General features: G+C 38.9%; 6 protein-coding genes, 3 long non-coding RNA genes and 1 pseudogene across 9 annotated transcripts; 5 read left to right on the forward strand and 5 right to left on the reverse strand.

The window, feature by feature from the left end:
* Positions 1–36,860: 36,860 nt before the first annotated feature.
* LOC113362401 lies at positions 36,861–36,960 on the forward strand (annotated as a pseudogene).
* Positions 36,961–56,303: 19,343 nt separating this feature from the next.
* On the forward strand, positions 56,304–57,102 carry LOC113361092. Its single transcript, XR_003364938.1, has 2 exons — positions 56,304–56,467; positions 56,632–57,102. It is a non-coding gene; the product is annotated as an uncharacterized LOC113361092 (long non-coding RNA).
* On the reverse strand, positions 57,098–58,907 carry LOC113361091 (major latex protein 146-like). Its single transcript, XM_026604459.1, has 2 exons — positions 57,962–58,907; positions 57,098–57,621 (listed from the first exon to the last, which is right to left on the reverse strand). Exons 1-2 carry the CDS (start codon positions 58,149–58,151, stop codon positions 57,332–57,334), a joined length of 480 nt encoding a protein of 159 aa, XP_026460244.1. The 5' UTR covers positions 58,152–58,907; the 3' UTR covers positions 57,098–57,331.
* Positions 58,908–59,353: 446 nt separating this feature from the next.
* LOC113359239 lies at positions 59,354–59,689 on the forward strand. The gene has a single exon (XM_026602907.1). It carries the CDS (start codon positions 59,354–59,356, stop codon positions 59,687–59,689), a length of 336 nt encoding a protein of 111 aa, XP_026458692.1.
* An 18,746-nt stretch (positions 59,690–78,435) lies between these two features.
* On the reverse strand, positions 78,436–78,994 carry LOC113361095. The gene is made up of 3 exons (XR_003364940.1): positions 78,949–78,994; positions 78,792–78,867; positions 78,436–78,528 (listed from the first exon to the last, which is right to left on the reverse strand). It is a non-coding gene; the product is annotated as an uncharacterized LOC113361095 (long non-coding RNA).
* Positions 78,995–79,026: 32 nt separating this feature from the next.
* LOC113359241 lies at positions 79,027–81,010 on the reverse strand. Its single transcript, XM_026602908.1, has 3 exons — positions 80,729–81,010; positions 79,195–80,659; positions 79,027–79,091 (listed from the first exon to the last, which is right to left on the reverse strand). The coding sequence occupies exons 1-3, from the start codon at positions 81,008–81,010 to the stop codon at positions 79,027–79,029; spliced, it is 1,812 nt and encodes a 603-aa protein (XP_026458693.1).
* A 174-nt stretch (positions 81,011–81,184) lies between these two features.
* Positions 81,185–81,869, reverse strand: LOC113361093. The gene is made up of 3 exons (XR_003364939.1): positions 81,774–81,869; positions 81,622–81,672; positions 81,185–81,247 (listed from the first exon to the last, which is right to left on the reverse strand). It is a non-coding gene; the product is annotated as an uncharacterized LOC113361093 (long non-coding RNA).
* Positions 81,870–84,000: 2,131 nt separating this feature from the next.
* On the forward strand, positions 84,001–86,416 carry LOC113361096. The gene is made up of 3 exons (XM_026604460.1): positions 84,001–85,557; positions 86,020–86,208; positions 86,358–86,416. The coding sequence occupies exon 1, from the start codon at positions 84,110–84,112 to the stop codon at positions 85,304–85,306; it is 1,197 nt and encodes a 398-aa protein (XP_026460245.1). The 5' UTR covers positions 84,001–84,109; the 3' UTR covers positions 85,307–85,557; positions 86,020–86,208; positions 86,358–86,416.
* Positions 86,417–96,173: 9,757 nt separating this feature from the next.
* LOC113359242 (trichohyalin-like) lies at positions 96,174–97,214 on the forward strand. Its single transcript, XM_026602909.1, has 2 exons — positions 96,174–96,702; positions 96,760–97,214. Exons 1-2 carry the CDS (start codon positions 96,174–96,176, stop codon positions 97,212–97,214), a joined length of 984 nt encoding a protein of 327 aa, XP_026458694.1.
* Positions 97,215–118,874: 21,660 nt separating this feature from the next.
* On the reverse strand, positions 118,875–123,020 carry LOC113355735 (probable ethanolamine kinase). The gene is made up of 11 exons (XM_026598673.1): positions 122,635–123,020; positions 122,323–122,414; positions 122,107–122,213; positions 121,782–121,887; positions 121,119–121,241; positions 120,947–121,038; positions 120,618–120,702; positions 119,912–120,017; positions 119,753–119,819; positions 119,367–119,459; positions 118,875–119,244 (listed from the first exon to the last, which is right to left on the reverse strand). Exons 1-11 carry the CDS (start codon positions 122,766–122,768, stop codon positions 119,116–119,118), a joined length of 1,134 nt encoding a protein of 377 aa, XP_026454458.1. The 5' UTR covers positions 122,769–123,020; the 3' UTR covers positions 118,875–119,115.
* Positions 123,021–144,179: the final 21,159 nt, after the last annotated feature.

Below are 144,179 nucleotides of genomic sequence, written 5' to 3' on the forward strand. Positions count from 1 at the left end.
GTATTATATTATACACCGTTTATTAACACAAGATTTTTTTTCTTTTTATATATATGGACTTCAGTCACTTAGCCTTTCATTCTCTAGCGATCCAACAAGAGGATGTTGACAGGGAACCAGCTATTGTTGTACCTAGAGGTATGTACAAGTTCGGCTTTGGCAGGGAGACCGTATTGGAGCAGGCATTGGGACTAGCTGACAAGCTTGCATATGAAGAGTTGGTTGAGCTCATCAGTTTTTCCATGAAAATGAGAGATCCAATTGCAGATCGGAGGTTACATGAATAGTCTGTGGGTAGAAATGACTGAAGCAGAAGTTGTTGTTGCCAATACAGGTGTTGCTGCTGAAGGTGATGTGGTTTCTCCATATGTCGCTACTCCAAATTTTGCAGCCTCATGATATTGATTCTCTCTTATGCTAGATATTTAACATATTATAAGTTCAAGTTTTTAAAAATTTTAGTGGTTTTTAATCGTAAGACTTTTTTGGATAATTATGATTTTAATTTGAGTATGGTAAAATGGGTTTATGAACTTAATGCACTTACGGTTTAAATTATAATTGTGGAATGTAATGGGTTTATGTACCATGAGTTTATGCATGCTTCAATTTATATTTTGCAAATACAGGTATACAACCGGTCTATGTGGACTATACGTATAAACCAATTCCTTAGGCTTCACCAAAAGAGTAGGAGGGTGATGCATTATGAATTTCTCAATTGATATTACCACTAAATGCATCCCTTTTTTCAAAATTTTGTATAATAACGAATACATCCAAAGTATCGGTACAATAAAAAATTAACATAGAAATTTACGGCATAGAGTTCACATCATGTTAGAACATTAATCGAAGAGTGGATTTGTCTCTTCTTTGAATCTTAATTAGTCTCTAGGGGGAATTCGATCTTATAACTATGGAGCCTCAAGTAGCTTCCTATTAGTATCTTGTAGTTTCCAATTGGTATCCGGTAAAAACTATAAGTTGTAGGAGAAGAATCTCCATTTTTTAGGTTATTCCTTTATTCAAAGGGTAGAAGAAACTAATTTGGGCGATTATTTATCGTCTCAATTTATGTATCTTCGATTGTTTCTATTGTAAGCTTCTATCATACATCACATACTCTAACCTAACTTTTGTTGTAGTAATGCATGGTGTTTCGGTAGTGAGGAATTCCTTGAAACAGTGCTGGGACTCAATAAGGTGCTTGTAAAGGTCAATGGTGGAAGATTTCTATATGGGTTCATGTAGAGGTGATAAAGGTACGGAAAATAAATGAGCATGACCATATATACTGAAGACTAAGTTGGAGGTAATCATGTTCCATTCAGGTTCTTGTATTGTTGGTAAAGATGAGAGCCGGAATAGGTCAACTTTCAAGTTCAGACAACAAGAAATTTACAAGATGAGCATAATTCAAGCTCTGATTATTGCTTCACCTGATAATAAGACGGGAAGACACATTGTGTTATACGACAAAACTAACGGGTTCACATTCATTCTTATTAGGGCAAGATCTATGGTGGTGCTTTTTGTTGGTTATAACCACATTCTAGAGAAATTCAACCACTTGGGGCATCCCTTAGCTTAAATGTACTTGGTAAAAACGCTTGGACGGTGAGTGGAACGCATATGTTCCTCATTATAGCTAAGGGATACCCGACGAAAGCTCAGTTTCCCTAATAAAAAAGACGCTTTACGGAAACTCAGTTTCTGTATAGTTTTTGGCGTACACTGAGTATCCATATTGGATTTTCTGGGTTTTACCAATGTTATTCCTAAAAATTCTCTTTAACCTCTTTTATTTCCTATAGCTCTTTTTTTTTCCTGTTATATCTACAATTGTTTTTCTTAAATATTATTTAATACGTAAATAATATTTACAAAAATCCTATAGAATATAATTTGGTTAAATTTGACGAAAACTGTGTTTCCGTACTCTACTATTTTTTTGGAAACTCAATATTCGTCTATGTAAGAAATGCATCCCTCCTATAATGGGGTTAATTTTACTTGATTTTGACTTGGCTATATTGAAGCTATAGCAAAAAAAAAAATGGATACCAATACCATAGTGCTTGTCCAAAGTATACTAGATTTGTCTTTAATTTATGCCAAAGAATGCCAATAATCCTTAGGTGGATTGGATATCTTCAAATCTGAATGGCACGTAGTTTTATGGATAGTAAATAATAACTATGGACTTTAAAAATATATATATATATTAACGGTAAAGAAAATACATTAAGAAGAAAGGCAATTTACAAAGTAGCAAAGCTACCGCCACCCAACACTGATGGGGAAGAAAAAAAACAAAGAAACCCACAAACTAAGACTGAAAACTATGGAGGATCAAAGGATAACCCTTTTCAATTAACAATAACGTCATCAAGATGAACCCAGACAGATTATGAGAAGTAGAAATCTAGTGAAACGCATCAACTTTGAAGTCAGTGATTACAGAATCAATTCTGCGTTTCTTACAACTGAAAACTTTGGCGTTTGCTCCAACCACACATTCCAACAAATATTGGCAAGGACTCTCTTCCAAATCTCTTTCCCACCAATATTAGTAAGATTGTAAGATCCCCAATTCTTTAAGATGTTTAAGTGGGAAGAGAAACGAGGATATTGTTGGTTAGATTGCCGGAAAAAGAACTCCCAAATTTTCTCAGTGAGGCTGCATTCCCAAAAGAGATGGTTACCTGTTTCATTTACTTCATTACACAAACTGCAGAGAATAGTAGAGTGACTACTTTCATTATTCACTAGAGCACGGTTCCTTCTTTGAAGGTTATCGTTGGTAGGTAGCTTTTCCAACACTAACAGTCAAAGAAAGAGACCAATCTTGTGAGGCAAAGCTCTTGACCAAATCTTCTTACGAGGGAAAACCGATAAATTGGCTGCACAATCATCAATACAATATGTTGATTTCACCGTGAACACACCCGAAGTGTCTCCCATCCAAACCAACTCGTCTTTTTCATCAAGAGTGAAAATAATAGAATTTAGTATAGGCATCAAAGAAATGAACTCGACGTCATACAATCTTCTTCTAGAGATGTCTAAGTTTCAATGATAACCAGACCCGTAAGGCACATACAATTGATTCAAAGATGAGTTTTTCGAATTCGGAAAAGCAAAAAATCTTGGGAAAGACGTCGAAAGAGGATCCTGCATACACCACTTGTCCTCCCAAAATATAATTTTATCCCCTTTACCAATTTTAAATTGGATGTTTTTGAAGAAATCATTGGCCACTTTGTAAATATTCCGCCAAAGACTCACGTCGTGCGTATTAATTAGAAAGAGCCTTAGTTCTCGAACCTAGATCAGCCAACTCGTATTTTTCCTCAACAACCTTAGCCTATAAAGAGTGTTTTTCTCTCCCAAACCGCCACCACCACTTCTTGAGCAGAGATTTGTTGATTGTCTTGAGCCTTTTAATTCCCAGACTTCCATGGTCAAGAAATTTGCAAATTTAGACCAACTTGAAAAAGTGGGGGTTTAACAACACCACCCAATATTTCGCTTAGCAATCTGTATGGATAAACTCGAATAAAATTTTAAGAGAATCAACAAGACTCAATCAATTAAAAGTATATCAACGAGTTTATATCTCTTTTCTTGATTTGATTGACTCAAGCAAGAACTGCGAGTTCTAATCAAATACAAGGAATAACTTGGATGGTACCAAAGACCAATATCCAATGATCAATCAATGAAAATAAACAACCAAAGGTTGGATTATTCTAATCGATGATCTAAACGCACAACCTGTATTATTTCAATTATAAATGTAAAACAATATAATGCGGAAATTTAAATAACACAGACACCAAAAATTTTGTTAACGAGGAAACCGCAAATGCACAAAAACCCCGGAATCTAGTCTAGATTGAACACACACTGTATTAAGCTGCTACAGAAACTAGCCTACTCCAAGCTAACTTCGGACTGGACTGTAGTTGAACCCCAACCAGTCTCCCACCAGTCCAAGGTACAGTTGTACTCCCTACGCCTCTGATCCCAGCAGGATACTGCGCACTTGATTTCCTTAGCTGATCTCACCCACAACAAAGAGTTGTTACGACCCAAAATTGCAGGCTTTGACAATAAACAAATCTGTCTCACACAGACAAGTCTATCAAAGGATCAATCTGTCTCCCACAGATAAACAATAAAGGTTTTGTTCCGTCTTTTGATAATAATCAAGGTGAACAGGAACCAATTGATAATCCGGTCTTATATTCCCGAAGAACTGCCTAGAGTTATCAATCACCTCACAAAAATCTTAATCGTATTGTAGCGAAACAATATGTTGCGGAATCACAAACAATAAGACGAAGATGTTTGTGACTACTTTTTATATCTTGCCTATCGGAGATATAAATCTCAAGCCAAGAAATCTGATTGTACTCGTACGATAGAGGATGCAAGATCAGATCACATAACTACGATAAAAGTAGTATCGGTATGGCTTCACAATCCCAATGAAGTCTTTAAGTCGTTAACCTGGTTTTAGAAGAATAAAACCAAAGGTTAAAGGAGAAACGACTCTAGCACACAAACTAGTATCACACGTAAGGTGTGGGGATTAATTTTACACAATGCTAGATATCTTCTTTATATATTCTTTCAAATCAGGGTTTGCAATTAAGTTACCTTGGTAACAAAGAAATCCATATCCACCGTTAGATAAAAACCTGATTTAGATTCAAGTTAATATTTCTCAACCGTTTGATCGAAAACTTAGCTTGTTACACAAACTTGACAATGCACGTTTCTAGGTTTGTTAACCGTACCCAAACATATGCACTTGTTGGTTCAACAATAGTTAACCAAAAGGTTAGCCATATGAGCATTTCATATCAACCATGTTCTTCTTTGCCATAACTAGTTCAAATGACTTCAAATGAACTAGTTAGAGAGTTTTTCAATTGCAAGGAAATCTTATGTACTACACAAGAAACAATTGAAGCAAAGATGATTTGATTCACTTGAATCGGTTCATGAATTTTTATAGCCACGGTTTTCAAACTGCATTCCTTAGTCTTTTTAAGTTTAAGTTCAGAAATCATCTTCAGATATATAACCTTCTCAAGTTCGCAGACTAGGTTCGCGGACTTAAGTTACCGGGAAGAGTTTACAAACTCCAGCAGAAATTCTCTGGTATGAGAACTTCTCGGTTCGCAGACTGGGTTCACGGACTTAGCTTCACGCAAGTAGTTTGTTAACTCCAGCAGAAATTCTCGGGTTTGAGAACTTCGGCAGTTCGCGGACTTGTCTCATGCCATTCTTTCGGTTCTCTTGATCAACAAAGTTCGCAAACTTTGGTTCAAGGAATAACACTTATACATAAATGTGTTTCCACAACAATGCTTATGTCCACCATTGGTTATGTAATCTAAACTCTCATTTCAATCATTGAAATATTCTTAGAGGACGTTATATAGTTGTTACACCATTTCTCGTTAAAGAAATTTTCAAGATGATTGAAACATAACATGACTTTCGTCACATGGTAAAGATAAAATTGATCGAAGCAAAAAGCTTACCAACACATATTTCGAGATATAGATAGCGAGGTATACTCGGCTCGAAATACCAAATGTGTATAATCCAAGTCTATATATATAGCATATGACTTATTGTCTGAAAGAGTAGGAGATAGAGTAGATAGACTTTTGAGTGATAGATAAGTTCAAGTCTTCACATACCTTTTTGTCGAGAAGTTCCACCGGTTCCTTGAGTAGTTCTTCTACTTGTATGATGAATCTCCATGAAGTCCTTGAGCTCAACTAAACTTTCTATCCTAGTCCGAGACTTAGCTATAATATACTAGAAATCAAGACTTATAGTTTTGATCACTAGCATTGACAAACATGCTTGAGATAGAAAGGTATGCGAGTTCAACCGAGCAATGCTCTAACAATCTCCCCCTTTGTCAATTTTAATGACAAAACTATCAATACATATGGAATACAAAAAATATAAAGAAACTTTAGTAGCCTGTATTCCACATGTCTAATCTTCAACATTCCTCGAAATCTTCGTCACTTCCAAGTACTCCAATGATCCCAAAGGTTGTAAGTTTAGCATCACCGTTGTTGAAGATCCGTAGCTATAACAATGAGAAAACATAGTTCTCGATCATTGTTATACAGTGTCATAGTATTATTACACAGCGTCAAAGTTCAATTGTATCACAACTTCAACAATAATACTATGGTGATATGTATCACTCCCCCTTAGTCAATACTCCATCTCACATGGAAACCACTCCCCCTTACACAATGATCCGAAAATCATATGTATTTGTAGTGTGAACTGCATATTAATTCTCCCCCTTTTTGTCAATAAAATTGGCAAAGGTACAAGAACGGGATCGTAATGAAGTTTCCGAAAGAGACATTTCATGACAAAAGGAAAAAAATACATACCAACTAATTTAGATGCAATCATAAAGCCGAAGCTAAATGCAGTCATCAAGGAGTTTAAAGATACAAGATAACCCCTCTAAAATTCCACAGCCGCACACCCCTCAAGATATGACCATTAAGCACAAGTTCAAAAGAACTCTCCCCCATTTGATGTCATTCCCGAAAGAACAACAAGAGCGACCTTAATTTCAAAAGAAAAGAAGTATTTTTATTGGACACCAAAAACCATGATTTTCTATATCCAAATACTCAATCAAATTAATCACAAGTAATCCCATGATTAATTTAATCGGAATACGAAATCAAATTAAACACAAAAAGTGCACAATTCAATTGATTATGCTCAACATAAGAGAACTTATGGAGACACGAAAATACTCAACTAGATTAATTACAAGAGAATCCATAATTAATCTAATTGGAATACGCAACCAAACCAATTACAAAAGTAATCAATTTAATCGCTCGACATAAGAAAACTTACGGAGCAATAACTAAATAACCAAGCAAGATGATTAATTTAGTTCAATATGCTCGACATAACATACCTCACGGAACACCAGCTAAGCTAAAAAATCAACTTGGTTGTATAGTGCTCAACATAAGATACATTACAGAGCCTCACAGTAATACATAAAATATGGATCAGGGATGATCAATACTGCGGAATACACAGGGATTCATTCTATTTTCCATCACTATTTGCATAACGACAATTAATAGACATAATCCTTGAAAACAAAAGATTTTAACCTATCTTCCATCAAGATATTTGACAATATAGGTTTAACTTTTGTATTTGTCAAAAGTCCATTCATTCTTTTACCAGTACGTGAATACCAACCACGAGCGACTTTACTTTTAACAAAGTATGGGACAAACATACTTCACGGACGTAAACACCAATCCCATAAAAATTGCAATATATCAAATCATAAAGATTAGTACTGCAAAAACATCATCCTCCAAATATTTTTAGAATTTAAACCAATAAACCTAAAAAAGAACAAGAAGATGAAAAATAATAGCTATGTGTAGTCACAATAATTGATATTCACAGCAGTAGTTATTCTTCCAACTAAGCCAAAAAGAAGACATACGAGGAAACAATATCTTTGAGAAATTCCTTATCATTCCTGAACTCCTTGTCGTCAACAGCCATTGGAATATAAGGTCGTGGAGGAAGGAGTCGATACCAACAAACCGTCTTGGATGATGATGTCAAACCAGGGACTTCTGAATTTCCAAAGATCTTAAAACGCAATTATTTATTTTACTAATCTCCTTTCTTACTTTCTTCAACTCATCAAGAACATCGTAAAACTTCTGAGAGTTAGAAGGGACAACCCTTGGCTTTCTTGTATTCCTCCTCTTTCTTTTCAAGGAAGAAGTTACCGGAGATTTCTCTTTTTCCTTGATTGATAGCTTAACAATCATATTGACATCTTTTCCATCCAAAGACATGATGCTTAGAGAACAGTTATAAACAACTGGTTTTTGTGAGTGGAATTCACAATCTCATCAAGCAGTCTTAAGATATAAAGGATATCAGAGAGGAAAAAGGAATGTAGGGTTCGATCAAGGAGTTTAAAGATACAAGATAACCCCTCTAAAATTCCACAGCCGCACACCCCTCAAGATATGACCATTAAGCACAAGTTCAAAAGAACTCTCCCCCATTTGATGTCATTCCCGAAAGAACAACAAGAGCGACCTTAATTTCAAAAGAAAAGAAGTATTTTTATTGGACACCAAAAACCATGATTTTCTATATCCAAATACTCAATCAAATTAATCACAAGTAATCCCATGATTAATTTAATCGGAATACGAAATCAAATTAAACACAAAAAGTGCACAATTCAATTGATTATGCTCAACATAAGAGAACTTATGGAGACACGAAAATACTCAACTAGATTAATTACAAGAGAATCCATAATTAATCTAATTGGAATACGCAACCAAACCAATTACAAAAGTAATCAATTTAATCGCTCGACATAAGAAAACTTACGGAGCAATAACTAAATAACCAAGCAAGATGATTAATTTAGTTCAATATGCTCGACATAACATACCTCACGGAACACCAGCTAAGCTAAAAAATCAACTTGGTTGTATAGTGCTCAACATAAGATACATTACAGAGCCTCACAGTAATACATAAAATATGGATCAGGGATGATCAATACTGCGGAATACACAGGGATTCATTCTATTTTCCATCACTATTTGCATAACGACAATTAATAGACATAATCCTTGAAAACAAAAGATTTTAACCTATCTTCCATCAAGATATTTGACAATATAGGTTTAACTTTTGTATTTGTCAAAAGTCCATTCATTCTTTTACCAGTACGTGAATACCGACCACGAGCGACTTTACTTTTAACAAAGTATGGGACAAACATACTTCACGGACGTAAACACCAATCCCATAAAAATTGCAATATATCAAATCATAAAGATTAGTACTGCAAAAACATCATCCTCCAAATATTTTTAGAATTTAAACCAATAAACCTAAAAAAGAACAAGAAGATGAAAAATAATAGCTATGTGTAGTCACAATAATTGATATTCACAGCACTAGTTATTCTTCCAACTAAGCCAAAAAGAAGACATACTAGGAAACAATATCTTTGAGAAATTCCTTATCATTCCTGAACTCCTTGTCGTCAACAGCCATTGGAATATAAGGTCGTGGAGGAAGGAGTCGATACCAACAAACCGTCTTGGATGATGATGTCAAACCAGGGACTTCTGAATTTCCAAAGATCTTAAAACGCAATTCTTTATTTTACTAATCTCCTTTCTTACTTTCTTCAACTCATCAAGAACATCGTAAAACTTCTGAGAGTTAGAAGGGACAACCCTTGGCTTTCTTGTATTCCTCCTCTTTCTTTTCAAGGAATAAGTTACCGGAGATTTCTCTTTTTCCTTGATTGATAGCTTAACAATCATATTGACATCTTTTCCATCCAAAGACATGATGCTTAGAGAACAGTTATAAACAACTGGTTTTTGTGAGTGGAATTCACAATATCATCAAGCAGTCTTAAGATATAAAGGATATCAGAGAGGAAAAAGGAATGTAGGGTTCGCAACCTTTAAACAGGTTCGTGGACGCCCAATTCTAAACCGTATAAAGAGTAGAATTGTCGATAATAACCCTTTACTTTATTTGATAGACAAGAAAAACAAACCTAAGAAAAAAACTTTTCCTAAAGCCTGAGCGGTACACAATCTTATGTCTTTTGATCAGGCACATGAGACAAGATTTACCAATAAACACAATTAATTTATGCTGTGGTGAACAACAATTTGTCCACCACTTTCCTCTTGAGAGGAATCCTCTGACTTCTGTCTATCAAATATATTTGACCATACCTTCTTCTCTAATGGTCTTATGTTGTCTTTGGAAACCAACTTTTTAGACGAAGATAAAATCCTATATACCTCAGCAGTCTTCTGAGCAAGTTTAAGCTTCCTTGCCAATCGATTTGCTCTTCGTTGAAGTTTGTTGGCGTGCCTCACTTGATGTTTTTACTTGTAACATTTTGATAGTTCATGACCCTTCTGAGAACAAAACGAGCACGTCAAACTTGGATAGTATTAAGGCATCTGTGGTGTGAAAGCAGCCAGACACATAGTAGATCCTGAAACATTACAAACAGAGTTTCCAAAGGATGGGTCAATTGATTCTTCCATCTTGATTGGATTCTCTTCTTCACCCATCAAGGTTGATGTATGTATTGCTACAATTATCAAAATCAATGTTTTCACATAGAATACCAACACTTGATTTCATATCTTCATCAAAATCATAGATCTCAGACATCTCATCAAGTGTTACATCAAAACCTTTGTTCCCAGTGTATTTTTTATGATTTGGGAACTCGTTTTCAAAATGACCAAAACCTTTACACTTAAATTACTGTGGAATATCCTCGTCATCAACCTCGTCAGCATCCCTGTTTTTAAGAGGGACGCGATTGTGAGGTTTATCTGATGACCTAGGTTTGTCTCTTGAAAACCATTTACTTCTCTTCAATAGAAGATCCCTAAACTGTCTTGTGATCAAGGAGACTGATTTGTCAATATCTTCATCCGAAAAATCTCCCTCAGACTGATCATCCTCAGAGACACATACACTTTTACTTTTATCAAGTAACTTAGTGTTCTTCTGTGCTTTAAAGGCAACATCCTTTTCGATTTTGGATGTATGCCCATGATCAAAGATCTTTAGATTTCCAACCAATGTATTTCTGGAAAGATTATCAAGGTTATTTCCCTCAACGATGGCATGCTTCTTAGACTTGTATCTAGATGGCAGCGATCTGGGAATTTTCATCACAATGTCCTTTTTAGGAATAGTCTTACCCAATGCAAAAGATGCATTAACAATTTCAGACACTCTGTGATTAAACTCATCAAATGTATCTTCATCTGCCATACGAAGGTTCTCCCAATCGGAATTAAGGTTTTGAAGCCTAGCTTCCTTTTCACTGGAGTTACCTTCAAATACGGTTTCTAAGATATCCCAAGCATCTTTACACCTAGTGAAATTTGACACATGGTGCTGAAGATTTGGGGTAATGGCAGGTATGATGGCATTCAAACCGTCAGAATTTTTCTTTGCAGCAAGTATCTCGGCAGGATTATATTCACCAATATTCTTGGGAACGTTTACATCTCCAACTGCCACAACGGGAGCATCATAGCCATTAACAACATATACCCATGATTGAAAATCACGCGCTTTAAGAAAATCTCGCATAACAATTTTCCACCATAAGTAATTAGAGCCATCGAAGACTTGTGGTACGTTAATAGAGATAGCACCTTTGTCCATAGAGTCAGATCGCTGCAAACACAGACTTGTAAGGTCTTGAACGTGTTTGCCTGCTCTGATACCAATTTAAAAAGCGGGGTTCTAACAACACCACCCAATATTTCGCTTAGCAATCTATATGGACAAACTCGAATAAACTTTTAAGAGAATCAACAAGACTCAATCAATTAAAAGTATATCAACGAGTTTATATCTCTCTTCTTGATTTGATTTACTCAAGCAAGAACTGCGAGTTCTAATCAAATACAAGGAATAACTTGGATGGTACCAAAGACCAATATCCAATGATCAATCAATGACAATAAACAACCAAAGGTTGGATTATTCTAATTGATGATCTAAACGCACAACCTGTATTATTTCAATTATAAATGTAAAACAATATAATGCGGAAATTTAAATAACACAGACACCAAAAATTTTGTTAACGAGGAAACCGCAAATGCACAAAAACCCCGGAATCTAGTCTAGATTGAACACACACTGTATTAAGCTGCTACAGAAACTAGCCTACTCCAAGCTAACTTCGGACTGGACTGTAGTTGAACCCCAACCAGTCTCCCACCAGTCCAAGGTACAGTTGTACTCCCTGCGCCTCTGATCCCAGCAGGATACTGCGCACTTGATTTCCTTAGCTGATCTCACCCACAACAAAGAGTTGTTACGACCCAAAATTGCAGGCTTTGACAATAAACAAATCTGTCTCACACAGACAAGTCTATCAAAGGATCAATCTGTCTCCCACAGATAAACCCTAAAGGTTTTGTTCCGTCTTTTGATAATAATCAAGGTGAACAGGAACCAATTGATAATCCGGTCTTATATTCCCGAAGAACAGCCTAGAGTTATCAATCACCTCACAAAATCTTAATCGTATGGTAGCGAAACAAGATGTTGCGGAATCACAAACAATGAGACGAAGATGTTTGTGATACTTTTTATATCTTGCCTATCGGAGATATCAATCTCAAGCCAAAATCTGATTGTACTCGTACGATAGAAGATGCAAGATCAGATCACACAACTACGATAAAAGTAGTATCGGTCTGGCTTCACAATCCCAATGAAGTCTTTAAGTCGTTAACCTGGTTTTAGAAGAAGAAAACCAAAGGTTAAAGGAGAAACGACTCTAGCACACAAACTAGTATCACACGTAAGGTGTGGGGATTAGTTTTGCACAATACTAGATATCTCTTTATATAGTCTTTCAAATCAGGGTTTGCAATTAAGTTACCTTGGTAACAAAGCAATCATATCCACCGTTAGATGAAAACCTGATTTAGATTCAAGCTAATATTTCTCAACCGTTAGATCGAAAACTTAGCTTGTTACACACTTGACAATGCACGTTCTAGGTTTGTTAACCGTACCCAAACATATGCACTTGTTGGTTCAACAATAGTTAACCAAAAGGTTAGCCATATGAGCATTTCATATCAACCATGTTCTTCTTCACATAACTAGTTCAAATGACTTCAAATGAACTAGTTAGAGAGTTTTTCAATTGCAAGGAAATCTTATGTACTACACAAGACACAATTGAAGCAAAGATGATTTGATTCACTTGAATCGGTTCATGAATTTTATAGCCACGGTTTGCAAACTGCATTCCTTAGTCTTTTTAAGTTTAAGTTCAGAAATCATCTTCAGATATATAACCTTCTCAAGTTCGCAGACTAGGTTCGCGGACTTAAGTTACCGGGAGAGTTTACAAACTCCAGCAGAAATTCTCGGTATGAGAACTTCTCGGTTCGCGACTGGGTTCGCGGACTTAGCTTCACGCAAGTAGTTTGTCAACTCCAGCAGAAATTCTCGGGTTTGAGAACTTCGGCAGTTCGCGGACTTGGCTCAGCCATTCTTCGGTTCTCTTGATCAACAAAGTTCGCAAACTTTGGTTCAAGGAATAACACTTATACATAAATGTGTTTCCACAACAATGCTTATGTCCACCATTGGTTATGTAATCTAAACTCTCATTTCAATCATTGAAATATTCTTAGAGGACGTTATATAGTTGTTACACCATTTCTCGTCAAAGCAATTTTCAAGATGATTGAAACATATCATGACTTTCGTCACATGGTAAAGATAAACTTGATCGAAGCGAAAAGCTTACCAACACATATTTCGAGATATAGATAGGCGAGGTATACTCGGCTCGAAATACCAAATGTGTATAATCCAAGTCTATATATATAGCATACTTTTGTCTCAAAGAGTAGGAGATAGAGTAGATAGACTTTTGAGTGATAGATAAGTTCAAGTCTTCACATACCTTTTTGTCGAGAAGTTCCACCGGTTCCTTGAGTAGTTCTTCTACTTGTATGATGAATCTCCATGAAGTCCTTGAGCTCAACTACACTTTCTATCCTAGTCCGAGACTTAGCTATAATAGACTAGAAATCAAGACTTATAGTTTTGATCACTAACATTGACAAACATGCTTGAGATAGCAACGCATGCGAGTTCACCGAGCAATGCTCTAACAATCTCCCCCTTTGTCAATTTTAGTGACAAAACTATCAATACATATGGAATACAAAAAATAAAGAAACTTTAGTAGCTCCTATTCCACATGTCTAATCTTCAACATTCCTCGAAATCTTCGTCACTTCCAAGTACTCCAATGATCCCAAAGGTTGTAAGTTTAGCATCACCGTTGTTGAAGATCCGTAGCTATAACAATGAGAAAACATAGTTCTCGATCATTGTTATACAGTGTCATAGTATTATTACACAGCGTCAAAGTTCAATTGTATCACAACTTCAACAATAATACTATGGTGATATGTATCACTCCCCCTTAGTCAATACTCCATCTCACATGGAAACCACTCCCCCTTACACAATGATCCTAAAACCATATGTATTTGTAGTGTGAACTACATATTAATTCTCCCCCTTTTTGTCAATAAAATTGGCAAAGGTACAAGAACGGGATCATAATGAAATTTCCGAAAGACATTTCATGACAAAAGGAAAAAAATACATACCAACTAATTTAGATGCAATCATAAAGCCGAAGCTAAATGCATTCATCAAGGAGTTTAAAGATACAAGATAACCCCTCTAAAATTCCACAGCCGCACACCCCTCAAGATATGACCATTAAGCACAAGTTCAAAAGAACTCTCCCCCATTTGATGTCATTCCCGAAAGAACAACAAGAGCGACCTTAATTTCAAAAGAAAAGAAGGATTTTTATTGGACACCAAAAACCATGATTTTCTATATCCAAAACTCAATCAAATTAATCACAAGTAAACCCATGATTAATTTAATCGGAATACGAAATCAAATTAAACACAAAAGTGATCAATTCAATTGATTATGCTCAACATAAGAGAACTTATGGAGACACGAAAATACTCAACTAGATTAATTACAAGAGAACCCATAATTAATCTAATTGGAATACCAACCAAACCAATTACAAAAGTAATCAATTTAATCATCTCGACATAAGAAAACTTACGGAGCAATAACTAAATAACCAAACAAGATGATTAATTTAGTTCAATATGCTCGACATAACATACTCACGGAACACCAACTAAGCTAAAAATCAACTTGGTTGTATAGTGCTCAACATAAGATACATTACAGCCTCACAGTAATACATAAAATATGGATCAGGGATGATCAATACTGCGGACACAAGGATTCATTCTATTTTCCATCACTATTTGCATAACGACAATTAATAGACATAATCCTTGAAAACAAAAGATTTTAACCTATCTTCCATCAAATATTTGACAATATAGGTTAACTTTTGTATTTGTCAAAAGTCCATTCATTCTTTTACCAGTACGTGAATACCGACACGAACGACTTTACTTTTGACAAAGTATGGGACAAACATAGTTCACGGACGTAAACACCAATCCCATAAAAATTGCAATATATCAAATCATAAAGATTAATACTGCAAAACATCATCCTCCAAATATTTTTAGAATTTAAACCAATAAACCTAAAAAAGAACAAGAAGATGAAAAATAATAGCTATGTGTAGTCACAATATTGATATTCAGCACTAGTTATTCTTCCAACTAAGCCAAAAAGAAGACATACTAGGAAACAATGTCTTTGAGAAATTCCTTATCATTCCGAACTCCTTGTCGTCAACAGCCATTGGAATATAAGGTTCGTGGAGGAAGGAGTCATACCAACAAACCGTCTTGGATGATGTCAACCAGGGCTTCTGAATTTCCAAAGATCTTAAAACGCAAGCCTTTATTTCACTAATCTCCTTTCTTACTTCTTCAACTCATCAAGAACATCGAAAACTTCTGAGAGTTAGAAGGGACAACCCTTGGCTTTCTTGTATTCCTCCTCTTTCTTTTCAAGGAAAGTTACTGGAGATTTCTCTTTTTCCTTGATTGATGGCTTAACAATCATATTGACATCTTTTCCATCCAAAGACATGATGCTTAGAGAACAGTTATAAACAACTGGTTTTTGTGAGTGGAATTCACAATCTCATCAAGCAGTCTTAAGATATAAAGGATATCAGAGAGGAAAAAGGAATGTAGGGTTCGCAACCTTTAAACAGGTTCGTGGACGCCCAATCTAAACCCTATAAAGAGTAGAATTGTCGATAATAACCCTTTACTTTATTTGATAGACAAGAAAAACAAACCTAAGAAAAAACTTTTCCTAAAGCCTGAGCGGTACACAATCTTATGTCTTTTGATCAGGCACATGAGACAAGATTTACCAAAACACAATTAATTTGTGCTGTGGTGAACAACAATTTGTCCACCATTTTCCTCTTGAGAGGAATCCTCTGACTTCTGTCTATCAAATATTTGACCATACCTTCTTCTCTAATGGTCTTATTTGTCTTTGGAAACCAACTTTTAGACGAAGATAAAATCCTACATACCTCAGCAGTCTTCTGAGCAAGTTTAAGCTTCCTTGCCAATCGATTTGCTCTTCGTTGAAGTTTGTTGGCGTGCCTCACTTGATGTTTTACTTGTAACATTTGATAGTTCATGACCCTTCTGAGAACAAAACGAGCACGTCAAACTTGGATAGTATTCAGGCATCTGTGGTGTGAAAGCAGCCACATAGTAGATCCTGAAACATTACAAACAGAGTTTCCAAAGGATGGGTCAATTGATTCTTCCAGCTTGATTGGATTCTCTTCTTCAAAACCATCAAGGTTGATATATGTATTGCTACAATTATCAAAATCAATGTTTTCACATAGAAGACCAACACTTGATTTCCTATCTTCATCAAATCATAGATCTCAGACATCTCATCAAGTGTTACACAAACCTTTGTTCCCAGTGTATTTTTACGATTTGGGACTCGTTTTCAAAATGACCAAAACCTTTACACTTAAAACTGTGGATATCCTCGTCATCACCTCGTCAGCATCCCTGTTTTTAGAGGGACGCGATTGTGAGGTTTATCTGATGACCTAGGTTTGTCTCTTGAAAACCGTTTACTTCTCTTCAATAGAAGATCCCTAAACTGTCTTGTGATCAAGGAGACTGATTTGTCAATCTTCATCCGAAAAATCACCCTCAGACTGATCATCCTCAGAGACATACACTTTTACTTTTATCAAGTAACTTAGTGTTCTTCTGTGCTTTAAAGGCAACATCCTTTCGATTTTGGATGTATGCTCATGATCAAAGATCTTTAGATTTCCAACCAATGTATTTCTGGAAAGATTATCAAGGTTATTTCCCTCAACGATGGCATGCTTCTTAGACTCGTATCTAGATGGCAGCGATCTGAGAATTTTCATCACAATGTCCTTTTCAGGAATAGTCTTACCCAATGCAAAAGATGCATTAACAATTTCAGACACTCTGTGATTAAACTCATCAAATGTATCTTCATCTGCCATACGAAGGTTCTCCCAATCGGAATTAAGGTTTTGAAGCCTAGCTTCCTTTTCACTGGAGTTACCTTCAAATACGGTTTCTAAGATATCCCAAGCATCTTTAGACCTAGTGCAATTTGACACATGGTGCTGAAGATTTGGGGTAATGGCATGTATGATGGCATTCAAACCGTCAATTTTTCTTTGCAGCAAGTATCTCGGCAGGTTATATTCACCAATATTCTTGGGAACGTTTACATCTCCAACTGCCACAACGGGAGCATCATAGCCATTAACAACATATACCCATGATTGAAAATCACGCGCTTGAAGAAAATCTCGCATAACAATTTTCCACCATAAGTAATTAGAGCCATCGAAGACTGGTGGTACGTTAATAGAGATAGCACCTTGTCCATAGAGTCAGATCGCTACAAACACAGACTTGTAAGGTCTTGAACGTGTTTGCCTGCTCTGATACCAATTGAAAAAGCGGGGTCTAACAACACCACCCAATATTTCGCTTAGCAATCTGTATGGACAAACTCGAATAACTTTTAAGAGAATCAACAAGACTCAATCAATTAAAAGTATATCAACGAGTTTATATCTCTCTTCTTGATTTGATTTACTCAAGCAAGAACTGCGAGTTCTAATCAAATACAAGGAATAACTTGGATGGTACCAAAGACCAATATCCAAGGATCAATCAATGACAATCAACAACCAAAGGTTGGATTATCTAATTGATGATCTAACGCACAACCTGTATTATTTCAATTATAAAGATAAAACAATATAATGCGGAAATTAAATAACACAGACACCGAAATTTTGTTAACGAGGAAACCGCAAATGCAGAAAAACCCCGGACCTAGTCCAGATTGAACACACACTGTATTAAGCGCTACAGACACTAGCCTACTCCAAGCTAACTTCGGACTGGACTGTAGTTGAACCCCAATCAGTCTCCCACATCCAAGGTACAGTTGTACTCCCTACGCCTCTGATCCCAGCAGGATACTGCGCACTTGATTCCCTTAGCTGATCTCACCCACACTAAGAGTTGTTACGACCCAAAATCGCAGGCTTTGACAATAAACAAATCTGTCTCACACAGAAGTCTATCAAAGGATCAATCTGTCTCCCACAGATAAACCCTAAAGGTTTTTCCGTCTTTTGATAATAATCAAGGTGAACAGGAACCAATTGATAATCCGGTCTTATATTCCCGAAGAACAGCCTAGAGTTATCAATCACCTCACAACAATCTTAATCGTATGGTAGCGAAACAATGTTGCGGAATCACAAACAATGAGACGAAGATGTTTGTGATACTTTTTAATCTTGCCTATCGGAGATATCAATCTCAAGCCAAAATCTGATTGTACTCGTACGATAGAAGATGCAAGATCAGATCACAAACTACGATAAAAGTAGTATCGGTCTGGCTTCACAATCCCAATGAAGTCGTTAACCTGGTTTTAGAAGAAAAAACCAAAGGTTAAAGGAGAAACGACTCTAGCACGCAAACTAGTATCACACGTAAGGTGTGGGGATTAGTTTTACACAATACTAGATTCTTCTTTATATCTTTCAAATCAGGGTTTGCAATTAAGTTACCTTGGTAACAAAATCATATCCACCGTTAGATGAAAACCTGATTTAGATTCAAGTAATATTTCTCAACCGTTAGATCGAAAACTTAGCTTGTTACACAACTTGACAATGCACGTTCTAGGTTTGTTAACCGTACCCAAACATATGCACTTGTTGGTTCAACAATAGTTAACCAAAAGGTTAGCCATATGAGCATTTCATATCAACCATGTTCTTCTTCCATAACTAGTTCAAATGACTTCAAATGAACTAGTTAGAGAGTTTTCAATTGCAAGGAAATCTTATGTACTACACAAGACACAATTGAAGCAAATGATTTGATTCACTTGAATCGGTTCATGAACTTTTATAGCCACGGTTTTCAAACTGCATTCCTTAGTCTTTTTAAGTTTAAGTTCAGAAATCATCTTCAGATATATAACCTTCTCAAGTTCGCAGACTAGGTTCGCGGACTTAAGTTACCGGGAAGAGTTTACAAACTCCAGCAGAAATTCTCGGTATGAGAACTTCGCGGTTCGCGACTGGGTTCGCGGACTTATTCTTCACGCAAGTAGTTTGTCAACTCCAGCAAAATTCTCGGGTTTGAGAACTTCGGCAGTTCGCGGACTTGTCTCATCTTCTTCCGGTTCTCTTGATCAACAAAGTTCGCAAACTTTGGTTCAAGGAATAGACTTATACATAAATGTGTTTCCACAACAATGCTTATGTCCACCATTGGTTATGTAATCTAAACTCTCATTTCACATTGAAATATTCTTAGAGGACGTTATATAGTTGTTACACCATTTCTCGTTAAAGCAATTTTCAAGATGATTGAAACATATCATGACTTTCGTCACATGGTAAAGATAAACTTGATCGAAGCAAAAAGCTTACCAACCATATTTCGAGATATAGATAGCGAGGTATACTCGGCTCGAAATACCAAATGTGTATAATCCAAGTCTATATATATAGCATACGACTTTTGTCTGAAAGAGTAGGAGATAGAGTAGATAGACTTTTGAGTGATAGATAAGTTCAAGTCTTCACATACCTTTTTGTCGAGAAGTTCCACCGGTTCCTTGAGTAGTTCTTCTACTTGTATGATGAATCTCCATGAAGTCCTTGAGCTCAACTAAACTTTCTATCCTAGTCCGAGACTTAGCTATAATATACTAGAAATCAAGACTTATAGTTTTGATCACTAACATTGACAAACATGCTTGAGATAGCAAGGTATGCGAGTTCAACCGAGCAATGCTCTAACAATCTCCCCCTTTGTCAATTTTAATGACAAAACTATCAATACATATGGAATACAAAAAATATAAAGAAACTTTAGTAGCCTGTATTCCACATGTCTAATCTTCAACATTCCTCGAAATCTTCGTCACTTCCAAGTACTCCAATGATCCCAAAGGTTGTAAGTTTAGCATCACCGTTGTTGAAGATCCGTAGCTATAACAATGAGAAAACATAGTTCTCGATCATTGTTATACAGTGTCATAGTATTATTAACACGTCAAAGTTCAATTGTATCACAACTTCAACAAAATACTATGGTGATATGTATCACTCCCCCTTAGTCAATACTCCATCTCACATGGAAACCACTCCCCCTTACACAATGATCCGAAAATCATATGTATTTGTAGTGTGAACTACATATTAATTCTCCCCCTTTTGTCAATAAAATTGGCAAAGGTACAAGAACGGGATCGTAATGAAGTTTCCGAAAGAGACATTTCATGACAAAAGGAAAAAAAAAATACATACCAACTAATTTAGATGCAATCATAAAGCCGAAGCTAAATGCAGTCATCAAGGAGTTTAAAGATACAAGATAACCCCTCTAAAATTCCACAGCCGCACACCCTCAAGATATGACCATTAAGCACAAGTTCAAAAGAACTCTCCCCATTTGATGTCATTCCCGGAAAGAACAACAGAGCGACCTTAATTTCAAAAGAAAAGAAGTATTTTATTGGACACCAAAAACCATGATTTTCTATATCCAAATACTCAATCAAATTAATCACAAGTAATCCATGATTAATTTTCGGAATACAATCAAATTAAACACAAAAGTGAGACAATTCAATTGATTATGCTCAACATAAGAGAACTTATGGAGACACGAAATACTCAACTAGATTAATTACAAGAGAATCCATAATTAATCTAATTGGAATACGCAACAACCAAATTACAAAAGTAATCAATTTAATCGCTCGACATAAGAAAACTTACGGAGCAATAACTAAATAACCAAGCAAGATGATTAATTTAGTTCAATATGCTCGACATAATATACCTCACGGAACACCAGCTAAGCTAAAAATCAACTTGGTTGTATAGTGCTCAACATAAGATACATTACAGAGCCTCACAGTAATACAAAATATGGATCAGGGATGATCAATACTGCGGATACACAGGGATTCATTCTTTTCCATCACTATTTGCATAACGACAATTAATAGACATAATCCTTGAAAACAAAGATTTTAACCTATCTTCCATCAAGATATTTGACAATATAGGTTTAACTTTTGTATTTGTCAAAAGTCCATTCATTCTTTTACCAGTACGTGAATACCGACCACGAGCGACTTACTTTTAACAAAGTATGGGACAAACATACTTCACGGACGTAAACACCATCCCTAAAAATTGCAATATATCAAATCATAAAGATTAGTACTGCAAAAAATCATCCTCCAAATATTTTTAGAATTTAAACCAAAAACCTAAAAAAGAACAGAAGATGAAAAATAATAGCTATGTGTAGTCACAATAATTGATATTCACAGCACTAGTATTTTCCAACTAAGCCAAAAGAAGACATACTAGGAAACAATATCTTTGAGAAATTCCTTATCATTCCTGAACTCCTTGTCGTCAACAGCCATTGGAATATAAGGTCCGGGAGGAAGGAGTCGATACCAACAAACCGTCTTGGATGATGATGTCAACCAGGGACTTCTGAATTTCCAAAGATCTAAAACGCAATTCTTTATTTCACTAATCTCCTTTCTTACTTCCTTCAACTCATCAAGAACATCGAAAACTTCTGAGAGTTAGAAGGGACACCCTTGGCTTTCTTGTATTCCTCCTCTTTCTTTTCAAGGAAGGAGTTACTGGAGATTTCTCTTTTTCCTTGATTGCTTAACAATCATATTGACATCTTTTCCATCCAAAGACATGATGCTTAGAGAACAGTTATAAACAACTGGTTTTTGTGAGTGGAATTCACAATCTCATCAAGCAGTCTTAAGATATAAAGGATATCAGAGAGGAAAAAGGAATGTAGGGTTCGCAACCTTTAAACAGGTTCGTGGACGCCCAATTCTAAACCCTATAAAGAGTAGAATTGTCGATAATAACCCTTTACTTTATTTGATAGACAGAAAAACAAACCTAAGAAAAAAACTTTTCCTAAAGCCTGAGCGGTACACAATCTTATGTCTTTTGATCAGGCACATGAGACAAGATTTACCAAAAACACAATTAATTTTGTGTGGTGAACAACAATTTGTCCACCTTTCCTTGAGAGGAATCCTCTGACTTCTGTCTATCAAAGCGATTTGACCATACCTTCTTCTCTAATGGTCTTATTTGTCTTTGGAAACCAACTTCTTAGACGAAGATAAAATCCTACATACCTCAGCAGTCTTCTGAGCAAGTTTAAGCTTCCTTGCCAATCGATTTGCTCTTCGTTGAAGTTTGTTGGCGTGCCTCACTTGATGTTTGTACTTGTAACATTTGATAGTTCATGACCCTTCTGAGAACAAAACGAGCACGTCAAACTTGGATAGTATTCAGGCATCTGTGGTGTGAAAGCAGCCAGACACATAGTAGATCCTGAAACATTACAAACAGAGTTTCCAAAGGATGGGTCAATTGATTCTTCCAGCTTGATTGGATTCTCTTCTTCACCCATCAAGGTTGATGTATGTATTGCTACAATTATCAAAATCAATGTTTTCACATAGAAGACCAACACTTGATTTCCTATCTTCATCAGAATCATAGATCTCAGACATCTCATCAAGTGTTACAGCAAGACCTTTGTTCCCAGTGTATTTTTACGATTTGGGAACTCGTTTGCAAAATGACCAAAACCTTTACACTTAAAACTGTGGCATATCCTCGTCATCAGCCTCGTCAGCATCCCTGTTTTTAGGAGGACGCGATTGTGAGGTTTATCTGATGACCTAGGTTTGTCTCTTGAAAACCGTTTACTTCTCTTCAATAGAAGATCCCTAAACTGTCTTGTGATCAAGGAGACTGATTTGTCAAGATCTTCATCCGAAAAATCACCCTCAGACTGATCATCCTCAGAGACACATACACTTTTACTTTTATCAAGTAACTTAGTGTTCTTCTGTGCTTTAAAGGCAACATCCTTTCGATTTTGGATGTATGCTCATGATCAAAGATCTTTAGCTTTCCAACCAATGTATTTCTGGAAAGATTATCAAGGTTATTTCCCTCAACGATGGCATGCTTCTTAGACTCGTATCTAGATGGCAGCGATCTGAGAATTTTCATCACAATGTCCTTTTCAGGAATAGTCTTACCCAATGCAAAAGATGCATTAACAATTTCAGACACTCTGTGATTAAACTCATCAAATGTATCTTCATCTGCCATACGAAGGTTCTCCCAATCGGAATTAAGGTTTTGAAGCCTAGCTTCCTTTTCACTGGAGTTACCTTCAAATACGGTTTCTAAGATATCCCAAGCATCTTTAGACCTAGTGCAATTTGACACATGGTGCTGAAGATTTGGGGTAATGGCATGTATGATGGCATTCAAACCGTCGGAATTTTCTTTGCAGCAAGTATCTCGGCAGGATTATATTCACCAATATTCTTGGGAACGTTTACATCTCCAACTGCCACAACGGGAGCATCATAGCCATTAACAACATATACCCATGATTGAAAATCACGCGCTTGAAGAAAAGCTCGCATACAATTTTCCACCATAAGTAATTAGAGCCATCGAAGACTGGTGGTACGTTAATAGAGATAGCACCTTTGTCCATAGAGTCAGATCGCTGAAAACACAGACTTGTAAGGTCTTGAACGTGTTTGCCTGCTCTGATACCAATTGAAAAAGCGGGGTTCTAACAACACCACCCAATATTTCGCTTAGCAATCTGTATGGACAAACTCGAATAAACTTTTAAGAGAATCAACAAGACTCAATCAATTAAAAGTATATCAACGAGTTTATATCTCTCTTCTTGATTTGATTTACTCAAGCAAGAACTGCGAGTTCTAATCAAATACAAGGAATGACTTGGATGGTACCAAAGACCATATCCAAGGATCAATCAATGAAAATCAACAACCAAAGGTTGGATTATTCTAATTGATGATCTAAACACACAACCTCTATTATTTCAATTATAAAGATAAAACAATATAATGCGTACACCAGAAATTTTGTTAACGAGGAAACCGCAAATGCAGAAAAACCCTGGGACCTAGTCCAAATTGAACACACACTGCATTAAGACGCTACAGACACTAGCCTACTCCAAGCTAACTTCGGACTGGACTATAGTTGAACCCCAATCAGTCTCCCACCGATCCAAGGTATAGTTGTACTCCCTACGCCTCTGATCCCAACAGGACACTGCGACTTGATTCCCTTAGCTGATCTCACCCATAACTAAGAGTTGTTACGACCCAAAATCGCAGGCTTTGATAATAAACAAATCTGTCTCACACAGACAAGTCTATCAAAGGATCAATCTGTCTCCCACCGATATACCCTAAAGATCTTGTTCCGTTTTTTGATAATAATCAAGGTGAACAAGAACCAATTGATAATCCGGTCTTATATTCTCGAAGAACAGCCTAGATTTATCAATCACCTCACAACAATCTTAATCGTATGGTAGCGAAACAAGATGTTGCGGAATCACAAAAATGAGACGAAGATGTTTGTGACTACTATTTATATCTTGCCTATCGGAGATATCAGTCTCAATCCAATCAATCTGATTGTACTCGTACGATATAAGATGCAAGATCAGACCCCACAACTACGATAAAAGTAGTATCGGCCTGGCTTCACAATCCCAATAAAGTCTTTAAGTCGTTAACCTGGTTTTAGAAGAAGAAAACCAAAGGTTAAAGGAGAAACGACTCTAGCACGCAAACTAGTATCACATGTAATGTGTGGGGATTAATTTTACACAATACTAGATGTCTTCTTTATATATTCTTTCAAATCAGGGTTTGCAATTAAGTTACCTTGGTAACATAGCAATCCATATCCACCGTTAGATAAAAACCTGATTTAGATTCAAGTTAATATTTCTCAACCGTTAGATCGAAAACTTAGCTTGTTACACAAACTTGACAATGCACGTTTCTAGGTTTGTTAATGGTACCAAAACATATGCACTTGTTGGTTCAACAATAGTTAACCAAAAGGTTAGATATATGAGCATTTCATATCAACCATGTTCTTCTTTACCATAACTAGTTCAAATGACTTCAAATGAACTAGTTAGAGAGTTGTTCAATTGCAAGGAAATCTTATGTACTACACAAGACACAATTGAAGCAAAGATGATTTGATTCACTTGAATCAGTTAATTAACTTTTATAGCCGCGGTTTGCAAACTGCATTCCTTAGTCTTTTTAAGTTTAAGTTCAGAAATCATCTTCAGATATATAACCTTCTCAAGTTCGCAGACTAGGTTCGCGGACTTAAGTTACCGGACAGAGTTTACAAACTTCTCGGGTATGAGAACTTCGCCGGTTCGTGGACTGATTTCGGGAACTTAGCTTCACGCAAGTAGTTTGTCAACTCCAGCAAAAATTATCGGGTTTGAGAACTTCGGAAGTTCGCGTACTTGGCTCACGCCAATCTTTCGGTTCTCTTGATCAACAAAGTTCACAAACTTTGGTTCAAGAAATAAGACTTATACATAAATGTTTTTCCACAACAATGCTTATGTCCACCATTGGTTATGTAATCTAAACTCTCATTCCAATCATTGAGACATTCTTAGAGGACGTTATATAGTTGTTGCACCATTTCTCGTCAAAGTAATTTTCAAGATGATTGAAACATAACATGAATTTCGTCACATGGTAAAGATAAACTTGATCGAAGCGAAAAGCTTACCAACACATATTTTGAGATATAGATAGGCGAGGTATACTCGGCTCGAAATACCAAATGTGTATAATCCAAGTCTATATATATAGCATACGACTTCTTGTCTCAAAGAGTATGAGATAGAGTAGATAAACTTTTGAGTGATAGATAAGTTCAAGTCTTCACATACCTTTTTGTCGAGAAGTTCCACCGGTTTCTTGAGTTTTTCTTCTACTTGTATGATGAATCGCCATGAGGTCCTTGAGCTCAACTATCTATCCTAGTCCGAGACTTAGCTATAATAGACTAGAAATCAAGACTTTTAGTTTTGATCACTAACATTGACAAACATGCTTGAGATAAAAACGCATGCGAGTTCGACCGAGCAATGCTCTAACACAACCCATCCAGGAAGTCTTCTTCTTGTCATCAGAATCATTCCAAAGAAAGTCTCTTATCGTCTTATCTATTTGTTCACCACAGAAGATGGCGCAATGAGTAAGGAAAAGTATTAGATCGGCTAACTAAGAAAAACTATCAGTACTCCTTTATATGAACATGCTTATTTTGGAATCCGTAGTAATATTCCCGATATTGCAGGGGATGCATTGTGACACCAAAAGACGAAAAGTTTGAGATGGCATATAACGGTTGTATGCACCAAGTAGGGATCAACACGCATTAAATGTAAAACAGCAAATAAAAAATTATATCAAGCCCTAAAATCATGAAGGAAAACAACTGGTTAAAAATCAATCAACCACAACGTGTTAATTTCTTGTCAAGTAAACATTTCGATCATTCGGGAAGTTCACTTTGATTTTAAATTGAATAACAACGGTAGAGTTTAATATACAAAAATTTATACAATAAAAAAAAAAGTTGACGGCCGGTGGATAAAAAGAAAAAAACAATAATTCATATTATTTCCATCGACCAACAAAACACGTGTTGTTACAAGAGTGTGGTATACAGTACATTATTGAGTGAATACCTGCAAAAATTTAGTTTCTTTGTTTTTTCTTAAATATTCGTCAAAACAGTAACGAAAGAAGTATGTACTAACTACCTTCTATATTGTTTGGCATAAATATCACTGGTTGATCGAGGTAAACATATGGAGTGTTTCATCTACCAAACACACAGCTTTTCGATGTACTAACTACACTTCTATCTTACACCCAAAATAATATCACTTTTCACTATAGAGTCCCATTCTTTACTTTTCTCATGCTACCCAATTTTCTTTTGGTTCCAAATTCCAAACCTTTCAATTCTTCTCATAAAACCGTCAGAGCTTCCTGTAAAATCTTATAAATATCATGTCTCTCTTATAAACCTTCCCAAAAATCTCAAAATCTACTTCCAACTCTATGTAAGAATTTGAACATTATTATAAGATATTTCTCTTCTTTTTTTCCCAAGAATCAACAAATATTTATTCAAAGATCTTGTTATAGATAAGATTACGAATAGTAGTTATTCTCTTGGTGGTGATCAAAGTAGTTTTTGTTATTCTGTTTTGAAGAAATCATCTAATTATTGAACAAATGACTAACTTGGTCAATGTGTATGAGTGGAATCGGAAATAGAACAAGAGATATAGTATAATGGAGGGCAAGGCAATAAATTTATTCTCTGGTTCTCTCTCTGCCATTAAGAGTCACCAGATCGGTGGTACCTGTTGATTATCCCGGCAACGCAATTTGTGGTGACAGGTTACCCTGTGATTCTATTTTACTTAGCATAAGGGAATGGTCGACGATTTAATTTAATGATACAAGTTAGTTACTAGTATTTCTATTATGATTTGTTCTTGTAGAGAAAAACATTGTTATTGTGATATATTGAAAAACATTGTTATTGTGATATGTCATGTAAAGGAATTTTGCCGATAAGAAAAAATAAAGGTATAAATTTTCAACCTTAGTCACACTGCAGGAATATGGGATTTACCTACCGTAAAAGGGTGTCTTGACTGTTCAAGCTTTACTACATGATATACGCCCATCTCTCCAAAGCAGGGGACAGTGCATTGCATCCTCCAAGCCAAGGGTTCAACTGCACTGCCAGATAAAATCCCTCTTAAAAGTTAATAAATATAATTATGCATCGAATGTTATTTCTTTGCAGTCTAAACTTGAGTATTAACTGTATTGGACACAAGATCAACTAATGGTTAATGAGTCTTTCCAACTTAAGAATAAAATAATTTAAGATTTTAAACAGAATGCTTTGATGGATAATCTGCCCCAGAATACCTTAAAAAGTGACATAAGACTATCAAAGGGAATATGATCTTAATCTTACTACGTACAAAAATCTATAACGTAACATTTTTAGTGTCACACACACAATTCATGAAATATCACACATGAAAAGTTATACAGGAGCTTCTGAACTCAACAGGTTTTTTCCAGCCATGGTTAAAACCCAGATGCTTGTTGTGATAACGAGACTTCTCTTGCATTTTCTTCTAATCTTGTCTTACACACTAAGATGAAACATGTTTCCATTTCTGTTGGGACAATTGGATCGCTCTGATACCAATTGTTGCGCCAAAGCCTGCGGAAGCGTTAGGTTTTCACTACTACTAGGTATCTCAATATCGCCAAGAACACAATCACACACACAAGAAGAACAAGTATTTAACGAGGTTGAATCCTCGGGAAGGAATAAGAAATTGTATATATCATCGTATAGGTTGGAATATACAAATATTTAGACGAGAAGAAGAGAACTCATACTTAGTTCTGGTGTGATTTTCTCTAGTTCTCTCTATGGATATTTATACATATCAATAGGGCTGGTTTCATTCCTTAATAAGGATTAATTTCCTACAAGTATAGAGTTTCCTAACTTAACTCTAAGAGACAAACCTATTAAGTTGCTATACTTAGGGCACTAGTAATTGGTTTCCCAAACCAACTAGATTTATTAATCTAGTCCTTGACCATCCTACCAACAATTATCCACCTCGGATCATGCATTCATGCATGAGACGATCAATAAATAAAATCACCTCCATCTTCAAACGTCGATTGAACCATTACTGGATGCCTACGTATCCTCAATATGAATCAAACCCGAGCGTAGTTCTCTCAAATGGCCTTGCTAGAAGTCCTCCACCAGGTTCCTAAGAACCTCTACCCTAAAAAGGGCCTTTCACCAAATCGGAAGCATGTGGATCAATTTCGAACAATGTCGAAACTTGATCCCAGATACTACTTTAGTCAACATATCAGCTGATTGTCTTTGGTATCGATCTTCACAAGTAGAATTTCTTCTTCTTCAAGAATTTCTCTCACAAAGTGAAATCGTACGTCTATATGTTTGGTTATAGCATGATGCACTTGACTCTTAGCCAAATAAATTGCACTTAGACTATCACAATGCACAAGCAGTTTGATGTGATTTGTAGATAGTGGTAAAAGTGGTTCGATTCTCAGACTTGTAAAGGATATTAATTAGACTTAAATTCTAATATTAAAATAGAAAACTCACTAAAAATTATAGCAAACTCAATCAAAGATGATATCAATACTAAAAGAAACACTGAGGCTGAGATTCCACTATTTTTCAAGTTCAAAGTGATTAAACCAATACTTATATTTATGCAATTTTCTTGTTTAATTTGATTCTAAAATATTGCAACAAGTAGATTTTCAAAAGTAATAATTGTAAATACCAAGTATGAAGCATCAAAAGTCTTAAAACTAAGCATACTCCATCAAAATAGATCACAATCACTCAAATAAAAATCATATTCAATAATAGTGCAAGGCAAATAATCATATAATTATTGCAAATAAAAAGATAAAATAGAATATACCACTTTTTGTTGGAAAAATAGCTTCCTCTATTGCCTCAGCAATGGGTTTTAGCTCTTCATATTAATCATGATCTCAAAATGTGTGTTTGTTGCTCAAAAGATGATTAAAAGAGTGAAAAGTAATAACACCGACTGTTTGCAACAGTGTATTGGTGTTGCAAAACAACTGTTACAATGGAACTGTTACAGAAAAACTGTTGCTTTGTCGCTGATTTTAAAACCCTAAAATAAGACTTCCCTGAACAGCTTAATGTTCTTCAGCTGTTAAACAACGACACTGTTCTGCGACTGTTTACCGAGCGTCACTGTTCTTCGCGTTCTTCTTCTTCAGCAGCAGCAGCAGCAGAAACAGGGTTTGGTAAAGCTCTGATTTCTTCTTCTCTGTCTCTCCTTAGGTTCCCAAACTCTCGACACCTCTCCTATATGACCCAAGACATCTATTTATATCAAAAATACCGATTAAATCTCTCCCAAATCTTCCAAAATCTCTTTCCTTCTCTTCACGGCCAAGTTGCGGCAATTTCTTGTTTTAGGATTTCTACGCGTTTCTGAGCTTTCCTTTTTATTCTAAACTCTTCCTTAGATAGATACGAATCTTTGGGAAGGTTTACAACGTTTTAATATCTCTAAAATTCCCTAAAACAGGTCACACACGTGACTTTCCATATTTTCTGTTGTGAGAAAAATCCGTCGATTGAGCCCAGTCTAATCAATTTAAACACCCCATATCAGATTCCTAGACCCATAAGGAGTCTATCCTATGAAAATCATAGGTTTAATCGACCTCAAACTCCACCAAATCACGATTGCTAAAACTGTTCTTTAACTGCACTTTTTTCCCGCCAAAATCCTGGTTTTTGAATGTTGAAGATGGTTGTCCCTTATCCAGAGTAGGGGTGCGATTAGAAACTGTCTGGAAATTGGATGCCCCTTAGTAATTAGGTTACTCCTTATCCAAAGTGAGATTCCGAATAGGAAATGTCCTCCGGGTGCTTTCCGACAACTTTTCGAGCCAATTTTTTTCTAAAAATGTTTATTAGCCAAAAATACCTACAAATAAATAAAACACCATAATACGTACAAAAATGAGCCCTAACAATATATAGAATCGAGACAAATCGGACACAAAAATGTGTCTATCAATACCCCCAAACCTATTATTTGCTAGTCTCGAGCAAAAAAAATAGAAATAAAATCTAACTCACTGTCGCAGGCATCGTCGATTGCATTTAGCGTATGCAATAAGCCTTTAAACCCCTAGGTGTCCCTAGTGGCAGTGTTGTCTCCGGAGGGCTTACCAGAGGTATACCCACAAAACCTTTATACTCCAGACCCTAGCTATCTACACAGAACCTTGGAAGGACTAAAGAATCTCCTTGGTTGGCATACTTATTGACTACAAGGAAGTACCCTGATGCGAAATTCCAATTGTTGTACACGAGTTTGCACTCAAGCATACTAAAATTCATATGAAGTGACAAGCTCTACTCAGATAGTCGCATATGGACATCAATATCCGGAGTCAAAACTAATCACATGGATAGATCAAGAAGATGGATATAGAAAAACATAGATGGTTTTGATGTTTACTAGGTGAACGGTGTTTCTCATATCTGTCTGAAGGCCTCCGCCAAAATGAACCTATCCTAATGGACTGGATACTAGTCTGACTAATATCAACACACTGGCATATACAAGGGAACCAGTGATTGATAATCCTAACTCTAGGTCAACACAACTGGCATATACAAGGGTTCCAGTGGTCGACTTTATTGAATTTATTCCAGTTGGTCTGATGGTCTGGTCTTTTTTTTTTTTTTCTCTCTTTTTTTTTAGATCTCAATCACTCTAATTCACCCTAGCATTGAAACAACTTGAATCGTGAGCCCCACCTAATCACTTAGAGAAACATAGTTTAAAAACAAAACAAAAAAAACAGAAGTGAAAAGGACTCAACGAGATATGGTGAAACTATCATGTTATTTCTAACACCTGAGTCTGTGCTTTTATGAATAGACTCTTTAGATGTTGCCATCTAGTCAGATTGGTTCCTCAACTCCTACAACCAAAATGCTTCCATCCACTTAGATTGGTTAGTGCCATCCTTAATAGGGATAAATTTCTAGGCTCTGGAGTTTATTTATTGCAACGAAAAGGTAACAAAAAGTTATACCCCACCCCCAAACTTAAATCTAACATTGTCCTCAATGTTTCTAATCAAAGAACAGTACCAAAAATATAAGTAACATGAGAAAATAGTAAAGAGAGAAGTCGGAAAGATAGTACCTGGGTGAAGTTTAACCAAAAACCTACAAAAATATTATACAACATACAAAATCGCCTCGATGGTCAATCAAGGTAAACAGGGTCCTCCAGAGGGACCTCCTCAACATCACCTGTAGGAAAAGGCTCTAAAAAGGGCTTCAATCGCTGAACGTTAACCTTCGAAGAACTACTACCATCTGGTGTCTCAATCTCAACAGCGCCATGAGGAAAAACAGTACGGACCACAAAAGGACCGGTCCACCGAGAGCGCAACTTCCCGGGGAATAGATGCAAACGAGTGTCATACAGAAGAACTTTTTGACCTGGAGAAAATGACTTTGTAAAATATTCCTATCATGCACAAGTTTCATTTTGTTCTTATACTCCTTAGCACTATCGTATGCATCTCTACGAATCTCGTCCAACTCATTGAGCTGGAGCTTTCTTTGAGCTCCTGCCTTGTCAAGTGAAAAGTTTAAGTTCTTAATAGCCAATAGGCTCGATGCTCTAACTCAACACAGGTGACATGCCTTGCCAAACACTAAACGATAAGGTGACATTCCAATGGGTGTCTTAAACGCAGTACGGTAAGCCCATAAGGCATCAGTAAGCCTCGACGACCAGTCTTTCCTATTTGGATTAACTGTTTTCTCTAGAATACGTTTAATTTCCCTATTGGAAACCTCTACCTGACCACTAGTCTGAGGGTGATATGGGGTTGCTACTTTATGGGTAATACCGTATTGTTTCATTAAAAGAGAAAACGGTCTATTACAAAAGTGTGAACCTCCATCACTAATTATAGCTCGCGGCGTACCAAACGTGTAAGTATATTCTCTTTCAAAAACTGGACTACGACCCTGTGGTCATTCGTTCTACACGGAACCGCCTCAACCCACTTAGACACATAGTCTACAGCGACAAGTATGTAAAGATAACCAAACGAAAAGGAAATGGACCCATAAAATCAATTCCCCCACATCAAAGACCTCAATCACTAAAATAGGGTTCAAAGGCATCATATTTCTACGGGAAATGGTTCCTAACTTCTGGCAACGCTCACAAGAAACACAATGACTATGGGAATCTTTAAACAACGAAGGCCAGTAAAATCCACACTGCAAAATCTTAGCAGCAGTCTTCTTAGCACTAAAATGACCCCCACATGCATGTTCATGACAAAAGGAGATAATACTAGACTGGTCACTCTCAGATACACATCTCCTAATAATCTGGTCCGGACAATACTTAAACAGATAAGGATCGTCCCAAAAGAAATGCTTAACCTCGGCTAAAAACCTAGAACGATCTTGCTTACCCCAATGTTGAGGGGTTCGACCAGTAACAAGATAATTCACTATATTTGCATACCAAGGTGATTGGGAAACAGAGAACAATTGTTCATCAGGAAAGCTATCCCTTATAGGAAGGGAATCACTAGGGGAACTAACAACTAGCCTAGACAAGTGATCTGCTACTACATTTTCTGCACCCTTTTTGTCTCTAATGTCTGGGGAAAATTCCTGTAACAATAGGATCCATCTAATCAATCTAGGTTTGGTATCCTTCTTAGATAAAAGGTATTTCAAAGCAGCATGATCTGTATAGATTATGATCTTAGAACCTAATAGGTAGGACCTAAACTTATCCAAGGCAAACACGATGGCTAAAAGTTCCTTCTCGGTAGTTGTGTAGTTCATTTGGGCATCATTCAGAGTTTTGCTAGCATAATAAATCACATGAAGTAATTTTTTTCTCGTTGTCCTAAAACGACGCCTATAGCATAATCTGAAGAATCACACATAATCTCAAAGGGTAGGTTCCAGTTAGGTGCCTGGACTATCGGGGCAGTAGTGAGTAAAGTTTTAAGCTTCTCAAAAGCCTCTAAACAAGCATCATCAAAGACAAACTTAACATCTTTTGCAAGCAAATTGCAAAGAGGTCTAGAAATCAAGCTAAAATCCTTAATGAATCGACGGTAAAAACCTGCATGCCCTAGGAATGACCTAATATCTTTTACGGTTTTTGGGACCTGTAAAGTCTTAATAAGGTCAACTTTGGCTTTGTCTACCTCTATACCCTTTGAAGAGACGATGTGCCCTAATACAATTCCTGATTTAACCATGAAATGGCATTTTTCCCAATTAAGCACTAAATTTTTTTCCTTACACCTAGTCAACACTAATGTCAAATGATGCAAGCACTCATCGAAAGATGAACCAAACACTGAAAAATCATCCATAAAGACCTCTAAGAACCGTTCTACCATATCAGAAAATATGCTCATCATACAACGCTGAAAAGTTGCAGGGGCATTACATAGCCCGAAAGGCATGCGTCTATACGCAAAGGTACCAAAGGGACAGGTAAAAGTGGTTTTCTCTTGGTCTTCTGGGGCAATAACGATCTGATTATAACCGGAGTAGCCATCTAAGAAGCAATAGTGACTATGTCCAGCTAATCGCTCTAGCATTTGGTCGATAAAAGGAAGGGGAAAGTGATCCTTCCTTGTGACCTTGTTCAATTTCCTATAGTCAATACACACACGCCATCCCGTGGTCACTCGGGTTGGGATTAATTCATTATTATCATTCTGGACTACAGTGATACCTGATTTCTTGGGGACAACCTGAACAGGGCTGACCCACTTACTGTCTGAAATTGGGTAAATAATACCCGCATCTAACAACTTAAGCACCTCTTTTCGAACTACCTCTTTCATGTTAGGGTTCAGTCGACGTTGCATCTCCCTAGAAGGTTTGGAGTCTTCCTCTAAATGAATCTGATGCATACACACAGTAGGACTTATACCCTTAATGTCTGCTATAGTCCACCCTAAAGCTTCCTTATTGTCTTGAAGTACATTTACTAGCCTACTTTCCTGATCACTATCCAAATTGGAAGCTACAATCACAGGTAAAGTCTCAGATGGGCCTAAAAACACATACTTTAGAGTATCGGGTAGTGGTTTAAGGTCCAACTTTGGGGGCTCTTCTAAAGAAGGAATTAGGGTAGTCTCAGAAACTGGTAACGGTTCGAACCTAGCTTTCCATCTATCAGTGTCTAACACAGGGGTAGAATCTAATAGAGCATTCACCTGTTCAATAGTGCTATCGTCGTCAAAATCTAAACCAAAATGGGATAGACAACTTTCTAATGGGTCTTCAGACAAGATGTTTGGTAATGACTCCTGAACTAAGGCTTCTATCATGTTCACCTCCTCAACACATGTGTCATCTAGCTCATGAGGTTGCTTACTGACATTAAAAATGTTCATCTCCATAGTCATATTACCAAAAGATAAACTCATCACACCATTTCGACAGTTAATGATCGCATTAGACGTAGCTAAAAATGGGCGACCTAAAATCACAGGTATCTGGTTCTCTGGGTCAGGGACAGGTTGGGTATCTAGGACCACGAAATCCACTGGATAAATAAACTTGTCGACCTCAATAAGAACATCCTCGATAACACCTCGAGGGATTTTAACAGACCTATCAGCTAACTGCAGTGTCATCTGAGTAGGTTTCATTTCACCAAGTCCTAGCTGTAAGTATACATGGAATGGCAGTAAGTTCACACTGGCTCCTAAGTCAAGTAAAGCTTTTTCTACCCGGAAGTTACCTATTGTGCAAGCAATGGTAGGAGAACCTGGGTCTTTGTACTTGGAGTTGTGGTGTTCTGAATGATTGAACTTACGTGACTAGCTAAAAAGGCTTTCTTATGGACGCTAAGTTTTCGCTTTCGCGTACACATATCCTTAAGGAACTTGGCATAAGCAGGAATTTGCCTAATTGCATCTAATAAGGGAAGGTTTATGGTAACTTGCTTAAAAACCTCCACTATGTCATTAAAGTTCGATTCCTTCTTTGTTGGTACTAATAGCTGAGGAAATGGGGCTCTAGGCCTAAAATCAGACCTTTCAGGAACCGAATTCACATCATCAGAAACTTTATCAGTCTCTTCAGCTACTGGTCCTGAGAGGTGAGATCCTGAGGGGTGAACTACAGTATGTTCACTATCGGGCATGGTTACCTTATTGTCTACAACTCTACCACTTCTAAGGGTTCTAACAACATTCAATTGATTCGATGGTTTTGCACCTAATTCATGAACTCCTCTAGGGTTGGGTTGTGTTTGACTAGGAAACTTACCTTTTTCTCTCAAAGAATCACTTATCAGACCAACCTGGGTTTTTAACTCGGAAATAGCCTGACTATTTTCTTGTCCTATCCTGTTACTAGCTTGTAGACTCTGTTCTACGAATAACTGGAATTTTACAGTTTGCTGAGTTAACAAGGCGAGAGATTCCTCTAAACTTAGGATTTTCTTATCTGACTGATTCTGAAACTGAGCTAGTCTTGAAGGATTCTTAGTATAGCCAAAACCTGTGGGAGCATGAGAATTACTAAAATGACCTTGAATTTGGCCCTTAGACCACAAAAGGTTCGGATGGTTTCTCCAACCAGGATTATAGGTTTCTGAATATGGGTCAATCTTTTGACGGTTATCAAATCTAGTTTTATTATAAAGAGCATTGGCCTACTCTTCAATTTTATGGCCTTCCCAAAAAGACTCCACTCTACCACTAGTCTGGCCCACTTCTAAGGCTTCTAACCTTTTTCCTATAGCAACAATTTTGGCATCTGATTCATAGCCTCCTTCTACCCTATTAACGTTTCCTCTACTTAAAAGAATGGTTTTCTGGGGTGCCTACTATTTTCCTATTGCTGGGTTTTTTCGGCGATTTCATTAAAAAATTTCATCGCCGCATCAACAGTTTGGTTTTCAAATCCACCAGTGCATAGAGACTCAACCATGGTTGTTGTGGAATAATCTAAACCCTCATAAAGAATCTGAACTAGCCTAACCTTTTCTAAACCATGATGAGGACACTGGGATAATAAATCATTGAACCTTTCCAAATACCTATATAAAGATTCTCCCTCTTGTTGTGAAAATGTGCATATTTGCGTCCTAATAGACGATGTTTTGTTCCTAGGGAAGAACTTATTGAAAAAGGCAGATGTAAGTTGTTCATATGTCTCAATTTACTCGTAGTCCAAACTATACAGCCACGACTTGGCCTTATCTTTCAGGGAAAATTGGAATAACCTAAGTTTCAAAGCATCATCATCTAAGCCTCTAATTCTTAGATTACTACAAATTTCCTCAAAATCCCTAACATGGTAATAAGGGTTTTCATTTTCTTTCCCTAAAAATATTGGGAGCATCTGTAAGGTCCCAGGTTTCAGTTCATAGGGTGCCTCCGTTTCAGCTAACTTAATACACGAAGGACGGGTAGTCCTAGTTGGATTCAACAAAACTTTCAAAGTTGATATTTCTGGCGCTATCGGAGCAACGGGGATTCTCTCCTTAGTCAAAGAACGTTCAAAAACAGACTCTTCAAAAGCCGGACTTTCTAGATTAAGGTAATCGAGACGCTTCGAACTACTAGGTTTCTCTTTAATAAATCTACCTAGTGCGTCTCTTTTACGTTCAGGCATACAATAAAATTTTCTAAATTGGAAGGGTAAGCAAACACAGATCAAGGCCGACTCAACCAAATCAAACCTATTGATTTCTAGCAAACAAAAAGCATGATGTCTCCACTTAGATTGTTTATAGACCAGCTTCTAATCCTTCGAACGAGAATTCGTTACAATTTAAGCAAACCCCTCGGGAATCAATCCGAGTTAACGTAAGTTGAATAGAGGCGAGGGAAGCTTGGTGGAGCTTTGATACCCAAGGCCTCACCGGTATTACAAGGCGGCGTAGTCACGCATTCAACTTACAGAAACCGTCAAGAACTTCGAAGTATGCTTAAAAGAGTAACCAATATTTTCGAATGACTTTCCTGTTAAGCTCGTTACCCTATCGGTCTCGTTCTAGTCAAAATTTTAGGCTTAGGTTCGCGTAGGTTACGTGTTCCTAAAGCGGGCAAGAAGAGAACGGTGATGAAATCTGAACCCTTATCTTGTATGGCCAGGCCTTGCCCTTTACTAGAAAAATAAATGTCTGTATTCAGTCCTCAACATATATGCATATGAAGGAGTCCAGTAACTCGCTGACAGGGGATTCACGAGTGTTTAGAATCTTACCTCTCGTTCCAGATGGGGGATGAATCAGTTGTAGTCGACTCGGGCCACTGACTCCGATGTCTAGTGTACAAACCCAAGGTGCAGAGACAATATCGTAATTGTCCTCCTTCTCTGCAAACAGTTTATATTTAAAGTATCCTTCCGTAGGGTAATAAAAAAAAATAATGTCCAAAAGTCCAAAAAAATAAAGAAAAATTACAAAAATAATAAACCCTAATATAGTTTATTTTTTTAAATAAAATAAACAAACCCTAAACTAAAATTGTCTAAAATAAAATTGTCTTCTTTTCTGTTCTTTTTGCTTTAATCTTTAGTTCCAAGTCTTTATGAAATCACCAAACTCCTTGGCTCAATTTTCTTTATGATCCAGAACCTGTAGACACAAGATAAATACCCAAAAACATAAAAAAGGACAAAAATAATTAAAAATAAATAAATAAATCTAAAACCCTAAATACAAGTCTGTGTCGGCGGCGTCAAAAATTGATGTGATTTGTAGATAGTGGTAAAAGTGGTTCGATTCTCAGACTTGTAAAGGATATTAATTAGACTTAAATTCTAATATTAAAATAGAAAACTCACTAAAAATTATAACAAACTCAATCAAAGATGATATCAATATAAAAGAAACACTGAGTCTAAGATTCCACTATTTTCCAAGTTCAAAGTGATTAAACCAATACTTATATTTATGCAATTTTCTTGTTTAATTTGATTCTAAAATATTGCAACAAGTAGATTTTCAAAAGTAATAATTGTAAATACCAAGTATGAAGCATCAAAAGTCTTAAAACTAAGCATACTCCATCAAAATAGATCACAATCACTCAAATAAAAATCATATTCAATAATAGTGCAAGGCAAATAATCATATAATTATTGCAAATAAAAAGATAAAATAGAATATACCACTTTTTGTTGGAAAAATAGCTTCCTCTATTGCCTCAGCAATGAGGTTTAGCTCTTCATATTAATCATGATCTCAAAATGTGTGTTTGTTGCTCAAAAGATGATTAAAAGAGTGAAAAGTAATAACACCGACTGTTTGCAACAGTGTATTGGTGTTGCAAAACAACTGTTACAATGGAACTGTTACAGAAAAACTGCTGCTTTATCGTTGATTTTAAAACCCTAAAATAAGACTTCCCTGAACAGCTTAATGTTCTTCAGCTGTTAAACAACGACACTGTTCTGCGACTGTTTACCGAGCGTCACTGTTCTTCGCGTTCTTCTTCTTCAGCAGCAGCAGAAACAGAGTTTGGTAAAGCTCTGATTTCTTCTTCTCTGTCTCTCCTTAGGTTCCCAAACTCTCGACGCCTCTCCTATATGACCCAAGACATCTATTTATATCAAAAATACTGATTAAATCTCTCCCAAATCTTCCAAAATCTCTTTCCTTCTCTTCACGTCCAAGTTGCGGCAATTTCTTGTTTTAGGATTTCTACGCGTTTCTGAGCTTTCCTTTTTATTCTAAACTCTTCCTTAGATAGATACGAATCTTTGGGAAGGTTTACAACGTTTTAATATCTCTAAAATTCCCTAAAACAGGTCACACACGTGACTTTCCATATTTTCTGTTGTGAGAAAATTCCATCTATTGAGCCCAGTCTAATTGATTTAAACACCCATATCAGATTCCTAGACCCATAAGGAGTCTATTCTATGAAATTCAGAGGTTTAATCGACATCAAACTCCTCCAAATCACGATTGCCAAAACTGTTCTTTAACTGCATTTTTTTCCCGCCAAAATCCTGGTTTTGGAATGTTGAAGATGGTTTCCCCTTATCCAGAGTAGGGGTGCGATTAGAAACTGCCTAGAAATGGGATGCCCCTTAGTAATTAGGTTACCCCTTATCCAAAGTGAGAGTCCGAATAGCAAATGTCCTCCGGGTGCTTTCCGACAACTTTTCGAGCCAAATTTTTTCCAAAGATGTTTATTAGCCAAAAATACCTACAAATAAATAAAACACTATGATAAGTACAAAAATGAGCCCTAACAATATATAGAATCGAGACAAATCGGACACAAAAATGTATCTATCACAGTTGGTCTTGCACAACTCCTAAGTCATCTAGCAAACCTTGTAACCATATAGCCTCCTTAAATGCCTCAGTCACTGCCATATACTCCGCCTCCATAGTTGAAAGCACCACAATATACTGCAAGATTGATCTCCAACTTACTGATGTCCCTGTTACGGTAAATACATACCCTATAGTTGAACGTCTTTTGTCCAAATCACCAGCATAGTCAGAATCCACATACCCAACACACAACTGATTGTTACTTATATCCTTCTCAAACTCCAAGCCAACATCAACCGTACCGTAAAGATACCTCAAAATCCATTTCATAGCTTGCCAATTTTCCTTACCATGTCAATGCATATAACGGCTGACCATACTAACATCATGTGAAATGTACGGCCTTGTACATACCATCGTATACATCAAGCTACCAACAACCTCAGCATATGGGAGTTGGGACATATACTTTCGCTCTTGTTCTGTGGTGGGAGACATACGTGCATTCAAGTTAAGATGAGCAGTAAGGGGAGTACTTACAGATTTAGTTCCTTCGTAGACACCAAACTTCTGGAACACTTTCTTCAAATATTCCTTTTGAGACAAACAAACCTTACCCTTCTCTTTGTTACGTTGAATCTCCATACCAAGAATCTTCTTAGCTTCTCCCAGATCTTTCATCTCAAACTCAGATGACAACTTGTGCTTCAAATTATCAATCTCTTTCTTGTTATTCGATGCTATCAGCATATCATCGACATACAAGAGCAAATATATGAAAGACCCATCATGTAGCTTCGTAAAGTATACACAATGGTCATAGTGACTTCTTGTGTATGTTTGTCCTATCATAAACTGGTAAAATCGCTTGTACCATTGTCTTGGAGACTGCTTCTGCCCATACAACGATCTCTTCAATTTACATACACAATCTTCTTTTTCCAGCAACCTTAAACCCACTCGGCTGAGTCATATAGATCTCCTCTTCTAGATCACCATGTAACAATGTTGTCTTAACATCAAACTGAACTAGGTATAAATCATATTGTGCTACCAAGGCCAACAAAAAACGGATTGATGAGTGTTTTACTACCGAAGAGAACACCTCATTGTAGTCAATCCCTTCTCTTTGGGAATAACCTTTTGCAACTAACCTTGCATTGTAGCGTACTTGATTCACCAAAGATCCTTCTTTCTTATCATATACCCACTTGCACCCTATGGCCTTCTTACCGTTAGGAAGCTTCATAAGAATCCATGTTCCATTCTTCTAAAGAGACTCCATATCGTTCTGCATTGCACCTTCCCATTCTTTACACTCTGCACTACATACAACTTCTAAATAGGAAGTAGGAGTACCATCTTCTACAATTGATAATGCATAAGAAATGTAATCATTCATCCAACCAGGCTTACTGGTTGATATTCTCGGTTTTCTGGTTGCTATGGTCTCCGTGACCGTATCTTATGTATCTTCTACTGACTCTTGTTCCTCTTCCTCAACAGTGTCACTATCATTTGGAACTTCAGTAGTTACCTCTCTTGCAGACCCAATATCTTGAGAAGTATTCTGAACAGATACAGACTTAACTGGAATTGGTGGAGTTGTATCAATATCCACCTGCTGCAAAGGCTCATTAGCACTGGTGCTTTTGTTCTCCACTTGTCGAGAACCTTAAGACTTTACCATACACATCTCATTAAATTTGACATCTCTACTCATGACTATCTTCTTCTCAACTGGATTCCAAATCTTGAACCCTTTTACTCCACTCTTTATACCCACAAAGATTCCTTTTATATCACGGCTATCAAGCTTGTTTTCACTAACATGATACCACGCAGGACAACCAAAGATATGAATTGAGTCATAATCATAACCTGGTTTACCAAACCACTCTTCCATATGAGTTTTAACTTCTAATGCAGCTGATGGCAACCTATTAATGAGGAAGCACGCATACGTAACTGCCTCAGCCCAAAACGCCTTACCTAATCCAACATTAGATAACATACATCGTACCTTCTCCATCAAAGTACGATTCATGCGTTCAGCTACCCGTAATGTTGTGGTATCTTCTTAACTGTGAAGTTCCTCTTTATCCCCTCATCCTGACATACTTGCAAGAACGGATCACTCTTGTACTCTCCACCATTGTCCGAACGTAATACTTTGATCTTTCTGCCAGTTTGAGTCTCAGTTTCCTTTTTCCGCCTAGAATAGTCATCAATGAATTACACAAACCAATGTTTCCGTCCCAATGATGCATTCTTGGAAGAACCCCAAACATCTGAGTCAACATAGTCAAGAACTCCACTAGTATTGTGGATAACTATGCCAAACCTTGTTCTTGTTTTCTTGCCATTAACACAATGTTCACAAAATTCTAACTAGCATGCAATAACACCTTTCAACAAGTCTTGTTGAATCAACCTATGCAACGACTTCTCACCTGGATGTGCAGGTCTCATGTGCCATAGCTTCGCCTTATCGGTAGTTGCACTCTCGATGTGTTCAGAAATAGACACATCTCCTGTTGTTGTACTCCGAATCAAGTAATACAAGTTATGATGACCTGTGCCCTTCATGATTACCAATGATCCAGATATTACCTTTAGAACACCATTTTCAGCGACTATCTTATAGCCCTTAGCTTCTAAAGTTCCGAGTGAAATCAGATTCTTCTTTATGGCAGGTACAAATCTTACCTCATTCAGCTCTCTGACCATACCATCATGCATCTTGATACGAACAATACCAATTCCAATCACCCTGCAGGTATGATTGTTTCCCATACGTACTTCTCCATCAAGCTCTTCAAAACTTGAGAACCAGTCCCGATATGGACATATATGATATGTTTCTCCAGTATCTAATACCCATGTACTATCTGTAATAGTACAAGCTTATGGTGTCACAGTCAGCGAGACATCAGAAGCATAATATGATTCTTCATTACCTGTAGCAATGTTCACCTCGGTATTGCTATTATCTTCTTCATTTGCCTTACGCTTGGTACAATCCTTAGACCAATGACCTAAATCATGGAACCAAGCACACTCATCTTTACGCAGACGTGTTCTACTCTTAGAACGCCTCTACCTTTACCATAACCACCAGTCTTCTTTCTCCTGTCTGTTGAACGACATCTTGAAAGAAGAACATCATTATTAGCTTAAATTGCAAGGTCTTCACGGTCCATCTCCCTGAACTCCTCACTATGCAATGCTGTAGTGACCTCAGCGTATGTCATCTTATCCTTGCCATGTATTAATGCTTTAATCACGGGTTCATATTTTTCAGGAAGAGAATTTATCAGACACAAAGCTTGTTCCTCGTCGTTGATCTTCTCATCGTAGTTAACCAACTCAGCAAGAAGTTTATTATATGAATCTAGGTGCTCAGTTCGGGTTTCACATTTCTTCATGTTATAGCGATACAAATTCCTCTTAAGATGTATCCTATTGGCCACGTTCTTCACAAGGTATTCTTTCTCTAGATTTTCCCAGAGATCCTTAGCTGAAGTCTCATGCTGATAATTAACTCTTACTGCAGTTTCTAAACACCCTCGTATCGAAGCAAGACATAATTTATTCATCTTGTTCCACTGCTTATCAGACATCTCAACTGGATGATCTTCTAGAGTTTCTTCTAAGTCAAGATGAACAAGAGCATCCATTACGTCCGTTCTCCATAAACCAAAGTTATTGGTTCCTGTAAAATTTTCTACCTTGAGTGGTGATCTATGTGAATGAAGTAGTTCTTTTTTTTTCTTTAGCTTTACTTGTGGACTCTGAATGTTCTCCTAAAGGATCTTTCGGATCAACTGGTTTATCCCCGTCAACCATTGTTCTTAAACAACCAAATATAGATAAAAACAGAACCTTTGAGATTAGTATTATCTCAAGCAATCTTCAGGAAAAAAAATACCTTCACTTCAACTTCAATCTGAGTACCCGTATCCAAGAGCGTCTCCTTGCTCTGATACCAATTGTTGCGCCAAAGCCTGCGGAAGCATCAGGTTTGCACTACTACGAGTGTTTGAGGGTGAAAACGGTTTCTGCTGATTTTGGTAATTTCGGGTGTGTGGGTGAGAAACGAATTTAAACTATAAACAATGTACTGCAAGGGAGTACTTTAGATTCGAGAGATCAATCTGTACAAATCCGGCCTAAACCAAGAAATGGTCGTTCCAGACTTGCTTCGGTCACAAAGTGAAGGAGAGATTTGGTTTTGGAGAGGGAAGCGAAGAAAGTGTTGAGACCAGAATAGTTGATTCTGGAAGAGTAGTTGTTTCACGACTTGTATCAGAAAGTGGGAAGCTAATAGATGGAAAGCTAGCAAATGTTTTCTGAGTTTTGTATCCTCCTGACCTGAACTTGTCGTTCGGTGGTAGGTAATGCCTATTTATACAAGTCGAAGTGAAACGTACTCTGGTCTCATTAAAAAATGGAAAACGGGTGAGTAAATGGGAGGAGGTGTTAACCGGTAACGCTTGGAATTGATGTTCCATAAAAAAAAGCGTTTCACCATTACTCCCTGTATTTACTAACCGCCTCATACTTATGACACTTTCTTATAACGAGCGTAGTGTATGCCGCACGCTATAAACCGCCAAACCAATACCCAATGAGCATCCCCCAGTTTGTATCATGTGTTGATGTCTCGAGTGTTTTCGTGGAAAACATGTAGCATGTTGTTGTTGTCTGGCAAGTTGAGCTTCGGAGACTTGCCGGCTCGGTGGTGACCTTCAACGGTCGAGATTTGGCATCTTAAGAGGAAGGTAGTCGTTGACTATTGCAACCTTTCGTTTGGTAGCCAGTGGTATGAAAGTATGATCAGTATGGCTTTAATATGGCCCAGTTTAGGCGCGGCCAAATGTTAGGGTTTTGGCTTTGTTTAGGCGCGACCAAACTAGGGCCAAAGGTTGCCATGTGTTAGCTGGTAACCTTGAACGACTAAGATCTACATCTTAGATGAAAAAGTGGTCGTTGATTGTTGCAGGCCTTCGTTTTGGTAGCCGCATAGGGAAGGCCGGCATGGTATGGCGCTACAAGGTGGTTCGCATGACATTACAACATGTGGTATGGCATGCCTCGGCGCGGTTTGGCGTGGCAAAAACTAGTGTTTTGGGCCAAAGGTTACCATGCGTTGTTTGGCGACCTTGGACGACTAGGATTTGCATCCAGGATGGAAGGGTGGTCGTTGATCGTCGCACGCCTTCATTTTGGTAGCCGCATGGGGAAGGCCAGCATGGTATGGCGCGGCAAGGTGGTTGGCATGCCATTGGCACATGTGGCATGGCATGCCTTGGCGCGGTTTGGCATGGCCACAACTAGGATTTTGGGCCAAAGGTTACCATGCGTTGTTTGGCGACCTTGGATGGCTAGGATTTGCATCTAGGATGGAAGGGTGACCGTTGATCGTCGCACGCCTTCGTTTTGGTAGACGCATGGGAAAGGCCAGCATGGTATGGTGCGGCAAGGTAGTTGGCATGCCATTGGCACATGTGGCATGGCAAACCTTGGCATGGTTTGGCGTGGCCAAAACTAGGGTTTTGGGACAAAGGTTACCATGCGTTGTTTGTCAACCTAAGACGGCTAGGATTTGCATCTAGGATGGAAGGGTGGCCGTTGATCGTCGCACGCCTTCGTTTTGGTAGCCGCATACGGAAGGCCGACATGGTGGGGCCAAGGCCAATGGCGCGGATGGCTTGGCATAGTGGGGCCTAGGGTTTGATACGAACGGCTTGACATAGTGGGGACAAGGCAAGATGCGGTTGGATTGGCATGGTGGGGCCAAGGGTTTGGCATGCCATTGGCGCATGGTGCGGCTAGCATGGTTGGGGCCAAGGAAGGGCGCAGTTGGCTTGGCGTGGTGGGGACAAGGGTTTGGCATGCCATTGGCGCATGTTGCGGCTAGCATGGTTTGGTCCAAGGCAAGGTACGGTTGGCTTGGCATGATGGGGCCAAGGGTTTGGCATGCCATTGGCGCATGGTGCGGCTATCATGGCTGGCATGCCTTGGTGCGGTAGACGTGTCTGGCATGGTTTGCCATTGTCACAGTGGTGCGGATGGCATGGTTGGCAAGCCTTGGCGCGGAGATGTGGCTGGTGTGGTGTGTTATTGGCACAGTGGTGCGTCTGGCATGGTTGGCATGCCTTGGCGCGGAGATGTGGCTGACATGATTTTCCATTGGCACAATGGTGCGGCTGGCATGGTTGGCATGCCTTGGCGCGGAGATGTGTCTGTAATGGTTTTCCATTGGCACAGTGGTGCGTCTGGCATGGTTGGCATGCCTTGGCGCGGAGATGTAGCTGGCATGGTTTTCCATTGGCATAGTGGTGCGTCTGGCATGGTTGGCATTCCTTGGAGCGGAGATGTGGCTAGCATGGTTTTCCATTGGCACAGTGGTGCGGCTGGCATGGTTGGCATGCCTTGGCGCGGAGATGTGGCTGGCATGGTTGGCATGCCTGGGTGCGGAGATGTGGATGGAATGGTTTGCCATTGGCACAATGGTGCGACTGGCATGGTTGACATTCCTTGGCGCGGATATGTGGCTGGCATGGTTTTCCATTGGCACAGTGGTGCGGCTGGCATGGTTTGCCATTGGCACAGTGGTGCGGCTGGCATGGTTAGAATGCCTTGGCGCGGTAGCATGAGAATTAGGGTTTGGCATAGATGATGTCGGTCAATGTTAAGGGTTCTGCCGTGGAACATGACACATAAAAACAACGTACCCTGGTAATTCTTACGTAGGTATGCTGATCGATTCAATAAATGTGCTAATGGTCATAGTGACGTCATGTCAGTTGTACGGTTTTACGATTTTAACCCTAAGCTAAAAACCACCATCAACATTAAGTCCCCTGCTTAGCTCGGAATAGGAGCATTGTTACGAGGTAAGCATAAGATGGTGACGCGAAAGGACAAAAATCGAAACGATAAGTCGTGGAAAGATGGTCAGGAAGGTACGACTAACCTTTTTCAAGAGGTAAGGAGAGTCCATGATCCTCGTGTTTGGATGCCTTGCGTAGATTCTATTCGTGGTGTAGACCGTGAAGTGGTGAGATGAAGATCGTCGGCTTAGTTTGGCTATGCATCACCTTGGATGGGTTAGGGAACATCATGACGCTGGCTTGGCGAGTTGTCGGTGTTGGTGCGGCAAGTCATGGCGCGAACGGCTTGGCATATGGGGCCAAGGCATGGAGCGTTATTTGCGAGGCAAGCATGACGGACGGCTTGGCGTGGTGGGGCCAAGAAAATGGCGCGGGCGGTCTTGGCATGGTGATTGGTATTCGCGGGCCTGGTTGCCTCTTTTCATTACTTGACTTAAATAGGATGTCCTTTCCTTATTAAAACTCCCAAGTATCACGCCTATAAAAGGAGGGCCGACCTCTCCTTTTACTTCACACCTATTTTTTTTTTATTCTGGTCGTGTGGTAACAATAAAGCAGACGAGCGAATCCTAGGTATGTCTTCCAAAACTTCCTTTTTAACTTGCTTTTCTTGTTTGTTTGTTTTTGTGTTAGTGCAAACCCTAGCTATAGGCGTACCTTTTCATGAACTTGTAGAAATGTTGTCATTCTGCGTTGGTATGAATCCTAGCCGTAGGTATGCTTTGCACGAACTTGTAATAACATTTAGGCGTGAATACCGTAGTGATGTTGGCCGCCTCAATTACCGTGCAAAGTAGGCATGCATGAGCTGGTAATTTTCATTTCCTTCCCGCGAAAACCTAGCATCTAGGGTTTACTCCTTTCTCCTGGTGTGACCGTGTGTATGGTTCCCGTGGTGGGGCCCGCCTCCTCGGCCGGGCGCAAATTTCCCGCTGCGGGGTACGGTCTTGGCATGAGGTGGTTATGCAGGGTATGTCAGTCCCTATTTCTTTGCCTATGCGCATTATGACTTTGAAACAAATTGGCTTGCGTCCAGGATGGATCTCCTGTGTCTGATAAAATAATTTCCATGCACTTTCCGTAATAATTTCTCTTCGTATTGTTCCATTGTAGTTATTTCGAAGGTGGAAGTAGCGTGAGAGAATTTTCGTTAGGATGTCATTTGAGAAAAGTTCTGCCGTACTGAAAGATGTTGGCAATTCCAAGCCAAACATAGATGATGAGTTCTTTATAACATCCGCCACGATTAGGAGAAATCATCCCAAGTATGTGTCGATTCTTCTGACTGGTCCGGAAAGTGAAGGAGAGGCCCGGTCGGTTCGGCCAGGAGGTGTAATAAGGTTTTGTCTTCAGAGGAAAGAGTATCATGCTTATCCTATTGACTTTAAAATCTATGTGAGTCTGTTGCATCCCTTTGAGAAATAGATGTGATTCATGATGAGCCAGGAATGTGTAAAAGCCAGTTTGACCAAGGCGCAGATCATTGATGTTGTCGCGGCTTCCGCAGTGCTTCAAATTAGGAAAGATATTCCAGGCTTGGTTGTTTTTATTTCTAGATGGTGTCCAGACACTCACACGACCATATGAAGGTGGGGTGAAATGACTATCTCCTTAGAGAGCGTGGTCGTGTTGCTGAACCTTCCTGTAATATGAAACCTCGATGTCAAATTTTCTGCAGATGAAGAATAAATGCGCACCGCTCTGGTTGCGAAATCAAAAGGATTCGTTCGGAAAGAAAACGAGAGGAGGTGCTTCTATGGCTGGTGGGTGTCTCAGTGGTTTCCCGACGAGTTGGAGCCGAATCAGAAGAATAGTACGCTTCATGTCACGGCGTTCTTGGCTCTTTGGTTATCCAGAGATATTTTCAATGACGGCTCGGGTAAGAAGGAGATAAGACAGGAACTTATCAAGTTTTCCATAAAATTGGTAAAAGGTGTCGTTCTCCCTTTTGGCGGCTTGTTTCTTGGTTCTCTGTACACACACTTGGATCAGTTGGTCGCGGACATGTGCGCTTCAAATGGTTACATGGAAGTGGATTCGTATATTCATGCCGCCTTTCTCCAGGCGTGGTTGTGGGAGCACTTCGAAAGGTATGCTCCAAAACCGTTGGCCGTACTTCCCGAGTCTTGGGGTGGCTCTAGGATACTGCGCTGGTCGAATGGGCGCCCAAAGATTGGTTCGAACCTGGTTGGATTCCTTGACAACTCGCACACGGTAAATTTTCGTCCATGAGCTCCGGTGCATGCGTCCATTACTCAGATCAGTACCTTTGCTCCTGCTCCGAGCATGTCTTTGTCTTATGATAAAAAGGATATGAGTGTTGGAGAGATGGTGTTCATGCGAAGCTGCACGCCCGGTTATTTATCGTATTTCTTTCGAGGATCTTTCAAAGCAGTCTCTGACAATATCGATAGGGCCGCTCAGCATATGGGTTTTGACCAAGGGGTCCCACTTGTTCGTCAGCCGGTTGTTCCAGAAGTCTCGTTGCCAACTGTTTTCGATGCTACTGTTCTTGTGTCGGGTAAAAGTCTCCCTTTCCTGCTTGCGAAACGAAATCCTTTAACAACCTCCAAATATAACATATTTTGGCAGGATGAGTTTCTCGTTTTCCATGGATTTGTTAATGATGTGTAGAAAACCGTCGCGGTAAGCCTTCTCCTGTGGTTTTAGCGGAGCATCCACTACTCAGGGATCCTTCTTCGCCCAAGCGAAAATCCGTTAGCCCGAATGCAGATAGTCCCTAAGTGAAGGAGCGAAGATCCCAGTAAGTTTCGACAGCCCTACCGACTTTCAGTTCGTCCAATATGCAGGTACGTGTGATTTTCCTCTTGACTTTAGTTGGATTGTGTATGTCCTTGTTTCTTTCCTGAGTATTCGTCTTTGTATCTTTCATAGGGTCTCAGCAGCGTGAACGCCTTTACCAAACTTACAAGTAGTCAGAAAACATCGCTTCTCGAGACGGAGGGTGGCGGTGTTGAGCCTATCCGTGGCGATGGGGAACCGAAGGATGAAAGCTCAGAGTTCAGTGATGGCGAGAGTAGTTCTTCCGACAGCAGTGCTGAATCTTCCTCTATCCAATCTGAAAGCGAATCAGTGAGTCTCCCGCATATTTTTTTCCCTCTTTGGAAAATATCTAATCTGTGATGTCATAGGGGGAAACCGTTTCTGAAGATGGCCCTGAGATGGAGACTGGTGGTGATACAGCTTTGTCTCCAATTGTGGCAGCCACACCGAGCGACCCTGGAATGGATGTTGATCGAGATGAAAACTTCGTTGTGACTCAGACAATGGAGAGTACTCCATTGGACGCAGGTGCAATTGTCGTTAGGAATCCCTTTCCGGTTGATGATGTAGACGCGGGCGCACTTTCAACCCTCCATACATGGTTCCTTATCCGGATCATGTGTTGATTGGTGGATTTAGCGTGCCAGCCAAACATGCGGCACTATACACCAAGATATGGGAAAGGTACAAACATATCGACATGACCAAGATGGTTACTAGTCGATTTGCGTTGGTTAAGCATGTGGAAGAAGCTTTGTCTTCGATTGACGACATGGCAACGTGACCGGTAATACTGTTTCTGAGGATGTAATCTAGAGCTGGAGGTTCCATCGTGACATGTGTGTAAACTTCGAGTTCAGTGTTCCTTGGTTCGTTGAAGGTTTCTCGGAGGTTGAAAAGTTGTTGGTCGAAACAGTCGAAGGTCCTTCTGCAGATATGGTGAAGAAGCAGGAAGCGAAAGTCGAAAAATTGTCCAGGAAGCTGAAGTTGAAGAGGGCGGGTCTCCAAAGCACGAAGGAGGATCTTTCTAAGAAGAGCAAGCCATTGTTAAAAAACTTTCCTTGAATGTATTTCTGTCTTCTGAACTTCTTATTTTTAGGGTTTTTTTAAAGGCAAATGAAACGCCTAGTTTATGGTTTTGATTTCCTGGATTTTGGGTTGATAGACAAATGTTACCTTGACGGTTTTAGATTATTCTTTTGGAATGAATTGTTTTGGAATGGATTGTTTTTGGAATGGATTTTTTTGGGAATGATGTTGTATTGGTTACGATTGCAAGTGACGCAGACATCCCAGGACAACCATGGAACGTGAGCGTTGCGTGTCGGTAGATGACATGGGGTGAAACATAACATGGCTATCGGTTTTATCATTCCCGTGAAAACTTGAAATAGAAAACCATGTATTTTGTCTAGGTAAGACTTACGGGAGGCACCGTCGTGATTGTGGAAAGTCCCCAGTCATCTCATCTGATAATCGAGTCGTCGATCCCTGGTTGGATCGTTCGCTTTTAACCTCTAGGCAGTCCCCAGTCATCCCTCGCCGTGTCAAGACTGATAATCGGGTCGTCTGGTAACTGAGTCGTCGATCCCTGAGGGGATCGCCTACTTCTACCGCCTTGATATCTGGGTCGAAGCATGAGATCGATGGTCAAAAATTGACATTGTAACCGAATGATCAATCTCCCACTGTGGTCGCCAATTGTTTGAGGGTGAAAACGGTTTCTGCTGATTTTGGTAATTTCGGTTGTGAGGGTGAGAAATGAATGAAAAACCTAAACAATGTACTGCAAGGGAGTACTTTAGATTCGAGAGATCAATCTGTACAAATCTGGCCTAAACCAAGAAATGGTTGATCCAGACTTGCTTCGGTCACAAAGTGAAGGAGAAGGGTTGGTTTTTGGGACGGAAGCGAAGAAAGTATTGAGACCAGAATAGTTGATTCTGGAAGAGTAGTTGTTTCACGACTTGTATCAAAAAGTGGGAAGATAACAGATGGAAATCTAGCAAATGTTTTCTGAGTGTTGTATCCTTCTGACCTGAACTTGTCGTTTGGTGGAAATAGGTAATGCCTATTTATACAAGTCGAAGTGAAACGTACTCAGGTCTCATTAAGAAATGGAAAACGGGTGAGTAAATGGGAGGCGGTGGTAACCGGTAACGCTTGGAACTGATGTTCCATTAAAGAAAGCGTTTCACCATTACTCCCTGTATTTATTAACCGCCTCATCCTTATGACACTTTTTATAACGAGCAAAGTGCACGCCGCACGCTGTAAACGCCAAACCAGTACCAATGAGCATCCCCCAGTTTGTGACATGTGTTGATGTCTCGAGTGTTTTCGTGGAAAACATGTAGCATGTTGTTGTTTTCTGGAAAATTGAGCTTGGGAGACTTGCGGGCTCGGTGGTGACCTTCAACGGTCGAGATTTTGCATTTTAAGAGGAAGGTAGTCGTTGATTATTGCAACCTTTCGTTTGGTAGCCTGTGGCATGAAAGTGTGATCAGTATGGCTTTAATATGGCCTAGTTTAGGCGTGGCCAAAAGTTAGGGTTTTGGCTTTGTTTAGGCGCGACCAAACAAGGGACAAAGGTTGCCATGTGTTAGCTGGTAACCTTGGAAGGCTAAGATCTGCATCTTAGATGAAAAATTGGCCGTTGATTGTTGCAGGCCTTCGTTTTGGTAGCCGCATAGGGAAGGCCGGCATGGTATGGAGCGGTAAGGTGGTTGGCATGCCATTGGCACATGTGGCATGAAATGCCTTGGCGCGGTTTGGTGTGGCCAAAACTAGGGTTTTTGGCCAAAGGTTACCATGCGTTGTTTGGCGACCTTGGACGGCTAGGATTTGCATCTAGGATGGAAGGGTGGCCGTTGATCGTCGCACGCCTTCGTTTTGGTATCCGCATGGGGAAGGCCGGCATGATATGGCGCGACAAGGTGGTTGGCATGCCATTGGAACATGTGGTATGGCATGCCTCGGCGCGGTTTGGCGTGACCAAAACTAGGTTTTTGGGCCAAAGGTTACCATGAGTTTTTTGGCGACCTTGTACGGCTAGGATTTGCATCCAGGATGGAAGGGTGGCCGTTGATCGTCACACGCCTTCGTTTTGGTAGCCGCATGGGGAAGGCCGGCATGGTATGGCGTGGCATGGTGGTTGGTATTCCATTGGCACATGTGGCATGGCATGCCTTGGCGCGGTTTGGCGTGGCCAAAACTAGGGTTTTGGGCCAAAGGTTACAATGCGTTGTTTGGCGACCTTGGACGGCTAGGATTTGCATCTAGGATGGAAGGATGGCCGTTGATCGTCGCACTCCTTCGTTTTGGTAGCCGCATGGGGAATGCCGTAATGGTATGGCGCGGCCAGGTGGTTGGCATGCCATTGGTACATGTGGCGTGGCATGCCTTGGCACCGTTTGGCATGGCCAAAACTAGGGTTTTTGGCCAAAGGTTACCATGCGTTGTTTGGCGACCTTGGACGGCTAGGATTTGCATCTAGGATGGAAGGGTGGTCGTTGATCGTCGCATGCCTTCGTTTTGATAGCCGCATAGGGAAGGCCGGCATGGTGGGGCCAAGGCCAATGACGTTGTTGGCTTGGCATAGAGGGGCCTAGGGTTTGGTACGGACGGCTTGGCATGGTGGGGCCAAGGCAAGGTGCGGTTGGCTTGGCATGGTGGGGCCAAGGGTTTGGCATGCCATTGGCGCTTGGTGCGGCTATCATGGTTGGCATGCCTTGGCGCGGTAGACGTGGCTGGCATGGTTTTCCATTGGCACAGTGGTGCGGCTGGCATGGTTGGCATGCCTTGGCCCGGAGATGTGGCAGGCGTGGTTTTTCATTGGCACAGTGGTGCGGATGGCATGGTTGGCATGCCTTGGCGCGGAGATGTGGCTGGCATGGTTTGCCATTGGCACAGTGGTGCGGCTGGCATGGTTGGCATTCCTTGGCGCGGATATGTGGCTGGCATGGTTTTCCATTGGTGCGGCTGGCATGGTTGGCATGCCTTGGCGCGGAGATGTGGCTGGCATGGTTTTCCATTGGCACAGTGGTGCGGCAGGCATGGTTGGCATGCCTTGGCGCGGAGATATGACTGGCATGGTTTTCCATTGGCACAGTGGTGCGGCTGGCATGGTTGGCATGCCTTGGCGCGGAGATGTGGCTGGCATGGTTTGCCATTGGCACAGTAGTGCGCTGGCATGTTGGCATGCCTTCGCAAGGAGATGTGGCTGGCATGGTTTTTCATTGGCACAGTGGTGCGGCTGGCATGGTTGGCATGCCTTGGCGCGGTAGCATGAGAAATAGGGTTTGGCATAGATGATGTCGGTCAATGTTAAGGGTTCTGCCGTGGAACATGACACATAAAAAAAAGGTACCCTGGTAATTCTTACTTAGGCATGCTGATCGATTCAATAAATGTGCTAATAGTCATAGTGACGCCATGTCAGTTGTACGGTTTAACGATTTTAACCCTAAGCTAAAAACCACCATCAACAACGAGGTATCTCAATATCGCCAAGAACAAAATCACACACACAAGAAGAACAAGTATTTAACGAGGTTGAATTCTCGGGAAGGAATAATCAATTTTATATATCACCGTATAGGCTAGAATATACAAAGTTTTAGACGAGAAGAAGAGAACTCTTACTTAGGCTTAGTTTGGTATTGCTGCGCCTTTTATAAAAGCACTTTTCTGATGTGCGTTGTTGTGCTGTGCTGTGAGAAAAAAGCAGATAGACGTTTGGTAAAATAGCAGTTAAAGTTAAAGTTGATAAAAAAAGCAATCAAAGTGTGTTTGGTAAAATGTGAGATTCAACCATTATTGTTATGGCAAATGATAAAAATAAATATATCTCTGAAAATAGTTTTATTCAATTTTTTGGGGTTTAAAAATAATTAATTTTTTTGCTATTAAATATAAATATACTAAATATTAAATTTACTAATTGTTACATTATTGGATAATGATTATTACATGAAACTACTACATTAATTGTTACTATTATTAACAATATTATAATTGTTAAAAAAATTATTTTACTTAACCACTTTTAATAAACATATATATATTTTTCAAACAAAAAATCAAACTAAAATTAAGTACTTATTTAATTTTTATTTTTTATTTTCATTTTTGACAAATTAAATGAAATGGTATCATAAAAGAGTTTGAAAATAAAATTTAATAATATTTAAAGAATAAATTATAAAAAATAAAAAAATTGATTGTATTTATATTTAAGGGTAATTTTTGTCATTTACAAAATAAAATAGGGACAAAAAAGAATAAATCAAGCATTAAATTTTGGTGGACCAAAACCTATGTTTTTGTAGCTTTTAAAAGCTCCTCCTCCCCAACTTTTAAAAATTGAGGAATTCAGGAAGTGCTTTTGGTTAAAAGCACTTTGATTTTTTTTACCAAACACCAATTTCAAAAATTATTGACATATATAGGTTTTGAAAGTGCTTTTGGAAAAATAAAAGCATTATCAAACCCAGCCTTAATTCTGGGTTTACTTTCCTTAATAAAAGCATTACCAAACCCAGCCATATCAATAGGGCTGGACACATTCCTTAAAGAATTACTTTCCTACAAGTATAGGGTTTCCTAACTTAACTCTAAACAAACCTCTTAAATTGCTATATTTAGGACACTAGTAATTGGTTTTCCAAACCAACTAGATTTTCCAATCTAGTCCTTGACCAGCCTACCAACAATTTCTTCGCTTTGATCGGAGAGTCCATTTAATCCAAGATTACATATTTCAAATAATTCACAGGTTGATGATGCATGCTGGCTCCATCGGACCTTAAATACATGAGTGCAGACAAATTCTGGCAAATGGGACTATTACCCCCGTTAATAGTCAACCATAGATCAGTAAGGGGTACCCATCGTGCGGACCAATGCCCCCGCCATAAATTGGGAGGGGTTCTCCTCTCAATTACGGCTGTTCTTGTGACTTTAATTACCAACGACAACTAGTTACAGTTGTGATCCAGTAATGGTCGTCTCACAAATTATTTAGTCGGTGCTGGAAGAGTCATCTCTAGGGCCGGCTCCATATTCGCAGCACCAAGAAAATCATAAGTCCCGTGCTTTACCATGTACCATCAGAAAAGAATCGGAAATCAGTTGCAATCTACATCACTATTGACCATTGCATGGTATACTTACTAGTCAACGGAATAAGTAACCGCGTGTTGAATTTTGTATCCCCTAGATTTTGTGGTCTCGCGTGCCTGCATGGGTCCGGAGAGTAGCTGGCTTGGGATAAGAATCGCGAAAATGATTGGTGCACGATGATGTACGTGCACCGTGTGAGAAGGGGTGGGGTCCATTCATGTCTCACCCTTATCCCAATGTAGAAAGGGTGACATATTGGTCGTCCGATCCCCTCTCGGTACACATCACGATGCACAAGTTCCTAAGAATCGCGATTGATATTTGTACTTTTTTGTGTATATATAGTGATTGATCTTTGTCAAGGAGCTAAGAAAATCTCCATCTTTTTTGTATTTTCTTAAACAAAGGCAATATTGTCGATTGCCCAATCATATCATTCATTCTCTGCGGCAGCAATGGAGTCTTTGACCAGAAGAAGAACACAAGTGGGGATCTTCGTGTTGTTGTTTATTTTCATTAGCTTAAATCAGCTCTCAGTTACAATTTATTCAGGTGCTTTTAATTTTATGTAACCACATCAACAATTAGTTATATTTGTATAGTTACTTAAATCTAAAATGCATGATTAGTGAAAACTTACACTAAAGCAATCAAGTATATATTTGTGTACTAGCTAGAAAATGTAACAGTACTTCATCTTGTACAATAATTTGCAGCTCCGTATGATAACGAGTTAATCAACAGTCATTTGAGGAAGTTGCTAGCAAGACCACCCCGAACCAGGCCTCCTCCACCTAAGGCAAATCCTAGTAAGCAGTTTGAAGTCCCTCCTCCTGGACCCCCTCCTCCTGATAATGGGCAATGATGATGTTTTGAAGATTTTGGTTAATCTATGGTTGAAGATCAAGAATAATACAAACCGGGTGAGTACATAAGGCGGTCTTCAGAGAGTTCAAAGTTGCTTGAAATTTAGTTATTGTTCCGAAGATTTTCAACATACAAGAAAACAAAAATGGCCTGCTGAAATGAAATCACGCCATTATCAATTTAGAAAAAGTTTAGTCAAAATTTAAAATTCATTAAAGTAGACTGATCAAGTCATAATCTAAAGGGTTAATCTATCTAGATATTTCCTAACTACTTGTATTATTTAAATAATTAAATATGAGATTTAGCATGGTCTTTGTTTAATCGAGCAAAAAAAAAAACTTGGGAGCATATAGTTACTTATAATTAGATTACATTACATATAAGTATGTAGTAAATCCACATTTTAACTTTATTCCAACGTCTAATATATTTAGACATCAAATACAAACACACACGGGTTTAGTATAGAATTAGCATTGCATTTGGGTAACTGCTTGCTCATGATGCATAATTCGATATTCTTGGAAAGCTAGTGATCATTCCTTTCTAGGATTCCTCTAGCAACTTAACATCCAACTCTTTGAAAAATGCTTCCAAAAACTCCATGAAGGGAGTTGGCGTAGGAACATGCTCATTCTCTTTCTCATACTCGATTGACCATTTCACCGTGCCTTTATTACTCCCTCCCTCCAGGTTTGGAGTAATATGAAATGTGATAGCGAAACTTGGGTAACCAATTGTAAGATCTCCTTCAAAGACTGTGTAAGTTATTGACATATTTTTATGGTCCACCGCTGTTACCTTTTCTTTCGTCGTGACAGTAGAAGAATTTCCCTCTGTAGACATCGACAAATAATTAGTGAATACTGAATCAATAAAAACTTAGCATATAACTGTAACTTTATATATTTTGAGTAGGTGCATGTATATACTAGCTCGGCCAAGACCCATGCAAGTTCCATTTCCATGCATGGGAGGAATACTTGCTATGCTTCCATGTTTTAAGTCGCATTTCATACACACATATCAGTGACGATTGAAAGTCTAACTACGAGCAGAAACGATACACACCGACCAATTTTTCATCTCAAACCCACCTTTCATTAAGTAAACAAAATGGAATCTGCATATAAGTAGTTATATAACTTCGAAATGGAAATTATTTTCAGCACGTACCTATTATGTAGTCCCAGACAAATATACTACCCAAACGAATTTCACCATATTCGGGGAGAACTTGGTACTTGTGGATTATATGAGGAAGATATTGTGGAAGACTAGGTGCACCTCTAGTCATCATGTTGTATAACTTAGCAACATGACACTTGGCTACAAGTTCACCTTCAAGCTTATGAATTTGAGCCATTACTCTCTTTGTTGCTTCTTATGAAAAAAAAACCCTAGTAATCAATATACCGAGATGGACTGATGAGTTATTGTTATACGTCGGTGAAGAGAATGGAGATGGTATGGTAGTTTATATAGCCCAAGAAATTTATTTTTCTTGTTTCTTATGTTCTTTTAATTGGTTTACGTAAAAATGGAACCTCAAGATAGTAAGTGGTCGACGAATTTTCCACTTTAGTAAATGGACCAGTAATTAACAAAATGTGTAGGAATAAAGTATCGCACATACAAGTTATGCGAAGAAAAGAAGATATAACGAGAGCGAATATGATCGCGCTCAATTAAGTCAAGATGACGTATCAGATAAAATCAACATAATCACGAGTAAAATGTGAGGATCTGTGCGAAGTATGGAAGATCTGCGATATAGGAAGGTATAAGTGTGGATAATAGTGCACGGTCATTCCGAAATAAGGGATATCTTAGTTGTCATCCACTATGTAATACTCTATATAAAGGGTAGATTGGTCTTGTGAGACGGAGAGTTCTTTTAGGATCCTTGGTCAAGAAATTAAGAGAGAGAAAGATAGTAGAGAGGGAGAGAAAACTTAAAATCTATATTATCTTGTAATTCATTATTATGATTTTGATAAATAAAGAAATGATTTACTTCGAGATCGATTGATTATCAAAGGATCTTCATATTTGTGTGGTTGTAGGATTTCCTACAACTACATTTGGCGCTAGAAAACAGCTCGGAGTGATAAATCCTGGTGGTGATTTTATTTTGAAATTGATATCCAAACTGTTAGAAAGGAAAAAAAAATAATAAGATCTATGGGGAATTCACGGATTGTGAAAATACAAGGTAGAGGAAGATATATACAATGTAATTCCATAACCAAAGAACTGATCTCCAATATGGACTTTCAAAGGAGAATAACAGGAAGAATTCATAAACGAGATCACAAAGGAAAGAAAGTGGAGACGGTGGAGAAACAATCTCCACTAAAAGAATGGAAAAAAACGGAGATAACGTTTGCAGCAGACGAAATTTCAGAAGAAAATCTGCAGCGTATAGATCCCTTGGTGATTACATTAACGGCTGAACGAAAAGAACATTCTAAGGCAAATAAAAAATCTGAGGAATGGATGATTAATAGAACATTGGTAGATACAGGTAGTGCAGTTGATATTTTATTTTATCGCACATTCAAAGCAATGGGATATAAAGATGAAGAAATGACGCATCCAACTTACAATTTACACGGATTCAATAAAGCAGTTACAAAACCAAAGGGAGAAATTGTACTGAGAATATTACTAGGAGAAATAGACACAGAGGTGACATTATGTGTGGTTGACATAGATTCACCATATAATATGTTGCTAGGAAGACCGTGGGTGCACGCGATAAAAGCTGTAGAGTCAACATTACATCAATGCATAAGGTTTCCAATTCCAAGTGGAATAGGTGAGATTAAAGGAGATGTTGCAGATGCGAAGCATTGTAATGAAATGGATGTAAAGAGTTATGAAGGCCGTGCGAAGAAATGAAAAGATCGCTGGAAAAGGGCAAAAGAATTAAAGAACGAAGAAGAATTTCGCATATACATGATCAGAACGAAAGAGGGAAAAGGAATTCCAAGCGAAATACCAGATGAGGAAGGTGAACCAATTCGAGAGATAAAAGATCCAATACCAATGGGAGATCCAAAGCCAAATTTCACCGCGGCAGAACCAACAAAAGAAATAAATGTTGGTACAAAAGAAGAACTAAAAATATCAAAAATTGGAACTAAGATGGGAAAAGAAGAAGAAGAAAGAATAATAAACATTTTACGAGAATATAATGATGTCATCGCGTGGAAAATGGAAGAAATGCCAGGAATAGATCCGTCTGTCGCATGTCATAGATTGGAAATTAAGAAGAACGCAAAACCATTCAAAAAAGAATAAGAAAGATAGCAACAACATATCATCAACAAATAGAAACAGAATTGCAAAAAATGTTACAAGCAGGGATCATAAGGCCAAAAAAATACCCGGAGTGGATAGCAAATATGGTGGTCGTGGCAAAAAAGAACAAAGGAATATAGATCTGTATAGATTTCACTGATCTAAATAAAGCATGCCCGAAAGACAGCTTCCTGTTACCGGATATCGCATAAATGGTAGAACCAGCATCAGGAAATGATAGGGTTTCATTATTGGATGGATATAAAGGTTACAATCAGATTCCTTTAGCTGAAGAAGATCAAGAACATACAGCTTCCTTCACACCCAGAGGATTATATTGTTACACGAAAATGCCGTTTGGTTTAAAAAATGCAGGTGCGACATATCAGAGAATGGTTGAAAAGGTGTTTGCGGATTGGATACATAAAACTTTAGAAGTCTACGTTGATGACATGCTGGTAAAAAGTTAAAAAAGCAGAAGATCATGTGGATAATTTGAGAGAAATCTTCGAACAAATGCGAAAGTTTAATATTAAGGTAAACCCAGAAAAATGCGTCTTTGGAGTATCATCACGAAAATTTTTGGGTTACATAATATCAAAAGAAGGAATCGAAGTTGATCCAGAAAAAGTACAAGCAGTCCGAGACATGCCACCACCTGCCACTATAAAAGATGTTCAGAAATTAAATGGTTTGATAGCATCACTGGGGAGATTTGTTTCGCGCTCTTCAGATAAGTGCAAACACTTTTTTAATATACTAAAGAAGGGAACAAAATTTGAGTGGACAGAAGAGTGAGATAAAGCATTGTTGAGCTTCAAAAATTACTTAATGAATCTATCAATCATGCATAAGGCAATACCAGGAGAAGAATTGCTCTTGTATTTGGCATCAACACCATATGCTTTAAGTATTGTTTTGATACGCGTGGATCAAAGAGTTGAGGAACCAATATATTACATAAGAAAGACGTACAACTCAGCAGAGATAAATTACTAAAAAATAGAAAAACTAATTCTTGCACTGGTTTATGCATCATTCATACTTCGCATTTATTTCCAGGCTCACAAAATTAAAGTACTAACAAAAGTACCAATAGAACCTACAATGAAGAATTCAAAAAAAATTAGGAAGGATTGAAAGGTGGAATGCATAATTGGGGAACTACAATATTAATTATGAAGTATTGTCATCACCTAAATCACAAGTTATCCCAGAGTTCTTTGCGGAGTTTTCCTTAGAAGAAGACGAATGCGTTGAAGACATGATGGGTGTTGATGAAGAATATGGAAATGCAAAAGATCTATTGACAGATCATAATCCAAATATATGGGAAATATTAGTTGACGGATCGTCTAATGGAGAAGGAAATTGAATTGGAATTGTGTTCATTTCACCAAAAGCGGTGCGAATAACTTACTCTTTCAGGTTGGAGTTCGCATCCACAAATAATGAAACTGAATATGAAGCAGTGGTTCATGCGTTAAAATTAGCAATCGAAATGCAGATAAAAGAAGCCAGAATAACTAGTGATTCACAATTGGTAATTCGACAAATTGAAGGTTCGTATAGTACCAATGATCCATCTCTACAAAAATATAAGAAATTAGTGTCCGAATTAGCAGCATAAATCCAAAAAGTAAGTTGGAGACACGTCAGTAGAAAAGATAACAGGTTCGCAGACGCGTTAGCCTATATTACTTCCATGTTAGTAGATCCAGTTGCACGAGATTTGAAATCCTAACACTCTACTGGACTTCCGTAAAGAAAGAAGAAGAAGAAGAAGAAGTTGTGGATGCGATGATCGTATAAAATATTCCATATGAACAACAAACTGAAGAAGAAGATTGGAGAACTGAGCTTCATTTATACTTAGAAAAGGGAGAATTACAGAGAAACAGATTAGAGGCTCATAAAATAAAAAGTCGTGCGACAAATTATGAGTTAAGATATGGTATCCTATATAAAAGATCATTCCTTGGACCTTTCCTTAGATGCTTGACACGAAAAGAATGTATAAAAATCTTAAAGGCGCTACAATATGGAGATGCTGACAATCATAATGGAGGAAGATCATTAGCATACAAAGCAAGAATACAAGGGTATTGTTTGCCATATATGCACGAAGATGCAATACAAATGTCAAGGAGATGCGAAGAATGCCAACGTCATGGGAAAATAATACACGCACTAGGGGCAATGCTAAATAATTCGGTAAATGCATGGCCATTCAGAAGATGGGGAATTGATATAGTTGGTTCATTTATACCAGGAACCGTACAACGAATGTATCTTATCGTCGCAACGGATTATTTCACAAAATGGCAGAAGTAAAAGCAGTACAACATATTCGTGATAAGGATATATTCACATTCATATTTGAGAACATAATTTGCTGATTTGGCATCCCAGCTCAGTTAGTGTCTGATAATGGAAAACAATTGAAGGAGAAAACATAGAAATGTTACTTAATGCATTTAAAATCCAATGTGTAAAATATGCACCTTTATACCCGTAGAGTAATGGGAAAGTAGAGGCGGCAAACAAGACGATCGCAGACAATTTGAAAAAGAAGTTAGAAGGGCATAATAAAGGATGGTGCGAAGAAGTACACAATGTAGTATGGGCATACAGAACAACAAGGAGAGAAGCCACGGGAGTATCACCTTTCTGTTTAACATACGGGGTAGAAGCAGTGTTACCAACAGAGATAATTATCCCTACAACAAAGAAAGAAACATGGGAGAAGAATTTAAGTGAAGATTTAATTCTCACAAAACTTGATGATTTAGAGGAAACGAGAGAACTTTCTCTACAACATATGAAAAATTACCAAAAAAGATTAGCCAGGGAATACAACAAGCGTGTTAAAGTTAGGCAATTTCAACCGGGAAAATTAGTACTGCGAGAAATACCAACTTATCAAAAAGGACCAGACGGGAAGTTAGAAAAGAAATGGGATGACCCATATATAATTAAAAAGATAGTTGGAAATGGAGCTTATAAATTGGCTGATCCAGAAGAGAAAGATACAGGTCACAAGCTAGATCGTCCATGGAATAGGTTGTACTTAAAAAAGTATTACCCATAAAAGTTTGCGATGTTATTCGCAGAAAGATTGGTACATGAAAGATGTAAGCATGAAATATTATTCGCTCGAATCTGAATGAATAAAATTAAAGATTTACTTTCTTCTTAAGAGATTCTCTTATAACTAAGAGACAGAAATAAGACCTTAATAAAAGGTATCAGAGATAAAGACTCCAATTGGGGAGCCTAGCTATGCGATTGTGGCGTGCACCCTAGTTCGCATATATGCAAGAGGAAAAAAGTAAGACCTAAAGCACGTCATAATTCGCAAGCTAGTTAAGCATGACACAAGGGAAAGCAATACCAACCCTGGAAATTGAGTCATGGAGATTTTGGGGTGAGAAAAACGAGAAAGCCCATCCGGGAGGGACACCTAAATCGAAAGATTGGGGATAACTCCCAAGGAGTGCAGAAACTCGATCAGGGCGCCGAGGTACACGGTTGAGTCAAGAGTGCGAGGGGCGTTGGAGCCTACTTTACCACTCTTGACAAGTCCTGACTATGATGCACTCGGTCCGAAGATACCCCACTTAGGGTGCAATCTCGTAACCGTAAACCTCATCGGTGGAGGGAAAAGAGATTGCGAAATCAACTGGTTGTCGTATTACCGGATGGGATGAGCCAACCTTAACCCGGTAGAGGTAAGCCTCCTTGAAGGGGAAACCAGGGGGAGGATAAGGACGGCACTCCATTAGGGAGCTGAATTATGTCAAAGACGTAAATGTCATGAGGCTTTTTACTCACTGGAGTATTAAGGATTATCTCATTTACGCACGAGAGAACCTGAAGAGGTAATAATACAAGAATAATTTAAGACGAGATCAATGGGTTGATACAGTAAAATGTAAAGACGTCCTGCGATTTCGTCGCACAAGAAAACCTGAAGAGGTAATAATACTATTGCAATTTTGTCGCACAGAAAACTGAAAAAAAAAATAAAAAAAAAAATAAGACATTTACTTAGGAAGGCACAATAAGACCTTAAGAGATAAAGAAAATGTATCTAAAATAAATAAAGGAAAATCGGTTAACATAATTGTTTCTTCCAAGACATATAATAAGAGGCAAGTATAGGAATTCAGATATTATCTCTCTTGTTAAGGAACAAGTTAAAGTAAATTCAAAATATAACAAGTTATGGTGCTAATAATTAACAGAAAAAGAAATTAAGAATCGCCCGAAGGAGCTTCTTGATTAACTGTATGAGCTTCAGCATCCAATCTCTGAGTAGAATATGGGATAGAAATTTCAGTATTGGTTGTACTATCAGGATTTACTCCACCAGGTTTTTCCTTCTCAAGAGGATTTCTTGAATGGGGCGTTTAAGTTTCCTCTCCAGAATCTTTTTCTTCTTCGCTGACGAATTCATAATCACTATCTGGTTCTGGATATTCTTCATCTTCATCTATATTAAGGGGAGGGACAGTTACTGTGGGAAGAGAACTACTTTGAAAAATCTCGTTAACTAGAACTTGAGCACCAATATGAGCCTTTCGAAAAGCTCCCTTCTCGAGGTTCCTAGTATTGATTTCCAGGAAATTTTGTAAATGTGAAAGCCTTCTTCGGGAACGATATCGAGAAGAAGTAACTAAAACTTTAAGTTTTGCGCGATCCTTCCGCATCTTATCCATATCAGATAGAGATAATGGTCATATGCGACTTCTCAGATTCTGCGAAAATAACATGAAAACATATACAATTAAATTTCGAAAGGAAAAAGAAGTAGTAATACACTGGAATTAGGGCAGTCAACTTTAAGTGACCACCTTCTTTCTGGGAAAGGAGAGATTGAGAAAAAGCAAAAGTATTGTTCTTCATATTATTCATAACCGTATCAAAATCATCACCAATTGAACCAGCAAGACGGGATCGAATCTTCTTCGCATCAACAAATAGCAAATGATACTTTTTCTTAAGAAGAATTTGTGACTCTTTTAATTGGTTATATTGTTCCTGAAGTGGATTCATCTTTACAGTTAGGTTTATCTTGATTTGAATAATCTTTTGGTTCTGGATGCTTAAGTCCTTAAAAGATGCTTCATACTGAGTTTTTGATGAATGTAAAGCTCGTTCACAGTCATCATAAATTTTCTGAAGAATTAAATACTGGTGCAAAAACATTGTTTCCTTAGACAAAAAGGAGCGCTTTTCTTTGGAAAGAAGGAGATTTTCTTCTAATAAAGTTTGATGTATTAAGTCAGCATTATACATTGAATTATATAAGTGAGAGATCTGCGAATATAATGATTCATTCTCCTGATTCAAATGGATATTTTCTTGGGTTAAATTATCTATATGGTCAACAGAATATGACTGCTGACTCTTTAATTGATTTATCTGAGCCTGCAACTCTTCATTATTCGCACGGGTATCTTCAGCAAGAAATTGAAAATGAATTATCCCCGAAATTCGCTTCTGGTCTAAATCTTAATTGATACATAAAGAGATTTAAGAAAATAAAGATACGTGAAGAAGCGCGTTAATGGAACAGATTAAGAAAAGTAAAGAAATAATTACCTCTAAGTTTTTTAATTTGATTTTGCAGCTGTTCAGAATCAAAGTTTGCGACTTCAAGTTCTCCCTTCAACCTACAAACTTCCTTCTCTAAGGAAGCATTTTGATGCGAAAGTTCTAACCGAGAACAGTTAGATTCAAAACGTCCTTCAGCAAGAGCTAGTCGACGATGAGATTCCTAATAAGAAGACAAGTAATAATGAATATGCGAGATATGAAAAATGTTAAGAAAAATATATTGAAAATATTTACCATAACATCTAGAGGAATATGAATGTTTGGATCAATCTGAGAGTAGATCTCTTCTTTCGCGGCTTTATCAGAAGGAAATTCACACAGTAATTTGTTCAAAACAGAACAAAATTGAAGCTTATAAGGATCATTGGTGGATGAATGAGCAGCATTGAGAATTTCGGACAAAGCTCGAGAAACTAGATTTACATTTTCTAACATTTTCTCATTAAGAGAAAAAGGTTTCAGCAAGATAGAAGAATCCGAAGAAGAAGAGGGAGCAGTGAAATTTAAAGAAGTATTTTCTTTGATAGTCTCAACATTCGCAGATGGGGAAGTATATACGAAGGATGACAGAACCACATCTACATTTGATAAGATCGTAGAGGCAGGAGGAGGAAAATCACTTACTTCAAGATTAACCACAACTTTATCCTTAGGAGGAGAAATTTCTTTAAAAGGAGTTTGAATTTTTAAAGGGGTTGCGTCTATTGAAGGTTGGATAGGAGGATTGGTATTAACTTGAGTTGATATTGCAGAAGGTGATGGGGAAGTAGTTTTCACTGATCCAAACTGGGGCATGGAGATATTAAAAGTAAGCGCTACAGGCTTGCGAGATTTCTTCACTTGATTGAAATCCTGCGAATAACAATGAAGATAAGAAACAAGGGCAACAATATTGTTAAAAGAAAAATGAGATATTTCTTACTTCTTTGTTCTGCGACGGTTTTCTCTTCTGAGTTTCCTTATCTTTGTCAGAAGAAGATCTATGGTTATTAATGGTTATCTTCATACCGCTAGAAGAAGATATTGTTCTACAAACAGTATGGGAATTAGGTTAATAACAAATCAAAGGATAAAATTTGAAGAAAAAGGATGATTTAGGGAAAATAAATATACTGTGAGTTGGTATTCATGGAGATAGAAAATGATAATAACAAAAGAAGAAGCAGCAGATGATGATGGTGATCAAACAAACAAGCAGCAGCAGGTAAAGAAGTAAAAAAAGAGAAAAGATAATTTCAGGAAGAAAGAGAGAGTAAATAAGAAAAGAAAAGAAATTACCTTTCTCAGAAGAATAAATAAGAAGAAGATGACTGGTTAGAAACAGGACGTACCGGTAAAAGAGGAAGTCAATACATGTAGAAAAATAAGCTGAAATTGTGGAAAAATGTCGGAAAAACTAAAATTCGAAAAATCAAGCATGTGCGATATTAAAGGATGAATGTTTCTCATCTCGCTCATTCTACGAAAAGAACGATATGAGAAGAGGAAAAATGTAGGAATAAAGTATTGCACATACAAGTTATGCGAAGAAATGAAGATATAACGAGAGCGAATATGATCGCGCTCAGTTAAGTCAAGATGACGTATCAGATGAAGTCAACATAATCACGAGTAAAATGTGAGGATCTGTGCGAAGTATGGAAGATCTGCGATATAGGCAGGTATAATGATGAGTGCTAAAAAGTGCATATTTCTATATATTTTTCTTGGCATTTAACTCATCTTTTGTGCACTAATTCTACATTTTAACCCATATTCTGTATTTTCATTGTTTTCAAGAATAAATACTTTTCTTAATTAATTTTGCATTTTTAGGTACTAAATAAAGCCTGGTTAACTCACGGAGTGAAAAGAGCAAAGAAACGACAAAGACTCCTGCAGAAAGGCAGCGAAGAATGATGTTTCCAAGAGCCGGATCAACTAGAAGTGGGCTTGGAAGGAAGAATTTGTTCTTAAAGAAGAAGCGGGCTAAGAATTGTCTAAGCCCAAACTCTAACCTAAGTCCAAGCCCAAGCCCAAAGCCTGCCTAAGCTCGTAGCCGTCAGATTGGATCCACAGATGCATCCAACGGTCGCTTCATCACAGTGCATCAAATTCTGAAGCTCCCGTCAAACATCATAGCACCTAACTCTCATCTGGAACGTCAGAATTGTTGCATCTAGAATCCAACGGTCGCTCAAGATCTGCCTCCGTCTCGCCGTTAGATCGATCCATCATCTTCGCATCCAACGTCTCATACTTGCTGCGCATCAACATTTTCTACACCCTCTCAACACCCGAGTACCCAATACCTATACCCTAACCCAAACACACCCTAACCCTAAAACTATCGACTTCACCTCCCTCACCTCCGTCTGCAACAGCCTCACCTTCACCACCTGCTCCGCCACCAACTTCCTGCCGCCTCAACCACCACCGAGCTCTCAAATCACCAACAACCCCATCATCCATCACCTATTCCCTTCTAATTTCAGAGACCTAATTCACCTAATTCACTCGCCTCTTCTCAGAAACCCTAGGCGTGTGAGTTTGGTAAATTAGGTTGAGAAATAACACAAATTGGAGGCATGGGTAGCATCAGGAGAGTCAGAAGAAGAATGGGTCGAAGTCAGAATCAATTTTCAGAGAGTTGGTGAGTTTTAATTTCACTTTTGGTGAAACCCTAATTTTTGGGAATTTTGGGGATTATGCTTGAATGTATAAATTGAGTGCTTGGGGTGTAATTTTAACCATGTCTGGACTAGCCAGTGTGTCAATTAGGTTTAGTTTTAGATTTCTTTGTTTTCCAATTTCAACTTATGCTTCACTGTTTAGTTCTTAGGTTTTGTTTAAATGTTAGTTTCTTCAATTAAATATCAGTTTCATCATGTGAATGTATTTTGCATGTTATGTTTGTGTTAAGTTCTATGTATGTAATGTTTCTTCACATGGTCCTGTAATTTCCCTGTTTAAATCTTAGAGAAGACCATTGAACCATGTTGGTTAGCCATTTGGGTTAGACCCTGTTGAGCTCAAAACATTTAGGTTAGTAACATTCCAAAGGTTCACTGGCTTGTGATTAGTGGTGCTTTAAACAGACCATTAATGCTAGGAGTTAGTGATAATCTAAGGGATTCACAAAGCCATATTAGTTAGAGACCTAGACCTTAAATGACCTGTTATTGCCTATGCTTTAATCATATAGGCAATGCTAGGGGTTATCCAAGGACTTTAGGTAGATAACTAGCCACATGACAGGGATGTAACCAAGGTGAACTAGCTAGGTGAAGGAGAATTCTCATCCATCTTCATACACTTCCATCTTCAACTGTTTTGCTTGTTTTCTGTTTTCTTTCATTTATTTTACCTTCATTGCTCACTGTTTGTTTTCCCCTCATGCTCACAGTGGTGTCTTAACACCACAATCTTTACTTGTTTCATTCACTGTTTACTGCCCCCATTCAGCTCTCATACATCAGTCCATTCAGCTCCATGTTAGCTTAGGAAGCAGCTAGAGAAGCTAGAAAACAACATTTGCTCCCCCTTGTCCCTGTGGACTTTCCCTTTCTTCCCATTCTAGCTACAATTGACCCTGTATACTTGCAGGTCAATTTGTAGGTTGTTTATAAAACCCACCAAGTTTTTGGCGCCGCTGCCGGGGACTTGGCGTTGTGTGTTAAGTTTTTCTTGTGTCTTGCATCATTTTTGCATTGCATTCTAGTATAAGCATTCTAGTATAAGCATTTTTTCATTTCTTGCATCATCCTGCATTCCTTGCTTTCTTCCCTGTTCACTGCCTCTGCTGCTGCTGGTGCTCTTGTGCTGCTGTGGTGCTCCTGCTTGTGCCAGGCCAAGACTCCTGTGAGCTGCTGGGCTTGTTGCTGTGCTGCTAAGGCTGAAACTTGATGAACCAAAGCTGCAGCTAGAACCCAAGCCCTGAACTGGTGAAGCTGCTGAGCCTTGATTGCTGCTGATCTGCTCCTGCTGCTGAGCCTTGATTGCTGCTGCTGGTGCCAGAACTGCTTCCTGAAGCCTACCTGTGCTGCCTGGTGCTTCTGTGGTTTCCTTCCAGGCCAAGCCTGTTGCTGTTGCTGAGTTGATCTGGTGTTGTTGTCTGCTGCTGCTGTAGCTAGACCAAAACACAACTGGGCTACACAAGCCAAAGAAGAAAGACCAAAGCCCAACTGGGCCTTGAGTGTTGAAGCCAAAGCTTAGGATGATCCAAAGCCCAACTGGGCTTTTGCAACCAAACTGAACAGCTGGGCTGTGCTTCAAAGGTAAGCCTAAACCCATTAAGAGAACCCAACCTGTGGGCTTCCATTTTTAATTTGTGGGCTTGTAATAATTTTTTCCATTTTCTTGTTGGGCTTGTAATTTAAGTTAACTTTTGGGTTTGTATTTGAGCTTAACTGTGGGATTGTCCCTATCAAAATTTTGGGCTTCAAAAACCCAACAAACAACCTAAACAAGTTTAACTGAACCTGCCAAGACAAAAATGGGCCAAAACTAAATTTCAAAAACAAGGCTGTGCTTAGTTTTAAAAACAAATTTTGGGCTTCACCAACAGTGGGCCTACAAAATTCAAAGTTTTAAAACAACTCCCAAACCCAACAGCTAGGGCCTCAATCTTTGGCTAACTGAGAGCCCAACAATAAAAAAAAACATAGCTTTCAGCAACCGTCGGATGAAGAGATACAACGAAACTAACGGCGTGAGATGGAGTTAGGTGTTGTAGTGTTGGTCAGGAATTTCAGACTTTGATGTACTGGCGATGCTGCGACCGTAGGATGCTGAGATGATCCAATCTGACGGCTAGAAAGGGAAAACGGGTATGGATTTTGGGTGAGGGTTTTGGGCCTTGGGTATGCCAAGCCCATATCTTCTTTAAGAACAATTCTTCCTCTTCAAGCCCACTTCTAGCCTTTTGGTCTTGTGCACAACATTCTTCGCGGCTTCCTTGTGTAATTCCTCCCGGCTTTTCACCGCTTTTCTGCTCTTTTCCGCTCCGCTATTCATCCAAACTTTATTTATTACCTAAAAAATGCAAAATTAATTAATAAAAATATTTATTCTTGAAAACAAAGAAAATACAGAATATGGGATAAAATGTAGAATTAATGCACAAAAGATGAGTTAAATGCCAAGAAAAATATATAGAAATATGCACTTTTTAGCACTCATCATATAAGTATGCTATAATAGCGCACGTTCATTCCGAAATAAGGGGATATCTTAGCTGTCATCCACTATGTAATACCCTATATAAAGGGTAGATTGGCCTTGTGAGAGGGAGAGTTATTTTAGGATCCTTGGTCAAGAAATTAATAGAGAGAAAGATTGTAGAGAGGGAGAGAAAACTTATAATCTCTATTATCTTGTAATTCATTCTTATGATTTTGATAAATAAAGAAATGATTTACTTCGAGATCGATTGATTATCAAAGGATCTTCATATTTGTGTGGTTGTAGGATTTCCTGCAACTACAAAATGGTGCACTAGCTTTGATAAATTCGGATTCCATTCTCCTTTTGATATATAATGACGGTTAAATATTTTTCACTCTCTATATTTAGCTAATAATATACACCATAGAGTTATTTGTATCGAAAGCGAGAAAACTAAATGATATGGTATCATCACAAAGTTTTTATTATTTTCATAATTGTTCAAGGAGAACTTAGGAGAAGACAAAGAGTATGTGAAACTGTAAGAGGGTTTTTATTGGTAGCAACAACCATATTACATAGCATAGTATACTTTATATACAAGTAGGAAGAGAACCCTAGATACTATATTGGGCCGCACATCCATGGGCTACATGCCCTACAACACTCCCCCTTGTGCGGTTCAAAAACAAAACTTTATACATAGTGCTTCACATATAGTTCTTTGAATGTAGTTCTTCAAATGTCGTTCTCTCCTTGATGACTTATGCCGAAATCAATTTCCTAACTAAAACTTTGACAAGGAAAAATCCAGTGGTATAAAACCTTGGTATAACTCTTCACATGTAGTACTTCACATGTTGTCTCTTACTTTACATGTAATTCATCACATGCAATACGATCTTCAAAGATCGATGATCTAAGTTAATTGCCTCGTTAAAACTTCGTCAGGAAAACCCATAAGGAAAAAACCTGAACTAAATAAAAGAGTATAATATTAATCAAACTTAGAACATAGTTAGATGCATATACGTTGCCTCATTAAAACCTTGACAAGGAAACCCAGTGAGACAAAACCTTGATGAAGGGGAAAGAGTACAACGTGACAGATGCAAATAAAGGTGATCTGTTAAATATGATCACTTTGCTACATTGAAGTTGACTAGTTGCTTCACAACTCCTAAGGCAGAAAATCCTCGTGGGAAAGACAATAGCCTTAGCTGGGAAATTACATTCCCGGTATTTTTTGTTGTCTCATTAAAAACCTTTCCGGGCAACAAAACCCTGTGGGAAAAAGTAACCTCGGTGAAGGAAAAGAGTTCAACACACCATCATATGCTCCCCCTGATGTCAGAAAATTTTCATTATTCTAATGCAGTCAAAATGAGTTTATCACACATTACTTTGGTGACTTGAATGTTTATAAGACCTTGTTGTTGATTCTGGAAGTTACGTTTCTTAACAAACTATCACCATTCATTTCTTTGATTCAGATATTTTCAGTAATATCAACGCGATCTTTATGTCTTCAACGCTCAACATACTTGATGTGTTTAGTGTTATCTCGCTAAAAACCTTGTCGATTAACAAAACCTTTTGGGAAAAACTATTCTCGATCGAAGGGAAAAAAGAGTTCAACATATTTTCAATTTCGAAGTAAAATATGTCGACATCATATCCTTGGATCCTCCCCCTGATGTCGGCATCTCCCCCTGATTACTTTCAGAGTTGTTCCAGAAAGTTCCTTTAGTGATGTATTTTTCAAAACTGAATATTGGTAATGACTTAGAAAATAATCTACCATATTTCCCTATGATTACTTTCGTTGGAGAAGAGATTATTGTTCCTTCATAATCAACAACTTTTGGATTGAACTTTCATTAGCATTCCTTTTAATGTCTTTATAGGGATATAAAAAATTTATGTCAATGGTTATTTTTAAGTACATGATTACATTCAGTATACCATGCCAATGACGTTGCGTTGGCGCGGAGCTATATCTATCTAACAAGTTCCCTGAGGATGTAAAATTTAATCGAGTACATTATTATACTAAGTACAACAATGCGTCTATTGTACTTAGATATGGGAATTTTACCTCCCAACACATCTTCATCATATTCCTTTGGACGAAATGGTTACTTACTTACATTTGAACCTCGACTAATCATGGGAGTGCTATCAGGATGCATGTCTTTGTTAAATTGCCTGACAACTTTAGACATATGCAAACTGGTGGAATAATATACCACAAGCTCAGTATTCGATCGAGCTTTCCCTAGATTTTTCATCTCAAATTCGGATTTTAAATAGCTTTTAAGGTCTCTTATTACATCAAGAATACACATCCTGTTTGTACCATCAACATAAATAGCTACAATTCCAAATCAGGAACTTTCTTATGAATATGCAAGGAAAAATAACTTACTTGTCTATCCCCTCCAAATCAAATAGCCACTTAGACGGGTATACCACATCCGCCTGATTGCTTGAATCTATAAGTGAGCGTTCTATCTAATTGTAAATGCACTATGTGGTTTAGAGTTACTTTTTTTGGGCAACAAAAGTATATCAAGTACTTTTGTAATTATCTTCTATCTCTTGATTCTTTCAGAGATACGTCACAACCACATACATATGTTGCATTTCAAGTCCTTTTGAAATTACCAAGCTAACTAAGTAGAGGAACTCTATAACGTTCATTACAAGAAAACAATTCCAGGGCTTTGTGAGAATCCTCGCGCCACAAGGAGAGTCTTTGTACTTTAAGACTACTTTATTCTCATTTTGTTTTGTGACAAATTAATTATGTATGTCCAATAGGATTTACACTTGGTTGGTTAGCACTGCCACACCAAATACCAGTATATTTGTCAAAGAACTAAGTTCTACTTGGATTGTGTAGGCCAAATATGCTATTTATTGAACTAAACGATAAGAAGCATGGTTTGATCTCATCGTGCTCTATTTCCTTGAGCAACTATATATAAAAATAATCATTAATATTCTCGCACGATCTTTCCATTGACTCGTGTATGTTCTCATAATCCTTTAGGATTTCATTGCTCTCTGAAATCATTAAACTTCGGAGCGTCCTCCAGTATTGATTCATGGACATAGTCATAGACAATCAAATGAGATGATTTCATTATTGATACAAATTAGGTTGTGACTTACTCATCTACTTCCTTTCTAGGTGAGCATCGATCGAACTTGGTGGTATCTCCATCTTCCTTTATGGATCCACGGCCTCAACCACACTTCCACAAGTGTAGTTGTAACACCTTAGTTTATGGTGTGTATCCCTTATTGAGGATTTGTAACTTTGCAGGTAGGTTTTCAGCTGGTATGTGTGATCTCATCACTTTAGCGACATCAATGTACATTCTGAAAATCGATTATTCTTTGTCACTTCACATTTACATTTGTGGAGTACATGAATCTATATGAGACACAATGGGAACACACCACGACAATTCCTGTCATTCCCTTAGAAAATACTTTTTCTTTTCTCCCCCTAACGACGGGAAGACTGTCTCATTAAAGTAATAACCCGAAAATCTAGCGGCAAGATATCTCCTGCCAAAAGTTTTAAAATGCGGATAATTGTTGGGAACTCATTTCCAACATAATTACTTAATAGTTTTGAAGACCCATCATAGTACGATGTGGAGTCGCAATGTCACATAAAATAGTACAACTAAAAATGCATAAATACACGAATGTCAGGCTTAAATCTAGTAACCAACTGGTACGCAGAAAAGGTTGACTAATATTGGGTTCTAAAACGAATTAATTAAAGATGCGTTAATATTGCATATTCCCGAAGAATTTAAAGGTAGGTTTATACGCATAACCCTGCCTTAGACACCATCTGTAATCTTTGATGGTAGCCTCCGCGAGACCATTGAGTATAAGATGCTCTATATTGATCCTATTAAACATGCAATATTCATCAATTCCTTTGGATGTAAATTCTCTAGCATTAACAAGGGTGGTGAGCCTTTGCATTTTTCACTGTGTATTAAGTATTAGGACTTTTTACAAAAATTAAACGCATCGTTTGTTGTGAGCAATAACTGATTCAACGCGTCGAATCATCCACCAGAGACATAAATCACTTGAATGGTCCACATTCTTCATGGATATATGTTCACTAACAACACTTTATTTCTTTGAAGAATGAGTTATCTTTCATTTGCATCTAAGTAAATCATGATGGTCTCAATCATGTTTTACTAAAGAAAGACTTTGTAAGATGAGTGACGTGTTTTTTTACTTTAAAGCATAAAGCGGAGAGGTAGTGCAAATTTATTAACTTTAGAAATTAGTGGTTGTGATAGATGTCGTAACTTCGCATTCTACTAGTTCATTGTATTGTACACTCAAATAAAGTGATGCCCGTATTAATACTTTCAAAACGGAACATCGTGTCACAACCAATGTGCCTTATGGTTATGTCAAAGTCTTCATGAATCAATCCCACTCTATTCATTGTCGGGGTTAAAATGGATTCAGTAATTCAAGTTCCAGTGATTTACATTTCACTAGATTCACACATCAATTTTCTAAGAATATGCTTCCTTCCACATTCATTAGAAATAATTTATAGATGCAATCAACTCCATTCTCACTGTAATTTTCCAAAAAGGTAGGTAATAGTGCACGCATGAACACTCTTTGCACTTAACAAGATGTGATTATCCTTTAGTACATACAGAGCTTAGACATCGAGTCTTTAGAGATTTAATAAGTGGTGTGGTCTTATTATGTAACAAAAGTCGGATTCAACTTAATTACTTTAGAATGAATATATGTTATATTTCATCCAGATATATCTCAAGTGCTTTAGAGAGTTTATGTCTCGTGGGAATGTTGTACTTTCCATTCCATAAGCGCAGACATTTTATCTAGTTCAATTAAATAGTCAATTGGCTAGGCAAAGTTCTTGTTGCCATTAAAGTTGATGTGAAAATTGGTTGCTACTATAATACACACATATATATCAACACCTATGACCAGCTGCATTTCCAACTCTTTCGTTTCTGATGGGAGCTAGGAATACATCATAGCTTCATCCCATATTCAGCAGATACCTGTACTTTGCTGTCATTACTACTTGGGAAAAAAATACATTTTTTTCTCATGATATATAAGTTCCTTTTCACATGCTTTATATGAGTCATTACGTCTAACTCTTATTACTTCGGGGTATTTTCCATTTTCAATTTTGCTACATTTAGATTTATTTGAGAAATTTCTTTTTCTCAATAGGCCAAGAGAATCTCACTACACATGTCAACCACTTACTTTAGGTTGGATATATTACTAAAAATAATCAATTCTCTTCTCGTCATACTTCAACATATACCGGTTCGTTGGTATTATAGATGAAGTAGATAAATGGAATTTTTTTGACTCATATCATCTTTTGTGAGTTCTTCCACAAAAATTGGAATACATGTGATTTTATTTGAATGTATCTTTTGAAACTACAGACAGATTAATAGTCGAGCAAGTGGATCACATTCCACGGATCATTCAAATTTGGGGAAGAAAAAATCATGTACGCATTAATGGTGTTCAAGTACTTCTAAATCCCAAATAAATATATTTGAATTGAGTTGGTACAACCAATTGGGCAAAAGACGTCATTCAACTATAACCAATATCATATTCAATATAACAAAAAAAACAACATTCCAACCAAAATTCTTAATGGGCTTATCTTAAAGGGATAAAAAAACACAGAACTAGGCGTGTTCTAAAAATAGATAAGTAAGCCCCACGAATATCTTGATGTAAATGTAAACAGTTACATACCTCACATTTTGGTTCCTGCCGTATATACGCAAAACCAGAACAGTCCTAGTTGCGCACGCCCAAACCAGAACTTGAATACAACTGGAATACAATTGGACCGATAAGCGGAACCGGGTTGGAACGGACAGATCGGCTGGACCGGATTGGAGCGAACCAGATCGGCTGAACCGGTTTGGAGCGGACCCACTGTGACGGGTCAAGTGGTCTGGACGGACCGGATCATATCGGTTTTAATTTGGCCGGACTGGGTTTTTTTTTCCCTCTGCCCTAATTTCGACTTCCTCTTTTCCGTGAGGATTATACTGCGGATGAGAATTGGATTAATCAACCGCCGCAAAAAAAATAAGAAAAGAAATGATGTACATCATCGATTAGAATCAATCTTTACGCACAAAGATATAAATTTGAGAACATATATATTGTCTCATCATATGAATATATTATTATAAAATCTAATTAATCAATCAATCGTATAAAGACAAAATATCAAAGCAACCATGTGAACACAAACGATTCATTGAACAGGGAGAAGACATCTGTGATATACATGAAATCCAAATATGGAAGGCTAAATTTTATAGAAATTGTTTAGGAATACCTCTTATTGTGTCGTATTTGACTAAAAGCAAAAGGATTCGAAAAGCTTCCGCTTTGAGAACCGTGTAATTTTTTGTTTTTTTCACACATCAGATCGTTTCTTTCCCGCATCATGATCGGCTTTTTCTTCTCCTCTTTTGTGAGAACTCCAAATGACGGACTATTCTCACAAAATCAAACCGAGCACAAACATATACATGTATTAGAAAAACCAAGTCACTCCATTGATTATGAATCCAGGCACAAACGTATACACAAAATACAAAATGTAATCATAGATTCAAATCAATTTTGGATATGCCAAAATCAAAAACAGGAAAAAGGGAAAGAAAAAGAAAAAAGGAAAAAGTAGATGCAACTTATCTTATTGATTTGATTCCACAATTTCGTTGATGTAAATCCAAACACCAATTTTTGAATCTAACAACTTGTGTTCATCATCCATTTAAAAAAAGTAAATAAAATCAATCGCTCTACGGTATAGCATCGTGGTGATAACGTGTTCAAGAAGAACTTAGGAGAAGACAATGAGTATGTGAAATTGTAAGAGGGTTCTTATTGATAGCAACAACAACCATATTACATAGCATATTATGCTTTATATACAAGTAGGAAGAGAACCCTAGATACTATATTGAGCCGCACATCCATGGGCTACATGCCGTACGACAATAATTTTATTTTATTTCTATACAAATGATGATAGGAAGTCCATCAGTGGGCTTTTGTGTACATTTTGTGGCCCAAATCCTATATCTTGGATTCTTGGTCTTCTTAAAAGAAACAAGTAATAATGACTAGATCCTCCACTGAAGTAAGTAGGGCTGTTCATGGTCGGTTTTGGTTCGGTTTTTAGCCAAACCAAAACCGAAACCAATACTATCGGTTTCTTAAAATATGAACCAAACCAATCCATTAACCATTGGTTCGGTTTCTTAATGGTTCTAGCCGGTTTCGGTTTATTCCAGCGGATATCGGTTAACCGGCTGCTATGTCAGTTTCAGGAAACTGACAGTTCAAATCTAAGAAAAAAAAAACATAGTTTAAAGATTTTCAAACCTACCTACAGGCTACATACATTCCCATTCCATACACAATCCAAATTCATAACATTCTTAAACACAATTCAAAAGATAAAGATTAGTAATTCAAAAGATCCACAGTCTCCATAACATCTAAACAACATCGACACTTTCCAGCTATGCATCCACAAAATCAACTGATAGCTTCAGACTTTCCAGGGTTGCTGACTGCATGTATATGAAAATGGCAAGCAACTGGTAGTTAGAATCTAATTCACGTATATTTCCACTAATCCTGATGGCAAGCAATACATGAAAATGCTAACAGTGAAAAGACGTGACATGTAAACACACCATCAGGAGGACAATGTATCTTTCTTTGCTAACTGAACAGGTAATAACTTAACAGGTTTAAGAGGCACTAAATTAGCACATTAAGACTTTAAATTAAATCCAAAGAAAACATGCTTCCAATTGGTGAGATGAATTACCTTGGTACTCCTTAGTCCTCAACATCATCATCTGTTATGTTTACGAACATGGATTTAGAGAGAGAGTCCAAAAATTCTGCAATGAACAAATGCACGATCAGTAGTATACAGTGAGTGTCCAAAAATTCTACAAACAAATTAACAAATGAAATAATACCTGAACTAACTTCCTCTTCTGGTCCCAAGGAAGAAGTATCAAGATCAATCGGCGTCTTCAACCAATTTTGAGCACAAATCAATGCCTCAACTGTTGTGGGAAGTAAAGAACTTCGACATGGATCGAGAATACGCCTCCCAGTGCTAAAGGCAGATTCAGATGCCACTGAAGAGATGGGTATAGCCAATATATCTCTTGCGATTAGTGCCAAAGTAGGATACCTAGTCGAGTTCGTCTTCCACCAACCTAAGATATCAAAAGAAACTTTCTCTTTCCGCGGTTCTCGTTTCTCTCTCAAATAAGTCTCCAGCTCATTTTTTCCTTCATCATCAAAACTTTCCTCTTCTTCTCTTGCTCTCTCTGCCATAAGGGCGGCTGCAGCACAATCTCCTTCATCATCTGGTTCAGCGCCAACAGTATTACCACCACTACTATCTGTTACAACTGTTGAGTTTCCAGCACTCATTTGGACATCCCAGTATTCTTCAAAAAGTGCCTTAAAGTCCCTCATTACAAGATCCATTAGTTCTGTTCTCAAATAACCACCACCAATTCCTAACTGGCCAAGAAGAAACTTCAATCCTAATTCTTTATCTTGTGGATTCAATAATACAACAATAAACATAAGATTGTTCATCTTTTCATAACGTCCCCAATACTCGTTATATTTACTTTGCATTTTAAGACCCATGCTAGAAAGAAATGTATCTTTGTGATTTGCCCATGTGTTTAAAGTTCGATGAATAACACTCACATGAAACAAGAATTCGTGTGCAGTAACATGAGTAGAAGAAGAGAACTTGACAGTAAAATCAAAAAATACCTTCAAAAACTTCGCGAAGGCTCTAGCATACGACCAATCTGATGGGTATGGCGCGTGCAAAGGAGGTGCTGATGGGGCCTTATCAGAACTTGTTCTCTTGCGTTTCTTTCCTCTCTTTGAAGTAGCAATAACTTCTTCATCAGAACTTAAGTCTGCATCTTGGTTTTCATCCACATCCCAGTCAGGTTGGTTATCAACGGTGGAAGTACTAGAAGTAGAAGAAACTAAAGGAATTTGACTTTCAACAAAACAGAACTTCTTCTTGAATGCCTTGTCCTCATACTCTAACCTCTCAAAAGCTGGCTGATACTTCTCAGCTGAGTCTAACATAGTAAATGTCGAATTCCAACGGGTGTCTACATCTAGGACCAAACCCTTCTTGCATTCAATCTTCTCGTAAGCGACACAGTCCATAAATTTTTTCAATCTTGCAGGAGAACTCATACAATACTTCACTACTGCCCTTATTCTCTTAATTGAGATGTCATACTCCTTCATTCCATGCTTTACAACAAGGGCAAGGACGTGAGCAGCGCATCTCACTTGTAAGAAACCCTTCACTAAATCTGAATTCTTTCTGAGTACTTGGTTTTGCAGATATGTTATAGCTACATCGTTGGCAAAAACGTTATCTAAAGTTATAGTAAACACATTTTCGATCTCCCAATCTAACAAGCATGTTCCTATCATCCTACCAATAGTCTCACCGCTATGACCTACAATTTGGATGAAACTAATGATCTTCTTGTGCAACTTCCAGCTAGCATCTATCCAATGTGCTGTAATAACCATATATCCCAACTTCTGAAGTGAGCTCCATGTGTCAGTGGTGAGGCAAACTCTGACTTTATTAACCTTGAAATAATTCTTCAATCTCACTTTCTCGTACTAAAACAGTTCCATAACATCTCTCCGTACAGTGATACGAGATGGTATCTTGAATCTACTCTCAAGTACCTTGCAAAATTCTCGGAAACCTTCCCCCTCAACTATTCTAAAAGGCTGCTCATCCACTATGATGAATATAATCAATGCTTTTCTACACGAATCCTGACAAAAAGTTACAGCAACTAACTTTTCATCTTCTCCCAGCCTAGCAGGTTCAAAAGAAAGAGTCGACTGACCAGAATCCTTAGGAATAAGATTCAGACACTTTCTTAAATGGTTATTCAAGGAGCCGGTCCCATGTGTAGAAGAGTCAGCTTTCATTCTATGTTTACATTTCTTGCAAGTTACCATTATCGAAGGAGGAGGGTCCAGATCAACGTGATCCCAAACCCATGAAGTTTTCTTCCGCTTCTTAGAAGATGGTGCAGTGACAGTGATGGTACCAGCATCGGAAACATTGGCAGCTGGTGCAGATGGAGCTTCACCAGCAGTTGGTACTTTTGCAACTGAACTAAATTCAGTAGAGGCGTTAGAAGATCTTGGAGGAGGATGTAGTGGTGGCAACAATGCATTTGAGTTAACGGAAGCCTGAATATAAACAAGGCAGAAATTCAAATCAGATAACATGTAAAAAAAGCATATCAAAGTGCATTCAAATACTACTTATTAAAAAGATAAGTAAAGTATTTCTATACAATATCTCTAGTCCCTTCAAGTCATAGATTGGTGGATAATATACAGATACTAATTATTTTCGAGTTGGATGGATGATAGATGATACACTTTATATGCACAAAGAAGTATTCTGTAATTAAGGAGTAGATAAATTCACTGGATGTCCTCTCAGCTAGAGCTAAAAGAACGAATTGACACAGTGGTACCAATCACTTGAACGAATTAGTAAAAGAAGACTGCAAATTTTAGAATCCTATTTTTCTAATTCTTGAGGAAAAATATCTTACTGGTGTTGATCCTGATTCCTCCATAGTTGAATCAAAGAAATCAACTTAATCCTGCAAAAAAACAAAACAAGCAAAATCAAATCATTTTAGTAAACCCTAGATTAAATATAAATCATGTAAATCAAGTAACCCAAGTTACATAAATATGATACCTCTTAAAAGAAATTAGATGTTCACTTGTTTATTTCGTCTGAAGAATGAAGATGATACCTTCTACTAGTAAACCCTAGCTAACACTGACAGGTTACAATTACAAACTCATATTAACAGATTTCGCCTGAAAAGAAGGAGGAGGAGAAGGAGAAGAAGAAGAAGAATGAGGGGATGATTAGATTCTACTAGAGTTTAGAGATCACGATTCATGATTTGATTTTTGATTTCTCCTAACTTTAGTTTCTGTTCTATGAACTGAAGAGTGAAGAAGGAGGCGAAGATGTGAAGTGAAAATTAGGTCGACGAAATCAATGTATACTTGGGTTATAACTTAAGAAATATGAAGGGTGTGGATTGAATCTATCTGATATTAATCAACGGTCTATATTTATCGGTTTTCCAATGGTTTTTGGTTCGGTTTTCAGGCCAAACCAAAACCAAACCAATACTGTCGGTTTTTCAAAAAAATTTACCAAACCAATCCAAATCTAAATGGTTTGGTTCGGTTTCTTGCTTATTGGTCTGGTTCGGTCGGTTTCCAACGGTTAACCGACACCATGTTCAGCCCTAGAAGTAAGTACTACATATCTGTGGCATATACAGTTTCTGAAGTTCATAACAAAGGTTATTTTGCACTTGCCTCTAATCTTTTCTTACACATTAAGATGAGCATGTTTCCATTTGATTTTCACTTCATTCAATCTAATAAGGTTCGGAAGGTGTTCTATATTTCAAGTGATTCACAGGTTGATGATGTATGACTTCAGGCAAATGAGACCCTTAACAAATGTTTTTCCTCTGTGACTATACAGTACTGAAGAGTATGATGACTCATAACTCATTAGTCATTTGCTCTTTCACCTCTCAAGTACGGCTGTTCTTGTTATTACCTAGAGAAGTGACATTAATTACCGATGGCAGCTAGCTACAGTTTGTGATCACTTCTTCAGTCATGGTCATCTCACAGATTCTTTAGTCGGTGCTGGAAAAGTCGTCTCTAGGGCCGGCTCCATATTCTCATGACCAACTAAATTAAATCCCCCCATTACCATCATATATCAGCGGTAAAGAATCGGAAGTCAGTTGCCATCAACATCAATATTTAGTTTGTACTGTACCTAGTGACTATTGCATGGTATACTTACTGGTCAACGGAATAAGTAACCGCGTGTTGAAATTTGAATCTTGTAGCCCCTAGAATTTGTGCTCTTGCGTGCCTGCATGGGTCCGGAGATTAGCTGGATTGAGATAAGAATCTGGTCTGATGTTTATACTTTTTTGTGTATATATATAGTGATTGATTTTTGTCAAGGAGCTAAGAAAATCTCCATCTTTTTTGTATTTTCTTCAACAAAGGCAATATTCTCAATTGCCCAATAATTCATTCTCTGCTGGAGCAATGGAGTCTTTGACCAGAAGAAGAACACAACTGGCGATCTTCTTGGTATTCATGTTTCTCTTCTTCATTAGCTTAAACCTCTCACTTGATTCAGGTATTTCTTATGTAATTAGTTCCACTTCAGTAACTTAAGTTTAAAATGCATGATTAGTGAAATTAGGTAAAATGACCAACACAAAGATGCAACCAAACCAAATAGCTCTAAATTGGTCAAAAACTATACATTATTCCCGAGTTACTACATAAAAGAATCAATCACACCCTCTCAGAGACAAATCTTTCGCTTCCGTACTCATCGATTTGTAAAAGAGGCTACAAAAGAATATTGTACAAAAACACCAAATACACCTAATCTAAAAGAAGCTATGCGCTAAAAAGTTTTACAGCGTACAATAACAACAATTTTTACGAGCCAAGTGGGGTACGTAGATCCTTCACGTCACCTGGTATGAGGATTAGCGAGGAATGATTGCACCAGTGGGAGGCTTTTTGAATTCGGATAGTACTCTCATCTTTCGAGTGCCATGAAAATTTCAAATATCATATGGTGAATTCGGCCTTCGGAAAGAAGAAAAAAAAAAGAAGATAAGTCCAATTGTTATGCACCAAAAAAAACCTAGGTAGTAGGTGGATACACAAACAAAAGAAGCACTGCGACCGTAAAAATTAACCACACGGTTAGCGGCTGTCATATTGGCCAGCAAAGACGACTGCCTAATTAATGTGAGGGTCAGATTAGTATTTTTTTTTTCTGTGAGTAAAACATTTAGGGTTTCCCTTTAAAAAGCGCATAAGGTAGAGGTCATTTCTATTCCTCTTCTGTGAGTTTTAAACCGAGGCGGCAAAAAATTACTACCGCTGGAGACACAGTAACCCTAGATCTAGTCTGCAAACGGTTCTTTGTCTTTTCAAGCGATCTTTTATCTTCTTCTCCCTATGTTGGGATCCAACGAACTTGCTGTATCGTCTGCGGATGACTTTGAAAGATCAAATGAAGCGCACCGGATTTTCATGGATGTTTTCTACGGAAGAAACGTTGCAGAATTCAGGGAGAATGGTGATTTTGTGACCAGAAATATTGTTGGATTTGGACTCGGTCCCCAAAACTACAGTGTCTGTATCTCACGGTATTATCTCGATACTTCTACTAAACGAATGAAGCGGTCAGACGGCGGCGTGCTTTCTGCTCCGAGAAATGAATCCTCCAATGGTGATCTACCTATAACCGTTCAAGGTCGTGATCGTGATGGGAATGCCTCTCAAAGTAAGTGTCACAATCGAGTTACTAGAAGTAATACTATCACATATCCAGTCCATGAAAAATCTCATGAATCCACTCCTTTTACTTCAAATGTAATTTCACCCACTGTGTCAAATAACTCTTTGACGGATCTATATTCTCGTCTACGTGACCATGTCAATTATTTACTTAAGGCAGCAGGTTGGGTAATTGAGAAGAAGAAGGTAGGCAAAAAGTCATTTGTGCATACAACTTATAAGTCTCCCACTGGAGAAATCTTTACTGCATTTTACAAAATTTGGGACTTATTTGGGAAGAGTCTGTTAATGTTTGCTGGTAGTAGCTACAAGATGGTACAGCAAGAAGACGGCAAACAGTGGATTAATATTAAAGAGTTTGGCTCTGACCTATCACAAGCACTGATAGATTTTGAGACAGAGGATTGCAGTCAAATGGAACCTACGTACGCGTTGGTTCGTAAATGGAGTCTTCTGGATCCTTTTGTTACAGTGGTGATGATTAAAAAACAGATTCTTACCCTAAGAAAGGGAATGCCAGTCAAAGTAGCCACAACTGTGGTGTCAGATTTGAGAGATGCAGATTCAGTGGCTGAGGGGATTGAGGCTGTGCCCACTCAGCAAGATAATTGGTTAAACTTGGCATTGGAGTTAAGGCCACCAAACTTGAAGAATCTAAAGAAAACTCAGGGTGATGATAAAGCACTGGAATTTTTCACGCCTGCTGATGCAGTTCCTGAATTTGAAAATGCCCGAAAGAAGCTTGCACAATCCGGCTGCAGTGGCACTGCAGCGTCAAACCTTAAGATGGGCCTCCTAACATCTGGAACAACAGTGACTTGTCTGACAAAGAAGAGGCGGAGAAGGAACTTCTGATGCTCAACTGTGAAAAACAAAAAAAATAAAAGAATAAAAAGTTGTTCGTCTGTCAGATTTTCTGAGCACCAATTAGCAGTGGTTTTTACTTTTTAGTGTTTTCGTAGTCAATTGCTCTTTCATCTCAGTTCTCAAGTAAGGATATTTTTGTTATTAGTTACCAATAAGTTGTGATCATATCTCCGGTCATAGTCATCTCACAAGCTAAACGGATGGTGGCTAAAGCAAGTCCAGGAAAGCTACCAGTCCCAGTAAGTAAATGTCGAACTTTGAATTTTGTAGCCCTTAGAAATATGTGGTATCTGCCAACTGGTTGATCTTTCTTTTAAGTCATTTTCCGCTCTTTTTCTTTCATCTGTATAAGCCGTATTTTCAATTTCCCAATAATTCATTCTCTTCTGAAGCAAATAATGGAGTACTCCTTAACCAGTTGTGTTTAGATAATTAAATGTATGAGATTAGCATGATAATCAGAAAAAAGTGTCAAGTGGAAAGATTTTTATTGAATTTCTTTTTCACGTGTACACACACATTGCATCATTTTGGCATTGGTGGAATAATGAACAAGTGAGGAATGAGGAAGGGAAGAAATACCTCGTGGATAAGAACATTTTCGTAATTGTAAAAAATGAGAACTGGTTGCCATAAACACTTCCAATTCTTTATTGTGTTATATATGAACTCGATGTTTCTAACCTCTGCTATTTCACCAGATCAGTGGTATCGTGTGGATTACTACGGGACTGTCGAGCGACTCGATGCTCCTGAGTAACTTTGGGTATCATGCGGGACCGTGCGACTCGATGATCATTGGAAATTGGGTATCATGAGGGACCGTGCGACTCGATGATCATTGGAAACTGTAGGTGGTTTAATGACACCAGCAATATTAGAGAAAAAGGGTAAGTCAAGTGAAATTAGTGTTTTTGGATCAACGTTATTGCATAGATGTCATGTAATGAGTTTCCTTACAGTGAAGGAAATTTATTTGTACTTGGAAAATAAAATACTAGTGTTGATACATGAAAAATAACGCCCCTTATGTATTTAGGTATCCCCAAACCAGTGGCCGAATCCAGTAAGAAACATAGGAACTTGGAGACTAAGCCCAAGTCCAATAAGGAATCATCCATTAAGAAAGAAGGACAAGGAAGGGATTAACGGATAAGAAGGAGGTTACCTTAAGGAATGGCACTAAAAGTAATTAAGAAGGTTTAGGATATGTGGCATGATGTCATAAAAAGAGGGGTTTTTAGAAAAGCCTATATAAGGAAGGACAAGGTACAATGGAAAGGAAACTCTCTCTCTCTTACTATTATTGGTATTATAAGGTCATGTGTAATAGCTAGGACGGGTAGGACCTAAACCGAAATTTGGGTATTAACATTTGGCGACCACATCTGGAGGCTCGTGCCTAGCTCACAAATGACAAACATAGGAGGCGTCAATCCGGGCGCTATAGGAGATCAATCGGCTAATCAATCCATTAACCTCGATCAAGTAACTTTAGAGGATGATGACAACGAAGAGGAAACACCGATCCTAAGCGTCATCAAGCAATCGACAAATCATGCAGCTCGATCAACGGAACCCGCATCGCTTGCACTACAGAGCATGCAAGAAGAATTGAAACGGCGCGCTCGAAGGAGACGAGAATTGGAAAATTGGATAGCCCAAGCGGTCGTAGCAGGACAAAGCGCCCCCGAAGAGGCGAGAGAAGAAGAACACCAGGCCAATAGAACAACAGTAACATCACAAGATAAAATCGCCGAATACCTAGAGCAGAACTACTATGTAGTAAAACAAGACAACCATTGCCGCGTAAGCATCCCATACCCCGCACATATCCAGACGTACTCGTACTCCGAAGATTACATCTCTCCAAAGTTCAAAACATATGAGGGACATGGGAATGCGCGAGAACATCTTATCCGATTCTTGTCAGCTATGAACGATAGGGCCAATGATGAAAAATTGTGCTTAAAATAATTCCCTAAGTCACTTACGGGCACGACATTCTTTTGGAATGACAATTTAAAAGAAGAAAGTGTTGATTCCTGGAAGACCTTGTCTACAATCTTTCTTGGAAAATTTTATTCGTCTAAAAGGAAAATCACTGCGATAGATCTAAGCAGGAGCGGACAATGAGTAGGAGAAGACATAGGAAAATATATCTCGCAAATTCAGACGCTTGACTTTAGACTGTCATGAAGATATCAATGAGGAGGCACTTGTGGAGATTGGCGTACGAGGAATGACCCCGAAGGAAGATTGATTAATTTCAAGTTCCAAACCTTTGTAGAGCTAGAAGAAGCGGCCGACAGGATCTCCGACTGTATAGAAGACGTACCCAAAGAATCTACCTGGCGTACCACAATCAGTATTGTGTCAGGAACTTCGTACGATGAGAGATCCAGAGCTAACAGAGAAAATTGGAATCCGCCACAAGGAGATGGCAGGAATAAAGGAAGGGGTGGAAGAGGAAGGCGAGACAACAAAGCGCCACCTCCTCTCCCGTGCAGTAAAGATCGAATAATCAAACTCTTAAACCAATGGGTCGCTGAAGGCGAGATTCAATTGCCTCCGACCACGGTGGACATCAATAAAATGGACAAAAGCTCAATTAATTACTGTCATTATCATCGAAGAATGGGGCATCCAACAGAGGAGTGCTTCGTCATTCGAAACATATTTGAACGAAAACAGATAGCCGGGGAGATCGAGAGAACAAAGCAAACGATCGCGCACGATCCATTCCCACTCCATTAACCCAGAAGAGAATGAACCCAAGTACAGGTGCTCGAGCTGTAATCAACTTTATTCTGGTAAAAGAAAAAAAAATATATATATATATATATATGTATAATAATAATAGACGTTTCTAGAATTGGCGAGCAAACACTTCAAAAGGTATCAGGTTAGCTAAAGGCGCCTGATTGACTGACAAACTTTACAAACGGTCCCGGCATGCCAAGCGCGTTCGGTTGACTGACAAAAGGTCTCAGGTTATCCAAAGGCGCCTGATTGACTGACAAAAGGTCTCAGGATAGCCAAAGGCGCCTGATCGACTGAAAAAATTTACAAAAGGTCTCAGGTTATCCAAAGGCGCCTGATCAACTGACAAAAGGTCTCAGAATAGCCAAAGGCGCCTGATCGACTGACATACTTTACAAAATGTCTCAGGTTAGCCAAAGGCGCCTGATCAACTGACAAAGGTCTCAGGTCAGCCAAAGGCGCTTGATTGACTGACAAACCTCAAAAAAAAGTCTCAGGTTAGCTAAAGGCGCCAGATTGACTGAAAAACTTTACAAAAGATCCCGGCATGCCAAGGGCGCTCGGTTGACTGACAAAAGGTCTCAGGTTATCCAAAGGCGCCTGATTGACTGACAAAAGGTCTCAGGATAGCAAAAGGCGCCTGATCGACTGATAAACTTTACCAAAGGTCTCAGGTTATCCAAAGTCGCCTGATCGACTGACAAAATGTCTTAGGTCAGCCAAAGGCGCTTGATTGACTGACAAAAGGTCTCAGGATATCTAAAGGCGCCTGATCGACTGACAAACTTTACAAAAGGTCTCAGGTTATCCAAAGGCGCCTAATCAACTGACAAAAGGTCTCAGGATAGCCAAAGGCGCCTGATCGAATGACAGACTTTACAAAAGGTCTCAGGTTAGCCAAATGCGCCTAATCGACTGACAAAGGTCTCAGGTCAGCCAAAGGCGCTTGATTGACTGACAAAAGGTCTCAGGATAGCCAAAGGCGCCTGATCGACTGACAAACCTCACAAAAAGTCTCAGGTTAGCTAAAGGCGCCTGATTGATTGACAAACTTTACAAAAAATCCCGGCATGCCAAGGGCGCTCGGTTGACTGACAAAAGGTCTCATGTTAGCCAAAGGCACATGATTGACTGACAAAAGGTCTCAGAATAGCCAAAGGCGCCTGATCGACTGACAAACTTTACAAAAGGTCTCAGGTTATCCAAAGGCGCCTGATCGACTGACAAAGGTCTCAAGTCAGCCAAAGGCGCTTGATTGACTGACAAAAGGTCTCAGGATAGCTAAAGGCACCTGATCGACTGACAAACCTCACGAAAGGTCTCAGGTTAGCCAAGGGCGTCTGATTGACTGAAAAAAGGTCTCAGAATAGCCAAAGGCGCCTGATTGACTAACAAACTTCACAAAAGGTCCCGGAAATGCCAAAGGTGCTCGGTAGACTGATAAAAGGTCTCAGGATAGCCAAAGACACCTGATTGGCCGAAAAATCGTAGGGGAAAAGAAAGCACGTTTAACTAACGCCCGCATCACCCAGCAACCCTTTGGAAAAAAAAGGGGGAGTAGGCGCGTTTACCAACGCCTGTCCCACCCAGCAACCTTTTCAAATAAAAAAAAAGGGAGGGGGAGTCGGCGCGTTTACCAATGCCTGCCCCATCTAGCACCCACTGAGAGAAGAAAGATGAGGGAGCAGGCACGTCTCACCAATGCCCTCCCCAATTAACACTCTCCTTTCTAAAAAAAAAGAAGGGGAAAGGGAGGAATAGCCGCGTCTAACCAACGCATACCCTAAATTCCAGGAAGATATAATCAGGATTGTCGAAGGCACTCGATTACTAAAAATTCCTGACGACATACATAGGCCTCGAAGGGCCCGTACACAGTCAAACTGACAAAGTGAGCAAGTATGTCAGATATCTGGGAGACGGACGAACTACTGTTGTTTCGCACTAACAATAAGCATACTTGAAAAGAATAGTAAACACTCGCCTAATCACATGCATATTTCAAAAACATATATATAACATAAATATAATAATAATAACCAACAATATAAAAGGAAAGCTAATAAATAAACACCAGCATAAGAAATCAATCCGAACATCAACAGAATATTTCGCAAGAACAAACAAACAACAAATCCAGCACGGGGAGACGAAGGAAAAGCAAACATGCAAAAAGAAAAAGAAAGCGCCTTAGGCAATATCAGAGCCTCTCTAACTCTTGTCGCTTCTCTTCGAGCTCCGCGCGAACCACCGCCTCAGCATGCAACACCTCTTCGTTGGCTAACCCGACGTCATTAAGCAACATATTCAACACCATCCTCTTGTTGAAAGTCGTCTCCACGCACTTCTCTAGCTTCACCTCTAATTAGGAGATTTGACCAGAAAGACGATCGCGAGGATCATTGTGGCTCTTCACCTTTACCAACAACTCCTTCAACCACGCTATAGGAAACCTGACGTTGAGCGCAGACTGCACGGCAGCTTCCCAGCTACGCAGTTTTACCTCACCAACATGATCATTCCCCACACGAGTAAGTTGGTCCGCTATCTCCAAGAGGTTCCTAGTCATGTAGCACAAGATGGGGATGGCCAAAAGACCCTCCTTTGCCATGTGACCACCTCCGCGCTCAACAATGTCTCTATAAGTAGAGGCAAAGATAGTCGGCACCCAGAAGCCATGAACGAGGGTGTGGGTAGCAGGATCCACCCCGGCCTCTTCAGCACTCACCACCACTAGAAAGTGGAATTTCACATCCTTGGATCCTCCCGTTATAGCGGGATCGACTGCCACGTTGGTGGGAGGAACACCAGTTTGCTCCTCCGGGAGAACCGGTGAACTGTCGACATCCGCCTTAGGGAGTTTGGAAGAACCCTCACTGCCAGGAACCACGCGCCTGGTACCTCCCATGTCAGGCTTCGTGGGTTCCTTGCGTTTCTTTCCCATGACCTGGCACCAGCCACAATATTAAGAGAACACAAACACAAAAGCAAGAGTACGAAGAAAAAAAGGAGGGGGGGTGAACCAGCCTCCGGAATCGACAAGCATGGTGGGATAACAGCAGTTTTGGGACAAGACGCGGAGGAATTAGAAGACGATTCAGAGCCGCTAGCGGAGCCTGACAAACGAGAAATGAGCACCATTATGAAACATCTTGGATTTATAAGAAAAGAGGAGAGAAAGACAAAGAGAGAAGGATAAATCAAAGACGCATATTAAATAAGGAACCACCTGCAGAATCATTAACGGTTGGTGCCACGTTGGTCGGTCGGACCCAGAAGGGCTCATCGAATGCAAGACGGCACTTGGGGACACTGGAAGTTCACCCATACCACGTATGGTCTCAGCACTAAGAGGGTGAACAAATGATACGTGAAGGCGTGGCGTAACCCAACCGGCCCTTGTCGGGAGACTGACTCCTAGGTCTCTCAGTTGATCCACAAATGAAGGAGTCAGGATGGCACCCATGTCCCCAGCGGATTGTGATGCGCTCCTTCAATGACTCTGATGAGGCTGCAAAGGCATGGTATTAGCAGAGGAGCAGGGACGAGGAGCAGACGACTGGTTTTCCTCTCACCTATCTTTCTTTTTAAGACTACTTTAAGTTCAATCACACTCGGGCATGTTCAAGTATTCCTCCATCATGTAAGAAGGGGGTTTCCACCCAAGGCGACTGGAAGGAGGAGTCTCCTGAAAAATGATCCCCGCCGCTCGTCCCGTCAGAGTAAGAGAAGTAGAACGATAAATAATGAAAGAAAAGGCTAGAGGAACGGTAAAATACCTGAGGCATAAGGGGACTAGTGGACGTCTTTACAGTCAAACGTGGAGGCCTATAATCGGAAAACGACCCCCTCTTTGTTCTTACCGGTTCATAACCCTCGGGAGGGGCCCAAGAGGTCACCACAGGATCCGAGAGACCTTTGTTGGCCGGAACAAGGCGATATTCATCAGCCACGGTATCATTGAGATTGATTCGACCAGATGCGTGAAGATCCCGAAGATCCTGAACAGTTAATTCACGAGGAGGAGAAGATTCGCACAAAAGAAAATTCAAGGCCCGGCGTCGTAAGAGATAGTGATAGTTGTGGGCTCCTTCAGTGACTGCTAAGATTCGAGCAGGGATGGGCTACCTAAATGAAAAATTGATCCCTCGATCAGACAAGCTAACCGCCTCTTTAAAAACATAACGATTGAAACTGGCAGTAATGTCTTCGATGCTAGAACTCCCTGGCGGAGGAAACCTATGAGGAACCCCTTGATCAAACCTGACTTGTCGAGCCGTGCGATCGGGATTGTAATGGAGATGAATTGACCAGCGTAAAAACCAATAAGATAACCCGGTAACACAGCCATTACCGAATCAAAATCATCTTTAGACAAGATTTTCGACGAATCCAGTTCCGCATCAAAAGGTGCAACAAAATCGTAGTGCGCCGGACCTGAGTGACCGTCCTGATAAGGGAACGGCTCAAAATCCTTAGCCACGTCCATGTGTTTTCCGAGGTCATCTTTGGGAACCTTTCCCCTTGAATGCCAAAGAGATATCCGAGGGTAACCATGAACAACAGGGAGCTTCTCGACCGAACCATCATCCCTATGCACATCTTCTTCCCTATGAATCGCGAGGTCATTAGGCTCAGGCGCACATGGGGGAACGTGCTCCCAATACCAAGCATGCATAAAAGAAGCCGGAATGTAGGTCTCAATCTTGTGAGACGATCCCACCATCTGAAGGTCTTGACAGAACAAATCGAGATGACGATACAAGCCACCTAAGAACATCGACGCAAGTGGAAAAGAGACGCCTCGAGATAACAAAACCGTCATTGGTACAAGCTCACCCTTAATGGTGTCCTGGGGACTGTATGCGAATATGTCGTGACAAAACCAAAACAGGATAAAGGCGGCTAGCTCCGCGCGGGGATTCTTCTCCTTACGCTTAGGGGGGGACACCTTCCCATCGACCAGCTGAGGTGAACAATATTTCAACCAAAGAGAAAAAGAGGCGCGACGATTAACCTTAACAACCAACTCAGGATCGTCTTTCGTAGGCACTGATGAACCATGAATCGACTCGTAGGCACGAATAGAACTGGATAACAAGCGGTCACCGGACGGGCGCCTAGGAGGGACCTTCTTTTCCCCTACCCATTTAGTCTTCCCCTTCTGAGCATATGAAAGCGCAGCTTTTTTGCCTGAATCAGCGGGCCGCCTTTGTCTCGCCCAGATGGCGCTTGGCTCTTCGGTACTAACTCGCGACGAGAATCATCTTTACACTTCAACAGATAGGTGCACAGTTCTCTATCTTCATCATTTAGCGCTCCAAAAACAGCTGCCTCATCATAGATGAGGCGCGACGAGAATCATCTTTACACTACCATGAGCTGGTAGTCCTGTAAGAGCGACCACGTCCTCTAACACGATAGTAGCCTCCCCCACGCTGTGAAGAGAGTATGAACGGGAGGAGCCCAACGGCAAAAAAGTTGTATCACGTCGCGAATGCACCTATTTACCTCCCGTTTAAGAGATGAATTTATAGCCTCCTCAATACCTTCTTTCCTGAGGGCTACAACATGACTAGGGTTGGAGCGTATGTGAGAATCCCAATGTGGACATACCGGAGGAGTTTTTGATTTAGAACGAATGTCAATAGAAGGAAGATTATAATCGCCACGATTGATGGCCTCCGCGGAACAGTCTTGAACGCGAAAGCGTCATAGTCTCGGACTCGGGATGCATAAGCCATACGGGGTCAGAAGGATAAGGAAGTACAGGTGGATTCAGAAGGCGAGAGGTTAGGATATCATCTAAAGGGAAAACACGCCTACCTCCACGGAGTTCTCTTAGCCTCAACGCGCGTTTTAAAGAGGGACCGCTTGTGAACTCGGCGATAGTATATAATCTACCGTCTTCCTGAGGGGGAAAGACGATCGCCTCCCGATCGGAATGCTCGGTTTCCTCGGAGTCCCCCTGCCTGGGTTGTTCAGATTCAATGGATTCCTCGGATGAGGAACTACTAGAGGAGCTATCAGACATGGCGCGTATATGGATACGTATGGAAAATGGGAGAAGGAAGAGAAGTTGAAAAGGGAATATATCAACAGATCTATATATAGAGAGTTTTAGCAGTCTAACGTGGAAGTTATGCATGGGGAAAGTAACCATCAGAAACTGAAATAGGAAGCGGTTACTGTACAATGAGGAGCTTAAGCGTCACCCACGATCATAAGAAAGAAAAGAAAAGGGGCAACCACGTCAGCAGACTGCGAAGGAGGGCGCCTAAAAGAGGAAGCTCTTTGACTATTGGGTCATTGAGCAATTAACCCAATAGTCAGGGAACTAATATTGATATATGAAAAATAACACCCCTTATGGGTTTAGGGTATCCCCAAACCAGTGGCCGAATCCAGTAAGAAACATAGGAACTTGGGGACTAAGCCCAAGTCCGATAAGGGATCATCCATTAAGAAAGAAGGACAAGGAAGGGATTAACGGATAAGAAGGAGGTTACCTTAAGGAACGGCAATAAAAGTAATTAAGAAGGTTTAGTACATGTGGCATGATGTCATAAAAAGATGAGTTTTTAGAAAAACCTGTATAAGGAAGGACAATGTATAATGGAAAGGAAACTCTCTCTCTTACTATTATTGGTATTATAAGGTCATGTGTAATAGCTAGGACAGGTAGGACCTAAACCGAAATTTGGGTATTAACAACTAGCAATAAGGAAATTTTATTATTTGAGAAACAAAATCCTTTGATAACCTTGTACATTCTCATTCCATGAGACTGAAATTTTTTAGTACCTACACTGATTTAAGATGAAGATAAGCTAATGCTCTTAATAAGTCCAGGGAAGCTTCCGTGCTTGGACTTGCTACCTATTGACTACTGCATGGTATACTAACTAGTCGACGGAATAAGTAAGCGTGTGGAAATTTGAATGTTGTAGACCCTAGAATTTGTGGTCATGCGAGCCTGCATGGGTCCGGAGAGTAGCTGGCTTGAGATAAGTATCGTGATTTATGTTTGTACTTTTTCGTGTATATATATAGTGATGGATTTGTGTCAAGGAGCTAAGAAAATCTCCATCTTTTTTTGTATTTTCTTCAACAAAGGCAATATTCTCGATTACCCAATAATTCATTCTCTGCTGAAGCAATGGAGTCTTTGACCAGAGGAAGAACACAACTGGTTATCTTCTTCGGATTCCTGTTTCTCTTCTTCATTAGCTTAAGCCTCTCCGTTAATATTAACTCTGGTATGTATTAATTTAATCACATGATCGAACAATTAGTTCGATTAATTTGCAGCTACTTAAATCCAAAATAATGCATGAGGTGAGTGATCGATTAGTGAAACTTACATTAAAGAGGCATATGACGAAAATGAGTATGTGTGTTAGATTATGTGACACACTAATTAGTCTTGTAAAATAATTTGCAGCTCCGTATGTGTAGACACAGAATACCGCACATTAATAACGCATGCGAAGTACTGATTATCGAGACCAAGCGAAGACAATTGCGTACAGCTTATTCAGAATGACGCATCGGATGACGTCAGTTTAATCACGAGAAAAGTGTGAAGAGTCATGCTATGTTATAGAACACGTGCAAAAAGAGTCAATGTAAGTGTGCGTTAATGACGCACGCCAGATCCGAAAATAAGGGCTTTATTAGCTGTCATCCACTATGTAAATCCCTATATAAGGGATCGAGCGACCTTGTATTGAAAGAGATCTTTTTGAGAGTTTAGACAAGGAATTTAGGAGAGAAAAAGATTGTTTGTTCTTCAAGTTAGAGTTTTCTTGTTATTTTGTATCCAAATTAAAGATCCAATGAATGTTCTTATGAATTTTATGATGATTACTTGAGTTGTTCCGTAGATTTCATTAAAGATGTGGTTGTAGGATTTCCTGCAACTACATTTTGGCGCTAGAAAACAGCTCGGAATGATATACCCTGTTGGTGGAGTTTCTTGAAAACAAGTTAGGAGATCTTCATAATCTTGGAAAAGTTTGAAGATTCAATCAACAATCTTTGTTGTTTCAAAAAAATGATCATCATTAGTAAATTGTTACAGACAGAAAAGATGGTGAGACAAGCAATTGCAGCAGAACAAGTGGTATCAATTAAAAGGAGTAGAAGAATCGTTGGTAGAAGAAGGAGCGAAATCGTAGAATCGTCAAGGATGGGAGAAAGAAACAACAGAGGAAATAAAGTCCAAAATCAGATCCAAAACGAACCAGTGCAGAATAGAATTATCGATTACGATAGAGTAAGCGTTCATACTTCACAAACATATTTAACAGAAGAAGAAGAAGAAGGAGAGCAAAGGACTGTAAACGAAGGACTTATAGAAGGAAATAAAGAAAACATGACGATTGAGGAACTTCGACAGAGACTGGTTGCGGAAAGAAGGAGAGAAGATGAAGAACGTGCGAATCTAGCACGCCAGAATAATGAGTTAAGAGAAGAGAACCTAAGATTGCAAGAGCAAAGATCAAGAAGCGCCACGCACTCCAGGTCAAGGTCTAGTAGAAGATCTATTAGACAAGAACCACCCTTGGACAACATTGTCGAGAAATTTCAGATAAATGAAGATTTACAGGATCCACGCTGTGAATATCGCATATAACAACAACTGATCGATGATCGGTACGTACAACATGGCGAAGATTACCGCACACAAGAGGGTAGCAGAGATAATAGGCATGAACAGCAAGGCGAGCGATATCGCGTTCGTCATGATCAAAATGATGGGAATGAACCAGAACAAAGAAGGGTGATATTACAAGAAAGAGAAATTCTACGGAATTATTACGAGCGCGAAAACGAAGCTGAGAGATACAATGACGCGCAGACCAACTTGGGGCGCGAAAGGGAAAGACAGAGAAGAGTGGAAGAAGCTGAAGAACAAGAATTACAAGAGGTTGTGCGTCAGAATAATCATGACAATCGAGTGATAAGACGCAAACGTTATCGCGCACTCCATAACCAGAATGCGGAAGTTGATAGAGAACAGGGAAGAATTATACCACAGGGCAGAGAAATGACAAGAATTCCACAGGATTGCACAGAGGAAGATGAAAGGTATAATGACGCACAAATGCACGCAAGGGATGAAAGATAGGGGCGTCGTAGAAGAAGAGATGAAGCCGAAGAACAAGAACTACAAGAAGCGATACGACAGAACAGGCGTGAAAATAGAGAAATACAAGCAAGGTTGAAAAGGACAATACAACAAGACCCAGTGATAAATGAGAAAATCTTGAGAGAGTTAGCGGAAGTAAGAGAAATGATGACCACCAGAAGAGAGGGAGGAAGGCGACAATTGGACGAGGCCATTGAAGAAGCAGAAAAAACGTCATTTGCAAGACAAATACAGATGACGGGAATACCTCCTAAGTGCAATTTACCTGTGTTCACTAATATTTTTGATGGGACAACCTGTGCGGTACAGCATATAAAAGCTTATGTGAGATCTTTATTACAGTGGGAAGATCATGATGCGGTTCTATGCAAGTATTTTCCATCTAGCTTATCAGGAGAAGCTCTGAATTGGTTCGAGGGCTTACCTCCAGGAACGATAAGGTCATTTAACCATCTATAGTCAATATTCCTAGGAGCGTATATCAATAATAATGTATTACGCCCACGCATAGAAGAGGTGTTTGGTCTGCGAAAAATGACAAATGAGAGCTTGAGCTTAACCATGTGATGGAGATCCATGTGTAGTAACATGGATGGTCGAGTAGATGAGAGAAACTTCTTACTAGCATTCATTAATTCACTCTTTGCAACATACTTGCTGTACACACAAATATTCAGAATCAAAAATACCATATCAATGACAGAGCTACGCGAGTATCAGGAGGTGTACATTTCTCTTGAAGAGAAACATAACGAAATGGAATCTTATCATGTTGCGAACACAAGTACAAAAGCTGGGAATGCAAGTCTACTCCCGAAAATAACGAACACAGTTGCAGGCACATCTCAAGGAAGACAAGAAAAGGTGATGGTTGAGATCAACAGAAGCTAGTATCCATGGGTAGTCTGGATCAAGAAGAATTTGAAAGAGAAAGACAGTTCAATAATCATGAAGGAAACAATAAGATTCAAGGACTTAATAACCATCCAGAAGGATATGGAGGCCAAAAAAAATATTATAATCAAGGTCAAGGAAGTAATAAAGTAGTATGAGAGCATATAAAGATGCCGCATCTAAATATTGCAATAGACAAAATCTGGGAAGCAATAATTTTGATGGAAGAGATACCAGCACCACCAAATATGGGAAATGAGCCACCACCAGGAAGGAGAATTTTGTGCTTACCATCACTTCCACAGCCACACGATAAACAACTATAGGAATGTGAAGAAAATCATACTAAGAATGATTGATCAGGGGAAGTTAAATCATTTTCTGGTACAGCAACCACAGAATTTACCACCACCACCACCACTAGAAGGTGATGCACCCGGTGTGGAGAAAGGAAGGAATACATATTTTATTGAAGTAGGAGCAAAGGCAAAGAATCTATATTGTAATTCAATAATACATTCATTCAAAAGAATAGAGGATTTCCATGATAACTTCTTGAGCCGAGTTTTCGCAAGAGATAGTGATGGAAGAGAAATATTGAATCTTGCGAAGATATCACCCTTGAAGGAATGGCAAAAGCAACATATTTCTTTTACCACAGAAGAAGTACCAGGAGGAGGATAACCGCACGAAAACCCATTAGTGGTTAAGCTAGAAATCAATCCAAAGGCAAAAGAGGATGAAGATGAAGAAGACAACGTGGACACATGGGACATCAATAGGATATTAATTGATCCTGATAATTCAGTTGACATTCTGTTTTATCACACATACAAGACTATGGGTGGTAGAGATGAAGAACTTATCCCATCAACGTATAATATTTACGGTTTCAACGGAACAGTTAACAAGCCAAAAGGAGAGGTAACAATGTGAATTCCTCTAAAGAGCATATCATCTGAAATAGTATTATATGTTGTAGACGTAGAATCACCCTATAAAGATTTGATCGGAAGACCATGGTTACATGGTATTCTAGGAGTGGCGTCAACTTTCCATCAACGCATCAAGTTCCCGCTCCCTCAAGGTATTGGAGTAATAAGAGGAGATTTAATTGAAGGAAAAACCTACCATGAGATTGATGTTGACAAATGTGAAGAACGCACAAGCAAGAGAAAAAATTGGAAACAGCAGATACGAGAAAGTCAGTGAGGTGAAAGATTAATGGTAGATGTTGTTAGTAAGGAAGGTGAAATAATAAAAACTTCCGCAAAGGAGATAACAACCTCACAGGAGCACATGCACGAATTCCATGAAGGAGATTCAGAATTGAGGCAGAAATCGTGTTATCAGAAAAAATGGTAAAGGAAATGTGGAAAACATGTGGGAAAGACCATACAGAATCAGAAAGGTAGTTGGGGATGGAAAGTATGAGTTGGCAGATGAGAAGAATCGAGCATCATCTAATGAGCTGAGTCAAATGTATCTAAAGAGATACGGTCTTTGCGGCAGTTATCGCACAAAAAAAGAAATGGAACTCATGCGACTCAATGTATTGGATAACATACGCGAACTTCGGGAATCACAGAAGGATAAATAAGCAAGCAAGAAATCTCAGATATAAAATTTTCTAGAAGACAATTGTCAATGATGTGAATAAGAAAAGAAGATAGCAGAACTGTATTAATCATACATATGAATGTGATAAACATCTTTTCATTATGATGATATTACACCAGAAAAAGGCAAAAATAAGAACTTATAATAAGACTTAATAGAAGGCATCAGAAGTAAAGACTCCAATTAGGGAGGCTAGGTAACCAATTATGGCGTGCACCCTAGTTCGCATACAACAAGAGGTAATAATAATACCTAACGCGCGTCATAATTGGGAAAACCTAGTTAGCACGGCTCAAGTGAAAGCTACACCGACGCTGGAGCTTGAGTCATGGAGATTCGGGATGGATTAAAATCTCATCCAGGAGAGGCGCCTAAATTGAAAAATTAAGGTGATAAGGTCTCTCCTAAGGAGTGCAGAAACTTGATCAAGGCACCGAGGTACACGGTTCGGGTCAAGAGTTCCTAGGGCGTCTGGAGCGTACCTGGCCGCTCTTGACAAGTCTTGACTATGATGCACTCGATCTGAAGAAACCCCACTTAAGCTGCGGTCTTGTAACCATAAGCCATATCGGCGGAGGGATAAGAGGCCGCGAAAACAAATGTTTGTTGCATCGCTGGATGGGAGGAGCCCACCCTAACCCGGTAGGGGTAAGCCTCCTTGAAGGGGAAATCAGGGGGAATACAATGACGGCATCCTCCATTAGGGAGATGAATTGTGTCAAAGACGCAAATATCATGAGGCTTTTTACTCACCGGAGTATTAAGGCTTGTCGTATTTGCGCGTGAATAAAACCTGAAGAGGCAATAATACTAAAATATGATCAGGCGAGATCAATGGGCTGCTACACGAACATGTAAAGGCCTCCTGCGATCTCGTCGCACGGAAACAAAATCATATACTGGGAAAAACAAGACCTTTAACTAGAAAGTCAAAATAAGACCTCATGAGAAAAATCCAAAAGAAATTAATAATCATTGTTTTGCAGGATATACTAATGAGAGAAACTAAGCTTACGAATACAACCGCATGCGGAAAGGATATTTCCCACAAGAAGAAATCAGCAGATGTATAGATGTGACACATTAAAACAGAATATAGCTGAGGCAACAAAATAAGGTAAACTCGTAAGATGAGGTAAGACAAAGTAATTAAGACAAATAGACACATCCTAGATCACCTCACCAGTTAAATACACACATACATGATAACAAGTAATCTTTTATGACTCAATATTTGCTTAGTCCACTCATCTGGCGGCAACTAACAGAGGGAAGTATGATAATGCAAGCATATAAAAGGGTGTTATTCGCCCCCGTATGATAGACTTACGCACAGGTTATTTTTCGTCATAAGTAAATATTATTATACATGTTATTACCACCAAGTTAACTCGAACTGTTAGAAAGAATGATTTGTTTTATAGATGCAGGTATATCACAAGGAGAATTTACATTAAGAGATGTTAAATACTTAAAGAGTTTGCATTGAAGGAGAAATTTCAAAAGTTAAAAAATATTTGATATACAAAGAATTGATAAAGGATTTACAAGCATGACAAGATAAAAAGGTGTTGATGGTGGTTTTTAGTTTAGGGTTAAAATCGTAAAACCCTACAACTGACATGACGTCACTATAACCACTATCACATTTATTGAATCGATCAGCATGCCTATGTAAGAATTACCAGGGTACCTTTTTTTAATGTGTCATTTTCCACGGCAGAACCCTTAACATTGACCGACATCATTTATGCCAAATCCTAATTCTCATGCTACCGCGCCAAGGCATGCCAACCATGCCAGCCACATCTCCGCGCCAAGGCATGCCAACCATTCCAGCCGCACCACTGTGCCAATGGCAAACGATGCCAGCCATATCTCCACGCCAAGGCATGCCAACCATGCCAGCCACACCACTGTGCCAATGGAAAACCATGCCAGCCACATCTCCGCGCCAAGTCATGCCAACCATGCCAGCCGCACCACTGTGCCAATGGAAAACCGTGTCAGCGACATCTCCGCGCCAAGGCATGCCAACCATGCCAGCCGCACCACTGTGCCAATGACAAACCATGCCAGCCACGTCTACCGCGTCATGGCATGCCAACCATGCCAGCCACATCTTCGCGCCAAGGCACGCCAACCATGCCAGCCACACCACTGTGCCAATGGCAAACCATGCCAACCACATATCCACGCCAAGGCATGCCAACCATGCCAGCCGCACCACTGTGCCAATGGAAAACCATGCCAGCCACGTCTACCGCGCCAAGGCATGCCAACCATGCTAGCCACACCATGCGCCAATGGCATGCAAACCCTTGGCCCCACCATGTCAAGCCAACCGCACCTTTCCTTGGCCCCAACCATGTAGCCGCACCATGCGTCAATGGCATGCCAAACCCTTGGCCCCACCATGCCAAGCCAACCGCACCTTGCCTTGGCTCCACCATGCCAAGCCGTCTGTACCAAACCCTTGGTCCCACTATGCCTAGCCATCCGTGCCATTGGCCTTGGACCCACCATGCCTGCCTTCCCTATGCAGCTACCAAAACGAAGGCGTGCGACGATCAACGACCACCCTTCCATCCTAGATGCAAATCCTAGCCGTCCAAGGTCGCCAAATAACGCATGGTAACCTTTGGCCCAAAACCCTAGTTTTGGCCACGCCAAACCGCGCCAAGGCATGTCATGCCACATGTGCCAATGGCATGCCAACCACCTTGTCGCGCCATACCATGATGTCCTTCCCCATGCGGCTACCAAAACGAAGGCGTGCGACGATCAACGACCACCCTTCTATCCTAGATGCAAATCCTAGACGTCCAAGGTCGCCAAACAACGCATGGTAACCTTTGGCCCAAATCCTTAGTTTTGGCCACGCCAAACCGCGCCAAGGCATACCATTCCACATGTGTCAATGGCATGCCAACCACCTTGCCGCGCCATACCATGTCAGCCTTCCCCATGCGGCTACCAAAACGAAGGCGTGCGAAGATCAACGGCCACCCTTCCATCCTGGATGCAAATCCTAGCCGTCCAAGGTCGCCAAACAACACATGGTAATTTTTGGCCCAAAACCCTAGTTTTGGCCACTCCAAACCACGCCAAGGCATGCCATGACACATGTGTCAATGGCATGCCAACCACCTGATGAGTGCTAAAAAGTGCATATTTCTATATATTTTTCTTGGCATTTAACTCATCTTTTGTGCATTAATTCTACATTTTATCCCATATTCTGTGTTTTCGTTGTTTTCAAGAATAAATACTTTTCTTAATTAATTTTGCATTTTTAGGTACTAAATAAATCCTGGTTATCTCACGGAGCGAAAAGAGCAAAGGAACGGCAAAGACTCTCGATAGAAGGAAGCGAAGAATGATGTTTGCAAGAGCCGGATCAACTAGAAGTGGGCTTGAAGAGGAAGAATTGTTCTTAAAGAATATATGGGCTTGGCATACCCAAGGCCCAAAACCCTTACCCAAATCCATTTCCATTATCCATACTCATTTCCATGAGAGCCGTCAGATTGGATCCATCTTGTCATCCAACGGTCGCCTCATCATTGTGCATCAAAATCCGAAGCTCCTGTCAAACACTATAGTACCTAACTCCATCTGAAGCCGTCAGTTTTGTTGTGTCTCATCATCCAACGGTCGTTCCTATCACACTGTTGGATCATTCCATCACCTTTTCATCCTACGCTTTCGCTTCGCTGATCATCAACCTTTGATACATCCGCCTCACACCCTAGCATCAGGAACCTATACCCCTAACCAAACAGACCCTTCTTCTCCATCGGGTTCTTCTTCCCAAATCAATTTTCCCCAAAACCAGCTCCTCCTTCCACCCGACCATGGCAGCCTGCAACTGCTGCTCCTCGAGCTTCACTACACCCCTCTCCGCCTCTACCAAAACCCGTACGCACCACAGTTTTCTCTCCCTAGCCTAGTCGTTTCCCCAAACCCACATCTCTCTGACCTAGGTGTGGAGTTGATGAAACAACTCGAGCTAGGGTTGCAGTACATCAATTGGAGCAGGAAGAGCATCAGAGGGACATCAAGAAGCATGGGTCGAGCAGAATTCACACATGGGTGAGAGAATTTGATTTTCCCCAAATCAATTTAGGGTTTTCAAAATTAGGGTTTTTAGAAATTAGGAATTTGATGTAAGCTATAAATAGAAACTGATGTAGGATGTTAAAACGGTTCTTGGGTCATCCGAGTTACCCCCTAATTGGGTTAATTTCATGTTTAATTTCAATTTCCATTTCAAATCAATTTAGGGTCCTTCAATTTTAATTTTTAGGGTTTACTGTTACTGTTAATTTTGTGATGTTTGATACTTTAATCATGATTATGTTAATCACCATGTTTGTTATGTTCTAATCCACCACTAGGGTGAGAAGACCATTGAACCATGTTGGTTAGCCATTTGGGTTACATCCTGTTGAGCTCAAAACACTTAGGTTAGTGACATTCCAAGGGTTCACTGGCTTGTGATTAGTGGTGCTTTAAACAGACCATTAATGCTAGGGGTCAGTGATAGTCTGAGGGATTAACAAAGCCATATTAGTTAGAGGCCTAGAACCTAATTGACCTGTGATTGTTTATGCTTTAATCAGATAGGCAATGCTAGGGGTTAATCCAAGGACTTTAGGTAGTTAACTAGACACATGACAAGGTTAACCTAGGTGAACTAGCTAGGTGAAGGGAATTCTCATCCATCTCCATACACTTCATTCCCATCCACAATTTCTCTCTCATGTTCTGTTTTGGTTACGTTTTTCTTATCCTTTGCCACTGATTTTTCTTTACTTCACTGCCTCTGGCTCCATGCCATTGTTTTCACAGTTATTCCTTGGTTCACTATCTCACTGCCACTTAGTTACTTGTTTAGATAACTTTAGCTTAGGAAGATTTCAGCTTACTCACACATTGTCTCTGTGGATCGACCCTGCTTGCCCTGTTCTATACACTAGACCCTGTGCACTTGCAGGTATAATGTTTGTGACTCTTTTAGAGAGCCACCAAGTTTTTGGCGCCGCTGCCGGGGACTTGGTTGTGTTGTGTTGAATTTTTCTTGGCTGTTTTTGCATATTGTTTCATTCTAGCATACTCATCATGCATTGCATTCTTGCATTTTAGTGTAACTTGCTGTTTTAGTAGCTGATGTGTAGTGCAGCTGAATTTCTTAACTTCTAGCAAGAAACTTACTTCTCTTTTTGAGCCAACAGGTGTTGCTGCTGCTGTTGCTGCTTTTCTTCCTTGCTGTCTGCTGCTGCTGCTGCCAAGGCAAGTGCTGGAGAAGCTGCTGCTGTGCCTGAGAGCCTCTTGCTGCTAAGGCTGCCCCTGAATTGCTGCTGAACTGCCCCTCCTGAGACTTGCTTGCCAAGAACTGCTGCCTGAAGCCTTCCTGCTAACTGCTGCTGCCTTCTGCTGTGGCTCTGCTGTGGCCCTGTGAACCTGCAAAGCCTGCTGTTGTGTTGTTGCTGCTGCTGCTGATCTGCCCCTGCTGCTAGGCCTGAAGTGGTGCTGCTGCCATTCATAAGCCAAGCCCAACTGGGCCTCAACAAAGACAAAAGCTTAGGATGATCCAAAGCCCAACTGGGCTTTTGCAACCAAACGGAGCAGCTGGGCTGTGCTTAAGCAAGTAAGCCTAAACCCATTAAGAGAACCCAACCTGTGGGCTTCCATTTTTAATTTGTGGGCTTGTAATAATTTTTTCCATTTTTCTGTTGGGTTTGTAATTAATTTCTTGTGGGCTTGTGGTGTTAGATTGATTTGGGCCTGTAGTTTTAAATTAGAAAAACTGAACTTTTGAAAGCCCAACTGGGCCTCAGACCAAACAAGCAACAGTTGGGCTATTTCAAAAGCTACATTGGGCTTCAGTTTTCATACACATTGTGGGCTTAGTTCCCCTTCCCTTGGCAAAGCAATTTCTCCCACCAATGTGGGCTTGCTCCCAACACTAAAACCAAAATTCTTGCTCCCAATACTAAAACCAAAATTTTTGCTCCCAATTAAAAACCAAATTTTTCTACCTCTTTAAAACCAAATTTGCTCCCATCAAAACCAAAAGCTCCCAAATGGGCTTTGTCTTCAAAGTCTAAAACCAAAGTTTTCAAAACCCAGTGAACCAAAGTGTTTTCTTTTCCCATTAAGTCCAAATTTTCTAAAACCCATTAAAAACCAAATTTCTTTTTCAAACCCGACAAAACCAAATGTTACCCATAAAAACCAAATTTTTCCCAAAAATCCAAACCCATTAAAAACCAAATTTTGGGCTTTGTAACATAGTTACTTAGCTTTTGAGCCCAATCATGTCTAGATCTTGGTCTACAGTTGGGGAATACAACAAATCCCTTAGAGAACTTGCGTGGACATACTTCACGTTATGAACCTCCCATAGACCATGATGTCAATAGTCATAGGAATTATTATGGACATTTTCAAAGTCCCGAGCCTCAATACATGAACCCTAATGACTATTCACACATGCATCATTCGCCACAACGTGAAAATGAACATTTTGCTAATACCTCACTCACACAATCATCTCTTGTGGATCAATTAGAAGCTCGAATCGCAGCTTTAGAAATGCAATCACATGAGGAATCTGTCACATCTAATTTTCTTAGGCAACCTGAAATCTATGCATGTCCCGCATGTGGTAGTTTAGACCACCCTGTTGAGAATTGTCATATTTTGTATAATTTTAGGCAATCTAGAGAAAATCCAAGGTATGAAATGCCCATAAATTGTGAGAATGGTAGTCATTGGGACCATAATCAATCCTTTGAGGGTTGCGATCAATCTTTTAAACCTAATGACCATGTACCAATCACCACAATTTGAACATGAAGAATTTTGTACTCCCATGAATTTAGACTCCACCACAGAAGCTTTCAGACTCAGTGAGCAAAACTTCGATAGATCTACATCACGAATTCAGGCATATTTAGATCAGATTTTGCTTCACCTACAAAAGGAGGAAATTCATGAGGAAATGTATGTTGTCCCTAATGAAGTGTCTAGTCCCATTCATGTAAATGATGTTGAATATGAACCTAATTTAGAGGAACATGAATCGACTAATGACACCACCACTTTAATGAGGACCAATATGCATGCTACCATGATGATGATTATGATGATATGTTAGAAGAACATGAAAATATTGTGGAACCTGTTGGTTCAATAACATATGGCTTCTCGCCCTCGACCTTCATGAATGTTGTTTTTTCTAATACTCATTGTAATTCATATGATTTTGATATTGACATGGGATTCGTACAATTATTCTGTGAAGATGAGCATGACATAGGAATAGTTGAATCTTCTGTAGACACTAATATGCATGAAAATATATTTGATGTGTCTGATTCTCTACCTAGGTCACATTGTGATATTTCTCCTGATTTGCCGATGCATGAGAATAAATTTGTTGATGATGTTGATGACTCTGATTGTGATCTTGCCAATTTGTTTGATGATTGTGAGCATGTTGTGACACTGTAGAAGACTTAGGAGATGTTGATGTGATTAGTAATGATGTGCCTATCGTCCTACATAAGTCACAATCTGTGGCCTTCCACCCAACCTAGATTTGGTTTGTACCCATATTGTCAAACCAATTTTCTGAAGTCCCTAATCTAGGTTTGGAACTGTGTGCTTCCCAAGTCCCTTGGACTATTTTGCATAAATAATACATTTGAGGAACCACAGTTGGAATTAGCATGTTTTCCCGTCCCTAGCACAGTTCATTTCGAGCTAGACCTTGTGCATGATGAACCCCCAAAACTGCGCGATTTTGTTTCAAAATTATCTTCTGAAAATCCAGGTTTGGGGGTAGCTCATTTTGTTTCACAGCTTCACTTGCATGCTATCATATTATTATTGTGTGAAGCTGTTGAAACCTCTACACTTTGTCTTTTGGGTTGATCCTCAACTCTTTAGATTGTTAGTGTATGGTGAATTTTTTGTATATAATCCAGTAGATAAAATTTCTTAAAAAAACCCTTTTGTTCCTTTTGTATATATTTTGCTAATCCAATATGATCTCGGCTGACATATGTGGATTTTGCCTTGAATAACGGAGTTCTAATATTGCTTTCGCCGAAATCGGGTATTCTCTTTCCTTTTTCTCTACTCAACATGATCCTCTTCATATGTTGTATTATAATTTTTCCATATTTTGAAACATTGAGGACAATGTTTAGTTTAGGTTTGGGGGTGAAAAGTAGATACTTTGATAATATGCCATAATTGAAAACAAGAACTCCTTCTTTTTGAAAAAAATGAAAAATCAAAATAAAAAATTAAAAAAAACATAAAAAATGGAGCTCATTTACCTTGAAATGTTGACTCTTGTGCAAATATGTATTTTTATTAGGAGTCTTAGTCTAGATATTTAGGCACCCTGATTCTAGCACAATTCACATAGTGATAAGAAATTTGCACGCGCACGATCTACCAATACATATGGCCTCGATCTTCAAGGTGTTTGATAGGAAGTCACGATTGCCAATCACTTTAGAATACTGAACGAAACTTGACTAGCTTGTTCTTTGGTTGGTTGGGATAGAAGGTGGAGGTTACATTAAGAAAGACAACCATCGAATTTAACTGGGTGCATCAAAAAGGGCTACCTCTTGCAAAGTGTCATGTAATTTTTGTTTCCTTTTGTATATGTATCAAAGCTACCATATGTAAAAATCAATTTCAATTCTTCAAAAAAAAAAAAAAAAAAATAAAAAAAATCAAGTATTTATCAATTCCATCCTCTCTTGTTCCAAAAATAAAAGAGAGTAGTCAATGTAAATAAGAGTCATGTAAATAGTCATTTTGTTGTTTCTTGTAATAAGCAAGGAAGGGTGTATGCCATTGATGTACAACGCGAGTAATTGTGAAATACCTCCAACTCATTCACAATTCTCGTAAAGTCCGGACAGCTAGCTAGATTTCGACCTTGGTTCTTAGCCTGAGAAACTATCTCTTGGTGATTAGTAGTCATAACATCCGATCTTTCTTTACACATGTGTAGATACACTTTACACTCTTATCACATGTCTTTATTTGTTATCAGTGCTAGGATTGTGCCTTGATAGCTAGATTGACATCTCCATTTTGCTGTGAGCTTAAACTGACTTGCACATGTCACATTTGATGGAATCTGAGCTTATATTTTGACCTAGAACTTTGTAGGTACGTTCTAAGCAAACCTTCACGAGACTTAACTCGTCCACTAGGGACACTTAGTGGTTTAAAAGGCTTAGTGCATACGCTAAATGCATTCGAGAGACCAGCGACAGTGGTATAGGTAGGATTTCCTTAGTTTTGTTTTACTTGAGGACAAGTAAAATTCAGGTTTGGGGGTATTTGATGAGTGCTAAAAAGTGCATATTTCTATATATTTTTCTTGGCATTTAACTCATCTTTTGTGCATTAATTCTACATTTTATCCCATATTCTGTGTTTTCGTTGTTTTCAAGAATAAATACTTTTCTTAATTAATTTTGCATTTTTAGGTACTAAATAAATCCTGGTTATCTCACGGAGCGAAAAGAGCAAAGGAACGGCAAAGACTCTCGATAGAAGGAAGCGAAGAATGATGTTTGCAAGAGCCGGATCAACTAGAAGTGGGCTTGAAGAGGAAGAATTGTTCTTAAAGAATATGGGCTTGGCATACCCAAGGCCCAAAACCCTTACCCAAATCCATTTCCATTATCCATACCCATTTCCATGAGAGCCGTCAGATTGGATCCATCTTGTCATCCAACGGTCGCCTCATCATTGTGCATCAAAATCCGAAGCTCCTGTCAAACACTATAGTACCTAACTCCATCTGAAGCCGTCAGTTTTGTGTGTCTCATCATCCAACGGTCGTTCCTATCGCACTGTTGGATCATTCCATCACCTTTTCATCCTACGCTTTCGCTTCGCTGATCATCAACCTTTGATACATCCGCCTCACACCCTAGCATCAGGAACCTATACCCCTAACCAAACAGACCCTTCTTCTCCATCGGGTTCTTCTTCCCAAATCAATTTTCCCCAAAACCAGCTCCTCCTTCCACCCGACCATGGCAGCCTGCAACTGCTGCTCCTCGAGCTTCACTACACCCCTCTCCGCCTCTACCAAAACCCGTACGCACCACAGTTTTCTCTCCCTAGCCTAGTCGTTTCCCCAAACCCACATCTCTCTGACCTAGGTGTGGAGTTGATGAAACAACTCGAGCTAGGGTTGCAGTACATCAATTGGAGCAGGAAGAGCATCAGAAGGACATCAAGAAGCATGGGTCGAGCAGAATTCACACATGGGTGAGAGAATTTGATTTTCCCCAAATCAATTTAGGGTTTTCAAAATTAGGGTTTTTAGAAATTAGGAATTTGATGTAAGCTATAAATAGAAACTGATGTAGGATGTTAAAACGGTTCTTGGGTCATCCGAGTTACCCCCTAATTGGGTTAATTTCATGTTTAATTTCAATTTCCATTTCAAATCAATTTAGGGTCCTTCAATTTTAATTTTTAGGGTTTACTGTTACTGTTAATTTTGTGATGTTTGATACTTTAATCATGATTATGTTAATCACCATGTTTGTTATGTTCTAATCCACCACTAGGGTGAGAAGACCATTGAACCATGTTGGTTAGCCATTTGGGTTACATCCTGTTGAGCTCAAAACACTTAGGTTAGTGACATTCCAAGGGTTCACTGGCTTGTGATTAGTGGTGCTTTAAACAGACCATTAATGCTAGGGGTCAGTGATAGTCTGAGGGATTAACAAAGCCATATTAGTTATAGGCCTAGAACCTAATTGACCTGTGATTGTTTATGCTTTAATCAGATAGGCAATGCTAGGGGTTAATCCAAGGACTTTAGGTAGTTAACTAGACACATGACAAGGTTAACCTAGGTGAACTAGCTAGGTGAAGGGAATTCTCATCCATCTCCATACACTTCATTCCCATCCACAATTTCTCTCCCATGTTCTGTTTTGGTTACGTTTTTCTTATCCTTTGCCACTGATTTTTCTTTACTTCACTGCCTCTGGCTCCATGCCATTGTTTTCACAGTTATTCCTTGGTTCACTATCTCACTGCCACTTAGTTACTTGTTTAGATAACTTTAGCTTAGGAAGATTTCAGCTTACTCACACCTTGTCTCTGTGGATCGACCCTGCTTGCCCTGTTCTATACACTAGACCATGTGCACTTGCAGGTATAATGTTTGTGACTCTTTTAGAGAGCCACCACCACCTTGTCGCGCCATACCATGCCGGCCTTCCCTATGCGTCTACCAAAACGAAGGCCTACAACAATCAATAGCCACTTTTTCATTTAAGATGCGGATCTTAGCCGTCCAAGGTTACCAGCTAACACATGGCAACCTTTGGCCCTAGTTTGGTCGCGCCTAAACAAAGCCAAAATCCTAACTTTTGGCCGCGCCTAAACTGGGACATATTAAAGCCATACTGATCATACTTTCATGCTACTGGCTACCAAACGAAAGGTTACGATAATCAACGGCTACCTTCCTCTTAAGATGCAAAATCTCGACCGTTGAAGGTCACCACCGAGCCGGCAAGTCTCCCAAGCTCAACTTGCCAGAAAACAACAACATGCTACATGTTTTCCACGAAAACACTCGAGACATCAACACATGTCACAAACTGGGAGATGCTCATTGGGTATTGGTTTGACGGTTTACAGCGTGCGGTATACACTACGCTCATTATAAGAAAGTGTCATAAGGATGAGGCGGTTAGTATATACAGGGAGTAATGGTGAAACGCTTTCTTTTATGGAACATCAATTCCAAGCGTTACCGGTTACCACCTCCTCCCATTTACTCACCCGTTTTCCATTTCTTAATGAGACCAGAGTACGTTTCACTTCGACTTGTATAAATAGGCATTACTTATTTCCACCGAAAAACAAGTTCTGGCCAGGAGCATATAACACTCAGAAAATGTCTGCTAGCTTTCCCATCTGTTAGCTTCCCATTTTCTGATACAAGTCTCAAAACAACTACTCTTCCGGAATCAACTATTCTGGTCTCAACACTCTCTTCGCTTCCCTCTCCAAAACCAACCCTTCTCTTCCTCTTTGTGACTGAAGCAAGTCTGGAACGGCCATTTCTTGGTTAAGGCCGGATTTGTACAGATTGATCTCTCGGATCTAAAGTACTCCCTTGCAGTACATTGTTTAGGATTTAGACTCGTTTCTCACCCACATGCCCGAAATTACCGAAATCAGCTGAAACCATTTTCACCCTAAAACAAAAGGATATGCAAGAATGAAGAGTTACTTCTTGCCTATGTTATCTTCATCAGTTCCAGAACCATTATATTCTTCATCAATCTCCTCATACTCCTCGTCTTCTCCTTCGCTATCAGAGATATCGGAACTTTCTTCTTTGGGAGGAACATCAGCAAGATTGTACTGAGAAAGAGGAATTCTATTATCAGCACACATTTTCGTAATAGCCACATCACGGACGCGAATGGCATCCTTGCTACTATTGGAAACAGTGACAACCAATTGCCTCTTAAGCCTGCGATATTTGGAGTCATGAGCGGTAAGCTTCGCCTCAAGATCCTCATACGCGGCAAGCTTCGCCTCCAGATCCTTAATTTGTTCACGAAATTCCTTCTCAGCCTCTGTGAAAGAAGATCAGAAGGTTAACACCACTTAAGAATATTTTTTGAGAAATGACAAACAAAAAAAATATAATAAACAACCTTCTCTATTAGAAATAATATCCTTAACCAAGGCAGTGTGATCCGACTCAAGGCTAACATTTACAGCTAAATCATTCCTAGAATTTTATCTAAGACCCTAGCCTCCCATTCAAACTCAGTTCACTCTCTATATGAAGTTGGGAGCGGATCAAATTTCCTCGTTCTATAAGTGCGTCTTTTTCGCTTATAGCACGATCTCGCTCTATTTGAACTTGAAGGATGGTTCCTTGAAATTCCTTCAAAGCTTTAGCACCTTTGAGAGCAACTTGATCCTTCTCATTGATAAGTGTATTAATTCTTGCTTCTAAAACCTTAATTTTTTCTTTGGATTCCAAGAAGCGACGTTTAAAACCATTACTTGTAGATAAAGCACTCCTGTGATCAGTATTAAGAAGTTGGTACTTCTCCTTGAGCTCTTCCAAGGAAAGGGTTTTTATTTTGTCATCATCAAGGTTATTTAGGGAAGCATTAAGATGATCAAGGAGAGTATCATCATTGACAGGATGATGGAAGGAGCGAAATAAAGATGATGCCTCATCAGTAAGGCTGTAAATCTCTGCAAGAATAGATAATTACAAGGGGAGCGAAAAGATACGAATAAAAAGATTGGCAGAAGACATAAAAAATTACGCACCAACTAACTGATCGTTTCTCTTGTAAAGATCGGATATATGGTTCTTATAAGAAGAAACGTCAGTTTCTAATTGATTGTTCTTCTTGCGAAGATCAGATACATCATTCTCATGAGTGGAAATTTGGGTCTTGAGTTTAATATTTTCAGCCTCGAGCTTACGAAGTCTCCTTTGATAGTCTGACGAGACAGCATAAGACATGCGGTCCATCTGCGAAGACATGGGATGAATATTAGACATCATCCTCATCAAAGACATCAAAACATCATCTGAGGAAAGGCGAAAGCATAGAGATTACCAAAGAACCAAGTGAATACTGGAATCTTTGACTCAATGCCGAGGCAACTCCGTGAAGGTATTCATCCTCCAAGGTGGGGGCATCACATATCTTCGCAACAATTTCACATGCGCGAGTTAATGGCTCATTTCTAATTGCTGACATGGAGTCAGAAAAGATGCTGGATAACTGCTCCATAGAAGAGATGACTGAAGGGTCTTCAGTGAGAAGAATATCATCATCATCGCTAGAGTGAGAACTTGAAGAAGAGGTAGAAGGTGTTTTCCGCTTCTTTGAAGGATTCTTAGAAGAGGGTTAGAAGCAGTCTTCTTGTCGCGAAGTACACCCTTACCTTTGACACCTACAGATTCTCCAGAACCACCAATCTCTCCAGCTTCAACCTTCGCACACAAATGAAGATAATAAACAGAGGCAGCAATATTGTTAAAATTAAACAAAGAATATTTCTTACTCCATTATCGTGCGAAGATGACGAATGGGGCAAAATTTTAGACTTCTTTGACTGTTTGCCAAGCTGGTACCAAAGAAAGTGGTAAGAAAAGGATAAAAGAATTAAAAGAAAATAAAAAGGGGAGAGTTGAAATTAACATACCACACCAGCTTCTTCAGGCCATCTGAATACCCAAGAGTCATAAGAGGGTAATCCCGCAGGAAGAGGAAGAGTTGAGCCATCTTTGCTTCTTCCAATTATGTAGGGGCCCGCTAAAATGATGGGATAATCCAACCATCGAATATCATTTGACCTACGAGCGGTGTTATTCGTAGAGTCATGAAAATCAACATCTCGCATGATTTTTTCATTCTCCGATACCGTCTTTTCTTGACAAGCAAATACCCCATTTGGATGTGCTATTCTTCATAATGGTAACCTCGTAGTTCTTGAAAAAAAAATCAATGGTGTAATCGGCAGGATTAATTTCCTTATGTCGATGTTCTGGCTTTCGTACCTCAAATGGGTAAAGAGATTCTAGTCCTTCTGCGCGACGAACGTATTCCATGGTTATCCTAATGTTGTCACCGCTCAGTTAAAAAATGCCACGCGAGAACCTCGTATCAGATAGAATTTCATAAAATAAGGGAATTCGAGGGTTATAGAGAGGAATATGAAGACCACCGAGAAGTTGTCCCACTGAAATAATGATCTTCTGGTCATTACATTCTTCAGGAGAAAACCATTCAGGTCCAAGTGTAGAAGAAGGTTTTGAGCCAGCAGGGGTGGATAGTGAGAATCCCCTTGCACCAATTTTTTTTTAAAATTATCAAATGCTCTTTCGTTGTTCCAACCAGCTTGAGGCATTTCTTAGTATGGGAATGAGAGATAATGAAAAAATAATCAAAGATGATCAGATAAGTTAAGATCAGGATGATGATCAGAATATGAGAAGTAAAATGGAGGTAAAACACGAAGAGGAAGAAGGGAAAGGGTAAAAGATAATGGTAAGATCAGCTTCAAGGGTTGAATCATAAAAATAGCAGCAGAAGAAAAATAGTTGCAGAGAGAGGGAAGAAATAGTAAAAAGAAAGAAGAAGATCGGGAGTAAATAAAAGATTTACTCCCGATTCCCAATATATTAACCCCATTAATGCGACGATTGAAAACGAACGGATAGAAAGAAGCGGTTACAAGAAACGTGTCAGATAACGAGTGGATGAGAAGACACGCGTAAGTTGACATGCCTAAATTAAGGAAATATGTCGGCAGGGAAGAATACGAAAACTTGAACGGGTGCGGCAAAATAAATTGGAGTTTCTCATATCGCTCTCTTGTTACAAAGAAACGACATGAGAAGAGGCAAAATGTAGACACAGAATACCGCACATTAATAACGCATGCGAGGTACTGATTATCGAGACCAAGCGAAGACAATCGTGTACAGCTTATTCAGAATGACGCATAGGATGGTGTCAGCTTAATCACGAGAAAAGTGTGAAGAGCCATGCGATATTAATGACGCACGCCAGATCCGAAAATAAAGACTTTATTAGCTATCATCCACTATGTAAATTCCTATATAAGGGACCGACGACCTTGTATTGAAAGAGATCTTTTTGAGAGTTTAGACAAGAAATTTAGGAGAGAGAAAGATTGTTTGTTCTCCAAGTTAGAGTTTTCTTGTTATTTTGTATCCAAATTAAAGATCCAATGAATGTTCTTATGAATTTTATGATGATTACTTGAGTTGTTCTATAGTTTTCATTAAGGATGTGGTTGTAGGATTTCCTGCAACTACAGTATGATAATGAGGCAATTAACGGTCATTTGAGGAAGTTGTTAGCAAGACCACCGCGAGCGGTAAACCGGCCTCCTACACCTATGTCAAATCCTAATAAACATTTTGAAGTTCCTCCTGGACCCCCTCCTCCACAAGATGATGGGACGAGGTGATGATAATATTGACAGACGATGTTCTTTCTGATCTCATCACACGCACATATGAAGTATGTTAGACGGCCGGACGATGTATTGAAGACCAAGAATAATACAACCTGGATGAGTACTTAATTAATTAAGGGCTGTGTAAAATTAAGTTCTTGTTCTGAAGATTTTAACATGCAGAAGAAAATAATAATGGTGCACTGAAATGAAATCACGCCATTATCATTTAGAAAAAGTTTAGATAATAATGGTGCGCTGAAATGAAATCACGCCTTTCCCTTTTATGCAACCTCTGTCGTAAATGAGTTACTCATATAGAGTTTCTCAACATCCCTTATTCTCAGATAAGAGGTGAACAGGTATTTGTTTTAACAAACATGCTTAGTGGCTCCAGAGTCCACTCCAATCTCTCACATAGGTTATCATGCCACTAAACTCGTTCTAGTTTGTTTCAACTAAATTAGCATTAACTTTCTGTTTATTAAGGTTTTATGTTGTCTACACATTAATGCCATTTGACCAGGAATTTTACAAACATAACAAACACCCTTAATTAAAATAATGCTAGATTTAGGTCTGTGAAACATACCTTTGTTACGAGAGCTATGCAAAGTGTTGCATTTGATGTTCTCACATTTGCCATCTTTGGAAGATTTATTTTCATCCACATGCGCCTATTAGCCATGTCCCTTGTTGATGGAACCTTTATTCACAAACCACAATTCCGAATCAGAAAATAAAATATGAATTTTGAAGATAGCATCTAGATTTACAAACTTCGTTTGAACCACCATTTCAAAAAAAAAAACTCATGGTTACCCCATAAAAACTAATATTGTCAACAACAATTTCCGTTCGTCAGAATTTTTCAGGAACATTTCTCTGTTTTGTAAAATATCGAAAAAATACTTTTACAACTTCAAAAATTCTTAAATTTTACGTGGGTAACTATCAAGATGTGTACTACATTATTCCAAAAGGGTTTATCAAAATTATTTCTAGGTTAAGAGATAAACTCGAAACTCTACAGCTGACCCAAAAATTCATTTTTTGCTTTTTCACTCCACAAATAACATCCATGATTGTTGGGTGCAATAATTAAATACAAGGAACAATCAAATAAACGAAAATTATTATCTCCTTTATAATGGAAGTGATCGGTTTGACAAAACAGATGAGCTCCCCAGAAAATTTTTCTGACCCATCAACATCGTTCTTACCCATTGTTACAGATAGAAAAGACTATCGTGTTAAGATTGTCGCAACTGTAACAATAAAATACTCAAAGAAGATGTTAGAAATAAATTTCTGAAATGCTTAAATAAACACTCAATTGAATCAGCAAACAGAGGACAGAGTCACGTGTTCAACACGCTGTCCTTAACACGATAGTTGACCGGTACGCCTCAAGAATGACTGATGCCTATACCCTGTGGTCAAGTCGTATCCAGGATAAAATTGCCCGTTGCAAATATTTTTAGCATTACAATAGTTGCCCACTCATACGAACTCAACAGCAATGGTACAAAGAATAAAAACCACACAGAGGGAGAAAGACGAAAAGAAGAGGATAGTAGCTCTTCTGGACACAAATTGGAATGAAGAAACCAAAAGGTTTATATAGTGGAGAAGAGAGATAATCGAGAATAATGTGCATTAAGAGTGAATTAAAGAGAATATAATTTTGTAATAAAACCGAAATAAATTTTCATTAATTCAAGATTTTCCAAAACGGTAAAAAACAGTTACTCATTTAACTGCACATTATGTCGACATAAAAATAAAAACTAAAATAAATAAATCCTCTCCAAGTCACACGTCCCCACATTAAAGACAAAATTTATTTGATATTAGAATATTTAAAGAAATATTTCAAAAGAATTTTGTCCAAAAAGATACGTCTTGGTTGACCTATGTCCACGGCGTAAAAACGATCCCAAGCCTTAAACCCAAACCTTAATGAAAACAAGTATTGTTTGTCCCACCAGTTCCACCCACATTGTTTGTCTGACTATCCATAAAGGAATAGTTAAATAGTGGAGCTCCTCTTTATTTTGAGAAAGTGGATTGCAGACAGATGGAACCTTCTTATGCGTTGGTTCGTAAATGGAGTCTTATAGATCCTTTTGTTACGGTGGTGATGGTTAAAAAACAGATTAGCATCCTAAGAAAGGGAGTACCAGTCAAAGTAGCCACAACTGTGGTGTCAGATTTGAAAGATGACAGGTTGAGTTTGGCTAGTGATTTGGCTCAAGGTTCTCTGGCATTGGAGTTGGGGCAATCAAACTCGAAGGGTCGTCTAAAGGAAACTCAAGGTAATGATAAAGCACTGGAATTTTTTACACTTGCTGATGCAATTCCTGAATTTGAGAATGCACGAAAGAATTTTGAACAATCCGGCCGCAGTGGCACTGCAGCTTCAAACTTTAAGATGGATCTCCTAACATCTGGAACAACAGTGACTTGTCTGACAAAGAAGAGGCGGAGAAGGAACTTCTGATGCTCAACTGTGAAAAACAAAAAAAATAAAAGAATAAAAAGTTGTTCGTCTGTCAGATTTTCTGAGCACCAATTAGCAGTGGTTTTTACTTTTTAGTGTTTTCGTAGTCAATTGCTCTTTCATCTCAGTTCTCAAGTAAGGATATTCTTATTACTAATAGTTACTGGACCCTCCTTATGTATATTGGTCTTGCATTTTAAAGGAAAATCATTTTATTTTCTAGTTTCTAAGCATACTTGGTATCTGTCCTGAAAACTCCAGGAGTATCATAGTGGCTGTTTTTTGGCCTCCCTACAAAGCTTACAACTGAGGTAGAAATCCTACAGTGCCTAGTCTAATAAGTATTACTGAGTCCTAGGTTGGATCCAGGGTTTGAAAACAGTCAAAACACCTTTTCATAATTGCTTAACGAGTCCTGATCAAGTTTTCTAATTGAATGTGTTTCTGGCAACAAGCATCTCACTTTGGTTGCACCTAGTATTTTCAAAAATGGCTTTAGGGAAATGCCAGGGGAACAAAAATGGGCTTTAGTTACTTTAGGGAAACTGGATAAAATGACAACATAAAGATGCACTTCATGCAACCAAAACCAACAGCTCTGAATTGATCAAAAACTATACATTATTCTCGAGTTACAACATAAAAGAATAAATCACACCCTCGCTGAGACAAATCTTTCGCTTTCATACTCATCGATTTGAAAAAGTGGCTACACACCTAATCTAAAAGAATCTATTTTGCTAAAAAGTTTCACAGCATACAAATAACAACATTTTTCACGAGCCAGGTGGGCTGCATAGATTCTTCACGTCACCTGGTATGAGGATTAGCAAGGAATGATTGCACCAGTGAGAGGCTTTTTGCCTTTTGCCTCTTGTATTCATCGTAACGCAAAAAGAAGTACCCAAGATAATCGAAATCGATTGGAGACATCTTAGCCTGCTCATGCATAAAAAATAGAACTCAAAAGATTGAAATACATCTAGATACCAAATGAAATAGAGAGAGATGTTATTTGAATTATCCGATTATTTAAAGGGAGAAGTTGGGATATAAATAACCTGGATTAATGCCCATAGCGCCCAATACAAGTGCGACGCTAACTTGTAAGAATCTGTCTCGACATATAGAGCTTCAAGATCTTTATCAGACACCTGAATAACCACAACAACAAAAAAACATGCTTAAAATAGTTGTCGCTGCATATTCCTCTGCCATATATACAAAGAAGCACAATGACACTACATTTTCCAGGTTTAAGGTTTCAGAATCCAAATCTAGACATGTCAGGTTATCCACACAATGACTCTTTTAGTACAGTTCAAAAGAAACTACAAAATGTATGATTAGTTACTCACTCAAAAGCTCTGACGATCTCCTCTCAAAGTAAGTATAAACACTACAATGAGGACTACTAAGAATCTAAGATACCAAAAATTTTGCATACCTCTTGCGGTACGTCAGGCTTCAAATAATGCCTAAAGAAATGATACTGTGCATCCTTATTGGGGTACCTACATCAAAACCACATAAGCAACAATTAAGCACATTTTTTTCAGAATTCCACTTAGAGTGAAGAGGAACTGATGTAATAAGAAAAACTTACAAGCTATAGTCACAATCAAAGCCTGCATATTCATTGAAGTGGTTTCCAATATCATAGCCTCTGTAGCTGTACGACCCGTACTCGAAATCAATGAAATAAAGCTTTTCTAGACGTCCAACAAAAATGGTTGCAGAAACGTAAATGTTAGTATCAGTTTATTAGGTAAACCAGATATCATACCAAAAACATACATTGTTAACTATCAAGCTTTGTTCACTTCTCCCTTCTTCCTTCTTAAGCATACTACCCATTCATCTATGGTAACCCATTCATCTGGCCAGACAAGTTTACTGCGACTAACCTCAATAATGTCATAATCAGAAAATAGAGCTTATACGAGTCATATCGAAGAGTATATTAACCCGATTCATATGCTATCTTACTCATCATAGAGTCGGAAATTTATATAAGCCTTTTTTTTTACTTTTAGCCAGATTATTGAGATCAGGAGTGCAGTCGTATCACAAATCTTAGTTATCAAGTCATGGACTGATCTTAACGTGTTCAATGGGAGAGCAGCCATCACAAAATAGCTACACCAAGTCTAAGAGAGAGCATCAACTAATAGGCATTTTATGGTTCTTCAACCATTTTCATTGACCACTCAACAATAAAGAGATGGAGGAAACAACCCCAAACAATAATCATAAGAAACATGCATACCCCTCAACTGCAACTTTAAAAAATCGTAAGAGCATAAGATTACCTTCATCATCATTGAGCATCAAATTTCCAGAAAGCAAATCATTGTGAGAATAAACCACTGGAGCATTAAGGAGGTCTGTTAGATGCTGTTAGAGGACAAAGTTAAGTTTGAATCAACTCGTGCGTTTGCGTGTGAAAACCACATTATGAACACAGAGATAAACTTATACCGACACCAAAGATATATCAGCTTTGAAGTTTGAACTAGTGACATCACATTGTACACTAGAATATCTAAGCATTCTTCATTATGTTTATTTCGAGAAATGAATATCGCAGGGATGACATGAAGGTAACAAACAAGTGAAACTCATCAATTGGAAAAACTACCTTCAGCTCATTAACAGCATGACGAACTTCTTCAAACGATATTGTCTCATACCTTCTCTGCTTTTCATGTTCATCAAACTTAAGACCAGATGCTGCAACAGAAAGAAACTATTCCAGTGAATTTTGGAGGTCCAAGAATATTTGTTTGTGTTGAGGAGAGTTAAGGGTGAACCTCTTTCAAGGAACTTGAAGATATCGTTCCACAATTGTGGCTCTTTAGAACCTGGTATCTCCACCTGATGAAATCTACTGAGTTGGCGTGCAATTTCAGCAGCCAGATTTGGCTTTTTCATGTCTGTCCCAAAGAAAAAAAAAATTAGACAGGTTACAGAAATCTAGATGAAAGATTCAATGGAACTCTTCATGTCATTTTTTGTACAAAATGACTCCTCCCTCTTTGACAATGAGGTAAATTCTGAATCGTCGCATTACAATGCATCAACGTTAGGCTAATCTTGAGGGTCTTATCTAATTACTCAAGTGTAGATAAATAAGTAAGTTTCCCACATCCTGAACAATCCCTCACACTACTATGTTTTAAATCCAGCTCCTTCTAATAATTTCTGTTACCATGGTGCATAAATGAAACCCATTACCCCGGAAGGACCGGGACTCAGGACTCAGGAGTAATGTGGGCATCAAAAGTACTCTCACCTGGACTCTAGAGGCAAACCATCGAGGTGTAAACCTCCACTACCGTTTAGAAAGTTGAACTAAAAACTTAGTCACTAAAAATTAGAATATCGCAACCCTGTGATCATAAAGGTCGTCTATGGGTGTCAAATAAACTTTTTATATGAATCTCAAGATTACAACATCTGGCTTTTGGCCTAACCTGAAGGTTCAAGCGTACGTGCGTTGATGAAAGATTGCACCATGCCATTCCCAAATACTCCAAACAACTCAGCACCAAATCCAGCTACAGAGAGATATCTGATGGACTGGAAAAAATTAGGTTGTGAGTAACTTACCACTTCAAAGCATGTTAGTTAGCAGCAACAACAACAAAAAAACTCAACCACCAAATATATGAAACTAACAATGTCATACATTCCCAGAATGACTGCCTCCTGAAATATGCTCTCTATACAAATTGATAGAACATGGCACCAACCTACAATACTCCATCAAAAAATTCATTGAAAAATTCGATTACTCACCAGAAGCTCCCGTTGTCTGTCAATCACATATTCCGTATTCGGTCCATACAATCTAACAGTCATGAAAACAGTATTTCCATCTTCTTCTCTCACCGTAATCTTCAATACTACAAAAACAGAATGAAAATTACATGAACTCAATTACATTTTCACCTCCAACCATTGAAAAAACCCACACGCATATAAGAAGAGAATAATATTAACAAGAACACTCACATAGATTAGTTATGCCACCAGAAACAGTCTCCACTGAAAAACGAGAATCCTCCAAATTTGACCATTTTTTAAACAGATCCTTGCACAATTTTCTACACACAACCAAATCAACCAACCAACATTCATTCTCAGAACTTCAAATCTCTATCATATCAATCCAAAATCAAGCTCAATATACGTTAAAACATACTCAATCTAAATATTGAAATAGCGAGGAGAGATTGAAAATTGAATCAGAATCTGAAAAACGAGATTAAGTAAACAAGATATAAACGAAATTGATAGATAGATTGATTGAATTTTACCACATACATGATTTGAGGTGTCATTTCAGGGAGAGGAAGAGAGATCTCGATAGTAATAGAAGACGAAGGAATATTGAAATTACAAGATTCACGAGCTTCTTCTGCAACTTCCATGGCGTTCCAGATGTTTTGAGCTCCCATGGTGATTCTTGTTCTTGTTGTAAGAAGAAGAAGGAATTTTGTTTAGCGGTTGTTTGTTTTCCTTTTTTCGATAATGAAATGGAATATAGATATTTTTGGGATTGGACTTTCCTATCCTTGTTTCGTTGGAGGAATCACAAACATGTCTTTTTCATAATTACGGTTATTGGGATCCCGTGCACGTTACAAGATTCCGGCAATGGGAATCCAAGATACAGACTTTTTGAGCCAGGAGCTGTTTGCGGTTTGGAGCTATGAAATCTTCTTTTTTTTCTTTTTCTAATAGAACGTTAATAACGGGAAAATGAAAGAACACGGGTTGGTGGTGGGGCGGTGGGAAGTTCTTTTTATATCCGGCTTCTACAAAACTTCGTTTTATAAATCGGAAAAAACGAAGATGATATAACCGTGTTTTCTATTTTATTCTATCGGCCGTGAAATGGGGGTCACGGGCTGAACATAGCCATGAGAGGAGCTAGGATTGACAAGGGAGTGACAAAATTCATATTTAACAAAGTAATTTTGTAGTAGTAGAATATCCTACTACTACACCCCTTACATAATATATACAATGAACTAGGAAATCATCGTGAAGAACACTTAGAAAGATTTTATTAAGTTTAAAATCAATACAAAGAGGTAGAGTAAAGCCCTTAACTTGGGGAGCAAACAACTTTCTCTCTCTCAAAGTTCTAACTCTCAAAAAGATGTCCCTCTCAACACAGTGGTAGCTGGTCATATATATAGGAGTTTTACATAGTGGAGGACAGCTAATAAAGCCCCTATTTTCGGATCTGACGTACGATGTTCTCGCACGCTTATAATGGATCTTCTCGCACGAACCCCTCAACTTCGTACAGCCTTCACACTTTACTCGTGACTTCGTGACGTCATCGATTCCGTCATCTGAGATATGTCACGTGCGAATACGCTCGCCCCCTCATAATAGTATCCCTTCGCATGATACCTATGGGTGTGATATTTAACCCCTACATTTTGCCTCTTCTCTTAGCGATCTTTATTATGGAAAGAGCGATGAGAGAAACTGCTCTTACAATCCTCTTCGCACCTTTTATGTGATTTGCCGCACCTTATCAACTTTTCGTATTTCTTAACTGACATTATTCCGAGATCTCGGATTTTAACTTCTCCACGTGTCGTTCTGATCGATTCACCTTTGGACACATTGCGATTAATTCCTGCAACTGTCGCTTCATGTCCTTTCACTCATTAATGTATTCATAAAGCGAATTTCGTGGGGAGAAAACGAGACCCTTTATAAGGCCTCTTCTCTTTTTTATTCCTTTTTTTCTAATCTCTTCCTTCAACCTCTGCAACTTTTCTTTTCTTACTGTAGTTATTTTTCCGTTCGATCTTGATTTTTGATTTTTCTTCGTTCCTACTGTTGCTTCTGTTTCCCGTCTATTGTATTACTTCGCCCCTTTGATCATCTTATCTATCTTGATTACCCCGATATTTATAATCCCATTCTAGAAGATCAACAATAGGGCATAAGGCAGGTTGGAGAATGGTAGAGCAGTTTCATAGGTTACAGGTTGAATTCAGGGATAAAGGTTTCACATTAACTGCTCCTTCTTCATCAAGGCCTACTTTGACGCTTAACCCTAGATGGTTCAAGTTTGATCAATGGACTGATCAAACAATCATTATCTCTGTAGGGCAGCTTCTCACTGGCCTTCCTATCTGATGAGTGCCAAATATTGTATATATCTATCCCTTTTTGTTGGCATTTAACTCATCTTTTATGCATTAATTCTACATTTTATCCCATATTCTGTATTTTCATTGTTTTCAAGAATAAATATTTTTATTAATTAATTTTGCATTTTTAGGTAGTAAATAAAGTTCGGATGAGTCGCGGAGCGAAAAGAGCAGAAAAGTAGTGAAAAGCCGGGAGAAATTACGCAAGGAAACCGCGAAGAATGGTGCGCACAACCTCATTTTCTACACACAAAAGCGCCTCCGTTCTCAGCCATCAGATCATTTCTCAGAAGCATCCGACGGTCGCTCCTTGCTGAGCATCAAAATCTGATGTCTCTGACGAGCACCACAGCGCTGAAATTCCAAGCCTTCAGATTAGATGGTAGTTGAATCCAACGGTCGCTACCTTGCTGTTCATCGAAGTTTGATATCTCTGCCTTACACTACAGTACCTAACTCCATCAAGTACCGTTCATTTTGTTGTATCATATAATCCAACGGTCTCTCATCACTTGCCTCCGCATCACCGTCCGATCTACCTACCAGCTCCATATCCCACGGCTCATCCTCGCTGTTCATCCGACTCGATGGATCCGCCTAACACCCTAGCAACCGAGCCTATACCACCTACCCAAACACTCCCTTTCTCCCATTCTATCGAGCCATACCCTCTCCACCATCTTCTCCACAGAACCACCGTACACCACCACCTTCTCCACCTCTGCCACCAACTCACTGCCACCACCACACCTCCACCATCATCACCCTATCACCCAACAACTAATACCCTCTACTCCCATCTCCCTAGTCCATCTAATTTCTCAATTTTTGCACATTCTCTTTCAGAAACCCTAGGCGTGCAAAATTGATAAATTGGGTTGAGCTAGAGTGAAATTGAAGGCATGGAGTGATACAGGGGAGTCAGAGAAGGGATGGGTCGGCATCAATTGGACTTTTAGGTGAGCTAATTTTAACTGTTGTAATTTGGGGAAGAACAAACCCTAATTTTGGGGGAATTAGGTAATTTAGGGAATTTGGGTCTGTGACTATAAATAGCACTATGGGTTGTGTTGTAAAAACGATGTTGGGATTAGCCCACATCCAGGACTCTCATGTCCTGTTAACTGTTAATTTTCAATTTTCAATTTACAAGCTCATTTCAGTTCATGTTGTTCTCAATATTGTTTCTTGTTAATTGCTGTGCTCTTGTTATGTTTGTGATGTTGTGTTATTCACTGTTAATGTTAATGTGTTAAGTATCATGTTAGGTTCAATTAATTCCTGTTAGTATTTCAGTTTTGTTCATTGTTAGTCAGTTAGTCCTGTTAACTTGTGTTGTTGCTCACTGTTAGTATCAATGTTCCTGTCATGTTTGTTTTACTGTCATTTGAAGGAATGCTAGGCTAGATTTCTTAGAAGCTTTGTGCTGATTGTGTAATGGAAGAAATCAGTGCTTAAAGCAAGCTGATTTTCTTGCCATTCCCTGTGTATGCTTAGGTTGCAGTGTTGATTGTGCATTGGGAGAAGCTAGTGCTTATAGCAAGCTAGTTTTCAAACCCATTCTATAGGAATGCCTGTATTCTTGCCTTAGCCTAGCTTTGCTTCATTTCAGTTTCATTCACAACCCTGCCCTTGGCCTTAGGCCTTGGTTCATTCTTGTGTTATTTTCTGTTGCTTTTGCTTTGTTTTGCTTTTGTGCATTGTTTTGTTTTCTTCTGTTTTGTTCACTGTAATTTTCATTTGCTTCTGTTCACTGTTTGGCTGTTATTTTGCTATTGCTTTGTTTCTTGCCATTCCTTGTGCATTCTGTCTGCTGCTGTTGTGCACTTGCATTGCTGCATTGCACTGCTGCCTTCCCTTTCTGCTGTTGCTGTTGTGCATTATCTTCTACTGCTGCACTGCTACATTTCTGCTGCTGCACTATTGCTGTGCAGCACTTTTCTTTCACTGCTGCACTGCTGTGCACTGCTTGTGCAGCTGCCCTGCCAAGCTGCTGCCACTTCCATTTCTCTGCTGCAGCTGCTGTTGCTTTGGCTCTGCAGTTGCTGTTGCTGTTTCCTTTGTCCTGCAGCTGCTGCTGCTGCCTTTCTGCTAGGCCTGCTACCTGGTGCTGCTTCCTTCCTTTGTCCTGCAGCTGCCCTTCTGTTGTGCAGTCCTGTTAGCTCCTGCTGCCTGCCAAAAACCCATTGAGCCCAATCTGGTTCACTGTCAAGCCCAAATCTCAACTCAAACTGAAGCCCTATTCAGCCAACCTGTGGGCTTAACCAAGGCCCATTTGTGTAAGACCAAAGCCCAGTTTAGGTTAAGGTTAAGACCCAATCCAAATCAACTGTGGGCTTAACCCAAAGCTAAGTTTAAGGCCAAAGCCCAATTTGCATTTCAAAGACCAACTGAGCCCAAGCTCAGTTCCTTTTATTGTGAACAAACCCATTAGTACTCAAGCCCAATTTAAGCCAAAAGGCTTCTAAGCCCAAAGCAAACTAGGAACCCAATTAGCTAAAACACTTCCGAAACACACCCGATCTCTGTGGATCGACCCGTACTTGCACGAGCTACAACCGACGACCGTGCACTTGCGGTATTACTGTAGGCCCCCGTTTTTATCACGCTTAATTTTTATACATATCTCCGGGTCCACCAAGTTTTTGGCCGGGGATAATTTTACACCTTTTCAAAGCCTACCAAGTTTTTGGCGCCGTTGCCGGGGACTACCAAGTTTTTGGCGCCGTTGCCGGGGATCATTTTTTACACCTCTTCAAGGCCTACCAAGTTTTTGGCGCCGTTGCCGGGGATTGGTGTTGTGTTTTATCTGTGTTTTCTTAGCTATTTTGTATTTCACTGCATAGCATTTGCATCTGCATCTGCTTCATTTCATTTGCTGTTGGACCTGCTGATTCTGAACCTGTTTTTCCTCTGCTGGGACGCCACCAAGGAAAAGAACCAAAACCCAACTGGGTTTTTGCAACAATATCAGAGCAGCTGGGCTGTGCTAAAACGGTAAGCCTAAACCCATTCATTGAGAGAACCCAACCTGTGGGCTTCCAATTTTTAATTGTGGGCTTGTAATAATTAACCCAATTTTTTTGGGCTTTTTATTTTTCTATTTTGGGTTTGTAATAATTTATTTGTGGGCTTGTATTTATTTTTTGTGGGCTTGTTTAAATTCTTTCATTGGACTTGTATTTTGAACTCTGGGTTTAAACCCAGCTGAGCTTGTAAGCATCAATTGGACTTGTATTCCACTCGAAAGTGGACCTCGAAACCAAAGTTTTAAAACAAACGTCGGGCCTTAACCAACTGGGCCAAATTAAACTTTCAAAATTAAAACTTAGTGTTTCGTGGGCCGCAGCCTTCCATCCATTTCATTAGAGGCTTGCACAGTGGGCTTGCTCCCATACAAAAACCAAATTTTATTTTATTTAAAAAAAAAAAAAAAAAAAAAATTTACTTTACTTTTTTCCCGTTTTTAAAAAAAAAAAAAAAAAAAAAAAAAAAAAAAAAAAAAAAAAAAAACCTTTTGTTCCTTTTGTATATATTTTGCTAATCCAATTTGATCTCGGCTAAAATATGTTGGATTTTTGCCTTGAATAACGGAGTTTTAATTCTGCTTTCGCCGAAATCGGGTATTCTCTCTCCTTTTACTCTACTCAGCATGTCCCTTTCCATATGTTGCATTTTAATTCTTTCCATATTTTGAAACATTGAGGACAATGTTTAGTTTAGGTTTGGGGGTATAGAGTAGATACCATGATAATTTGCCATAATTGAAAACGAACTCCTTCTTTTTGAAAAAAATTGAAAAATTCCAAAAAAAAATTGAAAAATCAAAATTCTAAAAAAATTAAAAAATTGAAAAAAATAAAAATGGAGCTCATTTACCTTGAAATGTTGACTCTTGTGCAAATATGTATTTTTATTAGGAGTCTTAGTCTAGATATTTAGGCACCCTGATTCTAGCACAATTCACATAGTGATAAGAAATTTGCACGCGCACGATCTACCAATACATGTATGGCCTCGATCTTCAAGGTGTTGGATAGGAAGTTACGATTGCCAATCACTTTAGAATACTGAACGAAACTTGACTAGCTTGTTCTTTGGTTGGTTGGGATAGAAGGTGGAGGTTACATTAAGAAAGACAACCATCGAATTTAACTGGGTGCATCAAAAAGGGCTACCTCTTGCAAAGTGTCATGTAATCTTTTGTTTCCTTTTGTATATGTATCAAAAGTGTTTCCTCAAAAAAAAAAAAAAAAAAAAAAAAAAAAAAAAAAAAAAAAAAAAAACGATGTATATATCAGAAAAAAAAAAAAAAAAAAAAAATACAAAAAAAAAAAAAAAAAAAAAAAAAAAAAAATCAAGTATTTATCAATTCCATCATCTCTTGTTCCAAAAATAAAAGAGAATAGTAATGTAAATAAGAGTCATGTAATTTGTCATCTTTTGTTGTTTCTTTGTAATAAGCAAGGAGGGTGTATGCCATTGATGTACAACGCGAGAAATTGTGAAATACCTCCAACTCATTCACAATTCTCGTAAAGTCCGGACAGCTAGCTAGATTTCGACCTCAGTTCTTAGCCTGAGAAACTATCTCTTGGTGATTAGTAGTCATGACTTCAGATCTTTCTTTACACATGTGTAGATACACTTTACACTCTTATCACATGTCTTTTTTTGTTATCAGTGCTAGGATTGTGCCTTCGATAGCTAGATTGACATCTCCATTTTGCTGTGAGCTTAAACTGTTTTGCACATGTCACATTTGATGGAATCTGAGCTTATATTTTGTCCTTAGGTTTTGTAGGCACACCTCTGGTAAACCTTCACGAGACTTCAACTCGTCCACTAGGGACACTTAGTGGTTTAAAAGGCTTAGTGCATACGCTAAATGCATTCGAGAGACCAGCGACAGTGGTATAGTTAGGATTTCCCTAGTTTTGTTTTACTTGAGGACAAGTAAAATTCAGGTTTGGGGGTATTTGATGAGTGCCAAATATTGTATATATCTATCCCTTTTTGTTGGCATTTAACTCATCTTTTATGCATTAATTCTACATTTTATCCCATATTCTGTATTTTCATTGTTTTCAAGAATAAATATTTTTATTAATTAATTTTGCATTTTTAGGTAGTAAATAAAGTTCGGATGAGTCGCGGAGCGAAAAGAGCAGAAAAGTAGTGAAAAGCCGGGAGAAATTACGCAAGGAAACCGCGAAGAATGGTGCGCACAACCTCATTTTCTACACACAAAAGCGCCTCCGTTCTCAGCCATCAGATCATTTCTCAGAAGCATCCGACGGTCGCTCCTTGCTGAGCATCAAAATCTGATGTCTCTGCCGAGCACCACAGCGCTGAAATTCCAAGCCTTCAGATTAGATGGTAGTTGAATCCAACGGTCGCTACCTTGCTGTTCATCGAAGTTTGATATCTCTGCCTACACTACAGTACCTAACTCCATCAAGTACCGTTCATTTTGTTGTATCATATAATCCAACGGTCTCTCATCGCTTGCCTCCGCATCACCGTCCGATCTACCTACCAGCTCCATATCCCACGGCTCATCCTCGCTGTTCATCCGACTCGATGGATCCGCCTAACACCCTAGCAACCGAGCCTATACCACCTACCCAAACACTCCCTTTCTCCCATTCTATCGAGCCATACCCTCTCCACCATCTTCTCCACAGAACCACCGTACACCACCACCTTCTCCACCTCTGCCACCAACTCACTGCCACCACCACACCTCCACCATCATCACCCTATCACCCAACAACTAATACCCTCTACTCCCATCTCCCTAGTCCATCTAATTTCTCAATTTTTGCACATTCTCTTTCAGAAACCCTAGGCGTGCAAAATTGATAAATTGGGTTGAGCTAGAGTGAAATTGAAGGCATGGAGTGATACAGGGGAGTCAGAGAAGGGATGGGTCGGCATCAATTGGACTTTTAGGTGAGCTAATTTTAACTGTTGTAATTTGGGGAAGAACAAACCCTAATTTTGGGGGAATTAGGTAATTTAGGGAATTTGGGTCTGTGACTATAAATAGCACTATGGGTGTGTTGTAGAAATTATGTTGGGATTAGCCCACATCCAGGACTCTCATGTCCTGTTAACTGTTAATTTTCAATTTTCAATTTACAAGCTCATTTCAGTTCATGTTGTTCTCAATATTGTTTCTTGTTAATTGCTGTGCTCTTGTTATGTTTGTGATGTTGTGTTATTCACTGTTAATGTTAATGTGTTAAGTATCATGTTAGGTTCAATTAATTCCTGTTAGTATTTCAGTTTTGTTCATTGTTAGTCAGTTAGTCCTGTTAACTTGTGTTGTTGCTCACTGTTAGTATCAATGTTCCTGTCATGTTTGTTTTACTGTCATTTGAAGGAATGCTAGGCTAGATTTCTTAGAAGCTTTGTGCTGATTGTGTAATGGAAGAAATCAGTGCTTAAAGCAAGCTGATTTTCTTGCCATTCCCTGTGTATGCTTAGGTTGCAGTGTTGATTGTGCATTGGGAGAAGCTAGTGCTTATAGCAAGCTAGTTTTCAACCCATTCTATAGGAATGCCTGTATTCTTGCCTTAGCCTAGCTTTGCTTCATTTCAGTTTCATTCACAACCCTGCCCTTGGCCTTAGGCCTTGGTTCATTCTTGTGTTATTTTCTGTTGCTTTTGCTTTGTTTTGCTTTTGTGCATTGTTTTGTTTTCTTCTGTTTTGTTCACTGTAATTTTCATTTGCTTCTGTTCACTGTTTGGCTGTTATTTTGCTATTGCTTTGTTTCTTGCCATTCCTTGTGCATTCTGTCACTGCTGTTGTGCACTTGCATTGCTGCATTGCACTGCTGCCTTCCCTTTCTGCTGTTGCTGTTGTGCATTATCTTCTACTGCTGCACTGCTACATTTCTGCTGCTGCACTATTGCTGTGCAGCACTTTTCTTTCACTGCTGCACTGCTGTGCACTGCTTGTGCAGCTGCCCTGCCAAGCTGCTGCCACTTCCATTTCTCTGCTGCAGCTGCTGTTGCTTTGGCTCTGCAGTTGCTGTTGCTGTTTCCTTTGTCCTGCAGCTGCTGCTGCTGCCTTTCTGCTAGGCCTGCTACCTGGTGCTGCTTCCTTTGTCCTGCAGCTGCCCTTCTGTTGTGCAGTCCTGTTAGCTCCTGCTGCCTGCCAAAAACCCATTGAGCCCAATCTGGTTCACTGTCAAGCCCAAATCTCAACTCAAACTGAAGCCCTATTCAGCCAACCTGTGGGCTTAACCAAGGCCCATTTGTGTAAGACCAAAGCCCAGTTTAGGTTAAGGTTAAGACCCAATCCAAATCAACTGTGGGCTTAACCCAAAGCTAAGTTTAAGGCCAAAGCCCAATTTGCATTTCAAAGACCAACTGAGCCCAAGCTCAGTTCCTTTTATTGTGAACAAACCCATTAGTACTCAAGCCCAATTTAAGCCAAAAGGCTTCTAAGCCCAAAGCAAACTAGGAACCCAATTAGCTAAAACACTTCCGAAACACACCCGATCTCTGTGGATCGACCCGTACTTGCACGAGCTACAACCGACGACCGTGCACTTGCGGTATTACTGTAGGCCCCCGTTTTTATCACGCTTAATTTTTATACATATCTCCGGGTCCACCAAGTTTTTGGCCGGGGATAATTTTACACCTTTTCAAAGCCTACCAAGTTTTTGGCGCCGTTGCCGGGGACTACCAAGTTTTTGGCGCCGTTGCCGGGGATCATTTTTTACACCTCTTCAAGGCCTACCACTATCCCCCTCTTGGATCCGCGAATTCCTCTGTTTTATAGGATCCTCTCGCATGATAAATTTAAGCGTGTGATTTATCAGTTGAGTGGGGACGCTATAAGGATTATGGTGGAGTTCGTGCGCCGTGCGGCTGGATTAGGATCTCTTTATCCTAAAGAATACTGGAATGAAGTGTATGCTGGCTTAGAAATTATTTCTTCTGGGTATACTGTTGAGAGCTTCTTTACTAACTATGAAGTAGTGATTATGAAGGTTGAATCGTCTCGCTGGGTTGTTCGTCTGTCGAGAAAAGATGGTCTCGTAGAGAATCAAAGAATTACGCGAGACGTCGATTTTAACGATAAGACTAATCGCACTGCACGAAACTCTAATGACAATCACTGGGATGTTTATTCTGTTATTCTTGAGGGTCCACATATCACCGGTTATGGTGACAATGGGTCGATAAATCCCCTTCCTGAGGGTTTTTCTCCCTGCTCTCCTTGGGAGTTTAGGTGGATTGAGGAGGAGAAAGTGGTATATCTTTCTAACCTTCGCTCCTTTGTCAATATCATTTTTTCTCTGTTTCACTAGTTTCTTCATCTCTAGATTGCCAAGCTGAAGAAGGACTATAATACTCATAAGAAACCAAGCACACTGGAAGCTCTAGTTCGATCACCGATGAAGTAAGAAATACCTCTAATTTCACTTTAGCAATATTGTTGCCTCTATTTCTTATCTTTATCTGTGTGCGAAGGTGGAGGGGCTAGATATCGGTGGCACTGATGATGAAAGCTCTGCTGAGGGCGAAGAGGAGGCCTCTACTCGTGCGAATCCTACTAGTTGTGCGAAGTCTAAGGGCAAAGTCGTTGCTTCCCAGTCCTTTAGTTTGAAGAAGAAGAGAAAGAATACCTCGAAGAAGAGGAAGATTACCTCTACTACCTTGTCTCCTAGTTCTTATGCTTCTTGTTCTCAGGGAAATGAGCTTTCGTTCCCTGATGAATCTACTTCAGCTTCCCCCATGACCCAATTATCTCTCATCTTCAAAGACTCCTTTGATACCGCTGGCGATGATAACTTAGTTCACACTTGGAAAATGATTTCTTCCATATACGATGCTCCCACTTTGAGTCATGAGTCTCTGCGAGGATCTTCCTCAGCCATATCTCCAGAGCTCTTATTTGCTATGGCTTCCATGGTATGTCTTCTCCTTTTCATGTAGACTGGGATGAGTTTAAGCTAATAATTTTTCTCCGTACTTCAATTATTTTGAGTTTCATTGTCTTATGATCCTTGCATGCGGTTGACTCTGACTTGCAAAGAAAGAATCATTCTTTGGAGGCCGAGTGTGCGAAGCTTAAGGGGCAACTTTTGAGAAAGACACAAGAGGCGGATACTCTTCGTCAGAGGAATAATCAGTTAGTAGGTATGTTTCTTTTCGCTCCCTCATACTTTGTAAATTTTTGTTGTGTCTTCATATTTTTCTATTACTTAAACCTGCAGAGCTTTATAACTTGACCGAAGAGGCGGCTAGACTTCCTGATGATAATGATGCTCTTTTAGAGCTTCTTAACGCCTCGGTGGACAATTTCCCCATGCGTGTCCTAGAGAATCTTAGCTGGAAGGAATTGAGGCTAAAATACGAAGCCCTTATTTGTGATCATAGGCCATTATTAATTTCTAATAAGACCTTTCAATGTCGCGCCCGTGAGGATAAAGAGAGAATTAGAATTTTGGAAGCCAAAAAGAACACTCTTATAACTGAGAAAGATCAAATAATTACTAATGGTGCGAAGGCTTTGAAGCATTTTCATGAGGCTCAACTCAAGTGAGAGAGATGTTCTTCTCGCTCGTGAAAATAAACTTCGCTCTCGTCTTCTGATAGGGAACGATGCTGAGTTTGAATGGGCTGCTAGAGTCCTTGATAATGCTAGGCTGGCGTTGGCTACAAACGTGCAAAACTAATCCCCACACCTTACTTGTGATACTAGTTTGCGTGATAGAGTAGTTTCTCCTTTAACCTTTGGCTTTCTTCTTCTAAAACCAGGTTAACGATTTAAAGACTTCATTGGGATTATGAAGCCAGACCGATACTACTTTTATCGTAGTTGTGTGATCTGATCTTGCATCTTCTATCGTACGAGTACAATCAGATTGATTGGCTTGAGATTAATATCTCCGATAGGCAAGATATAAAAAGTAGTCACAAACATCTTCATCTCATTGTTTGTGATTCCGAAACATCTTGTTTCGCTACCATACGATTAAGATTGTTGTGAGGTGATCGATTTATCTAGGCTATTCTTCGGGAATATAAGACCGGATTATCAATTGGTTCCTGTTCACCTTGATTATTATCAAAAGACAGAACAAAAACTTTAGGGTTTTTCTGTGGGAGACAGATTGATTCTTTGATAGACTTGTCTGTGTGAGACAGATTGGGTTATTGTCAAATCCTGCGATTTTGGGTCGTAGCAACTCTTAGTTGTGGGTGGGATCAGCTAAGGGAATCAAGTGCGTTGTATCCGTCTTGGATCAGAGGCATAGGGAATACAACTGTACCTTGGATCAGTGGGAGACTGATTGGGGTTCAACTACAGTCCAGTCCGAAGTTAGCTTGGAGTAGGCTAGTGTCTAGCGGCTTAATACAGTGTGTGTTCAATCTGGACTAGGTCCCGGAGTTTTTCTGCATTTGCGGTTTCCTCGTTAACAAAATTTCTGGTGTCTGTGTTATTTCAGTTTCCGCATTATATTGTTTTATCTTTATAATTGAAATAATACAGGTTGTGCGTTAAATCATCAATTAGATTAATCCAACGTTTGGTTATTGATTGTCATTGATCGATCCTTGGATATTGGTCTTTGGTACCATCCAAGTTATTCCTTGTATTTTATTAGTACTCGCATTTTCTGTTTGAGGAAATCAAATCAAGAGAGAGAGATATAAACTCGTTGATGTACTTTTAATTGATTGAGTCTTGTTGATTCTCTTAAAAGTATATTCGAGTTTGTCCATACAGATTGCTAAGCGAAATATTGGGTGGTGTTGTTACCCCCGCTTTTTCAATTGGTATCATAGCAAGCAAACACATTCAAGACCTTACAAGTCTGTGTTTGTAGCGATCTGACTCTATGGACAGAGGTGCTATCTTTATTAACGTACCACCAGTTTTCGATGACTCTAATTACTTATGGTGGAAAATTGTTATGCGAGCTTTTCTTCAAGCGCGTGATTTTCAATCATGGGTATATGTTGTTTAATGGCTATGATGCTCATGTTGTGGCAGTTGGATATGTAAACATTCCCAAGAATATTGGTGAATATAATCCTGCCGAGATACTTGCTGCAAAGCAAAATTCTGACGGTTTGAATGCCATCATACATGACATTACCCCAAATATTCAGCACCATGTGTCAAATTGCACCAGGTCTAAAGATGCTTGGGATATCTTAGAAACCGTATTTGAAGGAAACTTCAGTGAAAAGGAAGCTAGGCTTCAAAACCTTAATTCTGATTGGGAGAACCTTCGTATGGAAGATGAAGATACATTTGATGAGTTTAATCATAGGGTGTCTGAAATTGTTAATGCATCTTTTGCATTGGGTAAGACTATTCCTGAAAAGGACATTGTGATAAAAATTCTCAGATCACTGTCATCTAGATACGAGTCTAAGAAGCATGCCATCGTTGAGGGAAATAACCTTGATAATCTTTCCAGAAATACATTGGTTGGAAAGCTAAATATCTTTGATCATGAGCATATATCCAAAATCGGAAAGGATGTTGCTTTTAAAGCACAGAAGAACACTAAGTTACTTGATAAAAGTAAAAGTGTTTATGTATCTGAGGATGATCAGTCTGAGGGTGATTTTTCGGATAAAGATCTTTACAAATCAGTCTCCTTGATCATAAGACAGTTTAGGGATCTTCTATTGAAGAGAAGTAAACGGTTTTCAAGAGACAAACCTAGGTCGTCAGATAAACCTCACAATCGCTTTCCTCCTAAAAACAGGGATGCTGACGAGGATGATGACGAGGATATGCCACGGTGCTTTAAGTGTAAAGGTTTTGGTCATTTTGCAAATGAGTGCCCAAATCGTAGAAAATACACTGGGAACAAAGGTCTTGTTGTAACACTTGATGAGATGTCTGAGATCTATGATAGGAAATCAAGTGTTGGTCTTCTATGTGAAAACATTGATTTTGATAATTGTAGAAATACGTATATCAACCTTGATGGTTTCAGTGAAGAAGAGAATCCAATCAAGATGGAAGAATTAATTGACTCATCCTTTGGAAACTCTGGTTGTAATATTTTAGGATCTACTATGTGTCTGGCTGCTTTCACACCACAGATGCCTGAATACTATCCAAGTTTGATGTGCTCGTTTTTCTCTCAGAAGGGTCATGAACTATCAAGATGTTACAAGTACAAACATCAAGTCAGGCACACCAACAAAGTTCAACGAAGATCAAATTGACTGCTGGGGTATGTAGGATTTTATCTTCGTCTAAGAAGTTGGTTTCAAAAGAGAAAATAAGACCACTAGAGAAGAAGGTATGGTCAAATCGCTTTGATAGACAGAAGTTTGAGGATTCCTCTCAAGAGGAAAATGGTGGACAAATTGTTGTTCACCACGGTACAAATTAATTGTGTTGTTTGGTAAATCTTGTCTCATGTGCCTGATCAAAAAGAGATAAGAGTGTGTATTGCTCAGGCTTTAGGAAAAGTTTTTTTCTTAGGATTGTTTTTCATGTCTATCAAATAAAGTAAAGGGTTATTATAGACAATTCTACTCTTTATAGGGTTTAGAATTTTATAATTGGGCGTCCACGAACCTGTTTAAAGGTTGCGAACCCTACATTCCTTTTTCCTCTCTGATATCTTTTATATCTTAAGATTGCTTGATGATATTGTGAATTCCACTCACAAAAACCAGTTGTTTATAACTGTTCTCTAAGCATCATGTCTTTGGATGGAAAATATGTCAATATGATTGTTAAGCCATCAATCAAGGAAAAAAAGAAATCTCCAGTAACTCCTTCCTTGAAAAGAAAGAGGAGGAATACAAGAAATCCAAGGGTTGTCCCTTCTAACTCTCAGAAGTTTTCCGATGTTCTTGATGAGTTGGAGGAAGTAAGAAAGGATATTAGTGAAATAAAGGCTTGGGTTTTAAGATCTTTGGAAATTCAAAAGGCCCTGGTTCGACATCATCAGCCAAGACGGTTTGTTGGTATTGACTCCTTCCTCCACAAACCTTATATTCTGATGGTTGTTGACGACAAGGAGTTCGGGAATGATAAGGAATTTCTGAAAGATATTGTTTCCTAGCATGTCTTCTTTTTGGTTTAGTTGGAAGAATAACTAGTGCTTGAATAGAAATGATTGTGACTACACATAGCTATTATTTTTCATCTTCTTGTTCTTTTTTAGGTTTATTGGTTTAAATTCTAAAAATATTTGAAGGATGATGCTTTGCAGTATTTAATATTTATGATTTGTTATATTGCAATTTGTTATGGGATATTGGTGTTTACGTCCGTGAACTATGTTGTCCCATATTTTTTCAAAAGTAAAGTCGTTCATGATCGGTATTCATGTATTGATTTAAGGATGAATAGACTTTTGACATATACAAAAGTTAAGCCTATATTGTCAATTCTTTGATGGAAGATAGGTTAAAATCTTTTGTGTTCAAGGATTATGTCTATTAAATATCGTTATACAAATAGTGATCTTTTGGAAGATAGAATGAATCCTTGTGTATTCCACAGTATTGATCTTCAATGATCCATATTTTATGTAATACTGTAAGGCTCCGTAATGTGTCTTATGTTGAGCACGATACAACCAAGTTGATTAATTTTTGATTAGCTTTGTTGGTTGTTCCGTAAGGTACTTTATGTTGAGCATTCTTGAACTAAATTAATCATCTTGTTTGGTTATTTAGTTATTGCTCCATAAGTCTTTTTATGTCGAGCACAACAAATGAACATTAAATTGATTATTTTTGTAATTAGTTTGGTTGTGTATTAAAATTAAATTAATTATGGGTTCTCTTGTAATTAATCTAGTTGAGTATTTTCATACTCCGTAAGATTCCTCTTATGTTGAGTATATGAACGACTATCCTATTCATTTTCTAATGGTTATGTTAGTCGTATGCTCCGTAAGTTCTCTTATGTCGAGCATAATCAATTAAGTTGATCACTTGTGTATTTAATTTGATTGCATATTCCGATTAAATTAATCATAGGTTTACTTGTGATTAATTTGATTGAGTTTTTGGATATAGAAAATCATTCTCATGGTTTTTGGTGTCCAATCAAAATCCTTCTTTTCTTTTAAAATTAAGGTCGCTCTTGTTGTTCCCTTGGGAATGACATCAAATGGGGGAGAGTTCTTTTGAACTTGTGCTTAATGGTCATATCTTGAGGGGTGTGCGGATGTGAAATTTTAAAGGGGTTATCTTGTATCTTTAAACTCCTTGATGAATGTTATTATCTTCGGCTATATGATTGCATCTAAATTAGATGGTATGTATTTTCTTTTAGTCATGAATGTCTCTTACGGAAATTTCATTATGATCCAGTTCTTGTACCTTTGCCAATTTTATTGACAAAAAGGAGGAGAATTAATATGTAGTTCGCACTACAAATACATATGGTTTTCGGATCATTGTGTAAGGGGGAATGGTTTCTATGTGAGATGGAGTATTGACTAAGGGGGAGTGATACATATCACCATAGTATTATTGTTGAAGTTGTGATACAATTGGACTTTGACACTTTGTAATAATACTATGACATTGTATAACAATGATCGAGACTGATGCTTTCTCATTGTTATAGCTACGGATCTTCAACAACAGTGATGCTAAACTTACAACCTTTGGGATCATTGGAATACTTGGAAGTGACGAAGATTTCGAGGAATATTGAAGATTATACATGTGGAATAGGAGCTACTAAAGTTTCTTTATCTTTTTTGTATTCCATATGTATTGATAGTTTTGTCACTAAAATTGACAAAGGGGGAGATTGTTAGAGCATTGCTCGGTCGAACTCGCATGCGTTGCTATCTCAGGCATGTTTGTCAATGTTAGTGATCAAAACTATAAGTCTTGATTTCTAGTCTACTATAGCTAAGTCTCGGACTAGGATAGAAAGTGTAGTTGATCTCAAGGACTTCATTGCGATTCATCATACAAGAAGAGTAACTACTCAAGGAACCGGCGGAACTTCTCGACAAAAAGGTATGTGAAGACTTGAACTTATCTGTTACTCAAAAGTCTATCTACTCTATCTCCTACTTCTTGAGACAAAAAGTCGTATGCTATATATTAGACTTAGATTATACACATTTGGTATTTCGAGCCGAGTATACCTCGCCTATCTATATCTCGAAATATGTGTTGGTAAGCGTTTCTCTTCGACCATGTTTATCTTTACCTAGTGACGTAAGTCATGATATGTTTCAATCACTTTGAAAATTGCTTTGACGAGAAATGGTGTAACAACTGTATAACGTCCTCTAAGAATGTTTCAATGGTTGGAATGAGAGTTTATATTACATAACCAATGATGGACATAAGTATTGTTGTGGAAACACATATGTGCATAAGTCCTATCCCTTGAACCAAAGTTTCCGAACTTTGTTGATCAAGAGAAACTGGAAGAATGGCTTGTTTCCAAGTCCGCGAACTCAGTCCGCGAACTGCCGAACTTCTCATCCCGAAAAATTATGCTGGAGTTGACAAACTTGTTGCGTGAATACCAGTCCGCGAACCGGCGGAAAGTCTTTGCCGAGATTTCTGCTGGAGTTTGTAAACTCTGCCCGGTTGCTTAAGTCCTCGAACCTAGTGTGCGAACTTAAGAAGGTTATATATTTGTAGATGATTTCTGAACTTAAACTTATAAAGACTAAGGAATGCAATTTGCAAACCGTGTCTATAAAGTTCATGAACCGATTCGACTGAATCAAATCATCTTTGCTTCAATTGTGTCTTGTGTAGTACATAATATTTCCTTGCAATTGAACAACTCTCTAACTAGTTCATTTGAGTCATTTGAACTAGTTATAGTGAAGAAGAATATGGTTGGTATGAAATGCTCATATGGCTAACCTTTTGGTTAACTATTGTTGAACAAACAATGTACACGTTTGGGTACAGTTAACAAACCTAGAAGCGTGCATTTCATTTGTGTATAACAAGCTAAGTTTTCGATCTAACGGTTGAGAAATATTAGCTTGAATCTAAATCAGGTTTTCATCTAACGGTGGATATTGTTTGCTTTTTGACCAAGGTGAAACCCTGATTTGAAATACTATATAAGAGGACATATTGCAACTCTGCAAAACTAATCCCCACACTTCACGTGTGATACTAGTTTGCGTGCTAGAGTCGTTTATCCTTTAACCTTTGTTTTCTTCTTCTAAAACCAGGTTAACGACATAAATACTTCATTGGGATTGTGAAGCCAGACTGATACTACTTTTATCATAGTTGTGTGATCTGATCTTGCATCTTCTATCGTACGAGTACAAACAGATTGATTGGATTGAGATTAATATCTCCGACAGGCAGGATATAAAAAGTAGTCACAAACATCTTCGTCTCATTGTTTGTGATTCCGCAACATCTTGTTTCGCTACCATACGATTAAGATTGTTGTGAGGTGATTGATTTATATAGGCTGTTCTTCGGGATTATAAGACCGGATTATCAATTGGTTCATGTTCACCTTGATTATTATCAAAAGATGGAACAAAACCTTTAGGGTTTTTCTGTGGGAGACAGATTGATCCTTTGATAGACTTGTCTGTGTGAGACAGATTTGTTTATTGTCAAATCCTCCGATTTTGGGTCGTGGAAACTCTTAGTTGTGGGTGAGATCAGCTAAGGGAATCAAGTGCGCAGTATCCTGCTGGGATCAGAGGCTTAGGGAGTACAACTGTACCTTGGACCAGTGGGAGACTGATTGGGGTTCAACTACAGTCTAGTCCGAAGTAGCTTGGAGTAGGCTAGTGTCTGTAGCGGCTTAATATAGTGTGTGTTCAATCTGGACTAGGTCCCAGGGTTTTTCTGCATTTGCGGTTTCCTCGTTAACAAAATTTCTGGTGTCTGTGTTATTTCAGTTTTCCCATTATATTGTTTTATCTTTATAATTGAAATAATACAGGTTGTGCGTTAGATCATCAATTAGATTAATCCAACCTTTGGTTGTTGATTGTCATTGATCGATCCTTGGATATTGGTCTTTAGTACCATCCAAGTTATTCCTTGTATTTTATTAGTACTCGCAGTTTCTGTTTGAGGAAATCAAATCAAGAGAGAAGGATATAAACTCGTTGATGTACTTTTAATTGATTGAGTCTTGTTGATTCTCTTAAAAGTATATTCGAGTTTGTCCATACATATTGCTAAGCGAAATATTGGATGGTGTTGTTAGACCCCCGCTTTTTCAGAGTGTATTATTGAGTTACAGTGTAGATTCTTGGGATTCGCTCCCACTTCTATTTGAAAGGTATTTTTCTCCTTGCCTGCTCCTGATGTATGTCCACCTGTTGTTGGTTGCGTTGGTGGTGGAGGAGGTAGCGGTGTAGATAGGAAGTGGTTAAGTTTTCCTTGCCCGATCATTCTTAATATGATTCGTTGTATGTTCTTGCAGTTATTCGTGGTATGGCCATGAAAACGATGATAAGCGCAGAAGTCTTTACTTCTTCTTCCAGATGGTGGTTCTTGCCCTAGATGAGGTTGTGGTGTTATCTCCTCCATTAATATAACAGCTTCCCAGACTTTGTCCACTGTTGTGTTAAGAAGTGGCATCTTGACCTCCTCATGGGCTCTGTAGTTCGTTCCTTGATTGTAATATCTCCTATTTCCTCCATATCCATCTCCATGATTGTCGTATCTTGCAACTTTGTTGTTTCCTCCATGATTATTATATTGCCTCTCTCTGTATTATTTCTCATACATTTCTTGGTCTCTGCTACTCATGGATACCTACTTTTGTTGGTCTTCTATGATCAACTTATCTTTGCTTCCCTGAGAAGTGCTCGCAACAGCGTTCGTCATCCTTTTGTTGGACTCCATATCTCTCTACCTTTCTTCAAGAGCGATATACTCTTCCTGGTATTCGTGCAGTTCCGCCATTGCTATTTTGTCCTTTATTCTGAACAGTTGTGTGAACAAAAAGTCAGCTGGAAACAATGCATTGATGAATGCTAAGATGAGGATTCTTTCATCTACTCGTCCTGCCATTTCGATGCTCATTGTCATCCATCTATTGGTGGTATCTCGCAGGCTTTCGTTCGTTCTCCTTTGCAGGCTGAATGCTTTTTCAATTTATGGCTTCAACATACTGTTGTTAATGTATTGTCCCAAGAACAAGCTCTGCAAATGTTCGAATGAATTTATTGTGCCTATCGGCAGTCCATCGAACCACTTCAAGGCTTCTCCTGCGAGGCTTGCTGAAAAGTACTTGCACAGGACCGCGTCGTTATCCTCATATTTCAACAAAGCTAAGATGTATGTCTTTATATGTTGGATTGCACATGTAGATCCATCAAAGATGCTAGGAAACGTGGGTAGCGTGAACTTTCTTGGGATTGTTACATATTGTATTCGTCGCGCTAAGGGTGTCCTTGTTGCTTCTTCTAGCTGCCTCCTTCCTCCATCTTTCCCTTTTGTTACTAATTCTCTTAGCTCTGTATTTCTCTTAAAATTTCGTCGTTTGGAAATATGTCTTCCTCTTGTTGTTCCCTAGGTCTTTTCAACCGGGCTTGCCTGAATCTGTTTTCGTGCCTGCTTTGTCATATGGCTTCCTCTAGTTCTCGTCGTTCTTCATCGTATCTTCTTTCTCTCCACCTTTATTTTTCGTTTCTCGCGTGCTCCTGTGCAGCCTATCTCTCTCATTTTGTTGCCTCAGCATCTCTCTTCCATAAAGTATCATCCTAGCATGTTCTGCGTCATTCTCTTGCTCTGATTCATCATGCGTGCGATTGTATTCTTCATTTCTACGACGTCCTCGCCTGGGTTCACTCTCACCCACCTGTACATACCGATCTTCCATGTGATGGCGTTCGCGCTCCTCCTTCGAGTTTTCGTTCACCTGAAAAATTTTCATTCAAACTATTATCCATAAATTGTCCCTGTATATTATCTTCGTGCTCAGATCTACTTCTACTAGTGGTAATCCTGCTTGTTCTCGATCTCGAAGTCGCACGTGTGGTTCTGGATCGTGATTGTGACCTTTGCTCTTGTAATCTCTGATTTTCCATTCTTAGCTCATCATTTTGTCGCGTTAAGTTCGCACGTAGTTCCTCTTCCCTTCTTCTTTCATCTTCCAATCGTTGTTTTAGTTCTGCAATGGCCATGTTGTCTTCATTTTTTCCAACTGCTCCTTCTTCCTGTGTTCCCTCTTCATTTTTTAAATGAGTGAATCCAAACGTCAAAATTTCGAGAAAATAACCGAGCTCTTCCACAAAAACAAGGACAATAAGAATCTTTTCAAAAAACCAACTTAAAACTTTCACAAACAGGTATCCCAATCCCAAGCTGTATTCTAGCGTCAAAATGTAGTAGTAGAATATCCTACTACTACACCCCTTAGATAATCTATACAATGAACTAGGAAATCATCATGAAGAACACTTAGAAAGATTTTATTAAGTTTAAAAATCAATACAAAGAGGTAGAGTAAAGCCCTTAACTTGGGGAGCAAACAACTTTCTCTCTCTCAAAGTTCTAACTCTCGAAAAGATGTCCCTCTCAACACAGTGGTAGCTGGTCCTATATATAGGGGTTTTATATAGTGGAGGACAGCTAATAAAACCCATATTTTCGGATCTGACGTGCGATGTTCTCGCACGCTTATAATGGATCTTCTCGCACGAACCCCTCAACTTCGTACAGCCTTCACACTTTACTCGTGACTTCGTGACGTCAT

The sequence above is a fragment of the Papaver somniferum genome, chromosome 3 (assembly GCF_003573695.1).
Source record: "Papaver somniferum cultivar HN1 chromosome 3, ASM357369v1, whole genome shotgun sequence".
NCBI classification, from domain to species: Eukaryota; Viridiplantae; Streptophyta; class Magnoliopsida; order Ranunculales; family Papaveraceae; genus Papaver; species Papaver somniferum.

What these genes read in the sequence shown, in the direction of transcription:
- LOC113361091 (XM_026604459.1), bottom strand. Translation starts at nt 58,151, where the DNA reads ATGGCTCAAATTCATAAGCTTGAAGGTGAACTTGTAGCCAAGTGTCAT. An exon ending in TGTCTGGGACTACATAATAG is followed by an intron (nt 57,622 to 57,961) that starts GTACGTGCTGAA and finishes CGATGTCTACAG; the next exon opens with AGGGAAATTCTTCTACTGTC.
- LOC113359239 (XM_026602907.1), top strand. Translation starts at nt 59,354, where the DNA reads ATGGGATATAAAGATGAAGAAATGACGCATCCAACTTACAATTTACAC.
- LOC113359241 (XM_026602908.1), bottom strand. Translation starts at nt 81,010, where the DNA reads ATGGTAACTTGCAAGAAATGTAAACATAGAATGAAAGCTGACTCTTCT. An exon ending in GTTTCCGAGAATTTTGCAAG is followed by an intron (nt 80,660 to 80,728) that starts GTACTTGAGAGT and finishes GAACTGTTTTAG; the next exon opens with TACGAGAAAGTGAGATTGAA. An exon ending in AGTTTCTTTTGATATCTTAG is followed by an intron (nt 79,092 to 79,194) that starts GTTGGTGGAAGA and finishes ATCTGCCTTTAG; the next exon opens with CACTGGGAGGCGTATTCTCG.
- LOC113361096 (XM_026604460.1), top strand. Translation starts at nt 84,110, where the DNA reads ATGTTGGGATCCAACGAACTTGCTGTATCGTCTGCGGATGACTTTGAA.
- LOC113359242 (XM_026602909.1), top strand. Translation starts at nt 96,174, where the DNA reads ATGGTGAGACAAGCAATTGCAGCAGAACAAGTGGTATCAATTAAAAGG. An exon ending in AGATTTACAGGATCCACGCT is followed by an intron (nt 96,703 to 96,759) that starts GTGAATATCGCA and finishes AACATGGCGAAG; the next exon opens with ATTACCGCACACAAGAGGGT.
- LOC113355735 (XM_026598673.1), bottom strand. Translation starts at nt 122,768, where the DNA reads ATGGGAGCTCAAAACATCTGGAACGCCATGGAAGTTGCAGAAGAAGCT. An exon ending in CTTCAAGTTCCTTGAAAGAG is followed by an intron (nt 121,039 to 121,118) that starts GTTCACCCTTAA and finishes TTTCTGTTGCAG; the next exon opens with CATCTGGTCTTAAGTTTGAT. An exon ending in GATGCTCAATGATGATGAAG is followed by an intron (nt 120,018 to 120,617) that starts GTAATCTTATGC and finishes TTGGACGTCTAG; the next exon opens with AAAAGCTTTATTTCATTGAT.